General features: G+C 35.2%; 2 protein-coding genes across 6 annotated transcripts; both read left to right on the top strand.

Moving 5' to 3' along the window:
- The first annotated feature begins 8,608 nt into the window (after window positions 1–8,608).
- LOC148945983 (uncharacterized) lies at window positions 8,609–87,930 on the top strand. 3 transcript variants are annotated; one of them, XM_089097887.1, is made up of 5 exons: window positions 8,609–8,687; window positions 23,018–25,832; window positions 31,164–31,385; window positions 83,013–83,112; window positions 87,893–87,930. In XM_089097887.1, exons 2-3 carry the CDS (start codon window positions 23,018–23,020, stop codon window positions 31,352–31,354), a joined length of 3,006 nt encoding a protein of 1,001 aa, XP_088954013.1. In that variant the 5' UTR covers window positions 8,609–8,687; the 3' UTR covers window positions 31,355–31,385; window positions 83,013–83,112; window positions 87,893–87,930. The 3 variants fall into 3 exon arrangements, with proteins under 3 accessions (XP_088954013.1, XP_088954015.1, XP_088954014.1); XM_089097889.1 differs by having other exon boundaries at window positions 8,628–8,658; XM_089097888.1 differs by having other exon boundaries at window positions 8,642–8,707.
- A 22,554-nt stretch (window positions 87,931–110,484) lies between these two features.
- gny (ALG6 alpha-1,3-glucosyltransferase garnysstan) lies at window positions 110,485–123,206 on the top strand. Of its 3 annotated transcripts, none has more exons than XM_089097891.1 (2): window positions 110,485–110,628; window positions 121,904–123,206. In XM_089097891.1, the coding sequence occupies exon 2, from the start codon at window positions 121,932–121,934 to the stop codon at window positions 123,171–123,173; it is 1,242 nt and encodes a 413-aa protein (XP_088954017.1). In that variant the 5' UTR covers window positions 110,485–110,628; window positions 121,904–121,931; the 3' UTR covers window positions 123,174–123,206. The 3 variants fall into 3 exon arrangements, with proteins under 3 accessions (XP_088954017.1, XP_088954016.1, XP_088954018.1); XM_089097890.1 differs by lacking the exon at window positions 110,485–110,628 and adding an exon at window positions 111,518–112,007; XM_089097892.1 differs by lacking the exon at window positions 110,485–110,628 and adding an exon at window positions 117,898–118,060.
- The last annotated feature ends 10,465 nt before the right edge of the window (window positions 123,207–133,671 follow it).

Genomic DNA, 133,671 nt, shown 5'->3' on the forward strand with positions numbered 1-133,671 from the left:
TAAACCAAACACTACTAAAAAATTCCAACTTTTGCATTTCAATGAAAGAAATTCAAAATGAACTTTGAAAAATCAAGAAAATGTAACTGTGACAAGGTAAACCACAACCAAACACACTACTGAAATATTCCAACTCTTGCCTTTCAACAAAAGAAATTCAAAATGAACTTTGAAAAATCAAGAAAATGTAACTGTGACAAGGTAAACCACAACCAAACACTACTGAAACATTCCAACTCTTGCATTTCAACGAAGGAAATTCAAAATGAACTTTGAAAAATCAGACCTTTGGAGGGGGAGGGGCCGGGGGGAGGGGGTCGTTCTGTGTCTCAATGCAAAAAAAAAGTATAAAAAATGGGGGAGGGGAGGGAGGGAGGAGGAGGAGGAGGAGGAGGAGGAGGAGGAGGAGGGGAGGGGAGGGGGAGGAGGGGATGGGAAGGGGAGGAGGAGGGAGGAGATGGAGGGAGAGGGGCCCCTTTGGGGGGCCAAAGGGGGAGGGGCCCTTTTGGGCCCCGGGGGGGGGGGTCTGGGGGAACCTTGAGGGCCGGGGGGCCCTTTGGGAGCCCAGTGGACCTTTGAGGACCGGTGGCTTCCTTCGGGGTTGGGGTAGAGGGATTGGAACCCTTTGGGGTTGGGTAGAGGACCTCACAACACTGTTCAATGAAACTTGTGTATTATAACGACCACACTCAAAACCTCAACCGCAAATTCTTCATAAATCATCTTTTAAAATGTCTCTAAATGTTTCGCCGAAATAATTCAATAACCCGTCTAAAACAGCTTCGCCCAAACAATCCCTAAAAATATTTCAGCGTGTTCTTTTTGTTTTTGGCATCTCTGCGCTAATGCATTTCAAATTAATAAGAAACCTGATTCCCGCGCTAAAACAATTCATCGCTAAGATGTTTCTTGGAGAACTGATTCCATGGCGTTTGGTTATTAATATCTTTTGGAGTTCGACCAAAAGAGTTGTTTCCGAGGCAAAGACATTAATGACTTGGATCTATTCGTGGAGCAGTACCTGTCAGACATTATTAAACTTTGCCTGGAAACAATTTGATTAATGACTGACAGCACAGGTGTTCCAAATTCCCAATCGATTACGCAATCAATTTCTCAGAAATCCATTTCCCCTAGGGAGGCTATGCCCATATATGGACTCCCCGTGGGAGTATAAGATAGCTTTCTACTGATACAGCCAATTTCGTACAGATACGCAAGATTTCGGGCTCGTACATAATGATGTTTCGGATATCACTCCTCACTTTCAGTGTAAGATCAGCAATTTCTTGAATGAGCTGTGATTTAACAGCAGATGTAGCAAATGTTTTTTTGTCCTTCGAGAAGAAAAAACTGACTGTATCACATCCACTAATGCAATGTAGCAGCCCTATTGACTCTACAACAGCCCACGATGTTCTGTTCACAATTGTAAGGATCGGAAAGACTTTGTCACGGAACTGAACGTAGAGCTCGGGTTCATAGCCCGAGTCACACCTGCAGAGGAATATTTCGCGATAGTTCTGTAATAGAATGACCACAATGTCTGTATCATTCGCTTCAACAATTACTTCGGAACATCCATTTCTGTAGCATTCGGCAACATGGAGAGCCACACACGTGTCGGCTTCTTCATGTGTGCTGCACAAGGTAGCTTCGTAGTCCGGGTTCGGATCTAATGTCGTTTTGGATGGGACCAGTTTTAGGACCTTCATTCTGTCACTGAATCCGCCAGAGAGGTAAGTGGTAAATCTTCATTCAGAAAGAAAGACATGGCTCCACAATTCAAAAATACATTCGATAAGTCTTGCCTTACTCTCTGATTGCATAAGCAAGATATCCCAGTTTTCTAGCACCATGCTCTTCGTAACGATAAAACTCTTCGTCACTGTATTTCCTCTCCGCTCATGACATCCACTACTGTCTTTTAGAACAATAGGATGCCCGGACATGTTTGCAAGGCCAAACACTCCGTCATACCAATCAGCTACAATATGCAGCTCGGTTGTAGATTTTGGGAGTTGGTTTAAGAGCCTTGCAAGGATTCGTATCAAAAATGCCTCAACGGTTTTGGTTTTGTATGGCACTTGCGACCAGATTAACGGCATGGAATCTACCACCACACCAGTTCTCGTGACCGTATTAATTGGTACTTCACTAGGCCAACTTTCTAAACTTGCAGAGGTACGAATGAACTCGAGAAAACTTGACTTCGTACCCGATCGGAGTTTAATACGTTCACCAGCTCCTGCTTCAAATATTGCTGGGGCGTAGGGCAAAAGTTCATGCGGCATGATCTTACTTAGCATCTCAAGCGTAGATTCTTGACTAGTGCCAACAGTAACCAAAATCCTTTTAACAGCTTCCAATTCAGCATGAACGCTGCTATCGGTCTTGGTTGTCGAGCGTTTGGCCTGTTTTGTTTCGCAATCCATAGTCTTTACTTTAACCTTGGAAAAGGGGTTGGGTTTTCCATCGAAGTACGCTTCCAATGCTTTTAAACCACTAGCACGTGCACCCAGGAGGCTCTTTGCCACTGCCTCATCAGCGACTTGATTTGAAATGATATTCACCAATGATTCCTCATCACATGTAAACGGATCAATATGGTCTTCGACAACAGAGACCACACTACTGACAAGGTTTTCTTGGCGCTTCTCAAAGGCTCCATTTTTGCTTCCTTCACCGTCAAATTCACTCATGCTCTCAATTCCGGCACGTCGACAAAGGGCAGAGGAAACCTCAGCAGAGAATGGTATGGTGGTAGTCCACTTGGCAACTGCCATTGAGCTCAGTGTGATTCCATTTATTCCTCCCTTTTGTTATGATTCAAGGTTGAGTGTGGATTCCAGTGCATGATCTGGGGAAACACAATTCATCTTGCATTTTTTCCACTTCACGTTGAATAGTCCTTTGACAAAGATATCATGCAAGCTAGGTGGCAAGGTTTTTATGTCACTCAAATACTGGAGTAGACATGCAGTATACTTATAATGCCCTGCGGCTGTCACATACGGCAACATGAGGGTTGCACCCATAATATGACCTTCCCAGTCTCCCCCACGCTCTGCCATCAGGAACTGGAGAAGAATCAGCACAAGATTCATATACTCCATCTACAACTTCGTTGTAAGGTTTTGGTCACGCGACTTGTTGAACTGGTTCATCAAAGGCTTCATAGATTCCAAGTGTTTGTCTAGGTCGTCAAATGAGCCTCCGCAATTCATAAACGTAGATATCAAATCTGACAGCTCCTCAAAAGTACCTGCTTCTTCGTCTGATTCAATGTTATACTATTCAAGAGCATTCCAATATACTCTGTACAAGGCCTCTACTACGACGATGTGAGCCTGCATACACCTGTAATAGGGTTTTCCAGTCATAGCTTTTTTCGCAGTTCCAGGGACTAAAATGCCAGCCTTACTAAAGATTTCCTCAAGCCCCGAGCCTTTCATGAGGTACCCAATCACACCAAGGAAGTTCATACACAGATGCAATCCACCCATTCCTGGAATAACGTCACTGAATGCTTCAGGCTGTTTCTTTTTTAATGCGACAATGATCTCGTAGATAGCTAGGTCACACGTTATTACAGTATGAGGTAACTTCAGTGCGTGAGCTGTACGATGCATAACGTTTATTGCCTCTTCAACAACTGCTGGATTAGATGGAGCACTTGGTATGACTGGTAGATATCCGATACGAGTGATAGGTATCACTTCACTCTCTATCTGGCTTGCATAAAATAATTTGAAACTGGGCAAGTCTGCGCTGGAGTCAATAACAGTGGCATCAAGACGTTTGGTTGGAATAAACCGACAGAGTGCCCAGGCCACAAATATGGGCTGAATTGGAACGTCACTGAAGTCACTAATATCTCTGAGAGTGAGCTTTGAGTCACCAAGGACTGTTTTTCTTTTCAGAGATGTTTTGCCAAATTTACCAAACAACAGAGATGACGTCTTAAGCGATCTGTCTCTGGTACGATCACATCTCACTACTGGGGTCTTTGATTCGTTTTCGAATTTGATACACATTCAGTTTCTTATTTTTAGTACTTCCCTTCATACTACAGAATAAGCAGCAGGTTTTATAGTCAAATTCAACATCCCCAGCTTGGGATTGAGTCCTGCCTGGCAATGCTGGTGGAATTTGAATGCTTTCTTCAGTAGCTGATGCTTGATCAGCAGTTTTATTGTGGTGCTTACAACGGAGGAACTTTTTGAAACAGGCTTTGTGCCACTTGTGCTCCTTCTCATGAAAATCTGGTTCATAAGATTGTTTTTTTAATGTAAGCTAAATTGCACTTGCACCTGACTTGAAGGACACTCACAACTCGACGCATGTCTGTAATCTTATACAAGTTCTCATTCTTTGTCTTGTTCTGGCAAATAATGCATAAAGAGAAATTAATCTTTGTTTTATTTTGGGGGCTAAGCATGAAGCGCAGATGTTTTCCCTTCAGCTTTTCCAGTGTTGACCTAGAAAGAAAAATATCAGAAATTGTCTTTAAAGTCCACTTTTTACAAACTTTACACAAAAATCATTTCATATTGCTTTTTTTTCATTGCTGACCATGCCAGTAGTCTTCATATTTACCAAATCGAGCAGAATATCATTGCAGTTTAACTAAGCTAAGTACAGGAGGCTTACTTTAGTGTCCCAGTTCACTTTCAAGCCATGCTCACTCAACTGGCAAACAATTTATTGTAAATATTTTAAGTTGTTGATAGGCATCGACTAGATTAGGCATAGGCTAGCAGTCAGGGATATTAATTATTTTATGTATAACCATCAATATAATGTACTACTTCAACATTGTAGTAGTACACCACAGGATCTGTACCTCAAAATTTGAGACCTATGTCTAACCAACAGTGTACTACTCCAGGTATAGCATAATAGGACCTACACCATGTTTAATGTAGTACTGATGGTGGGGTGTAGTACTCAAATTCTGAGGTACAGATCCCATGGTGTACTACTGCAGGGGTGAAGTAGTACATTATGTTGATGGTAGTACATAAGACAAGTAATATAAGACTAGTACTAACTGTAGGCTAGGGTAGGCTGCGTCAACTGTTAGATATACCCAGCATTTGGCGTAGGGTATCTAAAATATTGGATTTGTGGTAGATTGGTTTAAGGTGGTCTCAGCAACATCAAGACTAACATACCCTAAAAAATGTCTGATCTAACTTAGCCTAATTACAGTATAGGCCAAGTCTACACAGAAATGTCACAAAATGTCTATCAAACAGTTTGAGGTAAAAACTCATTCTTAATTCCAACCTGGTCTTGAGTTTTCATCTTGAAGCCTAATACTCAGTTTCTGTTCACTCATTTCCAGCAATCTGAAAGTTATTTAGCCTACCTATCCATGACATTACACAGTTACATAAGGCAGGCATTAGGCGTCGTTCAGTTCCTATTCTTAGCTCTAACCACTAGCAGTACAGCTTCTCAATCATACTACTAACCTCAAGTTTAATCAGCAACAGAGTTCACAAGATTGTTTCTTTCACGAAAGCTCTTTTTATCATTTTCGTCTTCTTCTTCCTACAAAATGCGTACCTGGGAAATTTGATCTCAAGGTGGAGTAGTAAAACAATTAGCCTATAACAACTGAAGTTGATATTTGGTTGAAAAGTAAAGTTCATATTCAGATTTGGCGTTAAATTCTAGCATAAAAGATGTGTCATATAATCATTTTGGAAAAATGTATTTTTGCATATACATTTTGACGTATACTTTTTCAAAAAATTCTAGACGGCTTCACCGAACAGTTGAAGCTTTGAACTTTACGGCAATGTGAAGCTAAATACTCAAGGTAAATTTTGGAAAAGGATGAAATATCCAAAAATTATACAAAGGTCCAAGATACGTGGTTTAGCGGAAAATGAACCTTTGAATTTTTAGATTTTCGGGGAAAATAAATAAATATTAGCCTATAGCTCCTGGGCTATACGAGATATCGGAAAAAATTAAACATATTCTATGAGAAGACTATGTCAGGAACAAAATGAGATGTCACGCCCCTACATCGGAGTGGTACAACATTAGAAAAAAAATAAACAGTCTGTACACATTTTATAGGGCTAAAAAGAGTGTTTTTTTGCTTTTACAAGATCAAGCCGTAATCTCCAGCTTTGCCACCACCCATATTCAGATTTAGCGTGGTCGATATAGTCGGAAACTATTTTCAAACTGACTGTGTTTTTCTGATCACCTCAACTCAGAAATAAGCGAGATACGCTTTAGTGGCGCCCGGACTAAAAGTAAAGCCAAAACAACATAATCCAAAGAAAAGAGCAATTGAGAGACAAAAAAAAGAAATACCCCTACCCCCAAACCCGACTAAAAATGATAATCGATTAAATAATCAGTGATATCCACACACACAATGTACAAAAAAAACATTATAATATATATGACAATTAAAATATAATCATACAAAAAAACAAAAAAAAAAAAAAAAAAAAAAAAAAAAAAAAAGGAAAGAAGGACCCTGATGAAATAACACAATGAAATAAACGACTGAAAATCATTCCTCATTCACACGTGAAGGGATGACCGCGTTATACGCACTAACAGAAATCATAAACGGATCAAAACAAGTATCCTCTACACGCGTCCAGTTCTTAACTTTCGAATTTTTCTTAGCTTCAAGCCAAATGTTTATCCCTTTTGACATAACTCTGGTTTTGGCCACCTTCACTGACGGAATAGCAGAAGTGCGTAGACTATATCCGTACGCTAAAAGTTCTTTATGGCGACGTGCTAGGTCTTGAGGTAAATCGCAACTGATACTTTTACGAGATCCTTTGAGCTTTCCACAGTTCCGTATAATATCATCCTTGTCAGTAATGCTTGTCAGCGTGACTATAATAGGCTCAATCTTATTCCTAGCAGAAGACCTAGTTGAAGCCCCTTTTTTTCTATTACTGTTCAAACGCTAGCACTTCACAAATGGAATAGCGTCAGCATTTGCTAACCCGATATCAGTCAAAAGCTCGCGAACAGCAGTTTCTGCACTTTGCCCAGACACAACGGGAATACCGTGTAGAAGAAGATTCTGTCTTTCAGATGCAAGCTCTGATTGCAGGCACAAAATTTTTATATTGATTAACTCTGATTTCAAAGCGCAATTTTCCTGCCCTAATTGGGAATTTTCCAGGTGGAGAGTATCAATTCCTTGTTCAAGATGAGCCACCAACTGCATAAGCTCTTGATGCTTCTGATCGAAATTATCCTTTGTAAGAGACGTCATATTTAAATTCATTATTAATAACAATAAATTACAGAATATGTGTTAATTCTCCTATAAACATCAATATAACGAAAACTTACTCGCAAGGTCCAAGGTATCCATATCATTAAAAAACAGAGGGGCCCGCTTTAACAAAATGCCGCAATAAACAAAAGCCAACTAGCGCCGTGAAATGATTCAGCAATCACCTCTTACACACACAAAGCTCCGCACCGAATGAATGCTGGCGAGCGACTACTTTAGACCACGCTAGGGGGGTGCACAACCCCTCGCCCCCCCCCCCTCTGGATCCGCCGCTGCTTGCTGAAGCTAATTAAATCACCTTTCAGAAACAGATTGGAAGAAGAAACACTTTCTTCACTAATGCATGGAAACTGATATGTCTAAGATTCTTCAAAATAGGAAATTCCTCGTGCTCTTGTGGATTCTACAAAAAGGTGGAAACAGGATGTACAAGACCAAAATGTGACAACAATTTAAACTTTGTGAGAACCTGCCTTTATTGTATCTGATTGTAGTTTGTAGCCTGTGATATTTTTAAATAAATGAATATTTAATTGAAAACTATGTTGTTTGACAGTGACGCAGATCCAGGTGAGGAGCCAAGGCTCTCTTACAGCTTTAGTAATAGAACAAACAATCGTTACCAATAAACAAAAACATATTGGGCGAAAAAGGTTTTCTCTGAATCTTTTTCATTAAAGAAGTAATATCAAAATTTAAGGGTGGGACAAACTTTTTACATAAAAATATAAAAAGGTCATTGTCAAAATTGTCACTGGTGTCCCAGTAATTACACTAGCTCAACTAGAGTAAAAATAAAATAGTTTCTATGTTTCTGGAGAAAAAAAAACTAGGGTTTTGAATCGACAAGAAAAAAAATAATAAAAGAAAATGTAAATATTTCTATTACATTACCGATAACAAATTTTCAGTGTTTGGGTTATAAGCCAAGGGTACCAATTTGGGAAAATACATGGAGGAAGCGAGAATCTTGTTCTATTTTCTGCATAAAGATGCGAAAGGATATTTTTCAAAGTTCCAAGGGTATATTTCGCTTGAGAAACAACAAAACATCAATCTAAAGTTATTTTTCCATATCTAGAAGGGTAATTCTACCCCCTTACTGCATGTTCGCCTGTATAGTATAGAATGGAACATGGTAAAGAAACAAAACAATTGTTATTTACACTTATAAAGAGTATTATAATTCTAGTGATTTCTAGTCAATAATCTAATGATTTATGTGCTGATCAAGTGTTTTTTGAGAATATAGTGAATTTAATAAACTGGCGGCGACACTGATCTACAATCTTACATATTGTTTTTAAATATGATGGAACGTGACCCGTCTCACAAGATAGGCTAATTAATAGTTTAGATGAAAGGTTAAAATAAACACTTAACCTGCACAAAGGCAATTTTTTAGTTTAATATGTCGGTATAATTCTATTTTATCTACTTTTCGCTATCTTTAAAACGGGTTAGGTTTAGAAAATGAAACTTTCAGGGGTAAACACCAGTAGGTCCATGCAATTAAGCAAAATTATGTAAAACTCAAACCCCCACATCCTGTTACAAAATAGGAATTTAGAAAAGCTGTATATTTGAGGTAAAATTCTTCTTTAGCTACTTTTGGCTATCTTGGAAAGGGGTTAGGCTAGGTTAGGAAAATGAAACTTTCAATGATGGGTCTACATGCTAAAGTATGTCCTGGGAAGGTATTTTGAAGTAATTACCTCCACTCCTTCTCCTCCAGAGGGTTCTGAAATGTCCCTACATGACAGGTCATACCCATTGAAGTTTTGTCAAAACAAACTTTTACCTTAATTTTCAGTTACCAGTTTCTATTTCTCTGGCTTTAGTTCTGAAAATGCAATTTGCGTTATTTGAGTAGAATTTTAAGCCATACTAAGGGTTTTTTTTCCAAATTTATGAAATGTATTTGCATATCTTTAAAACCTTATAAATTGGGATTGAGCAAAGCTGTGAAGCTGAAAACAATTTTGTTGTACTTCAGATAAGCAGAAGATTAATTTTGCAAGGTTTCACTTTTATAACAAGCAGATTTTAAAGATCATCAAAGGTCAGGACCCTCTAGAGGGAGAAGGAGTGGAGGTAAGTACTTCAAAATACCTTCCTGGGACATACTTTAACCTGTAGACCCAACACTGAAAGTTTCATTTTCCCAACCTAACCCCTTTCCAAGATAGACAAAAGTAGCTAAAGTAGAATTTTACCAACACTTGAAATTATTGGTAAAGTTTATTGCCATGGCTCTTGCATGTCACATTGACCCTGGAATTATTGGTACCTAATTTGGTAAAGATTTAGAATTGTGACTTCTGATAAGGAGCCATGTTAAGAAAACAATTCTTACTTTATAATATGTATAATGATCCTAGTTAACATATTATCCAAGGAGAGAACCTTTATCATCAAGTCTTTCCTCTTTTTTCCTTCTTTCTCCAACTTAAAAAAAAATTCAATTTTCTCCATGCAAAAACTCAATGCATACATCTTTTGAAATTGTTGCTATAAATTGCCAAATAAGTTGTTGTTATAGATAGTGTTCATCCTGGTCATCGTTGATTAATTTTTTTTAATGATAGATAAAGCAGTGGCAAAAATACAAAATATTGCTATAAATATACATATAGGCCTACATACAGAGTATATACCCCCACCCCCCCTAATGTGCAAATATACAACCAAAATTGCATTCTGATTCTAAATATAACCTTCTTTTACATCACAAATAAATTTTGCCAACACCCCCCCCCCCCTCCCCCTGATGTGCAAATATATACCCTGATTTGGATATATTTAGGGGTTGGGGTAGAGTTCATTTAGTTATATTTAGGTTCAGAATGCAATTTTTGTTATATTTTTGCACCTGAGGGGGGTGGGGGTATATACTCTGTATGTATATGTATATTTATAGCAATATTTTGTATTTTTGCCACTGCTTTATCTATCATTAAAAAAAAAACAGAATTAACAATGACTAGGATGAATGTTATCTATAAGAACAATTTATTTGTCAATTTATAGCAGCAATTTCATAAGATTTATGCATTGCATTTTAGCACAGAGAAAATTGAATTTTTTTTCTTTTAAGTTAGAAAACAAAGAAAAAAAGAGGAAAGATCTGATGATAAAGGTTCTCCCCTTGGATAATATGTTAACTAGGATCATTTTGCATATTCTAAAGTAAGAATTGTTTTCTTAACATGTCTCCTTATCAGAAGTCACAATTCTAAATTTTTACCAAATATTTTGTTGTTCATATTATTGACTTCCAAATACAGTAAACATACCACTTGATGCCTTTTTTGTAAATTTTTACCAAATCATATTATTGACTTACAAATAAAGTGCATATACCACTCAATGCCTTTTTTTATGCTCTTTCAAAATATAATAATCATTTTTGTCAGAAATTAATTTTACTCCCACCCTTATATATACCAATTCAGGGTATATATGTGCACTTTAGGGAGGGTGGGGGGGTCAAATTTTATTTCTGATGTAAATGGGAGGTAAGTTTAAACTTTAATCCCACCCCCTAATGTGCAAATATATACCCTGAATTGGTATATAGGGGTGGGGATAAAATTCATTTCCAACAAAAATAATTATTACATCTGGAAAGAGCATAAAAAAAGGCATTGACTGGTATATTCACTTTATTCACAAGTCAATAATATGATTTGGTGAAAATTTGCCACCTTTTTTATGCTCTCTCCAAATATAATAATCATTTTGGTTGGAAATGAATTTTACCCCCACCCCTATATATGCCAACTCAGGGTATATATTTGCACATTAGGGGGAGGGTAAATTTATTTCTGATATAAATGAGAGGTAACTTTCAGCTTTCCCCACCACCATCCCGCTCCCCTAATGTGCAAATATATACCCTGAATTGGTATATAGGCTAGGGGTAGGGGTGAAATTCATTTTTGACAAAAATGATTTTTACATTTGGAAAGAGCATAAAAAAAGACATTGAGTGGTATGTTTACTTTATGTGTAAGTCAATGATATAAACAACCAAAAATTTACCTCTATTTTTTTTACCCCATTTTAAAAATTGGCTATCTCAAAAATTTGATCAGAGGGTAGGGGGAGGGGCTAGTTGCTTTCCAGTCTCTTTTGAATCTTAAAAAGGAAACTAGATATTTTGATTTCCAACTGAAGGAGCCCTTCCAAAGTTCATACAACCACGCCTTCAATGGAAATCTTATTTATAAGAACACTTTTACAACATAATTTACAACACTTTCCCCTGGGTTCTGTTTTTTTTTATACCTGGAGAGTAAAATTTGGGATACCACCAGATGGCTAATTTGACAGTGTATATATATATATACAAATCTTTGAATTAACCAACCAACCAACCAGTATTTTAAGCCTAGGAGTCCAGCTGGACATAAGGAAACATGTTAAGAAAATGATATTTACTCCATAATATGCAGAATAATCCTAGTTAACATATTTTGCAGGGGGAGAGCCTTTATCTTCACTTCTTTCCTTGTTTTTCCAGTTTCTGTAAGAAATTCATGAATTTCTTAGAACCTATAGGGCCTATTCACAGAATAGGCCTATATACCCCACCCCCTCAAATTTGCAAATATATACCTAGAATTGCATCCTCAATCTGAATATAACATCTATTTTCATCACAAATGAACTTTACTCCTATATTAGCCATGTGATGGATGTCCATAAAATTCTAGTTTTGCTACTTTTTGATATCTTGTAAAGGGATTAGATTGGTAAAATGAAACTTTCAGGGATGGGCCTACAGACTAAAGTTTGTCCCTTGAAGGTAGGTATTTTGAAGTATCTACCTCCATACCTTCTCCCTCTAGAGGGTCCTGACCTTTCATGACCTTTAAAAATCTTTTTGTTATAAAAGTAAAACCATGCAAAATAGATCTTTTGCTTAATTGAAGTACAACAAAATTGTTTCAGCTTCATAACTTTGCTTTTTGCAATTTTTGAGGTTTCAAAGATCTGCAAATACATTTCCTAAATTTAGAAAATAAAACATTACCTTAAAAAATTACCTTAAATTGCAGCTTGGAGCAAATTTAAGGGTTTTCTTAAATTGATTGATATGACTTAAAATTCTACTCTAATAACAAGAATGCCATTTTCAAAAACTAAAACCAGAGAAAAGGGAACTGATAAGTGAAAATTAAGGTAAAATATTGTTTTGTCAAAATTTCAATAGGTATGACCTGTTAAGTAGGCAAATTTCTAAGACTTAGAAATCAGAAGAGGGTTAACATAAAAGCTTAGTAATTCCTTCCCAGAGTATGTTTTTTTTTTTGCCTGGATTCATTACTGAAAGTTTCATTTTCCTAACCTCTTTCTAAAAAGTAGCCAAAGTAGAATTTACCCCCTGGAGTTTTTGTTATATGATCTTTGGCCTATTTTGAACATTATGATTATCTCAAAATTTATATCGGATGCATTTGAGGAAAAAGGGTGTGAGGAGAGGGGGGCTAATTGCCATCCAGTCACTTTTGACTCTTATGTAGCTAATGACAACCCTTCTCTGCAGGCTCTGAGGGGTTATGTTGACCTGGAAGTTTTGTTATCTGATTGTTGAACTATTTTGAACAAAATGGCTGTCTCAAAATTTCAATCAGATGTATTTGGAAAAAAAAGAGTAAGTGGGGGGGGGGGGGGTAGATGCCCTCTGATCACTTTTGACTCTCAAGAAAGGACCTAGAACTCTCAATTTCCAATCAAATGAGTCCCCTCTGAAGTTTATACAGCCACCCCTTCTATAAAAACCTTATAGGCCCCTGGGGCATAACTTGCAACATCTGTCCCCAGGCTCTGGGTGTTGTTTCAGCCCTGCAGTGTTTTTTGTCTGATATTTGAACTGTTTTTAACAAAATTGCTATCTCAAAATTTTGATCAGATGTGTTAGGAAGAAATTGCCATGGGAGGGGTGCTAGTTGCCCTCCAATGTCTTTTGACTCTTAAAAAGTGAACTAGAACTTTAAATTTCCAATCAGATGAGCACACTCTGAAGTTTATACAAGTACCCCTTCCATAAGAACCATATATGCCTCGGGGCATAACTTACAATACCTGCCCCAGGGCTCTGGGGGGGGTTGACTTTGGAGTTCTCAGTATCTCATCTTTGAACTATTTTTATTGAAAAGGATATCTCAAAAGTTTTAGCAGACGCATTTGGGGAAAAAGAGCATGGGGGGGGGGAGGTCTAGCTACCCTCTGATCACTTTTGACTTTTATTAATTAAAAAAAAGTTTTTCCACAAAATAGGTTTTGCAAAGAAAAGTAAAGAACTCCATTAAACCAAAAATGAGCAAAAATAAAATCAAATAATTTATCAAGCATGAAACTACCACAAATGAGCATCAATAAATAAATGAAACCCAAAACAAACAGAAATTACAATAAATAACCAATCCAAACTCAAAACAAACAGAAATTAACATGAGTAGGGCTAAAAACCCCCTGTGCCTTCCCAAAGCAAGAACATAATTTGTACTTTACTAAATTTTCTGTGACAACACTTTCTATAAAAACCTTATATGCCCCCAGGGCATAACTTACAACCCTTGCCTGTGGGGGAGTGTCCTCCTCAAAAACATAATTTCAATCTGAAAATCAAAAATTCTGAACAAAATGTCTATCTCAAAATTTTGATTGGATGTGTTTGGGGAAATGGTGAGCTTGGAAGGGGTGTTAGTTGCCTTCTAATCACTTTCGACTAATTTTTTTTTTTTTTTCAAAAATAGACTATAGTATTGAAAAGATACAAAATTATTTTCTAATGCCTATTTTAAATTCTTCTTCTTTTCTTTCTTTAACCAGTGGTATTTGGTCCTCCTTTCTGCGCTTCCTCTTCTTTTTGTGTTCTCAATAATAAGTGGTGATACATCATGTAATGGATAGAATCAAACCGGTTTTTGTTTAATTTTTGTACTCCTGAAAAAAAAAAAAAATCAATCCTGATTCTTTCTTCTTTTTTTTTTATCTAAGACTCTTTGCTTATTTGCAATCTAATTTGTCCCTAGTTATCTATTGTCAATTCATATTAATATCTATCTATCTTACCTGTTAATTGATGTTCCATAGCTCTCTACTTCTAAAATTCCTCAGTTGTATATTTTTTTCTCTCCTTGTAAACTATGTCTACCTTTCTCCTAAAAAAATTTTTTTCATTCATATGATTCTCCGTCCATTAATTTACCATACAACAATTTCAAAATTCTCATTCAAGATACCTACAGCAGCAAAGAGTTTCTCTCGTACATTAGGTCTAGAACATATAGTAGTAAAATACAAACTTACAATTTGTATATATTTCTGTACTTTAAAATATATTCACCTTTCTTATAACACTTTAAAACACTTTTCACTATATTTACATAAATAAAATAAAAAATTAAATATATAACACCATTTTTTTTTAATACAATCATTTTCGACTATTAAAAAGGGCACAAGCCACTCCAATTTCCAATCAAATGAGCCCTTTTCAAAGTTTCTACAATAACTCCTTCGATACGAAGTGCCCTGGCCTAAACAAAGAAAAATAATACATTGTGCCAACATCATTCTTGACTTAGGCAGCGCAATTGTGCTGCCTATGAAAAAGGGTACTAGAACTTACAATTTCCAATTAAATGAGCCCCTCCAAAGTTTTTACAACCACCCTTTCCATAAGAAGTGCCTCTGGGAAAAAATAATAATAAAACATTAGAGTCTTATGGCCTTTACTATTGGCAATGCTATAGCATTGCCTCTGACTGAGTTTTCTTTGTTTTATTGTAATAAAAATAGAAAATTATTCAAAATATACATTGTTTTCAGAAAATTGCAAATAGCCCTCCCTCCTTTTATGGGTTTAAGAAGATGTTTCAAATCTAACTTTATTTATCATCATAATTTATGCTTATTTCTGGTTTTATTTCTTTATTTTGTAGAAATTTATGTTCTTTTCTGGTTTGAAGTCTCATCTAACCTAAGATATGCTTCTTTTATGTTTTTAGCTTTATTTTTGACAGAGATTTTTTTATTTGATTTTGATGAACTAGTATTAAACTAACTAACTAACAACAACTCACCGCAGCACCTAGCCGCCTGAGGCCAACACAGCTACGCTCACTCCTCCTCCATCCCAATCTATTTAAAGCCTCCCTTTTTACGCCCACCCACGAAGTTCTCATTTGCTTCAAATCTTTCTTTATGACGTCCTCCCAACCCAAACGAGCACAACCTGCTTCCTATTTAGCCCTAGACGGTTGGCCGAAAAGAACAATCTGTTATCCTGCATCTACAGAACGTGCTCTAGCTATCTAAACTTTTCTCTCATCATAGCCATAGAAACCGGTACTGAACCGCATTTTTTCTATAGCCTATTGTTTGAAATACGGTCAGTCAGCCAGGAACCCAGAATAATCCGTAAGCAATTTCTCTGAAAAACATCTAGCAAATCTTCATCTGCTTTTTGGAGTGCCCATGCTTCAGAGCCATATTTGACCACTGTCATCACTGTAGCTTCTAATATTCTAATCTAGGTTTACAGACTTATCTTCCTATTCTTCCAAACTTTTTTTTACCTGTGAAAAAACACCTTGAGCCTTGGCTATTCTACTTTTGACATATTCACTGCTCCAACCATCTCTACTAATAATACTACCAAGCTAAGTGAACCTGTCCACCTGATCAATCTTTTAATTACCCAACTTCACCTTTTCATCGTCACTTATTCCTAGCCTTAGTGACTTAGTCTTTTTAATATTAATTTTCAAACCTATTCTAGCATCCTGAACTCACAAAACCTCGAAGACTTCATTCATTTTGCTCACACTTTCATCTAGGATGCTTAAATAATCAGCATAATCCAAGTCCAGGGGAGTTTTTCCTCCCTATTTGATTCCGTGGTCTCCCATTACCTTTCCAGTGCTCCTTAAGACGAAGCCCATCAAAACGATGCATATATAGGGAGACAGAATATAACCCTGCTTAACTCCTGATTTAATAAAAACCAGTTGCTAACCTCATTTCCTACCTTAACTGCAGCAGTGTTATTCTTGTACATAGCACTAATCACTTTAATGTATTTGTCCGGTATACCATATAAGGATAAAACCTTTGCTAAAGCCTTTTTACCAACATAATTAGATGCTGGCTTATAATCTATAAAACTGCGGAACAAAGGTGTTTGAAAACTCTGACACTTCTCAATTATTAACCTAAGAGGGAAAATTAGGTCGATACATCCTCTGCCTTTTCTAAAACTGCAGTGTTCTTCTCTTAAAACTTTGTCTACAGCATCTCTCAGTCTAAAAGATATCATATTACTAAGTAATTTGCTACCTATAGAGACCAGACTAATCCCTCGATAATTACCGCACTCACTTTTATCACCTTTCTTATAAAGTGGCTTAATTAAAGTTTTCCTAAAATCGTTAGGTACTTCCCCTTTTTCAGAAATCATATTCTTAATTTTCAATAACTTATTTCTAACCTCAGAGCCACCATATTTAAGAAACTCATTTACCACCCTATCAGCACCTGGAGCCTTATTGTTTTTTAGTACTGTTGCTAATTCCTCCTCACAAAACAAATCTTCCTTCACATCCAAGGTATTTTAAACTTTTTCATTTTCCTTTATATCTCTTCCTTCAACTCTATCTCGGTTAAGCAAATTCTCAAAATGTTCAGCCCATCTCTCTTTAGTTTTTTCCTTATTGCTAATCTGCGGACCCATTCTTATCTTTAACTGGGCCAAGTCCGGATTGACTACTCACTCTTAATTTGTTAATATGCCAGAACAATATTTTAATATTATACCTTCTAGCTGCATCTTCTAGATCTTTGACATATTTATCTATGGCGTCTATTTCATATCTCCTTAATTGATTGTTAATGCTTTCTTCGATTTCTTTACATTCCTTTTGTATTTATATTATCTATCACTAAGGTAATTCTTGTACAAGTCCTTTCTCCTTTCTATCAAACATATAGCTATTTCACTAATATTCTTAGCTGCAGTTCTAGCTTTCTTCCCTAAGACAGCTTCAGCAACTTCACAAATTATTTTTCTAAAATTATTCCAACCATCTTCCACATTATCAAATTTTAAACTCTCAAGTTTGGCATTCAACTGTTGCTGGAAAGTTTCTGTCAAATTCTTATCCTGGAGTCTACCAACATCATAACTTCCTGGGAGGTAGTTACCCTTCCGATATTTCAGCTTTAAATTAACCCTTGACACTACTAGATGGTGATCTTTACTCTTAACATCAATAACGGCACTTTTATATAACCAAGCATCTTTTATTGGTCCTGCCGGTCTTCGATTACCAAGAACACAATCAATGAGGTTTGCTCTTTTACTATCACGTGAATACCATGTTAACTTATGAGCCATTTTATGACCAAACACCATATTGGTTATAACTAGAATGTTATACCTACAAAATTGCAAAAGTTTGTATCCATTACTGTTTTCTTTTCCTACACCAAATTTAACTAGGCTAGGGTACCATCTATTCCTATTTCTACCGACCTGGGCGTTAAAATCTCCTAGTAAAAATATCATATTTCTACCTGGGATCCTGTCTATTGGCTCATGTAATTGTAAGTAAAACTAATATGAGTCACTAGCATCTCCGTCAGTCATTTCGACAGGGCCATATAGGCCTACTACTATAACTGATACTCTGAACTTTTTAGTCATAAAATGAGCAATTAGTATTCTATTATTAATACCTTCCCAGCCAAAACAATACTTAGCAGCTTCCTCATCCATCATGAGTCCTACTCCCTGTCTATGTACTCAATCATTCATATCTGAGTAAACAAATTCTGTATCATCTAATTTCATGCTTCCTAACCCCGGGATATGAGTTTCTGAAACTCCAAATAAATCCAGTTCGAATCGTCTGAATTCGTCAGTCAAAATGTCGATACGACAGTCATTTTTTAACGTCAAAACATTCCAAGTTTCAATTTTCATGTTCTTTAAATGATTGAAATTATTTTTGCCTCAGGAAAAGCAACGATCCTGGATACCAGTGCAGGACGGGGATCACATACCTTTTCAAGTCTACACCGAAGTGCTTAAGCCGGCTTAGAACCGGACAGCAAAAAGTCTCTGGGACCTCCATGAATGGAGGCTTTGTGCAATCCTGGGCCCATCTTGGTCACAACATGGTTTTCAGCACTTGGTGATGCTCTTCTATCAACAAGAGTCAAAATCCTGCACAGCCAATCTCAAGCCTATTACCTCCGACTCATTATATATTCATGCCAACAAATATTTTACGACCACGGGGAGGAAAACCATAGTAAATAAATTTCCTAGGAAGAAGTTTTCGACCCCAAAAAAGCCAACCGAAACATACAAAACCAAGAAGAAACATCGATTAATCAGAATCCTGTGTGAATGCTATTTTGTTTACTAGGCTACAATGTTCTCAAGGGGTACCACTCCTCAAGTGGGGATAGAGTTTACCGTAAGGTCCCCAGTCTTGCAGGTACTCCAAAAGGGTCGAGACAGCTCTTTGCAGAGGCTTTTGTCCCTAGATCTGGATCTTATACCCTGCCGCAGTTGTCCTTCTAAAGAAGATTACCTCGTCATGGTAATCTAGATCACCATGCACTTTAACCCATTGCTGGGAGAAGGTTTGTAGCTCCAGGGACTTGTGGACGAACCAGTGGGCCCTTTTGAGTGTACATTTGAAGGGCCTTCTTCGTCCTCTGCCTGTATTTATGACCACAGGCAAGGGTTCCCCAGTTTCTATTATAGACCCCCAGGGACAAGGTCCCCCCCTTGGTCCATGCCTCCTATGGTGGTACCCTACATATCTGTAAAGCGCTCCCATATTGCCACCTTGGGACACGCTGAAATGCCTGGGGAAGGCCAAATAATATCTAGCCTAATCTATTTATTCACTTCAACATTAGCTTGTACAACTAATGTAAGATTAATGTCTGGCTTAAATTATTGATTAACTTCAACATTAGCTTGCAAAATTAATGTAAAACTAATATCTAGCCTAATTTATTGATTCACTTCAACATTAGCTTGTAAAACTAATGTAAAATCAATATCTACCCTAACTTAATGATTCACTTCAACATTAGCTAGCAAAACTAATGTAAAAACAAAACTTAGCATAATTTATTAATTCATTTCAAAATAAGCTTGCAAAACTAATGTAAAATCTATATTTGGCCTAATTTACTTATTCAATGCAACATTAGCTAGCAAAACTAATGTAAACCAGTATCTAGCTTAATTTAATTATTTAGTTCAACATTAGCTTGCAAAACTAATGTAAAACTAATATCTAACCTAATTTATTGATTTACTTCAACATTAGCTCGCAAAATTGATATAAAACAAATATCTAGCCTAATTTCATGATTCACTTCAACATTAGCTTGCAAAACTAATGTAAAACCAATATCTAGGCTAATTTAAGGATTCACTTCAACATTAGCTTAATAGTCCAATCACTTTCGACTATTAAAAAGGGCACTAGCCCTTTGAATTTCCAATTGAGTGAGCCATAAAAATCTTGCGTTGGTTGGGAGCCTCTCGAATAATGCGAAATCCGTTTGATGGCCTACTGTAAGTGCAAAAAAACAAATTAACCAAAGGAATACAATGCTGAAGCTTAAGGACCAATAAAGTGAAAATAATGAATTCTTGTAGTTAATATTGATCAATAATTGTTGCAGTAGTCTTGATAAAAGTGGTTTGACCAGGAGTAGTAATGGTCAAAGTAGTGGTTTGACCAGAAATTACAATAAATAACCAAGTCAAACTAAAAAAGAACAGAAGTTAACATGAGTAGGGTTGATACTCCCTTGCCTTCTGAAAACCAGAACATAATTTGTACCTCACTTAAAACAAAATACATTTAAATTTTTTAACTTTAATGAAAACAAACTATTAAGATGTTAAGGAATAAATATCAGTATATGTATATTAATCTGTCAATCCAAATTCTTTTTTTCTTTTGGTAAAGTGCAAATTATGTTCTGGTCTACAGAAGGCATGAGGGGTGTCAGCCCTACTCAAGTTAATTTCTGTTTTTTTTTTGTGTGTTTCATTTATTTATTAATGGTGATTTGTGGTAATTTTATGCTTGAAAGATAATTTGACTTTATTTCTGCTAATTTTTGGTTTAATGGAGCTCTTTACTTTTCTTAGAAAAGCTTATTTTGTGGAAACAAAAATTAAGTTAATTTAGCCTTTTTCATTGAAAAAAGTTAATATTTTAAATCTTTTCGTTTTTTTATATAAAGAATCCAGAGTTTGGCTTGCTATGTGTATTTTGGGAAAAAATTAAAAAAAAAATTTTTTTAACAACATAGGCCTACACCCTTTTGAAAATCTGTCCACAAATACTATTGTATAATTTAGTTTTATATCTCCTGAAGTTAACCTGAAAAATAAAACTTCGTAAAATTCCCAAAAAATTGCTTCTATGCTGTTTAACGACCTGGATACAATTATACTCTTTTGATTTAGTTAAATTGTAAGAGTAGAAGTAGTAATAGTAGTAGCCCTGAAAGTTTCAACTTAATACCCTCGGTTGTCCTTGGTATATTGGTGAGATACCTTATTGGCAACTACCATGCACATAGTGCCCTTTGATTTTGTTTTAAAGCAACGTTTAGTTTTACAGTGTAATAGTCAAGTAGCATAACTGTTGGGGGGAGGATGACATACCCAATATCCCTAGAGACATGGCTACTGGACCATTTAACTATGCTTAACAAAATGGCCATCTCAAAATATTGATTGAATGTGTTTGGAAAATTATTGGGTTTGGGAAGAAGGTTGCTTGCCCTCCAATCACTTTTCACTCTTTGAAAGGGTACCAGGACTTTTTATTTCCAATCAAATTACTTTCTATAATATTGCTATCTATCATAGCACTGCACTACATATGATATTGCTCATTTGCACTTTTGAAAACCTACATGCATATAGTTTTTTCATTTAATTGAAACTCCCCCTTAATGTTCTCTAAAAGTTTCACCTTAATACCCTTAGTGTCACTAGCTACAGTAATTGTATTAGTAGTAGTAGGCCTAATAGTTTGCATACAGTGCCTTCTGGCTAGCTCAAAATTTGCCACAACTGCCCTGAGCTTTAGTAGCAGTAGTAGTTGTACCAGTAGTAATATTAGTAGTAGCAGTAGAATTAATAGTAGTAGTCTTAGCTTTAGTAGTAGTAGTAGTATGAGTAGAAGCAGTAGCATTAGAATGCAAATATTGTTTTTTGGTTAGTTCAACATCCCCCACAACTAGCCATGAAAATTTCAACTTCAAATGCCAAACTGTTGTGTGAAGTGATTCAGTTCACCTTCTCCCCTCTATATTCCCTGAAAATTTTGCCTCCATACCCTTATTAGTTACAATAGTAGTCACAGTAGTAATATTAGTACTAGTAGTGCCAGTGGTACTATTAACAGTAATAGCACTAGTCTTAGTAGTAATAGTAGCACTAACATATTTCATTTTGGTTAGTTGAAAATCCAATCATCAAGTCCTGGAAGTTTTCAATTTAAGACAATTAGCCATTGCTATGACATTGTTGATATGCCCTTTTGATAACCTGTATATTCATATGCTTCCTGAAATATTCATCTTTATATTCTTAGTCTTACAAGTTGTTGCAATAAAAGTAGTAGTTGGAGTAGTAGTGGTGAAAGTAGCAATAGTAGTATATTAGTAGTAGCATGCAGATATTGCCTTTTGGTCAACTGGCCTTTCTCTTTAACTATATTACTAGAGTTTCCAACTTAATACCCCAATCCATTCTTTGGATACACCCTTTTGACAATGCATGTGCATAGTGTGTTTTAATTTAGTTCAAATTTCTCCTAAATATTCTCTCAAATTTTCAGCTTCATACACTTAGCCTTAATAGTACTAGTATCATTGTAGCAGTGGTAGTAGTAGGAAAAGTAGTAATAGCAGTAGTAGTAAGTAGTTGTTGTAGTAGTAACAACAGTAGCATCATCATTAATAACAGTGCTGGCATGTACACGTTGCTTTTTGGTCAATGAAACATCCCCCTCATGATACCCCAGAAATTTCATCTTGATACAGTAGCTGTTCCAAGAATTTTGCTGATTGTTCTCTTTTGATGCCCTTTTAGTCTTAATTCTCTTAGCCTTGTAAGTAGTTGCAATTGATGTATTAGTTGGAGTAGCTTAGTAGCATTTGTAGTACTAGTAGGCTAGTAGTAGTGGGAGCAAAAGTAGCACTGGTAGTAGTATTAGTAGTGGCAGGCACATATTAACTTTTGGTCAATTGATTGTCCCCTTCAATCATTCTCTGAAAGTTTCAACTTGATACCAAAATCCATTCCTTAGTTATGCCCTTTTGATAATCTGTATACACTTAGTATGTTTTGATTCAGTTCGAATTTCCCCTCAATATTCTGTCAAATTCTCACCTTCATACACATAGCCTTAATAATACTAGGATCATGGTAGTAGTAGTGTAGTAGGAGCAATAGTAACAGTAAGAGTGTTGTGTTAGTGTTATTAGTAACAGTAGTAGCAACAATATTGATAGCAGTAGTAGCATGCACATGTTGCCTTTTGGTAGGCTCAACATCCCACTCTAATGAAGCCCCAGAATTTCATCTTGATATGGTAAGTCATTTCAAAAATGTTGCTCATGTGCCATTTTGACAATCTATATTTTTCTTTCCAGATGATGGAGTCCATGCATTATGAAGCACAATCAAGGCAGGTGTACAAAGGTGTTCCAAAACTTAGTTCTTCATCTGATTCTTTTGATGATCCTTTGAGCTCCCTGCCGAACTGCATTGACCTCACTAAAGAAGACCCTTTAGATTATAGTTACGTTAGTGATGAAGAATCTCAGATATTGAACCTTTCATTGCTCTGGGCAAGCTCAAAACAATCCAATTCTCCTTTAAACTTAACTGGAAAAAATAGCACAAGGAATCTAAATTTTTTTCCATGTGAAGTATCAAAGTCAAAAGATGAGTTTGAACTTATGGACGGATCTTCCTCTTTTAACCCTGTTAAGCCATTAGCCCAGGTATTTGAAGCTCCTGATTGTCTAGGTATGCATGAACTACAAGATTTAAGGCTAAATGCCAACAACACTCCCTATTACATATATGATATGATTAAGCCTGGGCAGCCTGATATTTGGCAATGCGAAGAACCCAAAAATTACAGCTTTGAGATATTGCGAAAAATTGAGACACAACAAGGATCTAAAGAGTTTGATGAAGCGTATAGAAATGTTGTGAAAAAAGAACAGGAAAAAGAAAACAGAGCCAAGCTTGCTAAAACGGAAAAGAAGCAGCTAGAACAGCCAGATTTTTTTAGTTTAGATTATTCTTTCCCATTTGAGCCTCTGGAACTCAAAGTGAAACACTCAAAGGAAGATAAGCCTGATGTCAAAAAGCAATCTTCAAAGACAAGTGAAGTAACTGAAGCTTTTGATCTATCTGCGAATAAATCTGTACATAACAAATCTTTTGATGATCTTTCACTTGTTTTTCCACATGAATTCTTTTCTTGTGACTTTCTTACCTGTGAACAACCAACAGATATGTCACCTTCAAAAAAGACTACCTTGGAAAGAGGTGATGGAAGTAAATTTGTCAGTATTGATGCTGATGCTAGTCAAATAAGAGGCGCGTCACACCAAACAGATTTCAATCAGCCGAGTGCATCTACATGCATCTCTGAAATGAGTATGTTCTATTCTGATATCAGGACTAAACTTGAAAGATCTTCTCAACCATTGACTCATGACTCTGCTTTTAAAAGTCAAAATAATTTGTTTGAACAAAAGAACTATTTTCCTGATAGTATGAATCTTACTTGCAGTGAAGGAAAATCAGTAAAAGGATATAAAACAAATCATAATAACAGTTTGACGGACAGTTCTGAAATCACAAGCACAAGTGCGACCGCTTTACCTCACATGTCTTTTAAAGCCTACCATGAGAAAGACAAATGTAATAGTAGCCTTAGCAATCTATCTCCAGTTTCTGACTGCAGTATTCTGTGCAGAGCAAGAAAAACTGAATGTGATTTTCAGTCTGCTAGAGATAAAAGAAAATCTGAACAACCGCTAGGGAAAACGTCAGTAAATCATAAATATATAGGAACATCAACTAAGTTGAATCAGCCAAAACACAAAAAGGAGGTACAAAGGCAACCGATCCATAAACCTGAGTTAAGCATCAAAGAAAATGTAGTTTGTCAACCAGAGTGCTCTTTTCAAGATAAAGTTGCCCCATATATGTTCAAAGATGGTGAATGTAGTACATCTGTCGTATCCAAACAAGATCGAGGAACTCTGAATTCATTGAAGAAAATAGAAAACTTTCGTAATACTCCCGAATTAATGTCCGAAAATAGGTATATTTGGAATCTTGCAGAGATGGGGCAATCATGTAACACAGTAATAGAACAACAGAAAGATTTGGCTTTGGTTAAAAGCAAAATAGGATCAAAAAGGCCATATGATTTTGGCTTTGTGGGCATAGGAAAATCTGGAAAATCTACCAGAATTGATACTCATATACATACAATACATTGTACTGACGAAAATGGCTCTCCCAATTGTCAAAAGACTGACAGAAAAATTATTCACCAACCTGTCCAAATACCAGATATGTTAAGAAAACAAGATAATACTGAAGATATGAGCTTGATGAAATCAAATCGTCTTCCAAGTATGCAAAAAACCTTGAAATCTAAAGGATTTGGTAAGTTATACATAGCAAAAGTAGTGTTGAATGATGAATTTGGTGACTTAGAAAAGAGAACAGAAAGTGCGAATTTTGTTAAAGATGATTTATTTCAAGGAGATAATACGTTTTTAAGATTTGACAAACAAAACGGCAATGTAAATAATTCAGGAAATCTCAAAGAAGAAATAAAACCAGTTACAAGCAGGCCAAATATAGACCCCCAATTGATATTTATAGAGAAAGAAATTGCAAGTTTGTTCCCTTCCACTGAACATAAATCTGGAAATAATCCTAATCGCAGTAATTTCAGCATTTTGAGTACTTCAAAGCCTGATAATCCAAGGAGTGACTCCTTAATGATTAGACAAATTTCTACAAAGACCAACATCTGTATTGCTCCAAGTAACTCACATACGGACAAATATGCACTTAATCTTGTTAGTAATGCTGAAAACCAAGAGAGTGTTGCTATGATGACTGAATATAATACTGTTAATGGAAAGAAGTCAGACCCTAATTCATCAATTATTCAAAGGAAGGAACAAGGTCAGGAGGAAGAGAATACAGAATTGCGTGAAGAAAGAGAAGTAAAAAGGACCTCTAAATGCCGAAATAGTTTAAAAATTAATGCAGCTAAGAATACTTGTTCTTCTGTGGTGAAGAGTAGTGAATCACACGTTGGCAGGAAGGAAGATATGGCTAAGGTCTTAGAAAGGTGGCAGTATCTTTGTCCATCTTGCATGAGGGGCTTCAATGACTCTGATGACCTTGAAAATCATATGAAAGGTTAGTTTTCACTTTTTTTGGTATAAAATGTCATTTTTGTTTAGTATTGGCAAGATACCTTGCCCATTTGTATTTATTAAGAGAATACTCCCTAGCAATGATCTGGGACTTCAACGTGACATTAATTGTGCTCTCAAGATTGCCTGGAAAATTTTTCTAAGAGGGAATGGGCAAGCCTGTACAAAGTTTTTGAGGTGAAAGGCCAAGGTTTGAAAAAAAAACTGCCACAAAAACCTTTCATTGCTTCCAAAAATTAAAACATTCGTACAATTTGTATCTTCTGTTTTTCAGAGGGGGGGGGGGGCATTGTTGAAACCTCTATGCTCCCCTATTGACACCATTTTGTTTTTCTGATAAGTTTCCCATAGTGTTCTCAAGTATTTGGAAAAATTAATTTTTGGGCTGAGATTAGAACGTATGAAGGAAAAGATGGTGAAAACATTAATGTTTTTCACAACATTCACTTTGTTTTCTAGCTTTGAAGATGGCTTACGAGCCTATTTAGGGGATGTAAAATTATATTTCTCTTTACTGTGAAACTACCATACAAGGGACACTTTTTTTTGTGTTTTTTGTTAATTTCTCATCAACTGTTCATCGTAAAACAATGAAACTTATGCCATTGAATACATCTCAATGAGAGGAAAACTAGAGCAGCATCCACCATTTTTTTTTATCATATCATATTTTTTTTTTTAAGAGGTGTCCCTTGATTGGGCCAAGTTTCCAATCTAGGGACATTAACTTGAATCACATTGTTAGACCTTGTTTTTGCTGTTCAAATTATCAAGGGACACTCAATATGTTTTAGAAAAAAGGTTTATTTTCATTTACAGGAGCAATATGGCACTATTGTTCATAGACCACAAGGTTCACTTTTAGACTACGAGGTTCTTCCAAAACAACTTCAAGTTTCTTCCAAAACAACTTAAAAAAAAAATCAGTTAAATGCGGTGAATCATATAAATTACGATATCTTATGCACTTTGAATCACATAAATTATCTTAGGCACTGATGTAGTTAATTGGAAAACTTCCAATATCTTGAAACTTCAGAGCCCCTCTATGAGTCAACTCCGGAGGCTGGAGAAATTTTATGATGTCAGACTTTCTGAACGTGGCCTTGTCCTCCTCTGCCGGGAATGCAAAGTAACACGAGGTGGTCTTCCTTACAAATTCAGCTGTGACTTTCTCATGCTCCACTGCACTTACTCTCCCAATGTAAAGCTTCTGGCTTTTGTTCTTCCAAGAGTGTCACTAGGGTCCTGGATGCTCACTATAACCCAGGATCCAATTTGGTGTCTCTTTCTAGTTCTTCTATATAAATTTCTGGTTCTGTGCCCGAGTCAGTAGAACCTAAGCTTTGCAAATTGTAATCCTCAAGTTCAACACTGGTGCTGCTGTCTTTGTTAAAATAGGTCACTAGGTCGTCATCACTTTCTTTGCTTGAAGTGCTTGTCTTTATAACTTTGTTTCTGATTTGCACCAAGCTTGTTTGGCTGATTTTCTGACTACACACACCAGTTTTCTTTTTTCTAGGATTAGCCATTTTCTTCTCTTTGGCAGAACGTGACTGTGTGTTAGGTTGGAGATCGACTGGTTTGTCTACCAGCATTGAGCACTCGGAATCTGATTCTTCAGATGACTGTTCCCCAGTTGTGCCAGTATCCCTTGACATCCTTTGACACTCTGGCTGGCAGACACTGTTAGCCTTTTTTTTCTGCCTTGGCCTGCTGCGTTATTGTTTCCATATGCCAAAGCCAAGGGCTCCTCAGGACCAAACCTGATTTCTCTGAGATAAGAAACAAAACTGTCTTGAAGTTCACCGCAGTTTTCGTCAAGCACTATTTCTGGCTTAAACGGATGGATCCCGCACTTTTCAAAACCAGCTCTGAGGTTTGCAGGAGCATTTGCTTCAATTGACCTGAGAAGAGTGTTCAACAGTTTTGGAAACTGAGTTTTTTCAACGGCACTTAAATTTCTTCCTGGTCCCATCTTCCACTTGTCTAGAATTTCTCTCCAATTCCGTTTGAAGGGAGCAAAAAATGCAATATCAAGTGGCTGTAGAAGATGAGTTGTGTTTGGTACAAGGAATTTGAAAAGAATGTTGTTTTCCTCACATAATCTGAATATTTCTGGGAACAGGTGGGATGAAAGATTGTCACCAATCAGTACTTTTTTCCCAGATAGCCAACAACAGTAGGGCAAAATAATCTTTTGGAAGTTATCTTCAAAAGTGACACTGTCAAACCAACCAGACTTTGTTCTGTTGTACCTTGCACCAGTTGGGCCGCCGATGGTCCAGGCATCATACAAATGGATTGTCCTGTAGTACACACAGGGAGGCATCACTATACCACTTGCTGTACCTGTCATCATTAGCGAAACACTCGCTAATGAGGAGTTCATAATCTTTTCTGGATACTTCGTGTCGCGTTTCACAATCACTTTTTTCTTCCCTGGCTCATCAGTCAGATTTGTCTCATCATAGTTTATGATATTTTGAGGAGCAATTCCTTCTGTGTCTTTAGCATATTCCTCAAAAAATCCCTGACCATAGCATGATTCACTTTTGCTCTACCTCTTTATATGTTTGAGGCCATTCTCTCTGACAGTTCGCCACTGTTTCTTTCTAGAAATCTTTTCGCCCACTGCATGCCAGGAATATTGTCCTTGAATCTGCCGGATGATCTCTCTTGGCAATCTAGGTGATACTTCGCAAAACACCTCAACCCAAAAGCTGTCATGGGGTAGCCCATCTGTCCACATGTCATCAAGCTTTTCACAAGTTCTTCCTCTTGAAACTCGTCAATCTCGGGAGGTCTTCCTATCTTTTAGATTTTATGACCCTTTTTTCTTGCACTATGATGTCTATAGAGGACACTTTTTGGGATGCTAAATTTATCACCAGCTTCTCTATAAGAAATTCCGTCGTCAACAGCAGCTAGAGCACGTTCTAGGGCATTCTTGTCCACCTGCTTTCTTCTTACGATAATGTCTTTTGATTGAGCACTTTACAGCCTGAAAATACAGATTTTAGTAAAAAAAAAAAAAAAAAAAAAAAAAAATAGAAACTAAACCTTTTCTTTAGAAAATTGGTTACAGTCATCCTCGACAATATAGCTATCCGTCTAGCTAGCTCTCAGCTCTGCTTCAGTCGTCCAGTTGTAGCACCAGACAACACTTCCAGACCTAAAAAATAAATCAAAATTACCCACTCTTGCTTTTTATTTTTTTATTTTTTACACAAAAAATCACTAAATTAAACAAAATATGACACAATCCTATGTAAAAATTGAAAGACTTACTGACAGCAATTTTAGTTTGGCAGTATTCTTAAAACTTCTCCAGATATCTCGGCCTAAGCAACTTTCCTGGAAAAATGTCCCTAGATTGGGCTACATCCCTTGTTAGGTGGTTTTACGGTACTAAAAATCGCCTTTGAGATGTGCGCTCTTTGTTGTCTGTCTATTGTTCTGCTTAGAATCACAGCTGAGAGTTTGAAAAATTTATTTCCTCTCCACAAACTGCCAGAAAACAACGGTTTTCCCATCTGTATATCTGAGGTTGCAAATAAAATAAAATCCTATCATTTGGGCCTAGCTTTTTTGGTGTTGTGCTAATTCTGAGCACCTCTAAATTCTGAAGCCCCTCCCCCCCGCAATTGCATTAGTCTTATTAATAAAGAATGTACTCTTAAACGAAGTTTTATCTAAACACTTGTCGAATTGCCCTACTGAAACAAAATAAACCAATGATTTTTCACCGTAAGTCAGTTCTGCCAGTCATTTCAAATGCACTTTGTCTCCTCATTAGCCTACTATTTTCTGCTAGTAAAGTTCCTTCTGCACTTAAGAAAAGTCGTGCGACATCATTATTTGAAGGAGAAGAGAAATCAACTCTGAATAACTAGACCAATTTCTATTCTGTCAATATTCTGGAAAATCTATGAAAACAATTTTAGAATTTATAGTCAAAAAAAGATAATTGCCTTGTGATCAGTTTAGCTGTGTAAGGTCACTCAATCGAGTATGTCATTTCCTATCTGGCTTTTGAAATTAAAGAATTTTTAGATTAGGTCTTTCGACATCTGATGTTTTGTGGACCTTTCTAAAGTTTCCAATGCTGTTAAACACAAAATTCTATTAAATGAATTGAATTTCCTTTCGTTTACAACATCATGGATTCTACCATTTTTGACTCGAGATCCTAGGCTGTTTGCCTTAGATCGGCAATTTCTCATGAATGTAAAATAACATGTAAAGTCCGCTCATGGGTCAATACTAGGGCCATTTCTTTTCTTATTTACGTCTCTGATTTTGGCATTTAATTACTAATTGCAATTTAATTAGCTGTGCTGATGATGCAGTCCTTCTTTTTCGTTGCGTTGTCGATAGACGCACTTTACAGTCTGATGGAGAGTCTTAGATAGTCGACCACTATCTGAAACGTAGCCATCTTTATTGCACTATTTCTAAAATAAACTATATGAGTTTCTCAGATTTTAATTTTTCCTAGGAAATAATTTAAAGCTTAATGATATCGAAATTGAAAGAAATTATCGGTTTCAATTCGGCATGATTTAGATGAGTCCGTATCTTGAAAACAGCATTCAAAGGCTTTATCAGTCAAAATTCCGAGAGGTATAGGTTTTCTAGGTCTTCCTTTTAGTATTAATAATCATGTACAACATGAATGTATAAAAATTGTTTTATGTTGTTTTTTTAATTCGTTGACAGTTACATTAATTACAGATGTCATATTTGGGCAATCTCATTCAGCTGTAATTTACATTCAGTAAGTATATACGCACAATTCAAAATAGAGCAGTTAAAAGGAATCTTATGAAAGAAGAACGTTTCTTGATGTAAAAAAACAAGTCTTTTGTTGACCCTTTTGTTTGACCCTCCTCTTTTGTTGAGATTAGAGTTTCTTCATCTATTCTTTGGGTCTTCGGATCATCATCATTACCTAACGTTTTTGCACTAAGCATTTCGCTTGTGCTCGAACAAGGTCATACATCAAGGCAAGGCCGTACTCAGAGGGGGGAGTTAGGGGGTTTGAACCCCTCCCCCCTCCCCAAAAATTTTTTTGTCTGACTCGTAAAAACGTAACAAAAATCCGTATAAACAAATTTTGTATGCGTTTTTTGACGTTTTTTGTGTAACCCCCCTCCTGAAATTTTTCTTTCAGTAAAACCCCCTCCGAAAAAAAATCCTGGGTACGGCCTTAGACAAACCACTAGAGCAATTAAGATCTGTTTCTACAGAACTCTTATTGAAATGTTTCTACAACTTAAACCTCTTTTCTTGTACTCGATTTCTCTTTTAGATCACAATGAGATGCTGCCATACAAATGCGGTGACTGTGGACTTCGTTTTACCTGGAAGCATACACTCAAAAGACATCTTCTCCGACATTCAAATCCGCCTAAAGTTAATGATCTCCAGTGTAATCATTGCAACAAGAGATTTTTTAAGAAGAAAAAATTTGAAGACCATCTAAAACTCCATAAAGACTAGGGACAATTGTTGGTTAGCCATTATCTATATGGTATGTACAGATATAACACCTTTTTTTTGCTTTTAATTTGGGCTGTAATCATGGGCGTACGTAGCTTCTTGTCTGGGGGGGGGGCAGCCGATTCTTTGATGAAGGGCGGGAGACTGAAGTTATATTAGCAGTTCACAAAACCTTACATTGCCAGCAAGTTCTATTATACCTATGAAATCTTTATAAGTAATCACCAAAAATCATAAATCATCAATACTATTCAGCATTCTTCTTGGATTAGAACTAAATCTTTCCAAAATCAATCTTCTTGGATTAGAACTAAATCTTTTCTAGACATTATGGATAATTGCTTCTTGTTTGACTTTTATTCTGTCATTCCAGCAGTTTATTTCCAACCATCTTCAACCATCTACCTTTTATCAACTGCTTTTTAGCCATCTACCTTTTTTCAACTTCTTTTTCAACCATCTGCTTTTTTGGCCATATCTAGTGTAAATTTGAAGTTCTAGGGGGGCAGCTGCCCCCCTCTGCGCCCCTTCCGTGCGCCCATGGCTGTAATATCGAAATTAGAGCCTTATTAGGTCACCAAAAACGTAGACCCTGTGACAGTGCAGAGGAAGAAGCCATCCTCACATATCATAGCAGGGGTGGATCCAGGATTTTTTTTTTTGGGGGGGGGGCAAAATAGGTTGATTCGATAAACTTGCGTTAGGAGCAAGTTTAATTAACGCTATCTTGCGTTAATTAAGTGAATTACACTACTTTAGACTACGTTAGGGGGCGCCCCCCCCCTGGATCTGCCACTGTATCATAGCAACTTTGGTTGGATCAACCTTGCCTGTTTATGGGAAAATGTCATATTTTAAATTGCTTAAGTCATTGACTTTGATATGTAATTTTGGATTTAACGTCTTTTTTTAAATATATGTTTTGCTATTTAGGTTTTGCGTGTAAGAAATTTCGTATATAACTAAAAAGTTTTGAAATAGAATATTTTTTCATCATTTTCAGCTTAAAACTTAAGTTTTAAAAGTTCTTTTTACGATTAAACCTTGCATTTTGGAATCTTTTCTTTAGTTTTGTTAGGGTTTTTTCCTTATTTTAGTTCATAAACTTGATCTTTACATTCACCGGGAATAAAAAACATTTGATAAAGTTACTAATTTGAAATAATGGTAATTGGCTGCTATTTCGTGCAAACATTTACTTATTTTATTTTAACACTTCTTCATCCTGAATTGATTGGGAAAGCTTCTTTTTGTACATTTTTTCAACTGAAAAAAAATTCGAGCTGCAGTGTAGCCACGCTTGTCGATGAAAATAAACAGTGTACAACTACAACACCAATGATGTATCCTGTTTGTAATTTGATAAAGTTGGCAATGTTCAACTTCCAAGCGTAATTTTTATGATTGATCAGTCAGAGTCAAGATTTAAGGCCAAATTTTTTTAAATTAGAAAAGATGGAAGCTTGGTACAGCTATTTCTTTATTTATATACAATATCTGTCAGAATATATAAAACAAAAGCATCAGTAGAAAATTCTGGGGGGGGGTAGAATTGCGTTCGTATCGGGGTTTTCAATTAGCTCGCCATTTCAGTTTTTCGATTCTGTTTCGCAGTTGTTGCATTACAGTTAAGAAAAACAACGGGTTAATCATAACTCTTAGGTATCATTAAGGCATAGGTGGGACTATAGTGGGGTTCCGGCCTGTGTTAAACATGGGATAAGCTCAGCATATTTTTCCATTGTAGATATCCACATGAGTACTGTCCAGGGACATTTTTTACTGGGAGAGGGACATCGGTCCCTTTCTCCTGAACTCTCGGGACGTTCACGATTTTTACTTTTGATTTATTATATCTTCCATACAAGGCCGTATCCGGGGGGGGGGGGGGGCGGGGCTTGGAGTTTTGAATGATGTCACGAATCTTATCATAAAAAAATGACAATGATAATGACCTCGAATTAAAAACAAATCTTTTTTTTGCTTTTTGTCCCCTTTAATGCAAGTGTGAGCAATCCTTCCTTTGGACATGAATGGTTTTCTCGAGTTTTTCTTTTTAATTTATTTCTAGTATTTTCTAATTCATTACAAAGGTGGTTCCCTATCCTTTGTATTTATACCCATTGATATGCAACGAGAGAGTGAAGATTGCGCAAAAAAGTAATTGTAATGCATGACAATTGACCCATTTTTACAATGAAAAAAAAAAATTAACTGAAAGTAAGGAGTGACATTAAAACTTGAAACGAACTAAAATTATTATGTATGTGAGGTGGGTTTGCTCCCTTCTTAATGCCTCGCTATTCACGATAAAGTTTTTTAGTACTTTTAAAAAAGCTTCTTATTTTTATAAATAAACGACCATTATGTTTCAGGAATCGTTCTTAAAGACTTGGGACAAGTCAAACTTTATCGTAAAGAGCGAGGTATTAAGTAGGGGGTAATCCCCCTCATATACGTAATAACATCTGCTCGTTTTAAATTTTAACGTGGCTCCTTACTTTCAGTTGAAAAAAAACGTGTTTTTTATTTAATTTCTGATAATTTTCTTAATAATGCCGGGAAATTTAGATCCCCTTCCGCGGAAAGATCCTCTAGACAATTAAATCCCGGTGAAAATATATCCCAGACAATTGCCATTAACATTTCCATGTTATTTCATTAACATACAAAATTGAGTCGACAAAGAGAAAGTAAGACAAATTAGAAGAATTCTGTATAGGACTTCTGGCATATTCCCTCATTGTAAAATATCCCCTGAAAATCTCACCCCCCCCCCCGGAAAATCTTCCTCGTGGCAGGGGCGAACCGGGGGGATAACGGAGATATATCCTCCTCCCCCCCCCCACCCGAAACTTGAGAAATTTGTCCTGTAGAGTAGACATTCTTATAGATCTTGACTAATACGAAAGGATAATTTGCGCCATAAATCTTGTCGTGACGAGGATAAAAAATGAATGACTTGTTTATTTTATAAAATCAAATTAAAACGAAACTTTCGTAAAGCTAACCAAATTCATTATGGGTTTTAATCCAAAAGATATAGAGTAATGTATGTGCAACAAGTAGGTAATGTGTGAATATATCTACATGATAATTTTTGTTTTATGAAAATGCATTGGGAACAGTGCCAGGTTGCCGCCAAGTAATCCATTTGCTGTTAAAACTTCGGGCTCCTAAGATCGTTGAACTTCATTTAAGTCAGTGTGTGTTTTTTCAGTGTTTATATAGAAGTCTGCGCCTCCGTTTTTTAATCAATCGTCCATCATTTCAAAACGAAAGTCAACAATTCTAGACTTATTAAAAAAGAAACAGTTGGTTGACAGCAGACCTTGGTTGATTGATATAAACCTTAGTTGAAATGGGAAGCAATTAAAAACACTTAAGGGGACAAGGTTATGATAAAACTTCATCTATGAGCGGCCAGTTTCAAGGTTGTATTGCTATAATCTGTGAAATATTTCCCCATGCAGTTATATGTTCACTGTGCAAGTCACTCCTTAAACTTAGCCCTGTGTCATTTGTACAGCATACCTATTATGAGAAATTGTCTAGGAACTTTGAAAGAAGTAATTAATTTCTATAGAATTTCACCTAAATGCTCTGCGTTTTTCAAACAGATTGTTCAAGAAAGTAATCCTATCACAGGGACAAAAAGAATAAGATTGAACATATCTTGTGAGACTTGATGGATGGAGCACTTAAAAGCAATCATTTTGTTTAAAGAGATGTTCATTATTATCTCTAAGGCTATGAGGGAAATTCAACAAAATCCTGATTCAGCTTCTGAATCTTCAAGCAAAGCTTATTCTTCGCTATCTGTTGCTGAGAGATACAGTTTTGCCGCAGCTATGGTTACTGTCAGTAAAGTTTTTAGTCTGTCACACAATTTATCGAGATCTTTGCAATCAGAAATTATAGATATCATATATTATCTCAAACACGCTGACGATCTTACGAGCAAAGTTACGGACATGAGAGAGAAAGAGGAGTGAAGCTACGTTTCATCCTCTTTCATAGGCAGCGCGCGAGCGCTACCTAAGTAAAGAACGATGTGGGCACAATGTTTTTTTTTTTTTTCCTCCATACCCGGGCACTTCGTATCGAAAAAGTTGTCGTAGAAACTTCGAAAAGGGCTCATTCTTTTGTAAATTGGAGTGGCTTGTGCCATTTTTATTATTCTAAATTTTTTGTTGGGTAACTAGCCCCCCCCCCCCCCCCATCCCAATCAGTCCCCAAAACACATCCCATCAAAATTTTGAGATAGTCAGTTTGTTCAGCGTAGTTGATTTTCACATAGAAAATATGTTTTTGAGGAGGACACTCCCCCACAACCTTTGGGGCAAGGGTTTTAAGTTATTCCCTGAGGGTATATGAGAACGATGTTGGCACAATGTATCATTTATTATTTTTTTCCTTTAGAGCAGGGAACTTCGTATCGAAGAAGTTGTCGCAGAAACTTCGAAAAGGGCTCATTCGATTGGAAATTGGAGCGGCATGAGCCCTTTTTAATAGTCGAAAGTGATTGGTCGGCAACTAGCCCCCCCCCCCCTCCATCATTCCCTCAAACACATCCAATAACAACTCTGAGATAGCCATTTTGTTCATCGTAGTTGATTTCCAGATAGAAAATATATTTTGAGGAGGACACTCCCCCACAACCCTCGGGTCAAGGGTTTTAAGTTATGCCCTGAGGGCATATAAGAACGATGTTGGCACAATGTACTATGTATCATTTTTTCCTTTAGAGCAGGGCACTTCGTATCGAATAAGTTGTCTCAGAAACTTCGAAAAGGGCTCATTCAATTGGAAATTGGAGTGGCTTGTGCCCTATTTAATAGTCGAAAGTGATTGGAAGGCAACTAACACCCCTTTCAAGCCCACCATTTCCCGAAACACATCCAATCAAATTTTGAGATAGCTATTTTGTTCAGCGTAAATGATTTCCAGATAGAAATTATGTTTTTGAGGAGGACACTCCCCCACAGCCCTCAGGGCAAGGGTTTTAAGTTATGCCCTGGGGGCATATAAGGTTTTTATGGAATGTGTTGTCGTAGAAACTTCAAAACAGGCTCATTCGATTTGAAATTCAAAGGGCTAGTGGCCTTTTTAATAGTCAAAAGTGATTGGAGGGCAACTAGCCCCCCCCCCCCCACGCCCATCATTCCCCCAAACTCATCCAATCAAAATTTTGAGATAGCCATTTTGTTCAGCGTAGTTGATTTCCAGATAGAAAATATGTTTTTGAGGAGGATACTCCCCCACAACCCTCGGGGCAAGGGTTTTAAGTTATGTCCTGGGGGCATATAAGGTTTTTATAGAAGGCGCTGTCGTAGAAACTTCAAAAAAGTCTCATTTGATTGGAAATTCAAAGGCTAGTGCACTTTTTTATAGTCGAAAGTGATTGGTTGGCAACCATGCCCCCCCCCCCCACGCCCATCATTCCCCCAAACATATCCAATCAAAATTTTGAGATAGCCATTTTGTTCAGCGTAATTGATTTCCGGATAGAAAATATGTTTTTGAGGAGGACACTCCCCCACAACCCTCAGGGCAAGGGTTTTAAGTTATGCCCTGAGGGCATATCCCTAGCCGAGTGGATTGGTGCGCTGGATTTAAGATTCTTTATCCGAGAGGGCGAGGGTTCGAATCCTAGTGTATCCAGTTATTTAGTTTGGGACGGGGATCAGTGGTGTGACTCTGTAAGCTCAGCCAGAGTTGACCCAGCTCTGGAAATCTGGGAATTCTGAAGAAGGTAAACAGGAAGGATGTGCGAAAGTACAGGATGTTTGGCCCCCAACCCTTCATTGCACTTCCTGGCTGAAGGGCCGAGAAATGGGAATCAGCACTGCCGGTAGGGACTGTAAAGTCCAATGCCGTATTATTTACCTTTATTTACCTTTTTTTATCTTGAGGGCATACAAGAACGATATTGGCACTCTGAATCATTTATTATTTTTTTCCTTCAGAGCAAGGCACTTCGTATCGAAAAAGTTGTCCTAAAGGAGTCATTTAACTGAAAATTGGAGTGGCTTGTGCCCTTTTTAACGGTCAAAAATGAGTGGAAGGGAACTAACAACCCTTCCACGCCCACCATTTCCCGAAACTCGTCCAATCAAAATTGTGAGATAGCCATTTTGTTCAGCGTAGTTGATTTACAGATATAAATCATGTTTTTGAGGAGGAAACTCCCCCACAGCCTTCAGGGTAAGAGTTGTAAGTTATGCCTGGGGGCATATAGTTCTTATAGAAGTAGTTGTAGAAATTTCAAAAAAGGCTCATTCGATTAGAAATTCAAAGGGCTAGTGCCCTTTTTAATAGTCGAAAGTGATTGGAGGGCAACTAACCCCCCCCGCCCCCCACGCCCATCATTCCCCCAAATTCATCCAATCGAAATTTTGATGTAGCCATTTTGTTCAGCGTAGTTGATTTCCAGATAGAAAATATATTTTGAGGAGGATACTCCCCCACAACCCTCAGGGCAAGGGTTTTAAGTTATGCCCTGGGGGCATATAAGGTTTTTATAGAAGGCGTTGTCGTAGAAACTTCAAAAAAGACTCATTCGATTGGAAATTCAAAGGGCTAGTGCACTTTTTTATAGTCGAAAGTGATTGGAGGGCAACTAGCCCCCCCCCATGCCCATCATTCCCCCAAACACCTACAATCAAAATTTTGAGATAGCCATTTTGTTCAGCGTAGTTGATTTCCTGATAGAAAACATAATTTTGATGAGGACACTCGCCCACAACCCTCGGGGCAAGGGTTTGAAATTATGCCTTGAGGGCATATCCCTAGCCGAGTGGATTGATGCGCTGGATTTAGGATTCTTTATCCGAGAGGGCGGGGGTTCGAATCCTAGTGTACTTAGTTATTTGGTTTGGGATGGGGGTCAGTGGTGTGACTCTGTAAGCTCAGCCAGAGTTGACCCAGCTCTAGAAATCTGGAAATTCTGGGGAAGGTAAACAGGAAGGGTGTGCAAAAGCACAGGATGGTTGGCCCCCAGCCCCCCATTGCACTTTATGGCTGAAGGGCCGAGAAACAGAGATCAGCACCGCCGATAGGGACAGTAAAGTCCAATGCCGTATTATTTACCTTTATTTACCTTTTTTATCTTGAGGGCATATAAGAACGATGTTGGAACAATGTATCATTTATTATTTTTTCCTTTAGAGCAAGGCACTTCGTATCGAAGAAGTTGTCGTAGAAACTTCGAAAAGGGCTCATTCAATTGGAAATTGATTGGCTTGTGCCCTCTTTAATAGTCGAAAGTGATTGAAAGGCAACTAACACCCCTTCCACGCCCACCATTTCCCGAAACACATCCAATAAAAATTTTGAGATAGCCATTTTGTTCAGCGTAGTTAATTTCCTGAAAGAAATTATGTTTTTAAAGAGGACACACCCCCACAACCCTCAGGGCAAGAGTTTTGGGTAATGCCCTGGGGACATATAAGATTCTAATAGAAATTGTTGTCGTAGAAAATTCAAAAAATGCTCATTCAATAGGAGATTTAAAGGGCTAGTGCCCTCTTTAATGCTCAAAATTGATTGGTGGGCAACTAGCCCCCCACCACCCCCAACCTTTCCCCAAACCCATCCAATCAAAATTTTGAGATAGCCATTTTGTTCAGCGTAGCTAATTTCCAGATAAAAATTATTTTTTGAGGAGGACACTCCCCCACAGCCTTCAGGACAAGGGTTGTAAGTTATGCCCTGGGAGCATGTAAGGTTTTTATAGAAAGCGATGTTGTAAAAACCTAAAAAAGTGTTCATTTAATTGAAAATTGAAAGGGCTAGTGCCCTTTTTAATAGTCGAAATTGATTGAAGGACAACTAATCCCACTCTCACGCCCACCTTTTCCCCAAACACATCTAATCAAAATTTTGAGATATCCATTTTGTTCAACGTAGTCGAAATTTCAGGAAATTAGGTCGTTTAGGATGTTAACCCCCTCAGAGCCCTAAGTGCAAAGGTGTTAAGCTAAACCCTAGGGTAATATAAAGTATATATAAAAAGTTGCTGTAAAAATTTAGAAGGGGAATTAATTGTTTGGATATTGGGAATGCTCTTTTTAATAGTCGAAAGCAATCTGAAAGTCGTTAGCCCCCCTCTCTCATCGACCATTCTCCCGAAATCATTCAAACAAAGTTTAGAGATAGCCAGTTTGTTCAACATAGTTGAATGTTCTGGAAATTATGTAATTAAGGATGACAAGCCCCCCAGAGTCCCCAGGGCAAAGGTTGTAAGTTATGCCCTGGGGGCATATAAAGTTTTTAATGATAGAGTTGTCGTAAAAACTTCAAAAGGGGCTCATTCAATTGAAAGTTGAGAGGGCTAGTGCCCTTTTTAATAATTGAAAGTGATTGGAGGGTAACTAACCCCCCTCTCACGCCCACCAGTCCCCCCCACACATCCAATCAAAATTTTCAGATGGCCATTTTGTTCAAAGTAGTAGAAATTTCTGGCAATTAGGTCTTTGAGGTTGACACCCCCCCCCCCCGCAGCATTCAGGGCGAGGGTTGTAAGTTATCCCCTGGGGGCAAATACGGTTTTTATTGAAAGCGTTGTCGTAGAAACTTCAAAAGGGCTAATTTGATTGGAAATTGAAAGGGCTAGTGCCTTTTTTTAAAGTTGAAAGTGATTGGAGAAAGACTAAAGCCCCTCTCACGCCCACCATTCTACCAGACACATCCAATCAAAATTTTGAGATAGCCATTTTGTTTAACCTACTTGAAAGTTCTGGAAATTGGGTCTTAGAGGATGACAACCACCCTCACAGCCCTTAGGGTAAGGGTTGTAATGTATGCCCTGTGGGCATATAAGGTGTTTATAGGAAGCGTTGTCGTAGAAACTCAAAAAGGGCTTATTCGATTGGAAATCGAAAGGCCTACTGCCCTTTTTAATAGTCGAAAGTGATTGGAAGGCTTAACATTTTTATAGTAAAGATCGATGTGGGTATAATATATTATCTTTTTGTTGTTGTTGTTGTTTAGACCAGGGCACTTTGCATCGAAGGACTTGTCTTAGGAACTTCGAAAAGGGCTCATTCGATTGAAAATAGAAAGGGCTGATGCCCCTTTTTAATAGTCGAAAGTGATTGGAGTGAAACTAAACCCCCTCTCTCGCCCACACTCCCATTTGACTTTATGTTTGAAAACTAAATGTTGCCATAAGATTAAATCAAAATGCCCTGTGTTAATGCTAATTCCCAATAAGGCTTCTCAGCAGTATCCTAAGAACGACTGAGGGTATTATGTTCAAACTTTCGGGGCTGCTTATGCTCTTAAAATTTAACCAAATCAAAATAGCGTAAGTGTATCCAAGCTATCAGAGAGAATTAACAGATTTTTTTGCAAATAGTATCAAGTTTTCCATTTCAGGCTAGCTAGAAGATGTATGAAACTAAATTAAACACTAATATTTGTCTCCGAATTTCTAAAAGGGTGTATGTTGTTAAGAATGGCTGAAATTTTTTCTCCAGCATTCAAATAGCAGGCTAAACTTTAAAAAAACGAAAAGATTTAAAGTATTATTTTCTTTTTCTCTGAAAAGACTATGTCAATACAAAACGAACAGAAATTAATTAAAAAAACTTTTTCCACAAAATAAGTCTTTCAAAGAAAAGTAAAGAACTCCATTAAACAAAAAATGACCAAAGATAAAATCAAATAATCTACCAAGCGTGAAACTATCACAAATCAGCATCAATAAATAAATGAAACCCAAAACAAATAAGATTATCACTAATTAGTCGAGTCAGACTTTAAACGAGAAGAAATTAGCATGATTAGGCGTCTAGATTCCTGTGCCGTCCCAATGCGCGAAAAAAATTGGCGCTTTGTTGAAAAAATATAAATGGTTTTGCTTTAATAACTTTAATAAATCAAATAATATTAACATTTTGATTACTAAATATCAGCATATGTATATTAAACTGACAATGCACATTCATTTGTATTTTTTTCAGTAAAATGCAAATTATGTTCTCGCCTTGGGAAGGCATAGGGGTTTTGAGCCCAACTGGAAACCTGACTGGAGAAGAAACTATATGAAAAATGATTGAACAATTGAGTGGATGATATAATAATACTCACTAAGAATTTTAGAATTTTCATCCATATACAAAATACGTAGCCATAAAACAAATATTATGCATAAATACAAAATAAATAAGCACAATCTTCCCAGATAAGTTTAAAATCCTTTTCATATACTAATTTTACTTTTATAAATATGGAATTATCAAAATTAATGATTTATCTAGAAGCTTTGGAGTCCAACTCCATAAAACCTCGGACATTGCTAATTGTGACATTCGGATGATGTTTGTTATATAGTTGAGTGATGACATACAAGTTCGGGTTTCTACAAAGATATTAATTAAATTTTAGCCATGTTTAATTCAAATTCCTTTAAGTTGTATGAGCGCTGGATCTTGGAGAAGGGACAAACTAGTGATAAGGACAAACTTGTTTTGTGGAACATTTTTTTTATATTAATCATTTGTTAAGGCAGGTTTGTGTCCAATCCCTGATAATGTATTATTTTAATGGACTTATAAGGCCATGGATAAGGCTAAGGGAGAATATGGCGTAAAATAAGAAGCCAAAACTCAACTTTGCTTAGGTTGTTCTAGATATTCTCGTAGATTTGAGTTTCCAAGATAAAAAAAATGTTAGCGAAATGAATAATTTATGGAGCTTTGGAGAGTTTAGAGTGCAAGAACAAGTTTGGAAATTAATGTTAAGAAGACTAGGTCGCTTTAACTAAAAATAAAAGAGGGTGAAGGGATGGTGTTAGATAACGAGGAAATCGATAAAGTATGTAGCCTCTCGTGCCTGGATATTATTATTAGCAAAGAGGGTGGATGAAGGAAGATTAAAAAGTAGCCAAGGTTTTTTTTTATCCAGTTGAAATAAGTTTGGAAGGATAGTAAGATATGTCTACGAGCTAATTTTAGGATATTGGAAACCATCGGAATGGTAGTCGGTCAATAATGGCTGTGCACTGTGAGGGCTTCGAAAGGAGAGGGAGATTTCTAAATATTTTCCAGAGGAATGGTATTAGGACAGTGTTAGGTACTCTTTTGACTTATCATATATCAAATAATTAGCTATAAGAAAAATTGAGTTCCATCGCTTTTGCTTCGGCTGTAATGAAATGAAGGTTAAGATGGCTAGGGCACATTTTACCGATGAAGGATGACATGTTGGCACAGACTCTCCTGCTTGGCCACCCGTCTGGTTCTAAAGAAGAGGCAGTTTGTCTTCGAATAGGGAGGGCTGAGATAATAACAAAGCATTAAAAAGAAACTGGAAATTCATGGGTGGGACAAACAGTGAGTCTTTGGATAGATTGGGGTGAAGGAGGACTGTTAGTACCTGTATTGGTACCTGAATGTTGGTTTGCTCCAACATTCACCTCAAAATTTAGAGTAGTGTGTGAAGCCATGTCTTTTTTGAAGAAATAACGGCTGTTTAAATATATTTTCCTTAGTTGTTACCAAATTAGGTTCTGAATATGGCTAGCACATACACGAAAATGTATTTTGGAACAATGGGGGTGGGGTAGATTGAAAAAACGTAAGAAACAGGTGAATTATGCGGTTGGAATTGAAGGGAAATCATAAAAATAAGAAGATTTGGGCTCTATGAGTATGTGCCTAGACTATGTCTTGGTTTTCATTTCAGCCACAGTTACTGGAGCTAGTCTTGCCTGCGAGTGAGCCAACAAAATTTCTATAAACATCGACTTTTTCCCAAGAGAGTGGAAAACTTTCTACTCAACTATTCCGAAAGTCTTCGTTTCTTCGAATTCTGCTTTTTCACTAATGATAGTTAAAAATTAATTCGTGCCTAGTACTGGCGTCAGTCTGGGTCGCTAAATGACAAATTTAAATGAAAAAAAAATCGAAATTGTGTTGATGAAGAATTTACTAATGCAACATCAAGATTTAACTTAATCGAACATGTATTAATAAGAAACATAAATCAACGGACTCAACTTTTGAAGATGATTTTGGCTGGTCTATAATACTGTTTCTCGGTCTGCTTATTAAAAACGTATTTACGGTATTGCATAATTTTTTAGGTCTTAAAGAATTGCAGTTCTTAATGACGTGGGCTCTAATTAAGAACGTTTCTTGCTTTATCTTATCTCAATTAAACTGTAGGCCTAGGAAAAGTACCTCTAGAGAAATATATCCTTACGAAATATTTAATTAAAACAGAAAGCGAGATATGTTTCGAATTCTTAAGTAGTATAGCTTGCACTAAGGATCGTTGGTACATAAAGGAATCTAAAGTGGATGAGTGCAGCCAGAATTATATTCAGTAGGAATCCAGCTATTTATTTCGGGTGGGGGGGGGGGCCAAACGACGAAAGGCTCTACTTTGTCAATTAAATAGTAACCAAAGTTCATATTGATCTGTAATTTTTTCACATTTCAGAGGATGGGAATTAAAGATTATATGTGATACTAGCAAAATAAAATATTCACTAGTATAAAGCTGGCTTCACTGATATTGTTACCTCTCTGTCTTTGGTTTATTCGCTACAGTCAGCAGCTCAGGCCTTCACCCCTTTCGCGATTTTTATAATGACATAATTTCAACTTTGTTTTCTTTCTTCTTTTTTTTTCTTTTTCTATGGCCCATGTCATTTTTAATGGTTCCAAAATTATTCTGCTTTAACTTGCATGTTTCCAGCTTATTTTTCAGTGTACACACCAATACTTGATTGCATATAGGAGATTGTAAAGGATGATTCAACTAATAAAAACAAATGTTTATCATCTAGCTTCGCTTTTGAATACGAATTCGATAGAATAGTAAACTAATTGTAAAAGCGAAGAAGAAATAAATGAAAATACCGATTAGCAGTGGTGTTTCGCTGAAAAAAAATCCTTAAAAAAATAATCGCAACTTTATTTGGAATCTAGAAAAATGCCCGATGCTACTGTTGGCAGACGCCAGTTGGCCAAAGATTGAGAATCACCAAAATATAGCAAAAAATTAGCCTTCGATTTTTACAACAATACTCTAAGTCATAAATTCCGAGCAATATCTAGTATGCAGTCATTGGAAGTAAGAAGAGATATGCTAGCAACTAAATATTATACAAAAATTAAAGCTATTAGCCCATTGCACGGGGTTTTTCACAAACTTTTGAGGGTAATTACTTAACGAAGAATGGCCGACACATCCACTCTTGGTTTCTTTTCACAGAAGTAGTTTCTAGTTGGAAAAACGGCACCGTGAGCTGAATTTTGCATAAAATGGAGGTTTAACCCCATTCATACACCTTCTGAGCTTATATTGGATATGAAGGCAAGTTATTTTCCCAAACAAATACAAATATTTTTCAGACAGAAAAAACGTGCTCTTGAAAAAATTGTTTAGCGAGGAAAAATTGTCATTTGAAGCTGATTCAAGAATTGTAACTATTATTTTGGTTGGTCTTAATAATAAAAATATAGTATGAAAACAAATATATGTTAATCTCGAAAAAGAACTTGGAACCTCTTGAAAATGGCTTTGGATCGAAATGAAGAATTAACCATTGGTATCAGAAGAATTAACCATTGGGATCACCATGGTCGAAAAGCTTTAACAGAAAAATTACAGTCCCTCGCCTTGAACAACAGGGAAGATCACTTTTTTTCCATTGATGTGCCCTGATGGGAGCCGGCCTTTCCCTTCCAGAAATCCCCCTCACGGAAAATTTCATTTTTTGGGGGGGATTTCGTGTTTAGTTGTCATTGGAATTTCATTTTGAAATTTTCTGTTCTTGTGTGTTTCAAAAGAAAATCACGTTTTTCTTGTGTGTGTTATATTTTATCTCCAGGCAAAACCATGCAGTTAAGATATACCTCTTTGCTGTATTTTTGTAACCAGTATATTTATGACAAACTGTATAGTTTTACTAGTCCAATATCACAATTGGTGTTATATATTCACGAGAGTTGGATTTAAGGAATTTTGAAATCACAAGTACGTGTCTCAAATTAAAATTTGAGTATCTTAAGGTAAACACAGTTTGCAGCATGTATGAATCTAATTTCAACTATAATTAATATTGAAGGATGTTATAAGTTTTTGATTATAAAAATATTGCATCTTAACAAAAAACAACTTACGTAAACCCGGAGGCAGGGTATGTGACCTTTGGACAATTTTTAACGAAATTACTATCGTTTGGGGAAACAAGGGTGTGCGGGTGGCTTGCTACCTCCAAACACTTTTGACTCTTAAAAGGGCACTAGAAACTTTAATTTGAAATCGAATGAGCCCCCTCCGAAGTTTAGGCGACCACCCCTTCCATATGAAGTGCCTCTTGACAAAAAAACATTAACACGTTGAACCCTTATGGCTCTTATATGGGAACGCTAAAGCATTGCCTCTGACTTAAACAGGTGAGTAGAACTTTTAATTTCCCTTGTTATTAGCATCCAGAGTTATTCAAGGGAATCTGGGGAAATGTTCTCCAGAGGGGGAAACGCCTAGACCTGCCCTGATATCCTTTTTACCAGACTAACAGACTATACCGCAATCTCCTAAAGAGATGTTGAATAACTTATTTAAAAGAAACTAATCATATCTTCATGCTTTTTATAAATTTGTATCAATAACGCCATCTTCAAGTGCCAAATTGAGTGCCAAAAATGACATTTTTGGTGCCATTTCTCGAGTGGAATGGCTAGGAATCATAAAAAGGATATATTATAATCTCTATGATTGGAAACTTTTAATGTGTGGTCTAAAGTGTCCTCTTTTGTTTACTCCCCCTCCCAGCCCACTCATTAATCTTCATGAATCGTCTGCTGACTAGTAAAACTAGCAGGTTAGTCCAACATCGTAGTGGGATATTTAATGGATCATTTGAATGTTATTGATCATACGTATCTATCTGCTTCTTGTCAATTTTTCCTATAATTGAAAACCCCTGCCTTTAGATTATGAGTCTTATTTATGCCGATTCATTTTAGGGAAGATTAAAAATACAAGTTTGGCCTCTTGAAGATAACCTGTCAGCAGGTAGACACGCAGGGGCAGTGGGGTTTGGGCCTGAACATCCGGGTTGCAGCGGTAGCTAGCAACCTAGTAAGAGACGATCACGTCCAATGTTGAGAAATATAAAAACCCATAACTCCTAAATAAAAAGAGTCAGATCAAAACAAAAAGTACACCATTAGAACCGCCTTATCCGAAACCCCTCTATAGGAAACTTTCTGTCCCTTGGCTTGAACAGCAAGGGAAATATATTGGCTTGACAATCAAGAAAAGTGGCAGCTACTATAGCATTCTGTAGTAGCTGCATGGCATATTTTTTTTTTCTTCATCTTCTTTCTTTTCAACAGATAGCTTGGCACTGGAACATCGTAGAGAGTTGTTCAATAGCTCATTTTAAAGTAAATTTATTGGGTTAAAAACCTTTTGTAACTAAAACACATTATTTTTTAAACAGAATAATTTTTTTTCCTTTTAAACTGCATTTTTTATGTCTTTTCACATTGCAGTCTTTTCTAAGATATTTGATTTTTGAAGCAATCAAACAGTTCGTGGTAAAGCTATATTAAAACTTTATATTCCACAGATAACTTGGCACTGGAACATCGTAGAGAGTTGTTCAATGGCTCATTTTAAAGGAATCCGGGTTGCAGCGGTAGCAAGCAGCCTAGTAAGAGACAATCACGTCCAATGTTAAGCAATATAATTACATGAAGGACCGCTATAGCTCATCATAAACGGTGTTAGTCAATTAGGTTTATATAGATTGGCACTAGAACATCGTTGAGAGTTGTTCAATGGCTCATTTTGAAGGAAATTAATTGGGTTAAAAACCTTTTGTAACTAAAACAAATTATTTTTAAAACAGAATAAATTTTTCCACTAAAAACTGCTTCAAAGCTATATTAAACTTTATATTCCATACCCGGGTTGCAGCGGTAGCTAGCAACCTAGTAAGAGACGATCACGTCCAATCTTAAGAAATATAAAAACCCATATTTCCTAACAAAGGAGTCAGATCAAAACAAAAAGTACACCATTAGAACCGCCTTGTCTGAAACCCCTGTATAGGAAACTTTCTGTCCCTTGGCTTGAACAGCAAGGGAAATATATTGGCTTGAAAATAAAGAAAATTGACTTTAACCACGTTATTCTCCACAAACGGGATATTTTTTTCTTTTGTATCCAGAGATAGCTTGGCACTGGAACATCGTAGAGAGTTGTTCAATGGCTCATTGTAAAGGAAATTAATTGGGTTAAAAATCTATAGTAACTAAAATAAATTATTTCTAAAAGAGAATAAATTTTTCCACCAAAAACTGCATTTTTGATGTCTTTTCACACTGCAGTCTTTCAAACATAATCGTATACCAGCGATAAGATTTTAACCCGCGCCTCCGAAGAGACTGGTGGCTAACACCAGTGCCTTGGACCACTCGGCCAGGCTGCCTCTCATAAATGAATATATATGTGAATTTGGGTTGCAGCAGTAGCTAGCAACCTAGTAAGAGACGATCAGTCCAATGCTAAGAAATATAAAAACCCAAAACTCCTAAAAATAGAGTCAGATCAAAACAAAAGTACATCATTAGAATTACCTTGTCTGAAACCCTACTAGATAAATAATGAATGTCATCATAGTTTTATATTAGAGCTATGACGTGAATAGAAAGACACGAAATTATATTGTTGTTTCTGAAGACATCATGAAATAATACCATTGCGCCATGACGTCATGAAATAAAATCATTACGCCGTGACGTCATAATTAGTATATAAGAAAAGTCAAAACTGTAAATTTTCTCATTCTTGATTAGATAATGGTTAGATCAAAGCAAGCTATACGCAAGTTGAAAAAACAGTACTACACAAACAACAGAGATAGTAACTTGAAAAGAAAAAAGCAAAGGTATTCAACCGACCAGGCGTATCGAGAAGTAATAATTGAGAGAGCAAAACAAAACAGCAAGATGTGTTATCACAATAATGTAGTTTATAGACATGCAAAAATTGAGACAGCCAATCAAAAGATCAAGGAACGGTATGGTAATGATGAAGATTACAGAGAAGCAACAATTGAGCAGGCTAGACAAAAGAGCAAGGAACGGTATGATAATAATAAAGATTACCGAAACAAACATAAGAAAAAAGTTGCTACCAGAATAATGGGTAGATACTGGGGTGACAAAAGCTATAATGAAAAAATTAAATTCTCTGCGAGGTTGTACCGAAGAACGCATAAGGACAAAGGGAAAAATTACATTCAGAAATACAAGAAGATGGCAAAAATACAGGCTGATCTTTGTAAATAGAGAAACATTTTACGCATGTTTTATCGGGATCACGAAAAGTATTCAAAATTACAGATTAAAATTCTCTTTGAAAGAGCGGATGCTGTTGAAAAGTCGGCTAGAAATGCTTTGGCAAAGCTTCATAGTAATATCCAAAAGAAATGTCGTCAATTTAATGAAAAGCTTCCAAGGTATGGACTGGCAACTGCGGAACAGTTTATAGATACAATGGAAAATGTTCGACAACACAGTGAATATACAGAGGCGTACTTCTTAGAAAATTCGTATAATAATTTTGGAAGGAGTAATTGCAGTTTATGTAGCAGTAATAAAAATATATATACAAGCATACCTATCAGCAGCGAAGGAAAAGCAATGTTTTTTAATGATGGCGAAAACGAGCCTGTTAGGGTTATTAGTATATGTGTTTGTAAGACTAATGATTTAGAACAAACTCCTGGAACACCGACTCAAGAAAAAAGTATTTCTAACTGTGTTTTAAACAGTTCTTTTAGTTCTACTGAATATTTGGCAAATAATTCTCTGTGTAGTAGAACAAACTGTCCTGAAAAGTACGAGACAACTATTGAAAAATGCTCTGAAACTAGATCTGACAAGGAAATTATGATGGCTGAAGTCACCTATAACAATCTGAGTAAATATTCAAAACCAAAAATTGGGCAGCAGGTTACTTGGAAATGTCACCCTGATATTTGCAAGCTCTATCCGACGGATATTGGATTATGTCAAATTCTGTTTGATATCCTTGAAAATAATATAGCATTAAAATTTTCAACTGACAAAGTGGTTAATTTCTACCTTGGCGAATTGGATTATTGTGAAATCAATTACAGGGACACAAGAAAACATGCGCATTCGTTATACTGTAGCCCAAATGAGGGATGTCAGAACTATTTGCGTTGTCTAAGGGCACTAGCTCCAAATTTTCCTGTCTTGAGCTGTTTCATTAATAGTGTATATAAGGCAGTATCAAAATCTAAGATTATACAACAAGTTAGTCGACTAAAAGTCGAAGGTTCATCCAAGGACTTAAGTCATTATTTAAAAGGAGTTTTAAGTAGAATCTGTCGTAATAGTCAAGACGTCATCTACGGTGATAGCAATAATACAGTTTCTGTAGATGAAAATACAATAATAAAATTATTTGGTGAGAGCTTTGATAAGGTAGCTAACATCAGGGATGTATACCCCACAATGTATTGTGACACTTGCGAGCAGATAAAGACAAAATACCAATTGAAGAGTCTAAGATCCCTTTCAAATAATAAAGGTTTTGATGTAATGGTGGCCACGATTTTAGAGCACTTCCAGCAGGACAGACACAAAAATGACAGAGAACAGCTAAGTCTTTGTACTGGTTGGAAATAGAATGTCTTCGGTTCATTCTCTGTCTGTGATTACTGTTCTGGGAAAATTTTTAAAAGTTTGGAGTATGTCCGATCCTTATTAAATAACCTTCATGTCGACTCTACACCGGAATGCATAAAGTGTTTCAATAATTTTGAAATGGCAATGATTCGAATTGTAATTATAATAAAGAACGACTTCTTGCCTATACCAAGTTTCATACGCCACTTAATTAAAGTTTAGGTTAGTAATTTTACAAAAAGCTTGGCACTGGAACATCGTAGAGAGTTGTTTAATGACTCATTTTAAATTACATTAAAAGACGATTATTGGAATAACAGACTTATATGGGACTTAGTTAGCTACTTGCTTGTTCGAGGTTCGTCTCTTACTATTTCAAAGAAGAAAAAGTCATAGGCTTTTTCCAGTTTGTTTATAATGAAGAACAAACTCTAGCCAATAGTTACTTAGATATTTTATATAAAGATTTTATAGTAAAGAATGAACTCAAGTCCAAAGGAAATGCACCCTGTGGTTCATTCATATAATTTTCATTATTTTAGTTAGGGGGTAACTAAACGAGTTTCTTTTTTAAATTTAAAATTTAAAAGACATTGCTTTAAATTTAATATATTAAAACTTCTCCCCGACGGGGAGAATTGTACCATCAGAGGCTTGTAAAATACAAGTTAAATATAATCCGGGTTGCAGCGGTAGCTAGCAACCTAGTAAGAGACGATCACGTCCAATGTTAAGAAATATAAAAACCCACAACTCCTAAAACAAAAGTCAGATCAAAACAAAAAGTATACCATTAGAACTGCCTTGTCCAAATCCCCTATATAGGAAACTTTCTGTCATTTGACTTTAGCAGCAAGGGAAATATATTAACTAAAACAAATTATTTTTATTATATTAAAGAACGATCTATAGCCCGTAGTAATTGAACCACAAAGCACACCCTTAGACTAATATTTCAACAAGTTGTAAACAGTAACCTTATCAATGTGATTATAATAACTTAATATTCGTTCTTTATTATAACACGTATCAAAAACCTAACAAAAAATAAAACTAATTTTAAAATTTTCAGGTATTTTTCCAGTTACAATTACAAGATAAAAATTATTGCTCAGATACCATAAATATTTTTCCTGTTTATATACAGTAAAGAGCGAACTATTGCCTATACCAACTTGTATAGGTGACTTAACTATAGTATACCCCTCTACAGTCCTGGTTCCAGCGGTAGCAAGCAACCTAGTAAGAGACGATCACGTCCGATAGTAAAAACTAAACAAAACTCATAATTCCTAAAAATAGAGTCAGATCAAAAACGAAGTACACTATTAGAACCGCCATGTCCAAAAACTCTATATAGGAAAATTACCGTTCCTTGGATCGACCAACAAGGGAAATATGTTGCTTTGGAAATCAAGAAAAGTGACTGAAACAAAGATATTCTGCATAAGTGGCCTTTTGTAATTAAAAAAATATATATCTTTACTAAAAATTGTATTTTTCTATACCACTTGTAGCTAATGTTATTATAGCATCAGGATATACATAAAAGTGCGATGCAGTTCCTTAGAAATGGGCATCCGGGTTGCAGCGGTAGCTAGCAGCCTAGTCCAGGTTGCCTTGTCCGAAACTCCTATATAGGTAACTTTCTGTCCCTTGGCTTGAACAGTAAGGGAAATATATTGGCTTGAAAATCAAGAAAAGAGGCAGCTACTACAGCATCCTGCCTAAACGGCTTCTTTTTTTCTTCCACAGATAGCTTGGCACTGGAATACCGTAGAGAGTTGTTTATTGGCTCATTTAAAAGGAAATTATGGGGTTACAAACCTTTTGTAACTAAAACAAATTATTTTGAAAACAGAATAAATGTTTTCACTAATAATTGCATTTTTGATGTCTTTCCATACTGCAGTCTTTTCAAAGATATTTGATTTTTGAAGCAATCAAACAGCTCGTGGTAAAGTTATATTAAAAGACGATCATTACAAGAACAAACCATTGCATACGTTAGACTTGGTTAGCTGCCTGATTCTTTGAGAGTCGTCTCTTGCTACTCCAAAGAAGAAAAAGCCGTAGGCTTTTTCCTGTTTGTAATCAGTATAGTAAAGAACGAATCATGAAGCATATATAAGGACCAAAGGTGTAGTATTTTATGTACATAAATATAGTATTGAACAAACCCCCAGTTGCAACTGATTTTACATAAAGGATCGACATAGTTCATCATAAATTGTGTCAGTCAAGAGGATCTCATGTAGCATTTATTAATGGAAGTTTTGTTTAGTTATATTAAAGAGCGAACTTTAGTCCATAGTAACTGAAGTTATATTAAAAGACGATCATTAGGAGATCATAAATTATCCAGGCTGCAGCGGTAGCTAGCAACCTAGTAAGAGACGATCACGTCCAATGTTAAGAAATATAAAAACCCATAACTCCTAAAAAAAGTCAGGTCAAAACAAAAAGTACACCATTAGAACCGCCTTGTTTGAAACTCCTGTGTAGGAAACTTTCTGTCCCTTGGCTCGAACAGCAAGGGAAATATATTGGCTTGAAAATAAAAATAAAATGGCAGCTAATACAGCATTCTGCCCAAATGGCATCTTTTTTTCTTTTCCACAGATAGCTTGGCACTGGAACATCGTAGAGAGTTGTTCAGTGGCTCATTTTAAAGGAAAATTAATGGAGTTAAAAACCTTTTGTAATTAAAACAAATTATTTTTAAAACAGAATCAATTTTGTCAAAAAAACTGCATGTTTGGTGTGTTTTCATAGTGCAGTCTTTTCAAAGATATTTGATTTTTGAAGCAATCATTATCCAGGTTGCAGCGGTAGCTAGCAACCTAGTAAGGGACGATCACGTCCAATAGTAAAAACTAAAGTAAGCCATAACTCCTGAAAATAGATTTAGATCAAAACAAAAAGTACATTATTAGAACTGTCTTGTCCAAAACCTCTATATAGCAAACTTTCTGTTCCGTGGCTTGAATAACAAGGAAAATATATTGGCTTGAAAATAAGAAAATTGGCTGTAACAACGATATTCTCCACATAAGGCATCTTTTTTTCTTTTTGTAATAAAGAACAAATATAAAGTTATTATAATCACATTGATAAGGTTACTGTTTATAACTTGTTGAAAAGATATAAGGGGATTAATTTTTCTCGTATATCAATATATAGCGTAACAAGTGAATGAAATATTTATACACGTCTATCTTTCGACAAGAATAACCGTATATGACTTAATGAGTGACTTGACTTAAAAAATGAAAATTTTTTATTTATTTTAGTTTTCATCCGGGTTGCAGCGGTAGCTAGCAACCTAGTAAGAGACGATCACGTCCAATGTTAAGAAATAAAAAAACTCATAGCTCCTAAAAAAGAAGTCAGATCAAAACAAAAAGTACACCAATAGAACCGCCTTGTCCCAAACCCCTGTATAGTAAACTTTCTGTCATTTGGCTTGAACAGCAAGGGAGATATATTGGCTTGAAATTCAAGAAAATTTACTTTAACCACGTTATTCTCCACAAATGGGATATTTTTTTCTTTCTTTTTTTTCTCTTTTCCACAGATAACTTGGCACTGGAACATCCTAGAGAGTTGTTCAATGGCTTATTTCAAAGGAAATTAATTGGGTTAAAAATCTTTTGTAACTAAAATAAATTATTTCTAAGAGAGAATAAATTTTTCCACTAAAAACTGCTTTTTTGATGTCTTCATACTGCTGTCTTTTCTAAGATATTTGATTTTTGTATGTTATAATAAGGAACGACCCCCTGCCTGTATTAATTTATATTAAAGTAATTATTTTTAGCTAGGAGGTAGCTAAACTGAGTTTCTATTTTAAACTTTAAGTTTAAGAGATACTACTTTAAATTCAATATATTAGAATCTTTCTCTGACAGGGAATTGAATCCGGGTCTTCCGCATGACAGGCAGGGATAGTGACCAATGTACTATCAGAGACTTATAATATATAAATTACATATAAGTCATGATATTAAATTTGTTAATACATCTTTGCACAGGTTAATTTGTACATCCGGGTTGCAGCGGTAGCTAGCAACCTAGTAAGAGACGAGAACGCCCCATAGTAAAACTAAATTAACCCATAACTCCTAAAAATATAGTCAGATAAAAAAAAGACGTACACTATTTGAACCGCCTTGTCCAAAACCTTTATATAGAAAATATAGGAAAGAACGATCTCTCGCCCATAATAACTGATATACGGTGGTTCCAGGGGTAGTTCGGGTTGCAGCGGTAGCTAGAAACCTAGTAAGAGACGATCAGGTCCAATGTTAAGAAATATAAAAACCCATAACTCCTAACAAAAAAAAGGGTCAGATCAAAACAAAAAGTACATCATTAGAACTGAGTTGTCCAAAACCCCTATATAGGAAACTTTCTGGCATTTGACTTTAACAGCAAGGGACATATAGTGGCTTGAAAATTAAGAAAAGTGGCAGCTACTACAGCATTCTGCCCAAACGGCATCTTTTTTTCTTTCTTTTTTCTTTTCCACAAATAGCTTGGCACTGGAACATCGTAGAGAGTTGTTCAATGGCTCATTTTATAGGAAATTAATGGGGTTAAAAACCTTTTGTAACTAAAACAAATTATTTTTAAAATAGAATAAATTGTTCCACTAAAAACTGCATTTTTGATTTCTTTTCATACTGTAGTCTTTTCAAAGATATTTGATTTTGAAGCAATCAAACAGTTTGTGGTAAAGTTATATTAAAATGTTATATTCCATAGATAGCTTGGCACTGGAACATCGTAGAGAGTTGTTCAATGGCTCATTTTAAAGGAAATTAATGGGGTTAAAAATGTTTTGTAATTAAACATTGGGCTTAGTTAGCTGCCTGATTCTCTGAGAGTCTTCTCTTACTACTCCAAAGAAGAAAAAGCCGTAGGCTTTTTCCTGTTTGTAATCAGGGTTTATTCGGGTTGCAGCGGTATTACAGTAAAGAACAAACTTCCAGCCCATAGTAACAAACAAGGACCGTCGTCTTTCCTTGCTTGTGACTGAGTTGAGCATTAGTGATTCTATCCAAGACAGGAGTGAATGAAAGTAGACACTTCTTGGATTTGTCATCAAGAACTAGTCCGACTCTGTTTCTTCTGGTGGTTGTCTTGCCAGACCAGAGAAGGTGTTAACCCTCACCTATGGGATCATTTCCATTCCCGACTATGTGGGTTTCCAGCAATAGAGATGCGGAATTGCTTCAGTTCCATCGCCAGAAGCGTCTTAGCTCCGGGAAAATTTAATGTCAATACATTCCAGGTGGCAATTCGGAGGCCACCTTGGTCAAGAAGATTCAAATGCTGGCCATTTCTCAGTCCAGGGGCAAGCAAGGGTCGTGGCAGGATAAAAGAAGGTTGGTCATCCGAGGCAGTTGCTAAGCTATTCGTTGCAATGGGTCTCGGGTGGACGGTTGCAAGCCCAACCGACCCTGGGCCTGGATTCTGATTAGAGCCAGGGTTTACCTGGATACTGAGAATGCTGGGGTGGCCTCCACCCACCTCATGAGGTTGAGGCCACCCTGATCGGAGCGTTTAGTTAGGGGAAACCCCGTATCCAGAGGTACGTGGTCAGCAGACATGGTCTGCATCATTCCGGACGAGCTCCATTCACCTCCACTGTGACCCCGTGGTCCTAGAATATCGTTGGAGGGCTCAGTCAAATGGAAATTAAGAGTTCTAGTGCCCTTTTTAAGTGATCAAAAAAACGGAGGGCAACTAGGCCCCCTCCAACGCTCATTTTTTCCCAAAGTCACCCGATCAAAATTTTGAGATAGCCATTTTGTTTAGCATGGTCAAAAATATAATAACTATGTCTTTTCGGATAACTTAATTCCCCAAAGTCGCCGGGGGGAGGGCTGAAAGTTATGAGCTTTACCCAATGTTTACACGTAGTATTTGTTATTGGGAAGTATACAGACGTTTTCAGGAGGGATTTTTTCTGGTAAGCCTATTGGGGGGGGGGAGGGTGTGGGTCGGGGGTCTATATGGGGGGATTTTTCATGGAGGAAGTTTTTCATGGGGGAAGGGACATTGCTATGAAGAAGGCACCGGATTTCCCAGTATTATTTAAAAGATAATCAGAAATTAAATAAAAAAAAAGTTTTTCAATTGAAAGTAAGGAGCGACATCAAAACTAAAAACGAACAGAAATTATTACGTATATGATTGGGTTTGCCCCCTAGTCAATACCTTGCTCTTTAAGCCAAAGATTTTATTAGTACTTTCATAAGAGGTTTTTATTCTAATTAACTGCCTTTGTGATTAAGGAGTCTTTTTTAAAGAATTGTAACAAGATTCGAACTTTAGCGTAAAGAGCGAGGTATTGACTAGGGGGAGAACCCCCTAATATACGTATTAAAAATATATTAATATTGAAGCTCGTTACGTATGTTGATTTGTAAGTTACATATATTTATTACTAATAAAAACGTTTGTAAATAAAATTAAACAACTTTCGAGAAAGCCATTTAACCAAATCAAAGTAAAATTAATGTACAAATTTTGTTTTAATTATTTTAAATTAAATTTTTGGGAAAATTTAATCAAAAATTTAATCAAAACCTCCCAAAATCAAAACCTGTATTGATTCAAAAACTTTCAAAAATTAAATATTTTTTTTTAACCTAACGTAAGGAGCGACATCAGAACCTAAAATAAACAGAAGCTACTCCGCTTATGAAAGGAGTTGTCCTCTCGTCAAAGCCTCCCTCTTTAAGCTAAAGTTTGACTCCTTTTCAAAGTTTCGTATTTTTTAGACAATAGAAAACTTTAGTGTATAGAGCAAGACGCTGAGGAGGAGAAAGCCCCTTTCATATACGGAATAATTTCTGTTCGTTTTAAGCTTTAGTGTCGCTTCAAACTTTCAGTTAAAAAAACTGTTTTTTTTTATTTAATAATATATAAGATTCACTAAGCTTAGTGTTACACATAAATGGCTACGAGCCTGATATTTGCCTGATTTTTGAAAAAGGGGGAAACACACCCTAAAAGTCAAAGAATATTAACGAAAATCACACAATCAGATTCAACGCATTAGAGAACCCTTCTATAGAGGTTTCAAGCTCACAGATGTGTGTTCTTTTTTCCCATTTTCCCCCAAAATCGTTATAAAATTTGCCCATTGTTTACGTATAGAATTTGTTACTGCGAAGTGTACATATATTTTCCAGGGGGGGTGCTTGGGTTGAGTTTATTTGATGATTATAAAACACAACTACAGTATCAAATTCCCAGCGACCACTCGCTTAACACTCCACACTCAAGTCTTTCCTTAACACACCTCAATAAAAATAGAACATAATATTTAATAATTTAAAATTATTTTAATCTATCAACTATCCATCCTATTACATTAATCATTTAAATCATATTCAGAAAGTAATTCATTCTTCAACAGCTTCTTAAATTGACTTAAATTACTATTTCTAATATTCTTTCTAAAGTTTTTTTTTTCCTCAAATGGCAAATATTCATGTAAAAATTTTCACTTCTAACTAATAAAGTAATTTGTATTAATTTATAAATATTATTTAACTATTAAATTACTTTCCGAATATTGTTTTTTGATGCTGCGTAGCCTAACACTCATCCGTCACATGTGCGTCTCATTTACCTAAATGCTATACCTTCAAGACTTTTGAAGTGTTGACAGAATTGTCCACCTTGATCATCAATGCAGCATCATAATATATTGAGAAGTCAGCATGATGACCATATAAATATGCAAATTAATAAAAAGAAGGAGAAAAAAATTTCAAGATATGTTTTATACAGGCGAAATATCCGCGTCGTTTTTGGTTGTCTTTTACTTGTAATGGCCGTAGTCCCGTTTGTATTCCTTATCTTGAGCTTTTTTTTGTCGGTTTTTTTTTTTAATTGCTGGCCAATTCAGCTTCAGTTCTTTCATGTGCAAATTTATTTTCTTGTTGCAACCGAGCATTTTGTTGCGCTTCAAGAGCTGCTGGACAATTGTTTGATAGCGTATTTCCAAGGAAGTATTTGAAATTGTTTTGAACTAAACATTTTTTGAAGTTCTGTGACTGTTTTAATAAAACTTTCAATTTTAATATGCTGCTGAACTCGTAGGTCAAGAAAACAGCTGCTTTCACCATAGGGTTTGTATAGTTAAAAGCGATGTGTCTCTTATGTATTATTATTAATTGTTTTCCCCGGAGACCATCAAATAGAATAATTGGTAATAGAAAATTACGGAAGGGCTCACCTGATATAAAATTCTTAGTTCTATTGCCCTTTATAAGGGCTAAAACCGGTCAAAATTTGTGCTAAGGAACATGGCAAAGGCAGTGGTAGAACACAGTATCAATGCAAAGATAAAACTTTAACGGATTAATAGACTTATAAACTCTAGTAGAGTACGAAAATGATGAGTGTCCTAAATAAAACTTAGCGAAATGAATGGGTTTTTGGGAGTTTTAAAGATCAATGTACAAAAATTAGTTTGAGAATTAGTGATAATAAGACTACCTGGCTTAACCTAGGAATAAGTCAGGGTGGTGAGGATTATATTAAAAGACGATCATTGGAATAACAAACCATTGCATACATTGGACTTGGTACACAGAGGATCGATACATTTTTTGACATAAAGATCTGGGTTGCAGTGGTAGCTAGCAACTTAGTAAGAGACGATCATGTCCAATGTTAAGAAATATAATAACCCATAACTCCTACAAACAGAGTCAGATCAAAACAAAAGTACCCCATTAGAACTGCCTTGTCCGAAACCCTTATATAGTAAACTTTCTATCCCTTGGCTTGAACAGCAAGGGAAATATATTGGCTTGAAAATCAAGAAAAGTGGCAGCTACTACAGCATTCTGCCTAAACGACATATCTTTTTTTCTCTTTTTTTCTTTTCACAGATAGCTTGGCACTGGGACATAGTAGAAATTTGTTCAATGGCTCATTTTAAAGGCAATGGCTAGATCAAGTGCCTTTTTTTTAATCAATTAAAAAGAATTGAATTCTCTTTAAAGATCCAATGATTGCATCATTATTTTAAATAATGGTTCCGGGTTGCACCGGTAGCTAGACACCTAGTGAGAGAAGATCACGCCCCATAGTAAAAAATGAAATAGCTCGTCAAACAGTTCGTGTTAACGAACTGTATAGTAAGAGCGACTCGTCTCAATAGTAACCAAAACTCTAAAAAAAATTAAAAACGGCAACCAAAAGTAAGTCTTTACTCCACTGTGCTAGTGGCGACATGGAGTATCAATATGTCATTCAGTTTATGAGGTCTAAGACGCGATAAAAATGTGTGAAAAATTATCCCATAAGATTGAGGAACAATTAACTTTTTTGTCTCCTCTATCAAACAGTTTGTGGTAACAAACTGCTAAGAGCGACTCGTCTCAATAGTAACTGAAACTCTAAAAAATGGAATTTTAATTTTATTACATTACGGACCAAAGTCTGTCCCATAGTAAGTGAAGCAACAGGGAAAAGTAAAAGGGATCTTTGGTATATATCTGGGTTGCAGTGGTAGGTAACAACTTAGTAAGAGACGATTACGTCCGATGTTAAGAAATATGTATAATAGAGCGAACTATTTTTCGTGGCTGCAGCGGTAGCTAGCTGCCTAGTAAGAGACGATCACGCCCCATAGTAAAAACTAAAGTAACCCATAACTTCTGAAAAAAGATTCAGATCAAAACAAAAAGTACACTATTAGAACCGCCTTGTTCAAAACTTCTATATAGCCAACTTACCGTCCCTTGGCTTGAATAACAAGAAAAATATGTTGGCTTGAAAATCAAGAAAATTGACTTTAACCACGGTATTCTCTACAAACGGCATCTTTTTTTCTTTCCGCTTTTTTTCTCCTCAGCTAGCTGGGCACTGGAAAATCATAGAGAGCTATATAATGGCTCATTTTAAAGGAAATAGCTACATCTAGTGCCTTTTGTAATTAAAAATAAAATATATTTTAAAGTAGAATCAATTTTTTCAAAAAAAAACTGCATTTTTGATGTATTTTCATACTGCAGTCTTTTCAAAGGTATTTGATTTTTGTTTACATAATTATAACTATTACAGTTATATTGATTTAGTTAGCTAATTGATTGTTTGAGGCTAGTCTTTTACTATTTCAAAAGAGAAAATTATTACTAAGAACGAATTATGCTGAAGAACGACCTCTTGCCTATATTAACTTATATTAGAGTTATTATATTTAGCTAGGAGGTAGTTAAATTGAGTTTTTTTTAATTTTGAATGTAAGAGATACTACTTTAAATTCAATATATTAAAAATTTTGTCCGACAGGGAATCGAACCCGGGTCTTCCACATAACACACAGGGATAGTTACCACTGTACTATCAGAGACTTACAATGTATGAGTAACATATAAGTCATGATATTACATTAAGTAACGAACTGTAGCCCATAGTAAATGAAGTAATAAAATCACATTAAAAGATAACCATTGGAATAACAAATGTTATTAAGGAACGAACTGTAGCCCCTAGTAACTGAAGTAATAAAAGGATTCCTTATATAAATCGTTGTTTTAATTATATTCCTTGATAAATCATAAGGTAAAGAACGAACTCTAGGAAATAGTAACGCTACAAGTTATAAGTAAGCTATATAAGTAAGCTTCAAGTTATAAAAAAGCTCTACTGAGATTTGAACTCAGATCGAAGGATTTAAAGTCCTAAGTGCTAACCATTACACCAAGAAACGTTCATATAAAAAATAGTTTTAACAGTATGTGATAAAGCAGAGAAAGGACTCTAAACATCAGTATTGCAATGACGTCATTTGCAAACATAATTTTGAATTGATCCTAACAATATTTAAAAATTTTTCTTTTTAATATCCGGGTTTCAGTGTTAGTTATATTAAAAGACGATCATTAGGATGCCAAACCATTGCATATATTGGACATAGTTAGCTGCCTGATTCTTTGAGGTTCGTCTCATACTATTCCAAATAAGAAAAAGCCGTAGGATTTTCCTGTTTGTAATCAGGGTTATTATCAAACAGTTATTATGCTTATTTTGAATATGTAAATTTCATCAAGTTTAATGTTACCCATCGAAATACATAAAGGATCGATATGTTTAAAGTAAATTAAATTTTAAATTTAAAAGATATTGCTCTTAATTCAACATGATAAAAATTCTCCCCGACGGGGAATCGAACCCCGTTCTTCTACGTGACAAATAGATATGCTTACCATTAGACTGTCGCAGAGTTATTCAAAACAATACATATAAGCCATGATAATAATTTCGTTAATACATAAAAAATTATATAAGGAATTGTTCTGGTTAATTATAATCAAACAGTTCGTGGTAATAATTGTAAGAGACAAACCAAAAAGATTCAGGCAGCTAACTAGTTTCAATATATGCAATATTTTCTTATTCTGTTGACACCTTTTTGTTGTAATGCCCAGACACAATATTTATTTTTGCTGTTTGAATTAACACTAGTGACTCTGTACTGATGTAATTATAGCTAAAATTATAATATCGAATTTATTTTTACGCAATATATGATTACAACCTAAGATAATAATGTCATTCATTAATCTTGTGCATGAAAATACAGTTTTTTTTAAGAATATGTTAACAAAAGACAACTTGTGTAATTTGAAGCCCTTGCCCTGGGGGCTGGTCAGCTCTTGCCAGGACAACTTGAAATGATTAAAGATAGGAACTTATGATTCTCCAAATTAAAATAAACTTTAAAAAAAATACCATTAGTAACCCTTGTGGTGGTGTAGTGGAGCAAACCATTCCTACCAATGGTGGAATTTCAGTTTAAATCCTATACGCCGCAAGGAAGACCAGGGATTGTTTCCCTCCTTATATTATATTCATAAATAACTGCATCATGTATATTTTTTACATTAAAGAACGAACTTTAGTCCATAGTAGCTGAAGCTATATTAAAAGACGATTATTAGGAGATTATACATAAGGGATTGATAGTGTAAATTGGAATTTTGTAAGTATCGTCGGTATCATGGTTTTATTGATAGCTGAATCTAAAACTAAAAGAAATTGACCCCGGTTGGCTTGGAGCCACCAATCTTTCGGTTAATGGCCGATCGTGCTAGCTGCTTGCACTATGACATCATTAATTAAAGTTGTAAAATTAACAATATGATACATCGTCATAATCGTAGGTAGTAACCATATATGAAGCCAAACCAAGAATTTATGATGAATTATGCTTGGCTTGAATTTATGATGAATTATGATGGAACCCTATATGGTAGTTATCCGGGTTGCAGTGGTAGCTAACAACCTAGTAAGAGACGATCACGCCCCATAGTAAAAACTAAAGTAACCCATAACTCCTGAAAAAAGATTCAGATCAAAACAAGAAATATACTATTAGAACCGTCTTGTCCAAAACCTCTGTATAGCAAAATTACCGTCCCTTGGCTTGAATAACAAGGAAAATATTCTGGCTTAAAAATCAAGAAAATTGACATTAACCACGGTATTCTCCACAAACGGCATCTTTTTTTCTTCCCGCTTTTTATGACTCCTCAGCTAGCTGGGCATAATAGGCTAGAGCGATCTCTAGCCTATACTAACTGAAATTTTTAATCTGGGTTGCAGCGGTAGCTAGTTTCGAATAGAATCAATTTTTCCACTAATAACTCCATTTTTATGGTCAATCTGGATCAATGACGTCATAATCGTAGGTAGTAACCATATATTAAGAAATAAGTAAATGCAATATTTATACGCGCTTATTTTTCAACAATCATACAGTTCGTGATAACGAACTGTGTAGTAAGAGTGACTCGTCTCAATAGTGACCGAAACTCTAAAGAACGGAATCATGCATATTGGACTTAGTTAGCTGCCTGATTCTTTGAACATTGTCTCTTACTATTCCAAAGAAGAAAAGGCCGTAGGTTTTTTCCTGTTTGTAATTATATAGTAAAGAATGATAAGATACCTATGGTTTCGTAAAGGATTTTATATAAAGGGGGTGCTAGAATATTATATTAAAGAACGACATTATATGCATGCTGACGTAACACACATCATGGTTGAAGCAGTAGCTGCAACCTAGGGAAATACGAACCACAGCCCACTAACCAAAAGTTTTCAAACAGTTCGTGGTAGCGAACTATCGAGCCAGTGATCCTAGAATATCACGAGAGTGCTCATTCGAACGTACATTAAAAGTTCTAGTGCCCTTTTTAATTAAAAAACAAAAATCACTTTTTACAAAAAAAAACTGCATTTTTGGTGTCTTTCATAATGCAGTCTTCTCAAATATATTTGATTTTTGAAGCAATCAAACAGTTCGTAGTAACAAACTGTATAGCAGAGTTTATAGAAGTATCCAGTAAGTTTATCGCAGATCATTTTTGGTCTTCAGTCCCGGTACGGGTAAAAAGCTCCTCCCGCTTCTTTCTGCATTAACGGGTTAGTTTGTTTCCGATTGTTACAAACTAAACGCATTATTCGTAATAGTGGGTCTCCACTTTTTTTTGATTATTTCGCGTCTAACTTTTCTACCCGTGAAAAGATATGATGCCGATTATGTTTCTATCTGCAAAAACCTTCTCTGGAGCACTCGCACCTTGGTTCGGGTTTTTATAATGGGTGAGATAGGGAATGATCATACTGGATAATTATATAAACTGTGCTGTATAGTAAGAGCGAATCGCCTCAATAGTAACTGCAACTTTAAAAAACGGAATTTTGATACCAGTAGATACATCAAAAGAATCGGATTTTTACGCTGATTTTAAACATTTAAGTTTCGTTAAGTTTTATATTAAAAGACGATCATTAAGAGGTCAAACCATTACACATGTTGGACTCAGTTAGCTGCCTGGTTCTTTGAGGTTCGTCTCTTACTATTCCAAAGAAGAAAAAGCCATTGGCTTTTTCTTATTTGTAATCAAATCATAACATATAACGAATATAAAGTTATTATGGTCATATTGAAAAGGTTACTGTTACAATATGTTTTTAGACATTCAGTTTCGTTAAAGTTATTACGTAAACTGAAAAATGTTTATGGTATCTCAGCAATAATTTGAATCTTTTCATTCAAACTAAAAAAATACCTTACAATTTTAAAATTAGTTCTAATTCTTGTTAGGTAAGTAGTATCCTATATGCTGTTCCAGCCAGTGATTGCGTAATATGCCTTACCACGGGTCAGTCACCTATTACTACGAACGGTACTTGCCTTACCAGACGGGTTTTCTAATGTGACACTAATTTTTTTGGGGTCAATCGGTTAGAGAGAGCGGCGGTTAGTCCATATATGGTAACTTGATTAGTTGGTTTTTTAAAAAACTTGGCAAGGTATAATGTGCTCAAGCAAAAACAAAATCTTAAGAATATAATGAGTATATTCGATAGAAACGGTTATCTTTATTTGGCGGGTATTCAAAAGCGTGGATTTCTGTTAAATAAATGATTCTTGTATGCGCGATTCAAGAGTTTCCTTTAATGGTCAAATTAAACGAGACGTATTTGATGAAAGTAAAAAGGGTTTAACAGATGATTAAGTGGCTTTTACAAAAATTTAAGACAGGGGAGGGGTCAATGTATCAATTCTAGCATGTTCATTGTAAGGTGAAAAAACAAAGTATTTCTTCATTAAGGAATTTGTGTATTAAGTTAGAACTTTCAGAGTTATATAAATTATTCTTGTATGCGCGTTTCAAGAGTTTCTTTTTATGACCAAATTAAACGAGACGTATTTGCACGTTCATTGTAAGGTGAAAAAACAAACTATTTCTTCATTAAGGAATTTCATTTATGGTGACAATCCACGTCTGAACGACTTTCTAGTGCTAAATGATGAATGAGGCGCTGATTCCCCTATCCCTCCCCCTAATGATTTTAATAATAATTCTTTTGGGATTTCCTTGAAAAATATCATTTTTTTTTTCAGTGAAAAAATAGTACCTTCATGATTCTGAGTAACTCATTCCACCCCCTATTTTTTGAGGGGTGGTAACGCACGGATGACATTGTGACACTTTGGTGGTGGTTAATCGAAGCTCTCGTTGACGGTGTTCGCTTGATGTGCCCTCATTTTCGTTAATGTCACTTATTTACTAAGGAAATTAAATCTTGTACAGGCTTTTACTGAGGACATTAAATCTCGTATATGCGTTTACTAAGGACAAATTTTTTTTTATCAATATTAAGGTTCTCTTTAGCCCTGTTTAAAGTTTTATGTTGTTTTTAAAGGGAATTTCCCCTGTTTTAATCATATTTGCATATTTTTGTTGGGGAAACACACTGAAAAGCCATATTAAGAGATATTTTTGTGAGGTTTTCACTGACAATTCCATTTTTTAGCCAAGCCTTGACCTTCCGAAGTGTATTTATACTGCGAAATGTCCCTAAGCTAACACAATAAATGATAGAACCCCTACTATATTTGTGTTCCGATTTCGGGGCTATACTTACAAGCAGTTTCTCAACATTTATGATGACAATCCACGTCTGAACGACTTTCTAGTGCTAAATGATGAATGAGGCGCTGATTCCCCTATCCCTCCCCCTAATGATTTTAACAATAATCCTTTTGGGATTTCCTTGAAAAATATCAATTTTTTTTTATTCTCAGTGAAAAAATAGTGCCTTCATGATTCTGAGTAACTCATTCCACCCCCCTATTTTTGAGGGGGTGTAACGCACGGATGACATTGTGACACTTTGGTGGTGGTTAATCGAAGCTCTCGTTGACGGTGTTCGGTTGATGTGCCCTCATTTTCGTTAATGTCACTTATTTACTAAGGAAATTGAATCTCGTACAGGCTTTTACTGAGGACATTAAATCTCGTATATGCGTTTACTAAGGACAAATTTTTTTTATCAATATTAAGGTTCTCTTTAGCCCTGTTTAAAGTTTTATGTTGTTTTAAAAAAGGGAATTTCGCCTGTTTTTATCATATTTGCATATTTTTGTTGGGAAACACACTGAAAAGCCATATTAAGAGATATTTTTGTGAGGTTTTCACTGACAATTCCATTTTTTAGCCAAGCCCTGACCTTCCTAAGTGCATTTATACTGCGAAATGTCCCTAAGCTAACACAGCAAATGATAGAACCCCTACTATATTTGTGTTCCGATGTCGCGGCTATACTTACAAGCAATTTCTCAACACTTATGGTAACAATCCACGTCTGAACGACTTTCTAGTGCTAAATGATGAATGAGGCGTTGATTTCCCTATCCCTCCCCTTAATCACATTAATAATAATTCTTTTGGGATTTCCTTGAAAAATATCAATTTTTTTTTTATTTTCAGTGAAAAAATAGTGCCTTCATGATTCTGAGTAACTCATTCCATCCCCCTATTTTTCGAGGGGGTGGTAACGCACGGATGACATTATGACACTGTGGTGGTAGTTAATCGAAGCTCTCGTTGACGGTGTTTGGTTGATGTGCCCTCATTTTCATTAATGTCAATTATTTACTAAGGAAATTAAATCTCGTACAGGCTTTTACTGAGGACATTAAATCTCGTATATGCGTTTACTAAGGACAAAAATGTTTTATCAATATTAAGGTTCTCTTTAGCCCTGTTTAAAGTTTTATGTTGTTTTTAAAGGGAATTTCGCCTGTTTTTATCATATTTCCATATTTTTGTTGGGAAACACACTGAAAAGCCATATTAAGAGCTATATTTGTGAGTTTTTCACTGACAATTCCATTTTTTAGCCAAGCCTTGACCTTCCTAACTGCATTTATACTGCGAAATGTCCCTAAGCTAACACGGCAAATGATAGAACCCCTATTATATTTGTGTTCCGATGTCGCGGCTTTACTTACAAGCAGTTTCTCAAAAACATTTGAATTGAAATGCTTCAGGAGAAATAGACTATTGCTTTTTTCTGAACTGTCTGGGGGGGTGGGTGGGGGCAAGTATTTAGTGAAAATAATGCTAAAACAGGGGAAAAATAGAAGCTGTTTCCAAAAGATTTAGGATTCATTAACATTTTTCAACTTTATTTATTTTTTTCTTTTTGTACATATCTTAAAATGTCAAAATATGCTTATGGTTCTAACAATTGTGCACTATGATTGGTCAGAAACACGATGTGGCTTTCCCACTGGAGGTTTTATGACTCCTCCCCACAATGAATTCAGATGGTTTTAGGACTCATCTCACTACCCATAACTCCATTCAACCTTGGCCGAAGGTATAAAAGTTTGATGAAGTATTTCTCTACTTAAGAACTAAATTAATAGCCTCCAAGATGATTGGACTGTATGACACAGAATTTATCGGATTAAAAAAATCATCTTGTGGTGTTATATTTGAATGTGCTTTTTTATTATTGTTTATGGATCTCGAAAAAATTGACTGTTATCATTGGATAGTGAACTATAATCTGTTTGAGTATGATAAAAGCTTGTGGAGTACTACATTACGTTATATAAACAGACTGGGATTCTAGGATAGAGTGAATACACTACTTGATAATACTTGTCAGGAACTGAGAAATGTTCAGGAGGAAGTCAGTGAAATTTGCAGCTTTTTTGGGTTTGAAGCACTCTACGTAAAGGGTAATGTACCTACAGATAAAGTTTTAATTTAAAAGTGTGACCCTAGGATTCCACTTTTCAATCTAGAAGAATTTAAGTGTCCTAAATTTGAAGGGGCTTATCACCGTCCTGAAGACGAGGTTAGGTTCTTCGCGCAGTGGATACCTAAGGACATACTTGATCGGGATAAATCCATAAGACATGGTAAAAAAAAACTATTCTATATCACTAGATCATCGTTTCTGGATGTTTAAGTGTTAGCTATAAGTACTATTTTTATGTAAATATGTGGTGTTGTTATTGTTGTTTTTTTTTCTCAAAAAAAAAAATATGTTAATACGTTTAAGCAATAAATATTTTTAAGCTTAACCTGTCTTTATTCTTTAGAATAGTTTTATTCATTTCATTAAATTATGAAGAAATTGTAAGTAAGTAACAATAGCTTTCTTGAATCCACTTTCTGGACACAATACAGATATTTCATTCAAGAGATCATAATAAAATCGCAAGTAAGTAATAAACTCTTTATTGTTTTCACCTATTGGATACACAATACTGAAATTTCATTCAAGAAATTATGAAGGAATTGTAAATAGGTAACACACTCATTCTTGAAGTCACCTCTTGTATACGCAATGCAGAAATTTCATTAAAGAAATTATCAAAAATTGTAAGTAAGTAGCAAATTCTTTCTTGAATTCGCCTCCTGGATAAATAAAAAAAGACATTTCATTCAAGAAATTATGACAAAATTCTAAGTAAGCAACAAAATCTTTCTTGAAGTTACATCTTGGATACACAATGAAGAAATTTCATTTAAGAAATTATCAAAAATTGTAAGTAAGTAGCAAATTCTTTCAAAAATATGTTAATACGTTTAAGCAATAAATATCTTTAAGCTTAACCTGTCTTTATTCTTTAGAATAGTTTTATTCATTTCTTTAAATTATGAAGAAATTGTAAGTAAGTAACAATAGCTTTCTTGAATTCGCTTCCTGGACACAATACAGATATTTAATTCAAAGAATCATAATAAAATCGCAAGTAAGTAATAAAGTCTTTATTGTTTTCACCTATTGGACACACAGTACTGAAATTTCATTCAAAAAATTATGAAGGAATTGTAAATAGGTAATACACTCATTCTTGAGGTCACCTCTTGTATACACAATGCAGAAATTTCATTTAAGAAATTATCAAAAATTGTAAGAAAGTAGCAAATTCTTTCTTGAATTCGCCTCCTGGATAAATAAAAAAGACATTTCATTCAAGAAATTATGACAAAATTCTAAGTAAGCAACAAACTCTTTCTCGAAGTTACCTCATGGATACACAATGCAGAAATTTCATTTAAGAAATTATCAAAAATTGTAAGTAAGTAGCAAATTCTTTCTTGAATTTGCCACCTGGCTAAATAAAAAAGACATTTCATTCAAGAAATTATGACAAAATTCTAAGTAAGTAACAAGCTCTTTCTTGAAGTTACCTCATGGATACATAATACAGAAATTTTATTTAAGAAATTATGAAAAAATTTTAAGCAAGTAACAAACTCTTTCATGAAGTCACCTCGTGGATATACAATGCAGAAATTTCATTTAAGAAATTATGAAGAAAGCGTAAGTAAGTAGCAAATTCTTTCTTGAATTCACCTGCTGGATAAACAAAAAGACATTTCTTTCAAGAAATTATGACAAAATTCCAATTAAGTAACAAACTCATTATTGTTTTCACGACTTAGATACACTATGTAGAAATTTAATTCAAGAAATTATGAAAAAATTCTCAGTAAGTAACAATTTCTTTCTTGAAGTCAACTCTTGGATACACAATACGGAAATTTCATTCAATAAATTATGAAAAAATTGTAAGCAAGTAACAAACTCTTTCCTGAAGTCACCTCTTGGATACACAATGCATAAACTTCATTTAAGAAATTATCAAAAATTTTAAGTAAGTAGCAAATTCATTCTTGAATTTGCCTCATGGATAAACAAAAAAAAAGTCAGTTCGTTCAAGAAATTATGACAAAATTCCAAGTAAGTAACAAACTTATTATGGTTTTCACGACTTAGATACACGATGTAGAAATTTAATTCAAGAAATTATGAAAAAATTCTCAGTAAGTAACATTTTCGTTCTTGAAGTCAACTCTTGGATACACAATACGGAAATTTCATTCAATAAATTATGAAAAAACTGTAAGCAAGTAACAAACTCTTTCCTGAAGTCACCTCTTGGATACACAATGCAGAAACTTCATTTAAGAAATTATCAAAAGTTGTGAGTAAGTAGCAAATTCTTTCTTGAATTCGCCTCTTGGATAAACAAAAAAATTCATTTCATTGAAGAAATTATGACAAAATTCTAAATAAGTAACAAATCCTTTCTTGAAGTTACCTCATGGATACACAACGCAGAAATTTCATTTACGAAATTATCAAAAATTGTAAGTAAGTAGCAAATTCTTTCTTGAATTCGCCTCCTGGATAAATAAAAAAGACATTTCATTCAAGAAATTATGACAAAATTCTAAGTAAGTAACAAACTGTTTCTTGAATCCTCCTCCTGAATGCACGATACAGATATTTCATTTAAGAAATTACGAAAAAATTGTAAGCAAGTAACAAACTCTTTCTTGAATACAGCTCGTGAATACACAATGCATAAATTTCATTAAAGAAATTATGAGAAAATTGTAAGTAAGTAGCAAATTCTTTCTTGAATTGACCTGCTAAATAAACAAAATGACATTTCATTCAAGAAATTATGACAAAACTCCAAGTAAATAACAAACTCTTTATTGTTTTAACGACTTAAATACATGATGTAGAAATTTAATTCAAGAAATTATAAAAAAAGTAAAGTAAGTAACAAACTTTTTATTTATTTCACCTCTTGGATACAAAAAAAAAAGAATTTCATTAAAGAAATTATGAAAAAATTCTAAGTAAAAAACTCATTATTTAATTCGCCGTTTACATGCATAAAACAGAAATTTAATTCTATGGGACCTCTACACGTGATTAAACACGTTTTGAAACTACATGCTATTTGCTTGCCTTGCCTTGGCACCTTTCCAAACGAGCGGGGATTCCCCACTGGTTCCTACACATTGCAAAAAAGTGACCAGTACGAAAACTCCACGTTTTCAACCCGACTGATATATATATATATATATATATATATATATATATATATATATATATATATATATATATATATATATATATATATATATATATATATATATATATATATATATATATATATATATATATATATATATATATATATATATATATATATATATATATATATATATATATATAGGAACTTGCTCTGAAATGTCTTTTGAAAAGTATTTCATCCAAAAGTTGGGTTGATCTAGGTTCACTTAGAGTGGCGCGCCACTCTAAGTGAACCTAGATCAACCCAACTTTTTGGATGAAATACTTTTCAAAAGACATTTCAGAGCAAGTTCCTTATATATATATATATATATATATATATATATATATATATATATCAGTCGGGTTGAAAACGTGGAGTTTTCGTACTGGTCACTTTTTTGCAATGTGTAGGAACCAGTGGGGAATCCCCGCTCGTTTGGAAAGGTGCCAAGGAAAGGCAAGCAAATAGCATGTAGTTTCAAAACGTGTTTAATCACGTGTAGAGGTCCCATAGAATGAAATTTCTGTTTTGTATATGTAAACGGCGAATTCAAGAATGAGTTTTTTACTTACTTAGAATTTTGTCATAATTTCTTGAATGAAATGTTTTCTTATTTTTTGTATTCAAGAGGTGAAATAGATAAAGAGTTTGTTACTTACTTTCCTTTTTTTTAATTTCTTGAATTAAATTTCTACAACTTGTATCTAAGTCGTGAAAACAATAAAGAGTTTGTTACTTACTTGGAATTTTCTCATTATTTTTTTGAACGAAATGTCTTTTTGTTTATCCAGCAGGTGAATTCAAGAAAGAATTTGCTACTTACTTACAATTTTCTCATAATTTCTTTAATGAAATTTCTGCATTGTGTATTCACGAGGTGTATTCAAGAAAGAGTTTGTTACTTGCTTACAATTTTTTCGTAATTTCTTAAATGAAATTTCTGTATTGTGCATTCAGGAGGAGGATTCAAGAAACAGTTTGTTACTTACTTAGAATTTTGTCATAATTTCTTGAATGAAATGTCTTTTTTATTTATCCAGGAGGTGAATTCAAGAAAGAATTTGCTACTTACTTACAATTTTTGATAATTTCTTAAATGAAATTTCTGCGTTGTGTATCCATAAAGTAACTTCAAGAAAGGATTCATTACTTATTTAGAATTTTGTCATAATTCCTTGAATGAAATGACTTTTTTTTTTGTTTATCCAAGAGGCGAATTCAAGAAAGAATTTGCTACTTACTTACAATTTTTGATAATTTCTTAAATGAAGTTTCTGCATTGTGTATCCAAGAGGTGACTTCAGGAAAGAGTTTGTTACTTGCTTACAGTTTTTTCATAATTTACTGAATGAAATTTCCGTATTGTGTATCCAAGAGTTGACTTCAAGAAAGAAATTGTTACTTACTGAGAATTTTTTCATAATTTCTTGAATGAAATTTCTACATCGTGTATCTAAGTCGTGAAAACAATAAAGAGTTTGTTACTTATTTGGAATTTTGTCATAATTTCTTGAACAAAATGTCTTTTTTTTTGTTTATCCAAGAGGCAAATACAAGAAAGAATTTGCTACTTACTTACAATTTTTGATAATTTCTTAAATGAAGTTTCTGCATCGTGTATCCAAGAGTTGACTTCAGGAAAGAGTTTGTTACTTGCTTACAAATTTTCATAATTTATTAACCAAAATTTCCGTATTGTGCATCCAAGAGTTGACTTTAAGAAAGAAATTGTTACTTAATGAGAATTTTTTCATAATTTCTTGAATTAAATTTCTACATCGTGTATCTAAGTCGTGAATATCAATAATGAGTTTGTTACTTACTTGGAATTTTGTCATAATTTCTTAAACGAAATGTCTTTTTGTTTATCCAGCAGGTGAATTCAAGAAAGAATATACTACTTACTTACAATTTTTTCATAATTTCTTTAATGAAATTTCTGCATTGTGTATCCACGAGGTGACTTCATGAAAGAGTTTGTTACTTGCTTAAAATTTTTTCATAATTTCTTAAATTAAATTTCTGCATTGTGTATCCATGAGGTAACTTCAAGAAAGAGTTTGTTACTTACTTAGAATTTTGTCGTAATTTCTTGAATGAAATGTCTTTTTTATTTACCCAGGAGGCGAATTCAAGAGAGAATTTGCTACTTAGTTACAATTTTTGATAATTTCTTAAATGAAATTTCTGCATTGTGTATCCATGAGGTGACTTCAAGAAAGAGTTTGTTGCTTACTTAGAATTTTGTCATAATTTCTTGAATGAAATGTCTTTTTTATTTACCCAGGAGGCGAATTCAAGAAAGAATTTGCTACTTACTTACAATTTTTGATAATTTCTTAAATGAAATTTCTGCATTGTGTATACAAGAGGTGACCTCAAGAATGAGTGTGTTACCTATTTACAATTCCTTCATAATTTCTTGAGTGAAATTTTAGTATTGTGTATCCAATAGGTGAAAACAATAAAGACTTTATTACTTACTTGCGATTTTATTATGATGTCTTGAATTAAATATCTGTATTGTGTCCAGGAAGCGAATTCAAGAAAGCTATTGTTACTTACTTACAATTTCTTCATAATTTAATTAAATGAATAAAACTATTCTAAAGAAAAAAGACGGGTTAAGCTTAAAGATATTTATTGATTAAACGTATTAAAATAAATTTTTTTTATAAAAAAAAAAACAACACCACATATTTACATAAAAATAGTACTTAGAGTTCACACTTAAACATCCAGAAACGATGATCCCATGATATAGAATAGTTTTTTTTTCACCATGTCTTATGGATTTATCACGATCAGGTATGTCCTTAGGTATCCAATGCGCGAAGAACCTAACCTCGTCTTCAGGACGGTGATAAGCCCCTTCAAATTTAGGACATTTAAACTCTTCTAGATTGAAAATTGGAATCCTAGGGTCACAATTTTGAATTAAAACTTTATATGTAGGTACATTATTTACGTAGAGTGCTTCAACCCCGAAAAAGCTGCAAATTTCATTGACTTCCTCCTGAACATTTCTCAGTTCCTGACCAGTATTTTTAAGTGGTATAATCATTCTATCGTAGACTTCCAGTCTGTTTAAATAACGTAATGTAGTACTCCACAAGCTTTTATCATACTCAAACAGATTATAGTTCACTATCCAATGATAACAGTCAATTTCTTCGAGATTCATAGACAATAATAAAAAAGCACATTCAAATATAACACCACAAGATGATTTTTTTAATCCGATAAATTATGTGTCATACAGTCCTATCATCTTGGAGGCTATTAATGTAGTTGTTCAGTAGAGAAATTCTTCATCAAAATTTTATACCTTCGCTCAAGGTTGAATGGAGTTATGGGTAGTGAGATGAGTTCTAAAACCATCTGAATTCATTGTGGGGAGGAGTCATAAAACCTCCAGTGGGAAAGCCACATCGTGTCTCTGACCAATCATAGTGCACAATTGTTAGAACCATAAGCATATTTTGACATTTTAAGATATGTACAAAAAGAAAAAAATAAATAAAGTTGAAAAATGTTAATGAATCCTAAATCTTTTGGAAACAGCTTCTGTTTTTCCCCCTTTTTAGCATTATTTTTACTAAATACTTGCCCCCACCCACCCCCCCAGACAGTTCAGAAAGAAGCAATAGTCTATTTCTCCTTAAGCATTTCAATTCAAATGTTTTTGAGAAACTGCTTGCAAGTAAAGCCGCGACATCGGAACACAAATATAATAGGGGTTCTATCATTTGCTGTGTTAGATTAGGGACATTTCGCAGTATAAATGCAGTTAGGAAGGTCAAGGCTTGGCTAAAAAATGGAATTGTCAGTGAAAAACTCACAAATATAGCTCTTAATATGGCTTTTCAGTGTGTTTCCCAACAAAAATATGCAAATATGATAAAAATAGGCGAAATTCCCTTTAAAAACAACATAAAACTTTAAACAGGGCTAAAGAGAACCTTAATATTGATAAAAAAAAAAAATTTGTCCTTAGTAAACGCATATACGAGATTTAATGTCCTTAGTAAAAGCCTGTACGAGATTTAATTTCCTTAGTAAATAATTGACATTAACGAAAATGAGGGCACATCAACCAAACACCGTCAACGAGAGCTTCGATTAACCACCACCAAAGTGTCACAATGTCGTCCGTGCGCTACCACCCCCTCAAAAAATAGGGGGGTGGAATGAGTTACTCAGAATCATGAAGGCACTATTTTTTCACTGAAAATAAAAAAAAAATGATATTTTTCAAGGAAATCCCAAAAGAATTATTATTAATATCATTAGGGGGAGGGATAGGGAAATCAGCGCCTCATTCATCATTTAGGACTAGAAAGTCGTTCAGACGTGGATTGTCACCATAAATGTTGAGAAACTGCTTGTAAGTATAGCCGCGACATCGGAACACAAATATAGTAGGGGTTCTTTCATTTGCTGTGTTAGCTTAGGGACATTTCGCAGTATAAATGCACTTAGGAAGGTCAGGGCTTGGCTAAAAAATTGAATTGTCAGTGAAAACTCACAAACATAGCTCTTAATATGGCTTTTCAGTGTGTTTCCCAACAAAAATATACAAATATGATAAAAACAGGCGAAATTCCCTTTAAAAACAACATAAAACTTTAAACAGGGCTAAAGAGAACCTTAATATTGATAAAAAAAATTTGTCCTTAGTAAACGCATATACGAGATTTAATGTCCTCAGTAAAAGCCTGTACGAGATTTAATTTCCTTAGTAAATAAGTGACATTAACGAAAATGAGGGCACATCAAGCGAACACCGTCAACCAGAGCTTCGATTAACCACCACCAAAGTGTCACAATGTCATCCGTGCGTTACCATCCCCTCAAAAAATAGGGGGGTGGAATGAGTTACTCAGAATCATGAAGGCACTATTTTTTCACTGAAAAAAAAAATTGATATTTTTCAAGGAAATCACAAAAGAATTATTATTAAAATCATTAGGGGGAGGGATAGGGGAACCAGCGCCTCATTCATCATTTAGCACTAGAAAGTCGTTCAGTCGTGGATTGTCACCATAAATGTTGAGAAACTGCTTGTAAGTATAGCCGTGACATCGGAACACAAATATAGTAGGGGTTCTATCATTTGCTGTGTTAGTTTAGGGACATTTCGCAGTATAAATGCACTTAGGAAGGTCAAGGCTTGGCTAAAAAATGGAATTGTGAGTGAAAAACTCACAAATATAGCTCTTAATATGGCTTTTCAGTGTGTTTCCCCAACAAAAATATGCAAATATGATAAAAACAGGCGAAATTCCCTTTAAAAACAACATAAAACTTTAAACAGGGCTAAAGAGAACCTTAATATTGATAAAAAAAAAAAATTTGTCCTTAGTAAACGCATATACGAGATTTAATGTCCTCAGTAAAAGCCTGTCCGAGATTTGATTTCCTTAGTAAATAAGTGACATTAAAAAAAATGAGGGAACATCAACCGAACACCGTCAACGAGAGCTTCGAATAACCACCATCGAAGTGTCAAAGTGTCATTCGTGCATTACCACCCCCTCAAAAAATAGGGGGGTTGAATGAGTTACTCAGAATCATGAAGGCACTATTTTTTCACTGAAAATAAAAAAAAAAATGATATTTTTCAAGGAAATCCTAAAAGAATTATTATTAATATCATTAGGGGGAGGGATAGGGGAATCAGCGCCTCATTCATCATTTAGGACTAGAAAGTCGTTCCGACGTGGATTGTCACCATAAATGAAATTCCTTAATGAAGAAATAGTTTGTTTTTTCAACTTACAATGAACGTGCAAATACGTCTCGTTTAATTTGGTCATAAAAGGAAACTCTTGAAACGCGCATACAAGAATAATTTATATAACTCTGAAAGTTCTAACTTAATACACAAATTCCTTAATGAAGAAATACTTTGTTTTTTCACCTTACAATGAACATGCTAGAATTGATACATTGACCCCTTCCCTGTCTTAAATTTTTATAAAAGCCACTTAATCATCTGTTAAACCCTTTTTACTTTCATCAAATACGTCTCGTTTAATTTGGCCATAAAAGGAAACTCTTGAATCGCGCATACAAAAATCATTTATTTAACAGAAATCCACGCTTTTGAATACCCGCCAAATAAAGATAACCGTTTCTATCGAATATACTCATTATATTCTTAAGATTTTGTTTTTGCTTGAGCACATTATACCTTGCCAAGTTTTTATAAAAACCAACTAATCAAGTTACCATATGGACTAACCGCCGCTCTCTCTAGCTGACTGACCCCAAAAAAATGAGTGTCACATTAGAAAACCCGTCTGGTAAGGCAAGTACCGTTCGTAGTAATAGGTGACTGACCCGTGGTAAGGCATATTACGCAATCACTGGCTGGAACAGCATATAGGATACTACTTAGGTCCTAAACGCGAAATTTAATTTGTATTTCCATACAAAAAAATTCAATTTTTTTTTATTTTAGTTTTCAGTTCAGTATATATATGAGAATTGAAGTTGTATTGTGTTAAGATTTCCATTAAAATCAAACAGTTCGTGGTAACGAACTGTATAGGAAAAGCGATTCGTCTCAATAGTAACTGAAACTCTAAAGAATGGAATTTTGATACCAATAGATACATCAAAAGAATTGGATTTTTATGCTGATTTGAAATTTATAAGTTTTGTCAAGTTTAGTCTTACCCTTCAAAAGTTACAAGCCTGAGAAAATTGACCTTATTTTTGAAAAAAAAGGGGGAGACATCTCCTAGAAGTCATAGAATCTTAATGAATATTGCATCAGCAGATTCAGCGTATCAGAGGACCTTACTGTAGAGGTTTCAAGCTCCTATCGGCAAAAATGTGGAATTTGTTATTTTTTACCAGAAGAAAGATCACGGATGCGTTTTTTTTTTTTAATCAGGGGTGATCGTATCGACCCAGTGGTCCTAGAATGTCGCGAGGGGGCTCATTCGAACGGATATTAGAAGATCTAGTGTCTGTTTAATCAAAAACAAAAAAATTAAATAGATAACACTAAAAAGTAATCGGAATGCAACTAGCCCCTCCCACGCCCTCTTTCCCCCAAAAGTATCCAATTTAAATTTTGAGATAACTATTTTGTTCAAAATTGTCCAAAGATTATATAACAATGCCTCCAGAATTAACAAAACCCTCCTGGGTCTTGGGGCAAGGGTTGTAAGCTATGCCCCCAGGTTATATAAGATTTTTACGGAAGTGGTGGTCGTATAAACTTTGGAAGAGGCTCATTTGATACGAAACAGAAAGTTCTAGTTCCTTTTTAAGAATTAAAAATGATCGCAGTGCAACTAGCCCCTAACTTTCGATCTGATCAGGAAAATAGGTTTCGGTGCTTTTTTGGATTATTAAGAAACGAACTTTAACCCATAGTATTATAATAAAGAACAAACTCTAGCTAATACTGACTGGATTACGCAATCGGGGTTGCAGCTGTAGCTAGAAACCTAGTAAGAGACGATCACGTCCAATATTAAGAAACACAATAGCCTGTAACTCCTAAAAATGGTGTCAGATCAAAACAAGAAGTACACTCTTAAAACCGCCTTGTCCGAAAAACCTACTAAAGAAACTTACCGTCCCTTTGCTTGAACAACGAGAAATTAGGAAGAAAAAACTCTAGCCCATAGTAACTGAAGTATTAAAATGAAATGCAATTTTTGACAGCGACTAAATCATAATATGTATGACGATGCAACATTTTTATCTTTTGACAAGGTAATATGGATCTTTTGGCAAGATAATATTGCACAATTGTCATTTTAAAAGTTGCTTTTCTGGGGTATGTGGCCTTTATAGTGAACGATGAATGCTAGCCCATGGTAACTGAATGGCTTTTGTAACACACTGAAGGGTAGACGCAAGGATCTTAGTGTTAAAGAAGTGTAGTTAATCCGATAAAATGCAATGGTAGCTGAAATGCTAAAATAAATCATGATAATGTATGATGATACACCTTTCTTTTGAAAAAAAAATATCTTGACAAACATCCTCATAATATCTTGTATAAATCCTCAATTATCAATCTAAGAATGAAAATTTGATCATTTTACCTCTCTTCTACACACAAACATGCTTCCCTTTCCTTAAGACTTTATCTACAACATGTTGTAGTTCAATACATTTTAGCATGTGCTGTCTGGCAGTATCTTCCGGATCATGGTCAGTTTCTTTAATAGCCTTAGTTTCACACCTTCCTAATTCATGCTTTAATGCCTTCTTAATCTCCCTTACTGTCTTCTAATCTTTGTAAAATTCCACTTAAGTATTTCAGCATTATTTCGTTGATTATTCTCCTATCTTTTAATTTTGCAACTTCCATATAATTCAACGAAAAATTGATTACCTTGGCTCCTGTGCCAGAATATCTTGGAAGAAATCCAATATAAGGTACTAAATTCCAAGAAAGAGTTAGAGCAATGTTCTGGCGCCCACTCAAGCCATTTTCTTCATCCCCAAACCACAACGTCAAACCCTTTAAGTCAAGTTTAGTTTTGTCACCATTTTTTATTATTTTATCGCATAAAATTACCTGGTTTAATCCATTGTGTTTTGTATAGTACTCGGCAGTTAGATAGACATATAGCTGTTTTACATTCCAGTTAAAAAGATGTTTCAGATCTGTTCTCAAATCAAGCTTAAGAATTCCCAAATCTAGTTCAGAATCTGCAATCTGCATGTTTGTGACAACAGCTCCAACACGATTAATATGAACATTCACAGCATTTGGCTTGGCAAGTGTTTGAAGAAAACATAGTGCTATCAATACTAATGCAACTTTGACATACGGTTCATTATTGTTAAAAAGGTCAATATTTTGTTTTCACTAAAGAAAATTATTTCCTATACTCCTACTCCTAAGAAATGACAGACGTAACTTTCCTTTTGCGGTATAAAATTTGGATGCTGTCAACAAAGGCTAAGAGAAGTAAAGGATAATCGACGAATGTTGCAAATTTTTTTCTATTTTTCCTATTTTTTGTCTCTTTTTTCCTTTAGTTCTTAAATGTGTTCTTAAACAAGTTCTTAAATGTGTTTGGTGTTTTACAAATGATGGTGAGCTACGTCATAAAACCAAGCTGGTTCAGAAGCCTATAGCATTCTGGACACAAACAAGAATGTGTGCATGTGTGTTGGCTAAAGAGTTTGTGTTCAACTTTTAACTTTAACAAACTTAAACACGGTTGCAGCGGTAGCAGCAACCTAATTAGAGACGATCACGTTCAATATTAAGAAATCAAACAGCCCAAAACTTCTGAAAATAGTGTCAGATCTAACTACAAAGTACACCATTAGAACCGCCTTGTTTGAAATCCCTATAAAAGAAATTTACAACCCCTTGGCTTGAACAACAAGGAAAATCCATTGACTTTAGACACAAGAAAATTGTTCATTATCATAATATTTTGCATCAACATCCGGTTTGCAGTGGTAGCTATAGCTGTCTTGTAATAAACAATCACGTCCAATACTAAGAAATGTAATAGCCAAAACTCCTAAAACAGTGTCAGATCAAAACAAGAAGTACACTATTTGGACCGCCTTGTCCGAAACCCCTATATGTGAAAGCTTACCGTCCCTTGGCTTGAATAACGAGGAATATCTATTGGCTTAAAAAACAAGATAAGTCGCTTAAACTACCATATTCTGCATCGACGGCATCTTTTTTTTTTTCTTGTTTTCCCAAGATAGCTTAGCACTGGAACATCATAAGAGAGCTGTTTAATGGCTCATTTGAAAGGGAATTCGCCACCTCTAGTGCCTTTTTAAATATAAATATATTTAAAATAAAATATTTAAAAAAAAAACCTGTATTTTCATGTACAAGGCTTATGAATGACGGCTTAATCATAGGTTGTAACCGTATAGGACGTGATAAGTGAATGCAACTTTTATACACGCTTATCTTTCAAATTCTAAATCCACGCCCACCATGTCCCCAAATACATCCAATCAAAATTTTGAGATAGCCATTTTGTTCAGCGTAGTTGATTTCCAGATAGAAATTATATTTTTGAGGAGGACACTTCCCTACAGCCCTCAGGGCAAGGGTTGTAATTTATGCCCTGGCGGCATAAAGGTTTTTATAGAAAGTGTTGTCGTAGAAACTTCAAAAAGGTTCATTCGATTAGAAATTCAAAGGGCTAGTGCCCTTTTTAATAGTCGAAAGTGATTGGAGGGCAACTAACCCCCCCCCCCCCTCACGCACACCTTCTCCCCAAACACATACAATCAAAATTTTGAGAGAGCCATTTTGTTAAACGTAGTGGATAGTTTTGGAAATTCGGTCTTTGAGGATGACAACCCCCCCCCCCCCCACAGCCCTTAGGGCAAGGGTTGTAAGTTATGGTCTGAGGGCGTATAAGGTTTTTATAGAAAGTGTTGTAGAGACTTCAAAAAGAGCTCATTTGATTGGAAATTGAAATGGCTTGTGCTCTTTCAAATAGTCTAAAGTTATTGGAAGGCAACTAACACCCCTTCCACGCCCACCATTTATCCAAACACATCCAATCAAAATTTTTAGATAGCCATTAGTTCAAAGTAGTTGAAAGCTCCTTAATTATATCTTTTAGAATGACAAGCCCCCCTCCCCACAGCCGTCAGGTCAAGGGTTGTAAGTTATTCCCTGGGGGCGTATAAGGTTTTTATAGAAAGCGTTGTCGTAGAGACTTCAAAAAGGGCTCATTTGATTGGAAGTTCATATGGCTAGTGCCATTTTTATAGTCGAAAGTGATTGGAAGGCAACTAACACCCCTTCCACGCCCACCCTTTATCCAAACACATCCAATGAAAATTTTGAGGTAGCTATTTTGGTCAAAGTAGTTGAAAGGTCCGGAAATTTTGTCTTTGAGGATGACAATCCCACCACAGCCCTCAGGGCATATAAGGTTTTTATAGAAAGCATTGTCGTAGAAACTTGAAAAAGGGCTCATTCGATTGGAAATTGAAAGGGCTTGTGCCGTTTCTAATAGTCGAACGGGATTTGAGGGCAACTAACCCCACTCTCACGCCCACCTTTTCCCCAAACACATCCAATATAAATTTTTAGATTGCCATTTTGTTCAACGTAGTTTAAAGTTTTAGAAATTAGGTCTTTGAGGGTGATAGCCCCTCAGAGCCCTCGGGTCAAGGGTTGTAAGTTATGCCCGGGGGGCATATAAGTTTTAGTGTTGTCGTAGAGACTTCAGTGAGCACTCTTGTAACTGGTAGCTAGAAGTACTTGTTCCCATCTTTATATAAAAAAATGATTGGAGGGTACCTTGCACTCTTCTTGAGACCACCATTTCCCCAAACACAACAAATGAAAATTTCGGGTCGGCTATTTTTTTCCACGTAGTTAAAAAGTCCATGAATTATGTTTTTGAGGATAACACTCCCCCCGCAGCCCTCAGGGCGAGGGTTGTAAGTTATGCCCTCGGGGCATATAAGTTTTTTTTTATAGAAAGCGTTGTCGTAGAAAATTCAAAAAGGAATAATTCGATTGAAAGGGCCAAATTAGTCTGAATATGGCCAGATTCAGAGGAGCCAAATTCACAGAAATTAAGGGAGGGAATGTATTTTTCAAAATACAAGGGGTCAAATTCTGTTTTTTTGTTGTTTTTTTTTTTTTAATGAAAGTATATGTAAAAAAAAACATTTTTCAATGTTTATACCGAAAAATGTATATCTTCAGAATATGGGGGGGGGGGCAATGCCTCACTTGAATTAATGCCACTTGTCAGACTAAGAAAAAATTACAAAAAAAGACAGAGATGTATTAAAAATGAATCTTTATATATTAGTTCCTCCATGTCCTCCATGAAATTATGGCTTTGCCCAAGTATATAGTTTTTGAATAACATGTGCGTTAAATAACCTGTGTTTGAACTTCGATGGAAAGTACAGATTTTTTGCTCATCACATTCCTGATTGATTTGCAGTAACCGGTTTTCTTTTTTAATATAAGCTAATTTTCAGGGGCTTTTGCTTCCTGGCTTCCGCTTACAGATCGTAAGATATGATGTCAAGGCAAGCCCGCTTTTTGATTGGCTGAAATGAAGGCGCGGTTTTCATTATTGGAAAATCTAAATTGGTTCCTAAAAAATCGAATTAGTTCGCTCAAAGAAACCATTGAGTTAAGACAAAATGTTGAGTAATGCTTTAGTATGCTCCTTAAGCTTTATCTTACTGTTTCTCCAGGGAGTTTTTGCAGCAAATAAAGAATCTGGGTTTTTAGTTACAGATTATTTGAAGGATGGCGAACTTGAAAGAAGGGTTAAATTACGGAAGTGGAAGGCAAAAGAGACGTCGTCTGTTCAATTGGAAAATGGCGAAAGGTAAGAGCATACAGCTAATGAATTTATAAAGGTGGGTCTGTTGCTTTCCGTGTCGACATAAGAATTGCAGGGCCTAAGTACCTTTCAACTAGCTGGTAACCACGCGATATATTGTATAGGGAAGATGCTAAAGGAAAGTAGTCAAACGGGTATCTGTCAATAGAGAATTGGATCGCAAACCGTGGTTTGTCATTGTGTTTACAACACGTGGTTTGTCATTGTGTGTACAATATTTAAACTATTGTTTTTTGGGGGGAAATGGTACGGTACTGGTGCATTATATGGCCTATCTAAAAAGTCAAGTTTTGTTAATGCTAATGAAATAAAATAGCATGAATATATAATAGTTTATAAACAAATTTGGGCTATATATTTGCACATTAGGGGTGGGGGGGGGGGTAAAGCATAGCATAGGCCCTATATTAAATATGTAACCTAACCTTGGTACCCCCCTCCCCTAAACCCCAAAAAACAACAGTTTAGATATCGTAAACGCAATGAAAACCACGCTTTGCATTGCATTGCATCTATTGTATTAACCCGTATGGCAGGTTTTTCGTGACTGGTTTCCTTGGAAAGGCCCATATAAGACGCCAGTACCAATGGTACTTAGGTTAGGTTGGGTTATGTTTGGTTACGTATGGTTACGTATTAAATATATGCTATGCTTTCCCCTCCCCTCCCCCCCCTAATGTGCAAATATATAGCCCAAGTTTGTTTCTAAACTATTAAATTTTCATCATATTTTTTTTTATTTCATTAGCATTAATCAAACTTGACGTCTCGCGTGGGTATCAACTAATTGAAAAGTACCGAATTGCAGATTCAAGCGGACCAATTTTAAATCCAGCCGTATGTGAATGAATGTCTTTTTTTAAGTAATAAAATCGAAAAAGTCCAGACGAGATCACTAAAAATGACGGAGGATCGCCGTTGCCTTACTCTTTTCGGTACTTGTGTATTATACGCAACCCACTCAAGTGCTTCATTTAATTAGAACTTGTTTCTTTGACGCTCAATCGTAATGAAATATCACAAAATATGATGAAAATGTAATACTTTTAAAAAATTTGGGCAATATATTTGCAAATTAGGGGGATGTGGGGTTAAAGTATAGCGGGTCTGCATGCAAAATGTGTTAGGTATAATTATTCTGCATGTTATGAAGCAAGAATTGTGTTCTAACTTCACACTGTCTAAATACTTTACCCTCACCCCCTCTAATGTGGCAATATATAGCCCAAATTATATGTTTTCAATTTATTATGGCTATTCTCTTTGTCTTGTCTCACGCTAAGCTGAAAGAAACTAACGAAGAAACCGGTTTGTTCTCGAGTTTTACACAGCGTAAACCTGAGTGAGTGGCGTACAATACACAAATACCCTCGGTACTTATGGGTTATATAACACACACTCGAGAAGTGAAGTTTGGTGAATGAAAATGAAATAAAACAAAATATGATGAAAATACAATACTTTAGTAACAAAATTATGAAAACTACAACCAAGAACTATGGAAGAGGGGTCTCCCAGAGCGCATTATATTAAACACGCAACCTAAACTAACCTAACCAAAATACCAACTAAATATTTAATTAAAATATAGCTATAATGTAGTTTCCCACCGAGCCGAAGCTAATTGTCTGGAATAAACACCGTGGAAACCGGGTATTGTCTCATGTTCGCGATACAAGTTCTCGAGTGTGTATTATATAATACATAAGTACCGTACCCTCTTTTCATCTAAAAGCATTTGAACTCAATTACCTCCCCCCCCCGTATGTCCATCGCGAGTAACTGTGCCTGAAAATTTGGCTGAAACCTCCTCTTTCATCCCTTCTGGAAGATTTTCTTCCCGCATCCCTCTATGTCTCTTAGATCCTGATTCTCCAAAGAAGCGGCTGTGAAAGTTCCAAAACCGACACTGGTTTACTCCAGGTCACAGCGTTACAAATTTGCTCGTTGACAAATTTTTCTTGTGGTGACCGTGTTTTAATTATTAGCATATAATAGTTTTTATTTTATAATTGATTGATTGACTGAAAGAAATCATGTTTGGAAATGCCTATGAGAGTGTATACTGTTTACGATATTTGATTTGAATGTGTTTTTATTTTATTTATAATTCTCCTGAATTTCGGCCGGGGACTCGGCCCGCGTTTGAGACTTCGACCCGGGCCATTCAATCTGCATTTAACTAAGTTATAGTACGAAAGCATACTCGTATATGTTGTTTTTGTTTATTTAGCTTAATTACGACCAAGGTGGCAGATTTCCAGATAAGCTCGTGAGAAGTGGTTTTTGATCGTTTCCAGAACTATTAAAGCTAATTAGTATGCTTTAAGTCGACGATAGTCCCTTGAAAATCATTCATTAGTTTCCTGACGTAAAGAAAATTTAACTAGAACAGACTTAACGTAATTGCTCAGTTTATAATCAATACTAACAGTTATGGAATTCGATACTTGTTAAGTATCCCGACCACACTCAAGAAGTGAATTTAGGTTAAACATAATAAAATATACTAAAATATGATGAAAATATAATACTTTAGTGGCAAAATTATGGAAACTACAACAGAGAATTATGGAAAGAAGGCCGCCTAGAACCCATTATATTAAATATATAACCTAACCAAAATACTAACTCTATATATTAAATATTTAGTTTATATCTGCATTGTAGTTTATTTCTGGCTAAGCTGATTAGCTCCGAGTGCATACTGCGATACAGAGAAAAACCGGTTTTATTACGAGAGAAAACAAAGTATGGTCGGGATATTTACCAAATACCAATACCCTCTTTTTCTCCTTTTTATTTTTCTGGACATAATGGTATATGTACGATTAGCTCGCCGAAACGTTGCTTGCATTAATAGTCTTCCGCAGTAAAATCTTTGGCATGAAGATCGATCAGAAAGCTTCATCTGGTGATCAGTTACCCTGTGGGACGAGCTCCCAGCAGTAATTACAAGAAAGACAACTCCACAACTCCTTTAAGAGGGGTTTTTGGTCTGTCCAAATGGTATGTTGAACTAAAGATAATCAAACAGTTCGTGGTAACGAACTGTAAGTAAGGAGCGAACCGGCTCAATGGTAGTTACGCGCCTGAGAAAATTTGGATGATTTTCGAAAAAAAGGGGGAAAGACCCCCTAAAAGCTATAGAACCTTAATGAAAATGACACCATCATATTCAGCGTATCAGAGAACCCTACTGTAGAGGTTCCAAACTTCTATCTACAAAAATGTGGAATTCCTCATTTTTTGCCAGAAGAAAGATCACGGATGCGTGTTTTTTTTTTGTTTTTTTTTTTACCCAGGGGTGATCGTATCGAACCAGTGGTCCTAGAATATCGTGGGAGGGCTCATTGGAATGGAAATTAAAAGTTCTAGTGCTATTTTTAAGTGACCAAAAAAAGGAGGGCAACTAGGCCCCCTCCTACGCTCATTTTTTCCCAAAGTCACCCGATCAAAATTTTGAGATAGCCATTTTGTTCAGCATGTTCGAAAATATTATAAATAGGTCTTGTAGGATGACTTTATCCCCCAAAGGCCCCGGAGGGAGGGCTGAAATTTATTAACTTTACTAAATGCTAACACATAGTATTCTTTTATGGGAAGTATACAGACGTTTTCAGGGGGGATTTTTTCTGGCAGTGGGGGGGGGGGGTTGGGGGTTATGTGGAAGGGTCTTTCCATGAAGGAAGTTTTCCTGAGGGAAGGGACATTGCTATGAAGGGGACGCCGGATTTCCCAGCATTATTTAAAAAAAGATCAGAAATTAAATATAAAAAAACAAGTTTTTCAACTGAAAGTAAGCAGCAACATCAAAACTTAAAACGAAAGGAAAATATTACGTATACGTTTGGGTTCACCCCCTAGTCAATACCTCGCTCTTTCAGCCAAAGATTTTTTAGTACTTTCATAAGAGCTATTTATTCTAATTAACGGTCTTTGTGATTAAGCGGTCTTTTTTAATGAATTGGAACAAAATTCGAACTTTAGCTTAAAGAGCAAGGTATTGACTAGGGGGCGAACCCCCTAATATACGTATTTAAAATATATGAATATAGAAGTTCGTTACGTAAGTTAGCTCGTAAGTGACGTATATTTATTACTAATAAAAACGTTCGTAAATAAAATTAAACAAGTTTCGAGAAAGTCATTTAACCAAATAAAAGTAGAATTAATATGCAAATTTGTTTTAATTATTCATGTACGGTGAGCCAAAATCAAAAACTGCATTAATTCAAAAACGTTCAAAAATTAAATTAAAAAAAACAAGTTTTTTAACTGAAAGTAAGGAACGACGTTAAAACTTATTACAAAAAGAAACAAACTAGTTCAACAATCTCTTGTTGAAGAGAAAAAAAAAACGATTACAAACCTTTTCATTCTTTTTTAACTTTCGATGGAGACTTGCCTGGCGCGTACGCGTTATTCTATTGGGGATGGGGGAGAAGGCAACTTAAAAACAAAACAATAGGCAATTTATGCGACAATTTTAATTGAATGGCAAAATGGGTGATTTTATAATTTAGAAAACTCTTGAAAATCCGTAGAAACTTTCAAATATTGGCGGGGGGGGCATAATCGTGAAGCTCACCCTCCCTACCTTTAAGTTCCCTTCTAAGACGAGCCTTGACTTTAGCCAAACTATTTGAAGGGGGTTAAAGTCTCCTTTCTTTGTTTTTTATGGCATTTCAGAATTTGAAGACTTAGTAAATTATGCACCTTTCCTGTTTTCATATATTATTAATTGCTTATTATAATCATTCAGGGTTGGTGCGGTTCTTTGGCAAGTAACGGATGGTGAGAAATTTATTCAACTTATTTACAACGGAGACAGATTGCTACAAGATTGCGAATACTTGAAGGACCGCCAAACCGTATCTCGGTTCAGCAAAGATTTCGAGGTGAGATTGTCATTATCTATATAAATATATATATATATATATATATATATATATATATATATATATATATATATATATATATATATATATATATATATATATATATATATATATGGTTGTTTTAATCCTAATAAAATATACCTAAGTATAATAAAAACATAATTTTCTAGAAACAAATTTGAGCTATATATTTGCACATTACGGGGTGGGGGTAAAGTACAGCGGGTCTACATGCAGAATGTGTTAGCTACAATTATTCTGCATATTATTAAGTAAGAATCGTTTTCTAACTTCACACTGTCCAAGTACTTTATCCCCCCTCCCCCTAATTTGCAAATATATAGCCCAAATTATATATTTCCCATCTGTTCTGTCACTTCTCTTTGTCTATTCTCTTTGTCTATTTGTATATATATATATATATATATATATATATATATATATATATATATATATATATATATATATATATATATATATATATATATATACCAAAGTATAAACACATACTGACCAAGTACTGACAAAAATCTCCAAAAGTGACCCCGCGTACCTCAGCGCCTCTAGAGGGTAAATGTTGTACTACTTAATCGCTCCGAGCCAATAAAATAAATTTAATACAGCTTTTATGGAACAAGTATAATCACCTACGGAACTTGTGATTTACTCGCCAGGTTCGCATAGGTACGGAATCGTCTCCGGAGACGCGGACAAAGGGTCACTTTTTTTTGTGTGGAGAGGATAGGTTTTGTCAGTACTTGTTGGATGTGTTTATACTTTGTATACTATACTTCTGCAGTTTTACATTCTCTTGCGCTAGGTATTGATAAAAGGCGGTAATTTTTGGCATGCGACTTCTCAGTAGAAAGGCCTTATTGACTCCCACCCCTCACCCCTGCTGCCACCTACAACTTTTTTACATAATTTATTCAAGGATTATCGATCGAGTCTAATGGGGGTCAAGGTCAATCGATCTGTTGTTGTTTGGCCACGTGTAATGACATGAGGGTGATTTACATAATCGGCGGGGGAATTATTGATTCACGAAAGGGTAATTAAGAAACATTATGGTTTCTTTGATCTTTAGACGAACCTAACCTGATAAATTGATTTACATAATCTGCGGTGAAATTACTGATTCACGAAGGGGAATTAGGAAAAAAACATTATGGCTTCTTTAATCTTAGGTCTGAGGGATAAACGTTCTTTAGGTCAGAGAAAGAAATTAATATTCTATTTTTAAATAAGGTTTCATTTATCTTTAGTGTCAGAACTTAGAAATGACATCACTTGTTATCTTGGAATTATGCGGGAGTCTAAAGAGATAGAAATTCTATTTTTAAATACGGCTTCACTGAGCTTTAAGTCGGAGAGATAAATTGATATTCTAACAAAACCTTAATAGTCTAGCTAGAAAAATTTATGAGATGAAGAGATTAACGTAGGAAAGGGTTTCCTAGAAATTTGAAATGTGACAGCGCAGGGATCCCAAAAACAAAAGGAACACACAGAAATTACTTTTAGGGGATTATTTGGGTGAAACGGTTTTAAACATTTTAGGGAATTATTTCGGCGAAAGAGTTAGAGACATTTTAAAAGATGATTTTAGAAAAGGTTTTAGAAGAGGTTTTGAGTGTGGTCGCTATAGTAAACAAGTTCTATTTGAACAGTGTCGTGAGGTCCTCTACCCCAACCCCAAAGGGCCCCGATCGCCCTACCCCGACCCAAAGGGCTCCGATCCCCATACCCCAATCCAGAAGGAACCCCCGGGCTCCCACCCGGCCCCCCAGACCCCCAAAGGCCCTCCCCGGGCCCCCAAAGAGTCCCCTCCATATTTTTAATACTTTTTTTAAGGCTTTATTATATCTTTTCAGAACAAGTTATTTTCTTAATGTTCATCCTAAACCCATTTTACAAGTTGAAATGGGCGAAACCGTTTTAAACATTTTAGGGAATTATTTCGGCAAAACAGTTAGAGACATTTTAAAAGATGATTTTAGAAGATGTTTTAGAAGAGGTTTTGAGTTTGGTCGTTATAATACACAAGTTCTATTTGAACATTGTCGTGAATCATAGTATAACTTTTCCTATCTTCTATGGAAAAATTTAGAAGTGAACTTTAAATTTTTTTATGTCTTGGTGAACTTAAAACTGAAGTGGAAGCTTTTTATTTTCTCTGGTGAAATTAGAAATGAATTGTGTTCTTTGGTAAAATTCAGAAGAGATCTTGAACTTTTCTATCTTCTATGAAAAATTGAGCCTGCTAGTGGAATCTTTATTCCTCAAATTCTTTTTCTTACATCTATGACCATTTTAATAGATATTCTGAACGTTTGAAGTTCTAGCATACCCTAAAAATAATGAACACTTAACAAAATAATGCATAAGATATTTTTAATGAAATAACGACATGTAGAATAGTAATATAAAAATACGTTAAATACATTATTATACATTATTAGTACACTTGCGCTTCACTTTCCGTCAATTCATCTTTATATTCATTGATGATATTGTCTGCTAATGTCCTTTTTATTCTGCCTGCAATTTCACTGTCTATTGTCACATTATTTTTACAAAGATAGCAGTTTTGACGTATTGACAAGATATGATTAATGACATTAGTGCAGGAGTATGCTTGTCTTCTTGACATCTTTAAAATTCTAAGACGAGAAAGATGATTATAGGATGTATAAACAGGTAATGTGTTACCAGCATCAGTAGCAAAAAGTTGCCCTGAATCATATACAATCATTTTAAAGTTTGAATTATCATTGAGTACTAATGCTTCTAGTACTGTTACCCTCGCATATCCACTATTTACACGATTGAAATTCTTGGGTACTCTAAAAAAATATAACTTCACGCTGCCATGACAATGCACGCCTACATTTCCAATAGTGTTACCACTTGTACTTGTTTCATAGTTCAGGTATTTCTCCTTGTCAACATTCAACACGACGATGATTTTTTTATGTGCACATACTTTCGTCGAATAATTCATCTTCACTTTTTTACAGATATGAATTGTGTGTTTATCCTTCCACTGTGTGAAAAATACTGATTTAATGCACGCAATAAAGTAGGTAGTGTCGATAACCTACCATAGAGTACCAGTGGGAACGCTGCTACATGTCTATGAACAAAGACAGGGTACGATTGGTAGAGCCGTCAACTTATTTCATATCATTTAAGATACTTAAAAAAAGTTAAAAAAATACCATGTTAAAAAATTCAAAAATTATTTTTAAAAAATGGAGGGATGGGGTTCCGGTGGTCTTTGGGGGCTCGACGGGCATTCGGGGGACCGGGGGCCGTTGGGATTGGGGTAGGGGACCTCACGACACTGTTCAAATGGAACTTGTGTATTATATCTACCACACTCAAAACCTCTTCTAAAACATCTTCTAAAATCATCTTTTAAAATGTCTCTAACTGTTTCGCCGAAATAATTCCCTAAAATGTGTAAAACGGTTTCGCCCATTTCAACTTGTAAAATGGGTTTAGGATGAACATTACGAAAATTACTTGTTCTGAAAAGATATAATAAAGCCTTAAAAAAGTATTAAAAAATATGGAGGGGACTCTTTGGGGGCCCGGGGAGGGCCTTGGGGGGTCTGGGGGGCCGGGTGGGAGCCCGGGGAACCTTTGGGGACCGGGGGGCTCCTTCGGTCAATAAGGTCAATAAGGCCTTTCTACTCTTCTCTGTGTGGATTCCAGCTGGTAAGTTTGATTAAGTGTGAAACTCTCCCAGGTCTTCCTAGAAAAATCCTCGGAAAAAAAACTCCTTTGACTACCCATCCAAAGGAGAATATTAATAGAACACTTTTAAGAGTACATAAATAGAAACTTTTTTTTAATAATTATTACTTGAACATGGTTTTATCAACAGGGGAGACAAATTATGTAGCAATGAAACGAAACTGAAGCGAGCAAAATATTCAACCACAACAACACTTTTTTTCATCGAGAAATGTGTTTTGTTCAGTTACAAAAAAAAAAAATTATCTTAGCTTTGTTCGAAACTTGAAAAGCTTGAAGATGTGGAGTCTACTTTGTGGAGTATGAAAAGTCAAAAATCAGAACAGCAATATATGGATAATTGTAAATTTGTTTTTGATTATAAAAAAAAACTATATTTTAATTTAGGAAAATTCTAATTGCATCCCTTTATACGGAAGGTGATAAGAGTGATTATGGTAATTATAGAGGCTTTAATTTCAGTTTTGTATGAAGCAAACTGCTCTACATTATGATGCTTATTAGACAAAGAAAGGATATAGATTAAGTTTTAACAGAAAAACAGCGTCGTTTTAGGAAAAGAATAGGACGTGTCGATCAAATTTTGATGCTTTGATTAATCTTTGATAAGTGCCTGAATTTTAGAATCCTTTGTTCCTGGAGTTTTGTAGACTGTAAATCGGATTTTGGTTTGTGGATGGAAAAGTTTTGGCGAGGGTCCTATTCTGAAATGGCATACCAAATAAGTGCTTTGAAATGATTAATGCAATACACGAGGGTAATATTGCTGTGGTTAAGAAAGGAAGCTAGGTAGATTCGGCGTGAAATCAGTTGTGAAGTAGGGCTGCGTTTATTACCGTTTATATTGATTAGTTTGAACGGTTTTGTCGTAAGGAACATAGCAAAGGCAAAAGAGTAGTAATTGGCAAGGTGAAATTCCCTAAACTTAAACTATTGAGATTATTTAAGTGTCTCAATTTATTCTTTGAAAAAAAAAAAAAAAACTTTGGGATGTTTTGAGGGTTTGGGTTGCAAAAATTAATGCTTGAAAATTAGTGCTAAGAAAACTTAAGTTATGTCGCTTAAATTAGGAATAAATGAAAATGAAGTAATCTAAATTTGAGAAACACGTCGCACAATGCATTTTGACTTATCGCATCCGAACTAGCCCCGAACTAGTGCTAGCTAAATTTCGGCATTTGTGATATCTCATTGTGAATGAACCTTGAGCAATCAAAGAAATAGTCTATTCTTGACGTCTGTTGAGTATTACGGTAACTTAACATACCACATAAGGAAATATTAAGGAAATCATATATGCAAAATAGCTTATGTTTCATGGCTCGTTTTTCGGAACAGTCAAGCACCAATTCACATAGGTAAGGTCCTTTAACCTTTGTTTTAAACCGACTAAGGTGAAGTCATTGTTAGCCTGAAAGTATGCTGAATGCAAAAAGCCCCTTAATTTAACTATAAAAGTTAAACAGATGCAAGAATATTTATTCCAAAAAATGACATATGCAATATGATTAAGTTGAACATGTGCAAGACCATGTACCAAGCACCATATTGCAGAATGTCAACACTGATATGCTTTATCTATAAATTTGCTTTCAACTCTGAACCAATAGGTCAGTTAACCTTAAGTTGCATTGATCCTTTACTCGATTGCACCAACAGTTGCAAATGGAGCTGTTGAAACTAGTTTCTTATTCTTTGTATTTAAAAAAACAAACATAAAAGACATTTCTTATTCAAACGATTTGTAGTCAATAACTATAAACAACAAATCATTTTTTTTTTTCAATTTTTTACTATAAAATTTGTCTTGTAGTTGAGCGTATTTTGAATTACAATAGAGAACCTTCAAATACAAGTGGAAGCGTTTCAGAAAATTTAACAATTTAGAGCTATTGTGAATTTTCTTTTCGTGTTTTAACCCCCCTTTTCGCCTAAAAATACCGTTACATTATTATATAGCACCCTTCTTTAACTTGCATTCCTATCTTAGAATGTTCAATATATATATATATATATATATATACATATATATATATATATATATATATATATATATATATATATATATATATATATATATATATATATATATATATATATATATATGTATCAAGAGAGATATTGAATGGGCTGCAGGCATGGGTTCCAATTTACAGAACAAAGTCTTATAAGAAGGTCGGAATCTCAGTAACTTCTAAATATCTCTCTGCCATTCTTCGCTATTCTCACATTTTACCAACAGCTGTTCAATTTAGCAAGATGAGTGCGTCTAGACTGTTTTTGGGCAGATGCTTTGCAATCTTTTAGATCGCCATTAAACTTGAGCTGTTAAATTTAGATCACTATAGTCGGGTAAACTGAGAATAAAATTTCTAATTTACTGACTAGAATTAGACGTAAGGGAAATTATTTTGCCTGAGAATGGTATAGTTCCTCAGAACTGACCTTTCAAAGGTCAGGTTATTTTGTAGGTTATTTTGATTCCAGATAATAATAAAAAAAATCTAAATGAAAGCGGTTTCTCCTATATGTGGAATAATGGCCAGGTCCCCAATGAAAGTGAGTGTTCTTCTTATAGATTTAATGACTAGGCTAGAAGACCAAAAGATTCAACATTTAGGTGTTGGCACAAGTGCTTCGGCTAGTTTATTTTTCTATAGAAGTTTTAAAGAGAGTCTTGATGAAGAATATTATTGCAAGTTACATTTACCAATTAAATATATTAGAATTTGGATTCAGGTGCGACCTGAATCCAATTTTCCAAATTGGACTGATTTTAATTTTCCAAATAGACTTAGAATTTGTCCATTATTTGGTATTCTGGGGGATGGATTGGGACATTTTCTTTGTGGGTACAATTATTGGCAAATCTAAAGATATTTTTTTTAATGGTGGAAATGGTTAGCTGCTACTGGGGATCCTTTAATCAACGTCTCTTGGATGTACAATGGTAATAGGCAATTTTATTTAAAGGGTTTAAAGGCTCGAAAATAGAAAGTTTTTATTTATTTGTATCCACCTATTTATTATGCTTATTTGTATCAGTTTTGTAAATGGTTTTACCAGCTTTGAAATACACATATTTGTTCCCATTAGTCGTGGTTCAATAATTGAACTGGAGGCTTACAAAAAAGAAAGAAAACTCTAATCTGAAGGAGATTCATTTGGCATGTATATATGTGTATATTTTGCTGTCTAAAACGCATGAAATAGTTAAGTGATTATTGAAGTACAACCCTTAAATGTGTTGCTTGTGAAGATTGGGAAATATAGCCCTCAACCCTGCCACAATGATAAGTCTTGTGCTTACCTCTTTCTCTATTCATTAAAAATCTAGTAATTTAGACTTCATACTTTCAGTACGACATTAATCTATTGATGAACTCGTCCACTTCTGACCATACAATTGCGTTGAATTTCCGAAATGTGACCGTTCAGACTTTCAATACAACCAACAATTTGCCTCTGGAAATTCAGCAGATCACAAATTACAAGAAGCTTAGACAAGATTGCAGGACATTGCACAGGGAAATGAAAGCTATATATAATAAGAACAAAAATAGAACATATATTGAAAAGGATGAAGCCGAAACTGAGCTCATAAGGTATGGTATTGTATGCATCAAGTTCAGTTTTAAGCAATGATCTTATATTTAGGGCCTGGCTTCGCCTGAGATTAAGCTAACCACAAGAGCGGATTCAGGATTTTTGTTCTGGGGGGGGGGGTTAACCGATTTTTTCCCGTCTTTACAGGTATGTTTTGGGCTAATTTTCGACTCGGTCAAAAATTGCGGGGGGGGGGGGTTCACCCACCCACCCCCTCCCCTGGATATGGCCTTGGCTAACCATATGAAATGTACTTCCTACTAATAATAGTTATAATTTGAAGATTCTCCTAAAAAGTGCTGAAATAGTCAGTTTTGTTCCTTGGCGCTAGGAAGGTTCTTCATATATCAGAGGCACTCAATATTAAATTTGCAAAACAAACCTATAATCTAAAATGTTTATCTAAGATCTATATTTGTTATCTCCGACAATTTTTGATTAGAAAACAAAAAAATGGCCACAGTTTGTCCGTGCGATAGCTATGGCACGAGGCTGACTATCATGGCCGTTTAGTAGACCACACAGTTGGCATTTTCCCGTTGCTATTGCTGTCAATTTTGCTGACCGGCAGTTTGTTTTTACCAACCAAGACCGACGGGTCGGTAAAAATCGGTAACACTACAATAAAATCGATAAGGCTCAGGTAGACTTGCCGTGCTTTATTCCATAATTTCAGCATTCCAGTTTTTTTTTTTTTTTTTTTTTTTTATTTTTGTTTGTTCACAAAAAATGGCTTTTAAAAAATTGAAATTTTCTATGTTTATAATATTGCTAATGGAGCAATTTAATGCTACTATTTTTCTTGTGCACATGGAACTTGAAAATTTAGAATGCTATATGTTTCGATAGTGTGAGTTCACACTATGTTTGAATGATATCATGTTTAGGTAATTGCATATCTTCTATTGAATCGTACGATAAATTCGATATTCCTTGCCTATTTCATGAAGTAAGTATGATGAAATTGGAAACTGCGTCAGTTTTATTGCGTCTTTCATAACATCGTCATCACGTAAAGGAGTTATAGGTTGTCTACACACTAGTTTGAAACGCTGCCAATACTTCTTAATTGGTGGTTAATGTAGCGCAAGTGTTGATAAGTAATACCTCAAACATAAAATAAGTAACACTATATAATATGCAACATATGCGCACAATCAGAGTTTATGCTGAATAAGAATTGTTTCCGGGATGAGGGAGCTCTTGCTTTTTTGTGTGTGTGTTTTTTTTTTGTTTTTTTTAACATGTTGTTCCTCTAACATCTGCTGGTTATCTACGGATAGTTCTTGGAGGGTATCGTTTCTATCTCCTGTAGTCTGTTCACACGGAACTAGGCAAATTTTGTTTTTAGGGAAGGTAGAGAAAGTTTTAGAGAGAGTAATAGATACTACTACAGATGCTTTGCGTGCGTAACTGTTTATGAAGGCTACCAGTTACGATGCATATTACCCTGAGTTCACGCATGTTTTTATGCAAAAGGACTTTCACACAATGCATACAGAAAGTGAATTCTTTATATACAGTTGACTAATGTCGTCCGGTAAAAGTCAAATGGTAAAACTATACATATACCTTAAAATGGAATAGAGAGGGTTGGTTATTAACTGATGCATTATTCAACGGCTTAGCTGAAATACTTCAACGCAGCCGTTGAATTGTCGTGACGCTTGAACTTGCTACAAATAACAGAGGGAATCTGACAAAAGGCCTGTTTTCGCACCAAAACTTAGCTCTGTCAAACCAGGTCTAATTCACCCCCCCTCTCCCTATTGTTGTGTAGATCAGTTAAATACATCTTTGTAATCAAGGCGATAATATGCTAATCTTTTAACCATTTTCATCAGAACTTTTCAAATAATGGCTTAATTTGGTTAATTAATTCTTTTTTATTACTTTTACACTGCAGCAGTCGGACTAAACGGGCAGTTTTAATGCCTGGAACGAAGTGGTGTGGGACAGGGCATCGTGCTTCTCGGTTTGCAGATCTTGGTCTAGCTTTTAAAGCTGATCGTTGCTGCCGAGATCATGACTACTGCTCCTTTGTCATACCACCCAACACTCGTCGGTATGGACACCGGAACAAGGGATCTTTTACTATGTCATATTGTGATTGTGATGAGAGGTATTTTAATGTTAAATGTTATATGTAGAGCGGCTCAAAGCAGCAAAGCATGTGTTGTCATCTTTGAAATTAGTAACTGGACGTACTTGTCTAAAAAGCATCCAATCCGAATGAAATAGGAAACAGAAGGGATTCTTGACAGTTTAACGCGTATTTTATAGTAATTAATACTACCAACACAACATATGGCATAGCATTTCAATTGAATTTTAAAAGCGTGAGTGCCTATAACCACAGCTGTACAGAGGGAAATACCTCTAAATTGATCAGAATAACTTACAGGGAAATTAAAAGGATTCTAACATATAAATAAATAAAAAATTATACACCCCCTCCCATGTTGAGCCTATAGGCAAGGGTACAAACATGTCAGGAAATTTCTTGAGGGCTGGAATTCCCCAAAACTCTCCCTGCCCCTTTGTGCATATGACTTCCTCAGCGACGTACTCAGGGGGGAATTCTGGATTTGACCCCCCCCCCCTCCTCCTGTATGATATTTATCCGACTCGTAAGTTGGCGCTAAAATACATGTAGAAAGACTGTTATAAAAACAGGAAAAGTCTAATAAAAACAGGAAAAAACTTCTCCGACTCGTAAATTGGTCTTAAAAATACAGGTAAAATATCCCCATCCCACCCCCCTCAGAATAAAAAATATTTAGATACCCTTCTCCCCCTCGAACAAAAATACTGGATAAGGTTCAATTCCAGTAACTCAAATGTTGTACATGGTTTTAGGGGGAAACATTAAATGGCGTTGATTTTTTTATTCGGGAAACCAGATCGAGTTACCCTGGTTTTTGATCCAACGTATTAAAAGCACCGATGTTTAATTTTTAGATGTACAATAAGTATTATTTCTTCTTTCTACATCTCGTACAGTAATTTAAAACGTTCGAACTAAGTGCGACAGTCTGTATTCTCGGGAGGCATAAAAGATGTATATCAATAAAGATCGGATTTTGCAAGTGAGCGCCATACTAAATGGTACGTTGACTTATTTCAAAAAAAAATATTTTTGGTAATTTTATTCTGATATCTTATTCATGTTTATGGATTAAATTAATGACAAGGGCTTTGGCTTTATGCTTTGTATATAAATTTCCATAGAATCTTTTTTTAAGGCAAAGTTAAGGAATATATGCTTATTTCGTTAAGCAAAATCATAGCTTGAGTAAATCTCAAAATTCCACCCGTATTTTTTGTATTATTCTTGTAACTTGCGCTTTTCTTAATTTGTATCTTCCAAATCTTCTAGGTAATTTTTAAGTGAGGTGTGACTTTTCTAGTAAAAAAAAAAAAGTACAGACAATGTGGGCTGGGCTAAACGAAAATACTTTATAATACGCAACGTAAATTGTAAAGGACATTGCAAATGCTAATGCGCATGTTTTGGGTTTTCAATTATTATTAACTAACAATTTTTCCCCTCCAAAGTACGACAAAAAATTTATATGAAAGGTCAGATTCCGACTATTTCTACATATAAGAAGAGAGGTCATCTTGGAAAGAACAAAACTGCTAAATATTGTGAGAACCAATTATGAGTCAACAAAACCAATCCTGTTTATCGAGCATATCAAGCATTATTCGTTTACTAGGACACGCTGTAAATATTAGTTTGATCAAAGGTGTTAAATAGTGTCTATTAATTACACTAGTCGAACCCTCCTCGACTTTCTCAATACTTTTTTCCTAAGCACGGCAGTGTAGAAAATGATCTTTGTCTCATTTAAACTTAAAATTGTTGATACTAAAAAAAAAATTTGAAATTTGCCCTAGATGAGTTCATAGCTCTTTGCAAATTAGTCGCCCCATTTTATTGCTTTCAACAAAAATTGCAAAATACTCATAACAAAGTAGTAAGAAAAATCTGATTTTTCAAGAAAGAACGCATTTTTATGCTGTAAAAGTGTAATTCAATTTTTTACCAAATTAAGTAATTGCAAAGCTATGTTATCATGATGAAGGTGAGGGAAAGGATATTGATACTGAGGAATGGGGAACTGATTAAAGATCTATTTGCATGGTGGTGCTAATCTGGTATATATTGAATCATCATTCTTGGGATGTGGATGCTTTCTATGTAATTATGTCCAGCCACATTAAAGATTATCGTTTGTGCTTTGCAGATTTGATACATCATATTTTGATATAGTCCCCATAGATTGCAAGTTTATGTTTGTACCTTTAAAATTCATTTTGACTAAAATAGAACTGTACAAGCTTGTTTATATTTTTTCCCTCGCTTTTTCTTATTTTTTCATTGTTATGTATTCCTTTTGGAGAGACAAAGGGGCATCTCCTCTTCATTTTGCCTTGATATTAAACAAATGTATTTCAGATGTGTTTTTTGTTTCTTTTAATTGTTATTGTTGTTACAGAAGAAGGGTTTAGTGTGATAACTGTTTGAAACTTTAATAGGTTGAAATTGATGAAATAGTTTAAAGCTATTATTATTTCTATAAGAAATGGTAATCATAAAAAAAACTTATAAGTTCAGTGTTACTATAATCACTGGTTTTCGAAGTACCATCGTCGTCTTTATGAGAAAAATATAATTTTTTGGTATTTGGTAAATCGCTCTTATGGGTCACAAAAGTTTTTCTCTCGAAATACTCTTATGGTTATAACTTACTTTGCAAGTGCACTTATTGTCAAGTTTGTAAAGCTGAAAGAGGATAGCATTTACTTAAGATTAATTGTTTTTTCTTCCTTTGAGATATGATGAAGCTATCTGTGCTATAAATGTGATAGTACCAGAAACCTATGATTTTTCTCAGGAGGAGGTGGGGCAATAACAGCACGAACTACATGGGACTATGTAAGACATTGAGCGAGATCGTAAAAAAACTCATTGGAATCAATTTTCGGTGAGCAAATAAGATACGCTGTTTTTTTAAACGACTTTGTTTTACCAGTTTGAAAGCTAATTGCAATGACTGAGATCAGTATACCATTGTGACTTCTGGGATTTAGAAAGGTCTAAATTTTTATCCAATTAGTTGTCTAGCTGATAGGAAAAAATGTCACCCCGTGATGGTCATTGTCTGAAATTCCCTTTGGTAGAGTAAGAATTGCTCGCCAAAAAGTAGGTGATAAATGCGCACAGAACTGGCTAGGTGGTGGCAGTTGGGGGGTGAGGGTGTATTTAAAGATGTGTTTTGGGGTTATTACTTTTCCTAGTGGAGGGGGGAACTTTCCCACCATGTATGTAGGTGTAAAATCAACTGAACATCTGAAGGAATAAATAATCATTCTTTTGCTCTTCTCTCTTTAGTACTCCTGTACGCTTCCATTATAAGGCGATATTGCTGAACACCTTCAGTTCTTTTTAAGGACATAAATTATATTTATTTTCTTTGAACATCCTAATCTTTTTATTAAGCATAACATGAATACACTTTGATTAGTAGTAAAAGATAAGATTTATTTAAAATAGTTTATAAATACTGCGAATGTATGGCACTAACCCCACAAAAGCCCCTTGGCCTTTTTATTCTTGGCATCTTTTTATCATACGTAGTAACCTACGCGACTACGTAAATTAATGTAATAAGACATCTGTTTCAGAAATTATTCAAGAATTTGCTTTGAGAGGTAGACGCCTATGTCCTTTCATACTGTGTGATTTTTCTGCTCTATTAATGTATGGGCTGATCTTTGGATTTTTTGTTGTCACATAGAAGGGATTGAACTTTGTCATTTCATTGATTTATTGGTCGAAAGGTTTATTATGTTCTATCTAAATGAGCAAATTAATGTATATGTAACTGTTCAACACAATGTTTGGCCCTCTAAAGGTCTTAATAGGTTTTTAATGATTTTTTACTTCGTTTAATTCCGTTTAAACTATAAAAACTCGGTTTTGACTCGGTTTTGACTGCTCTATGATATTTGGGCTCCTTTCATCAAGACATTAAATATCATAGTTACCCCAGTAGTTTTAAAGTGACCTGTTTCCCATTTATATTTTCTAGTCTCATCATGTAGAACGGTTGGTCCTAAGTATTTGGTAGAGAGCTCATTTGATCATAAAAAATACTGTGGTCTTTTTAGAGGGCAGAATTCATTGAAAGAGAACCTGCGAGTCGTTCTTTATTTGTAAATACATTTAGCACATACTTCACAGACAAATCTGAAGCTGGCGTCGGCCTTTCGCAACAAGTCGAAGAATGCGCGTCTGTTCACCTACACCTATGGATTTTGAGACACTAAATATTTGATTTAGTAGTATTTTGAGGCTCTCTTTAATTTAAATCCCATACTAAAATATGCACAAAAAATAACAACACTGAGTGTCCAAATTCTAACACACACCTGATGGCGACGTGGCAAAGGACCGACCAAGATATTTTTTAATTAAACAAACGATGCCTAAAAATATATTGCTGCAGATGAGCTGAGCCACATCCTTGAGCCAACAATCAGGCTGGCGTAAGAGATTACCTTTTGAAATCAAAGCTATTTAAGGCTTTTCTATGTGTAGGTCTCTTAAACCTTGGGTCTGTATCCGTCCAATATCCACACCTCTAAATTTTACATATTCACATTATCTTCCTCTTTCGAATCATGACCATTTGGGATTCATTTGGTACTGAACTTTCTATTCGGAATGGCCTTCCTGGGAATTTTTTTCGGGTAATGTGTCCATTAATTCCTTCCAAAGAAGTTACAACAGACACTTACAGCCTCGAAAAGAGAAAGTGGTCGAAAAGAGTATATATCAAGTATCCGATGTCTTGAATCTGGGTATTAAGAAAAATTCGTGAAGACCAGCGAGATCGCTTGGATCTGGTACTGAAATCCTAGATTTGTGTGTACTTTTAAATATTTTTTAGACATACTTCTCTTTTACTAGGGGGAGGGGCTATTTTGCGCATATTAAGTGGGATACCCCCCCCCCCTTCCTGGAAAAGACAGGATAAGAAGTAATTGTAGCAAGGTTAATAAAGCTACTACACATGATGTATTCAGGATTAACAAATTAGAATAAATTATGTAATGGTCAGCTGATCAGACCATTTAACATTTTCCGGGAGAGTACAGATTACTGTAAAATATTCAAGTCCAGGAGATGCCCTTGTCTATCTAATTGTATACTATACCCATAGGTTGCTTACGTTTTTTTTTCTCTCAACCTCTTTTTTATTTTACAGGCTTGCTACAAGCAAATGGCTAAATTCTTTCCCTTTTCCAAGAAATTTGATTTAAAAAGATGTGTCTAAGGAAAAAAAACTTGAAAATCCTAATGCATGCAGCAAAATTCCAGCTATGAGTGAATTTGTTTTTATCTTCCTATATTTTTGTTCTGCATTTGCTGTATTTTCCATGCTTCTTTTTATTTATTAGCTTTTTATGTTCTTCATCAGGAAAAGACGTGCAATTGGTGACCTTTTCAGAATACCTCATACAGTTTGGTGTGGTAAGGGCAACAAAGCCAAAAAGCGAAGCGACATTGGTGCTTTAAGCGGTGCTGACAGATGTTGTAGACATCATGATACCGGTTGCCCTTTTAGTGTTCAGAGCTTTTCCGAAAAATATGGATTGTTTAATCGTAGGATTTATACTATGATGCACTGTTCTTGTGATGACAGGTAAATTGGAAATTCTGGTGTTGGTATTTGTTTAAAAGTAGAATACCCCCCCCCCTTGCCCCGTGCAGGTAATATCATTAAAATCATGTCCCCTGGGCTCATACTTCATTGACAATTGGCTAAAAATTAGCTGCCCGAATATTTCTTATTCATCAGTAAATGCTTTAGGCCGCTGCGGTATTAAATAATTGAGTAATAGCGCTAAAAAAGAAACTTCTCCAATTTGTCAAAAGATTTCCAGCTTGTAAGGAAAAATTGCTAAGAAAATACCTCTAGAAGTCTAATCTTATTATGCCCCCTTCCCTTAAAACATGCATTACCCCTAGGCCTATAGAGATATCCTCAAAAGAGATAAGATGGCAGTAAATTTGATTATGTCCCTTTATCCTTCCTGACAACCATTTGCAGTTCACAGTGCTGTTTTTATCACAAAGTGGCTACACTTCTCTATTAATTTTCCAGTAATGGTTGGAAACTACTTTTTCATTGCTCTTATCACACACATAAAGTGAACGAGAGAAAAATCCTTTTTTCTGAAGAAAAGGCAAGGGAAAAAAATGAAGCAGTGAAGCCGTATCCAAAGCAGTTTATTCTAACCGACTTCTTGCCTCCTAATGATCTTATGTGGAACCGTGGTATTTTTCTGTTTCAAATAACTTTCAATTTTATTCATCGACCCAAAATGTTCAGTCGAAAGCAGCCACTTCCAGAGATAAAGTCCAATACAATTGATGCTCTTGTACTGATAGGTACGCAGAAGGAGTGGAGAGAAGATCTCCGCAACCCTGAAATTGCCATATTCAGACAATTTTCCCTTTAGTGATCTAACTTTTTAAATTAGTTTTCCTGTTTTTAAGTTAACTGAAAGCTTATACAAATCCATGGTGAGACATAGATTGCTGCATTAAGAAGTTAGATACTTAACATCGTCTCTAACCGGATTATGGTTAACCAACCATCCTTTGCGCTCAGTTAAAATAGAAAATTCTATAAACTTGCAACAGTTCAAGGCTAATAACGCAAAGAGCCCGAATATTTTGGGTCGTCAGTATCATAATAAAGCTGAAACTAACCAGAACATTGAACGAATATACGGCTGATCAGAATAGAAATAACCGATTCCGATATCTTGTTTTTCAGAAGCGCGTTTAAACTTATTGATTTTAAGGCAGTCAGTATATTTCGTCCTGCTTTAGGTTGATTCTGAAAGCACTTTTTAATTCTTTTCTGCTTCTCTTTTTCTGGATCCTATTTAACCGGTGGTCCTAGGAAGCTTTGATTCTTTTTACCTTTAATTTTAAATATTTTATTTTTAAGGAAAAGAAACGTATTGTTCTACATTTGAAGGGCCATTTAGACATCAGAACTTACTTTTAACATGAAAAGGTTTCAAAATTGTAAGAAAAACTGAGAGTTTGAAAAGAAAAGGGTCAAAGCCTTTTAAAGAGTATGATTAAATAATAATATTCCAGGAAAGTAAAACTCTTCTAGACTCGGGGGTGTCAATTATTTACCCCACCCATAGATTTTGAAAAAAAAAATTTTGGGGGGTATTTTCATTGGAAAATACCTTTTTGTATATTCATTGAAAAAATTGCCCCACCCTCATGTTTTCAAAATTACACCCCCCCCCTACATTTTTTTGAATTGACACCAGACCCTAGAAATAAATTATGCAGATTATTTGAGTGTCTTAGATAAAAACATTTATGAAATTAATGAATATTTGGAAGCTTGGAGAGTACAGGGTGGGAAAAATGGGGAAAATATCAGTTGCAAAGGAGGAATAAATAAGTTTGGGGCCTGACAACCGTTAGCAGTGCTTGTTAAAAGATTTTAGTATGAATGAAATATTGAAAAAAAAATGTATTATTGAACTAAGATTAGAATATTAGAAGGGCCAGTAATGACAGTTAGACAAGCACCTAAAAGTGTCTTTAGATAATTTTTTTGGAAAATATCTAGTTCATCTTCCTCGACCTCCAGCGTTCCTGATTTGTTCCAAGATTGGATCTTGTCCATTTTACTTATTATGTTACAAAAACATATTAGCTCGTAGATTTTGTATTTCTTTAGTAATTTGTAAATTTCTTTACAATTTTACCCTGGCTATCATTCTCGGGAAAAAAGGAATTCGATATTAAAAATTTCATATTTTCGGTGTATATGCTCAGGATTGATGTTACCAGGATTGTTTCAAACGTTGTTCTTCTCGTTAGTACAAAAAATAGTGTGTTTTTTTTATGTATTGGATGCAATGGAGGGAAAACTTGATGGCCAATAAGCTATCCATGACCAGATTTAGCGGTGAAAATGCGTTGTAGACGACACGTGGAAACTTTCTGATAAATTCTATTCAGTATAATTACTTACGTATGCCAACTTTTCTTCAAATTAATTTTACCATACCTTCCTTTTTTACACTCCCCCCCCCTCCTGATTGAGGCACTTTCTCCAATGTTTTAGGTTCAATTGCTATAGATATTTGATTAGTATAGACAAATCCTCTCTATTAGTAGCATCAATCCTTTTTATTGCTGTTGCAATTTAATTAAAAATTTTAGATTGTCATATAAGCTCTAACCTTAAGTCTTATTTCAATCAAATGAATGTATTTTCAAAATCGGGGGAGTCTTCGATGAACGCTCCTGTATGTTACTGCTCTTAGATTTCGTCAGTTGATTTTGTAGATTAAATTTAAATTCTATCGCAAAAAGCTTTATTACTTCTCTCTTTCCTTTTTTCTTTCGTTTTTTCCTCTGATTTTAAGGGGGGGGGGGTCGTGAGGGATAGCTCACTCTTCGCCCCTCGGTGCACTTCTTGGAGCACCGCCTGTTCCGCCAAACATTGTGCATAACAGGCCACGCTTAAATACACTTCTGCAATTCTGTGTCTCCTTGCGCCATTCGTGGTGCACTTCCACCACACAAGGCCTGGGTCACGCAGTGTTTGTGATTTTGAAAGTTGTCTGACCCTCAGCTGATTACTTAATTCTGTGTTTATTTATTAGTTTGTCTTTGTGTTCCACTTTTTGTGTTGTTTTTCAAGAAAATTTAAAACAAAATTATCTTTGTTTATAACAAATCTATTGTTCATTTCCTGGCTTTTACGTATTTATCGTTCTTTTTTTAGATTTCGGTCGTGTTTAAAGCAAGTGAATACAGGAGCCTCCAATCTTGTTGGAAATCTCTTTTTTAACATAATTCAAACGAAGTGCTTCCTACTCAAACCAGAAAAGGTTTGTATAAAACAGTCATGGTGGGGTAAATGTTTGAAGTATCAAGTGAAAAAGAGAGCAGTTGTAAGGGATTCAAGGGTGTATTGAAATAGGATTAATTTCTAGGCGAAGAATTTAAGATATTATTTTCATTTGATAGTTTTTACCTGTTATCAAATGCTAGGTCTTATATACACTATTTTGTTCTTACGTGACATATCAAAGGCACTCTCGGGGGCTCAGAAGAGTCTGCCTATGTACAGTTTAAGCAAACAAATCCATGTTTTTTTCAAAAGGGTTCTAAAAACTTAAAATGTTGTAGATAGCAGCTGCTGTGATATGATTTCTGCTTAGACAAATTTTTAAAGATATAAAATTAGGGACTAATCGACGGTTTTTGATCAAAAACTCTGTTGTTTTATTAAAATATGTAGTAAACATTTTTATTTGGTTCTTTTCTTTTTTCAAATAAACCCTTATGACCCTGAATAACCCCCCCCCCCCTCCCCCTTCCAACTGTGGAAATTTAAAAATCGTGTCGCTGAAAACGAGCTTCATTTCGTTTTTAGCACCCTGTAAAACTGATGACAAGTTTGCATCTATGATTAAAAAAAAAGTATATTTTTTCTGAATGTAATATTGTGGACAGCTGAAGTTTAGAAGAACCTTTAGGATAGAAAGTGAGCAACAGGCTTGCTTAGGTATTTCATTTCTGTGAAAACTAATTAGTTGGAAGTAAAACTCCTCGAAGGTGATTCTAGCCCAAAAAATGTAACCATTATTGGGCAGACTTCAGTCATTTTGGATCAATTGCCCATTTTAGGCCATCTTGATAGCTAGGCTAATGTGAAGATCCTGTTTCAAGTCATTAAAAATTGTTTATCCTCGTTTCGATAGCTATTGTATTATTATAATAAAAACTAGGAAATTTATTCATGTTTGGTGTGATTTGTAGTGTTGTTTTCCCGCTATCACTGGATAGTGTCCCTTATTCTTTGAATCAAGATGGTTTTAATATATTTTAGATACGTCTATTTTAATTAATGCGTTTCTCTTTTTTTTTGTCTGTGTTTCAACGACATTTAAAACTTTTTGTTCAGCCTGTTGTGATGACATTATCAAATGTTGCGATTTAGTGCTTTAAGATCTCTAAAGAATATGCTCATGTCTTGACAGTTCGCTTAGTTCTGTCGAAGCTTTTTTTTTCTGTTTACTCAGTTCTGTTATACAGGGCTTGTTTTGTGTTAAGGAGTTGTCATTTTGTTCGACTGTCTAGCTAAAATAAATTATTTGTAATAAAAGATATGTATTACTGACCTATTCTGCAAATTTATATCATGATTTTAGAGAGGAATGTTATTCGAATGCCAGTTTGACCAAGTCCAAAAACAAAGAGCAGGCTAGATTCAAACAAAAGTTCGTTGTTGATTGTTATTTTTATGCATCAATCATATGATGGAAAAAGTTTCCAAAAGTCGGTATTTTCTCATTTCTTCAGTTCAAGAGAGGATCACAAGGCTTATGTCCCTTCGAAATTTGCGATTTTGCGGCAAGTCTGCTGCTTTGACTTGCTCCTAAAAGAAAAGATACCTGTATCATTGATTCCATCGGTGTTCAGATCTTTCTATTCACCGAACCAGAAATATGATATCACTTAGACCTGAAATGATCTAAATTATCCCCAAAATGAGGTACATTAAAGTACTTGAAACTATTCATATATTTGAAGGTTATGTTTTTTATTGCAAAAAAGAGATTTCTCTGGTTGGTAGAGTATAAATCTGAATGTGTCGATATATTATTTTGGGCATTCGACCGTAGACTGTAAAACTAAATCAGGAGAACTTTCTAAACAGACACTTAGGGTAAGAATACGCACATTCATGGGTTGTATATGTAAAATCTGATACTTTCTAATGGCAGTTTTATGACTAGGAGCGATGGAGTGGCTTTTCCTCTACAGTCGCTAAACACTTCTCTTTTGATTCTGGTGGTCCCAACCAGGGCTGTTTCGAAGGATTTCCGAGAAAGATTTTAAGAATAATTATTTTGTTAGTTTTCTGATAAGCTGAAATATAAAATAGTGCTTCAACGTAAATTTTGTAACCAGTTATAAGAAGGGGGGGGGGAATTATATGGTGCTATTGGATTCAACGATTAATTTTCCAATGTCACAACTGCTTTTTGCTAAGATAGTTCAAAGAAGCTTATCAAAGCCGTTTTGGCTGATTGCTAACATTGTCTGTTATGCGAAAAGCCGGCGATATATTCAATTGCTTCGAGGAGTATCCAAGGAAGAAGCAAAGAGTGAAGTGTGCGTTTTTTTTACGATTTGGCTGTTCAAAAAAGAGAGCTTTGCAATAGCCTATTCTACAAGTTCTTATTTAAGCTGGTGTTTTTGACAAGAACGTTGTAAATCAAATAACCCAGTCAAAAAGAGAAAATACTCGTATCAACAAGCAAGTAAAAAAAAAGTTTTAACTTTTGAATACTTAATCCAGCTCTTCAGACCAAGATGACTTTAGTTCACCCTCTTTAGTCAATCTAATAGGGGTATTTTGAGAAAAAAAATTTGTGATTTTATTCCAAATTTGTGGGATACAAAAAAAATGCTTCGGTAGTTTCATTTATCAGGTTCATGATACATCTGTTTCAATTCATTTGTGTCAATCAATTAGAATCGGTATTTCATTCTATTTCTAACTTTTAATGCTAGTAGTTCGGTATCCCTTTTTTATATCTTCGTTTTGAATCTTGTACATGGGTGCAGCCGAATCATCGCCCAACTTTGAATACACGGTTTTTGCAATAACGTTGCAATGAGAAATTGCTAGGGAGCTGGGCCTTTGTGCTTGATCCCTTATATCAACAAATTTAGCATTTCTGGATGGAATAAAACGATGATGACTGGATACGCTAGGCCATGTTAATTATAAAAAAAAAATGTCACCTAAAGAATACAGTGGATACATATTGCACCTGACGAATAGCACAGGAGATAATTGTTTTTGCCATCCCAAAATGCTGATCCAATGGCTCTTGACTGTTCCGTCCAGCAATTCTGTGGCTAAGAGGTCTTTCAGTGGTTTAAAAAGCAACGAAACAGACTATTACAACTGTGTGGAACAGCCAACATCAGGTGTCAAATACCACAGGCATGGATATGCATATGTAATTCTAGTAAATAATAAACCTGCTTTTGCAGCAAAAATTCCAAATCTTCCTTGTCAATTCGAAAGCACTTTCTACTTAAATCACTTAAATTTTAAGAAAAGGAACAATCTTCTTTCATTTTTCAATGATTAATGAGCATCTCGTTGTGTAAGTATAACGCCGAACTAAAGACTGAAAAAGTTTTAACAAATCCGACTTTCAATAAAACAGAAGTAAAACACTGAGACCAGTGCTGGTGATTTATCACTAATTTTAGAGATTTGTTTTTCTTGCCTTGGGATTTTATTTTCCCTAGTTATTTTATACTTTTCTTGGTGGTCTGTTTTTAGGATCATAAGAAAACCGTAAAAATTCCAAGGAAATGGCACATAAATGCTTGGTCCAGAAAAAAATTAGTGTTAGTATGCTAGTTTTAAGAAGATAGTCTGTAGGCAAGAATGCATATGCTGCAGTAAAACGTACAATGTGCTTTTGGTTTCATTTGTATGACTTAAATGCCTACTACGTCTGCCTTCTTACAAGTGTACCTTAGTTTTTTGTTTTTTTTTTAGTTGATGCGAAAGACCAGATCATTTTACCTGATCAAAAGGATGAGACATAATAACATATAGTATTATTTATTTCTGGCTGAACCAGATATTTATTTCACTTAAAATATTGGACCCAAGCAGCCCCGATATGGACAATAGATCAGGAGGCGTCATTTACAGTAGGCAGGGAGTGTCCGCTGTATTTTGGGTAGAATGGTGAAATCATGAGTCAAAACACCGTAATTTTATCTCATCGTTATTTAAGTTCAATAAATGAAAACAATAAAATTGAAGAGGATCGTAAGAGTTATCAAAGAAGATGCAAATAATATATAGACAACCATTGAAATTTTGAGACTAACAGTATCTTGTTCTCAGTCTGTAAGTGCCCCAATTTTACCAAACCAATTTTCTAGATTAGTGAAACAGATGGATTTGATAAATAAATCTAGCCTAATATCAAGAGATATTAGGCTAGCTGGCGGATCGTTTACTGCTGCTGACAGATCCCGTTGGACTACGTCAGTCATCCCATCATCCATTGGTGCCGGGGAGGATGGATCATCGTCTGGTTCCCGCCGAAAGTGAAGTAAGTAAGTAATATCAAGAGACAGTTCGGTTACTAATTTTAAGCGCAAAGGGCAACTATAAAAATGGAAAAGAAAATGTTAAGTTTGCAGACCAGTCAATTATAAATAAATATTGCAAAATAATCTCACAACTTTGGGTTTATGTCGTATTTTTTTAATGCTTCACATACAATGTTTTTTTTTGTGTTTTTTTGAATACCCTCTACCCAGAAAAACCAGAATAAATTTATGCTTACATAGTCATCAGCTCTTTCTAGTACTAAATTGTTCATGTTTTTTTTTTCCTGGATCCAAATGCCAAAGACAAAAGGCACGTGGGTAAAAATTGAACTGTGTCGTGGGTTCAGATGATGAGTCGAATTGCTGAGGATTATGGCAAATTGATTGACCATTTCAAGGATTATTCCGTATTCTGAAGGGACATCATTGAAGGACTGGAAATTATTTCATGTTAGTGAATTCTGTGTAGCCCTAAGATTTATAGTAGTAAATTTGCTGAGTGATGCATTCCACAAAGTGATGTGTTTTGAGCATTAAAGTTGTTTCAAGGAAAATGCCTTAATTCCCTGTAAATTAAATTTGTTTATCTGAAATAGAAATCGAAGATTATCTTAAACCCAGATCCTCGGAAAATTACCAAACATCAAAATAAGCTAATCTTGGCTGTTTTTTGTTGTTGTTTTTTTTTTACAAAATCAATATTTTTACCAATACCATTAAAGTTAAAAATCTATCCAACCCTGTTGAAAGCAACCTTTCTAAATGACTAATTAGTTGTACAAATACTTTTAGTGGTGAAAAAGATTGCAAGTTGTTTCTTGCTTGTAAGATATTAAAGAAATGGGCCTTATGTCAATTATTGATTAAACACAACCTGCCGCCAAAAATGACCTGAAAGTTGGTAAAATTGACTTTCTCCATCCCCAAATATTTTGGCTAGTGATATCCTGCAAAAAGTTGGCATGTCCGCCACATAGTGCCTGCTGTGGCGATGATTTCTGTCTCCAAGTTTGAAGACAATGCTTTCTGTCAATATTGACATCATCAACATGAACAAATATGAGTTCTTTTTGTTTCTATGATGAACAGCTCCTAAATTCTAAGGATTACTACCCTAATTTTTTTCCAAAATACATTTTGTTTTACCGCTTTCATAAGGAAAGAATAAGATTTTAAATTAGTGAATTTCATTAAGATTTTCGGGCAACTCTGCATGTTAGATTCAAAATAATGGAAACGTGCGTTATAGTACTAGCAATTACCTTAAGATGGATTGTTGCATTCCATTCGTATTCTGGAGAAGATAAACCACCAATGTTTGGAGACTTTGAAGCACAAAGGCACTGGATGGAGATAACCTACAATACTCCTGTTCAAGAATGGTAAGCTGATTTTCTAACTTTCCTTAAAAAATAAACCTTTTAGGGCTAAAGTTTTAGACAATCTTTTAAACAGTAATATTTTACAAAAATTCCACTTTAGCTACTTTTGGTTATTTTGGAAAGGGGCTAAGTTAGGAAAATAACCCTTTCAGGGATGGATCTACAGGCTGAAGTATGAACCAGCAAGGTATTTTGAAGCACCTACCTTGGTAAAATTCTGCTTTAGCTACTTTTGGCTATCTTGGAAAGGGGTTAGGTTAGGAAAATGAAACTTTCAAGGATGGGTCTACAGGCAAAAATGTGTCCAGGGAAGGTATTTTGAAATACCTACCTCCACTCCTTCTCCTTCTAGAAGGTCCTGAAATTTGCCTCCATGACCTAGCCTATTGAAATTTTGATAAAACCAAATTTTACCTTAATTTTCAGTTATAAGTTTCTTTTTCTCTGGCTTTAGTTCTGAAAATGCAATTCCTGTTGTTTGAGTAAAATTTTAAACCATATCAATGTTTTTTTTCCAAAATCTAGGAAATGTATTTGCAGATCTTTAAAACATTGTAAATTAGGATTGAGCAAAGTTGTGAAGCTGAGAACAATTTTGTTGTCCTTCATTTAAGCAGAAAGTCTATTTTGCAAGGTTTCACTTTAATAACATGCCAATTTTAAAGGTCAAGACCCTCTAGAGGGAGGAGTGGAGGTAGGTACTTCAAAATACCTTCCAAGGCCATACTTTAGCCTGTAGACCCATCCCTGAAGATTTTATTTTCCTAGCCTAACCTCTTTCCAAGTTAGTCAAAAGTAGCTAAAGTAGAATTTTACCAAATTCTGGAGTAAATATATATAAGACCAGGGGCATCTCAAGACTTATATTATTGGGGGAGAGAGGGGGCAATCTTTGTAAATTTTACCAAATTGCTAACTGGTTTATGCCAAATTTTCTGCAGAAATCAAGAAGGTTGCTACATTTTGGGCAATTTTGCTAAATTTCTGCCAAAATTTTGGCCTTCAGCAAAAATCTTACTGAATGCCATAAACATTGGAGAGGCAGAATACCCTCCCCCCTTGGGACACTCCTGTATGAGACTCCTTGAATGAGGTGAACACACCACTCAATGCCCTTTTCTAAACATAACCTAGTAATTGTTTCAGTCTTGAATGAAACAATGCTCATAGTACCATCATGGGCCTCCATAAGCTGAATTCCAGGGGGGGGGGAAACTTCGTCTAATTACTACTTTTAATGCTATATAATAGAAATCTCAGAACAAAAATATAAAAATAAGGCAGCATCATTCAGCCAGGGGGGGGGGCAGCCCCCCCCCCATATGGGCACCCATGAGTACCATACTTATTCCTCAAATACAATTGTAGAATAGTGGATCTCCAGATGGAGGCATACTAAAACAAAAAGGGAGGCACTTTTAGATTCCTCATTTCATAATAGCCTGTTTCTCATGGTTAAATTTGTATTTGTAAAAATCCATCCCCAGACCCTTGATGGTCCCACATATAACACTAGAAATGTGAACACTATTCACATTTTCAGCTCTTATAGAACAGGTTTTTCTATCAAATATTCAACACAATCCCTCAGGCTAAACTGAATATCTCAAGTGTACAGAATTAACTAGTTTTGCAACAGATCAGTAAATAATAAAAAAAAAAATAAAAAAAATACATATACAATTAGGGCTCTAGCCAATATATCTATCATGGGAGTAGTGATGGGTACATTCTAAGAGTATTAACTATTATATTGAAAAGGAGAATAGAATAAGGAATCCAATGGTACCATTTTTATTCTGTGTTAGTTTTGTGTATTGTCTAGTGCTATGTAGAGTAGAGGACTAGGGGTGAATTATTACAGTTACAATGGATCGTTACAATTGCAACTTCTATTGTCAAAAGAGCATATAATCAATTAGGCATTTCAAAATGTCTTTCTTTTTGTTGTTGCATGTCTCCTTGTAGATAGCTGCTATTATGTAAATTTTACCTATAGATTGGTACAAGACTTAAAAAAAAATAATAAAAGTTTAGAATAGTGGCTCTCTAGAAAACAACATGGTAGAACCAAAAGAGAATCATTTCTAGGTTGCTTGTTTCCATGTTTTTATTTAAATTTTTGACAATTCATTCCCACCCCACTCCCCTAATGGTTTCATAACCATAGGCTGTATTTCTTAGTCAAGTGGTTAGTGCTCCAGACTTGAAATCCCAAGGTCAGGGGTTTGAATCCTGGTGTTGCTGGTTATTTGGTTTGGACCAGCGGTCAATGGTGTGACTCTGTAAGCTCAGCCAGAGTCAACCCAGCTCTAAATAGGTACCTGAAGAAATCTGTGGGAAAACTAGGAAGCTTTGGATGATTTGCCCCCAACTATGCATTGTGCTCCCAGCCAAAAGCATTGAATAAGGAGATTGGTACCTACACTATGCAGACCATTGGTGTGCATGCAAAAAAGTTATTTTTATGTAAATAGCTATTAGCTGACATAATAATTGATGAGTTCTTACTTTTAATATGTAGCAAGTATCTGTTAATCTTTCCTTGATCTCCCCCATTTTCATGTTTAAGTCCTTTTTTATAACCTAATTTCATATGATTTATCTGAAACATAGCTGTCAGATTTTAATAATGACATTGTTCAGCTAGCAGAATATTTGAGAAATATTGTAAATCCATAGAATTTTAGGCCAACCAACAAAAGACACATTTCTAAATACATATTACAAATGCATTGGTCAAATAGCATTGTTTTTCAAATCTGATTGCTGTGTTTCAAATAAATCAACTGAAATTGTATTATCAAAAATTAATTTAGAAACAAAGATAAAAATTGAAGAAAAGGTTTTTATGTGATTATTTTAAACTTCCTGAATATTATAAAGTAGAAAATTCATTGTTTTTATTGTTTATATAATCTAGGGCTCCATATGAGATGGTTAATGGAGAGGAGGGTGATTGATTTTTACAATGTGAACAAAACCATGGAAATAAGTATAAAATTAACAGTCTAAATATTTATCTCTTTATGTTTTAGCATGTCTCCTTCTGGAGAGCTGGTATTCCACACCTCTGCCCAATAAAAACTTAAATAACATAGTTCTTGCTTTATTATATGCAGCTTGTTTTTATTAGGCAAATTATTAGCCTAATAAAATCAAGCTGCATGATTATCAATGATAAGTTATGAGCTGCTGATCATATTGACATGTTTTCTTTTCTTTTTTTTATCTGTGTTCCTAAATCATTTTTAAATGATACTTGATATCCAATTGATAAAAAAAAAATTACAATCAGATAAACGTCTATCAGTTTTGACTGATAAAAAAAAATAAGTTCATAAAGAAAACAAAGCATCATTAAATATCAGTCAAAATAGTAACAACTAAAAGATTTATCAAATTTTAAGTTTAGTGAATTTGATCATTCTTAATCAATGTTTGCTGAACATATGACAAGAGACTTGTTTGATTTACTTTACTAGTCAACTAATAGTGTTGTAAAATTCCCATAAAACAAAAACCTGATAAGTAAAAATGGTAAAATGAGGTACAATTGGCAAAATAAGGTACTCCCTTGGAGATTTAGGGTAAAATTGGTGTTTTAGAGTTGCCCTGTAGCCACAAGACCAGTTGAGCATTTCTTTTTAAGTATCACTTTCAGCTTTTAATTACAATTTTTAATAATTCTGGTTTTCCCAGGATTTAAAAGGGTAATATCCCTTCATCTAGAGTGTCATTGATTTAATTAAAAGTCTAGTTTATCCCTTTGGTAATCTTGTGTCTAGGGTAATACTTCAGCACATGGACAGTGCCTGATGTTGGACATACATTTTGTAAAAAAAAAAAATCCATTATTTGGAAGTAAAATCATATTAGCAATTTTTTTTTCTATATTTAAACCTAAGAAATGTTACCTAACAGCCTTGTATATTTAAATAACCACATTCAGCCATATTTCTCACATCATGTACATGTTATTTTTCATTTATTCAAAAAAGCACTGAATACAAGTAAAAAAGTGCTTTGTAACATATTGATGACTTTGATTAACTAAGCACTGGATCATAATAGCAGAACATAAAGTCAATTTCACAGGCATTAAGAATGTCTTCAACTGGATGTACTGGCAAATCAAGTTCCTCTCCTTCAGATTCAAGTGACTGTCCCTGTTCCAAAGCCCCCCCGCCCCCTTGCAACAAAAGTTCTGGACATGGCCCTGAGGATTATATATCAATTTCTACCTCCACCCTCCCCTTGTCTCTCATGTAGAACTAATTCTTTATTTATCTGAAGATCCTTTCAAAACAACTGCTGAAACACAAGGGTTGTTTCTTAAGGATACAATAGTTAGTAACAACTCATTTGGTGGCAATTGGTTGAAAACAAGGCTACATCTTCGAAAAAACACTAGAAATTTTTTGATTTCCAATTGATTAAGCCCTCTCCAAAGTCTATTCAAACTTTGTAAAGGGCACTGAAACTTTCAATTTCCAATTGACCAAGCCCTCTCCAAAGTTTATTTGACCACTCCTTCCACATGAAGTGCCTTTGGGAAAAATGAATGAACAAATATTAAAACTTTAAACCCTTATGGGTCTTTACAATAGGCAATGCTACACAATTGCCTCTGACTTAAACAGGAGAGTAGAAATTTTAATTTCCCTTCTAATGAAGATCTGGAATTATCCAGGGGAAATGGGGGGGGGGGGTTTCCATGGGAGAAGGAGAAGTCTCCACAGGGGGTATTTTCCAGGCGGATAAACACCAGCTCCCAGGGGAACAACAGCATGAACACAAGATTTCTGTAAGATATGAAATTTAAAATAAAAATGAGAATTTTGATTCTGCTTTAGCCCTCCATATTGTTGAAAATATTGATCATTTAGTTCTGTTTGATGAGGCAACTGAAGCAAATCTGAGGCTTCCCACATCTAAAGCAAATGACTCCAAATTCTTTTAGGAAGACAATTGAAATTAAAAAATCCATAGATAGAGACCATGCTTTCAATAGAGATACTGGAGATATTCCTATAAACATGATTTACAACAACTTAAAATTAAAGGATTAAAATTACATTTTTCTTCAGTTTAAAATAAGATCATCTGACCAAAGTTTTAATGAAAACTAGGTTAGTAGAGAAGCTAATTCAGTCGCTAAGTTGACAATTCTTGCCCAATCTAATTGGTAAATAGTATTTTATTTATTCTGAGTTGGTTTGTTTGATTCAGTCTTTCTTCTGCTCTGTTAAGAGTTACTTCAAAAGGTTAGTTTTCCCTTTTTTTTTAGCACTGAAGGTGACAGGGCAGAAGTTCCAGACAAAATATCTGCTTCTGTCATTTTTGCTTCTTTTTGGTCCACTGGCTGACATTACTCTCCTTTATAATTCTATTATTTTTTCTTGTTTGTTGTGTATCAGTTCTGCTTGTAGCCCTTTCTGTCTTTAACAGCTCACAGTACTAATATAATTTTATTTCAGCTAATATTTCACTATTTTAAAATTATAAATACCTGTACTATAATACACTGTTGTTGTGATAACAAGAGACTGAAGTCAGACAGACGACCTTTTAAACCAGGTAATACAGCTATACACAAAACATATCCAAACCTATCTGCCAGCCTCTTCACACTTTTGTGCTGTGAAAATTGCAAGGTGTTGCAAAATATGTCAGTAAAATATGTAAGATACTGGTAATTTACATAAAATAGGTAAAATGCCAATTTTACGAGTGTCCATAAAATTATGGTAAAATACGTAAAATACCCAATTTTACCAATTACAACACTATTAACTAATAAATAGATTTTGCTGTTTTGTTTGTAATTCTTAGTTAATTTTGAATATTTTTTTTTCAAATGGATTCTTAGTTCACTAAAAAGTTGACTACAAAACTACTATTAAGAATTTCTTTGCTCTTAGATTTCTACAAAGTATTTTTGGCAAGAAATTTGAACTTGGTAGCTTGAAAGATGGAGTAGCTTGAATTTGACTTCAAAGATGGAGATGCAAAATTTTGGTGAATTGCACCCCTGAGTGGAACACTCCTTGGTAAAAGGCTTGCCTCTTTCAAAATATGATTATTCATTTAGGGTTTCCCAGATTGAATGATGCAGCCGTTTATTAAAATTGATTACTCAGCAGCTGTATTTTTAATGCTGGATAATGTGTTTTAACTGGTGAAATTTTTTTACAAAATGGTTGATTTCTGGTGAGTCTAGATAATTTTGGCCAACTTAATTGTTTTGACTGTTTCAGACCTCACTTTTCTGAACCCGGTGTTTTGCTCCTAATTTCTTGTAAGGCTCGTGTTGTAGCAACTTCAGATTGGCGATTTTCAAAATAATTAAATCAGAATTCTTATTGAATATTAATAAGAATGGCGCAATCTTAATCTCTCTGAAGGATAAAGCAGCGTCCAAAAATTTTCTGATAACTACTAATCTTTTAAGTATGTCTATCAATCAATCAATTTATTTAAAAGAAACACCGACGAAATTACAGAACTTTAGACCCCCACAAAGGCTCTTTGGCCTGTGAGAGTGGGAGACTAAACATAACAATTAATAATAGCTCTATAATCAAACTGAAGGAAAAGAAAAAAAAAACAAAACTAAACAACACCAAAAACTACCATGCCAATCAGAATATATGAAATAAACAAATTGAAAAGGAAAGATAGAGGGGGAAAAAGGGAGGAGAGAACTAACTATGGGGGTGCAAGAGGTTGCTAGTATGATGCTTCTTAAATTGTTCATAGAATTAACATAGTCGAATTTTATCTTATAGGGGCTTCCATATAGATGTATGACTTAATACTGGATTGGAATACGATCTTACGTTTTTTGTTTTATGAAAGAAAATATCCATGTCATTTCTCAGAGAAAAAGAAACAGAAGAACCAATTCGTAACTCAGAATTTAAAAGATATAATTGTTTGTATAAAATGGAGAGGAGTTCATGAAAATCCTTGAAGATAAAAGAAGTGGAAAGAAACACGGATGGGGATTGACCATCCATTAAATTCATGCTGAGCTCGTCTGTCACCTCAGACACTAACTTAATTTCTTTGTTGTATATTTTGAAAACAGGAAAGGTAAAAGAAGATATTGTTGATAGCCATACTGTTGGACAGTAGTATATATAAGGTTGAATGAGAGAGTGAAAGAAGATCTTTATTATTGAACCAGGGAAGCAATGATGAAGCTTCCGAAGAACTCCTAGGTTTCTGGAGACCTTAAGTTTCACGAGAGCACAGTGATGTTTGAAAGAAAGATTTTCGTCCAATAAAATACCCAGGAATTGAACATGTCTATCAGGGGGACGAGTTATATCACCATAAGTGGTAGAAATGGTTTGAACCAAAGGAAAAGAAGTACCTGATCTGGAAAAAATAAGTAGACTAGATTTAGCTAGATTTAGGGCAAGGTAATTTGCATCAAACCAAGCAAAGGTTCTTTCTAGAACAGAATACACTTTCTTGATAAGGGAGGAATCTTTAATTTCTGAACACCCAAGAGTAGTATTATCTGGTAATGCAAATAGCACTGGATCTAGAGCTGCGTTACTAGGTGGAACAAAATTGTCTCATCGGACTGGAAGAGTTGCTTACTTATACCAGTCTAGAGAACACACCGAAGTCTTTGTCATGGGGGTTCTGAAGCAAGAACTATGCTGACTCTATCCCCTCCATTTTCCCAGCAACCTTGGCTTATTGGCTGGCCAACTACTTTGAAAATCTATACAATTAGACAGCTGATGAGGAAAACTCATATATGAAAGAGAAGTATACATTGCCTTTCTTGATTCCCAATCAATCTTCAGCACTGTCAATAGGAAGTTACTGCAGCTAATCATCCATTCTGCTAATGTACCCATGAGAATTTTCAGTTTCTTCAGAATGATTTACAGTAACACCAGTGTTTCTTTTATTGTAAATCGCCAGCCCTCTTGTACTCCAAAGTTAGAAATGGTGGTTGGCAAGTCTGTCTAAGCTTTCCAACTGCGTCATAGACCAAGTTCCAGACAAAACACTGCTTTTTCAGTCATTTGATGTTGATTTTGTTCGAAAAGTTTCATTGGGAGTCAACTGAAGACAATGCTACTTGGTTTAAAAGTAAACTGGTCTAAGGCCAAAATAATGCCTATGGATATTGTTTGATCCAGCCCTCAGACAATATGAAAGTGTGTGACCAGAATGTTGGGTAGTCAAGCATTTCACTTACCGTGGTTCAACTTTCTGATGTAGAAGTGTGTCCAGACGAAATACTTTTACAAAATTAAATGTGTTGAACGGTTTGACAAGGTCTGGAACTTCAAGAGCTCCAGTCTTGCTTACTATATTGGTACAGTCATCTAATTTTTCTGTCCGCTCAAAAGTGTACCTGGCCCATCGTTTATTTCCGTCCAAACGGGACTGTAAACAGCTGGAAATGCTCTAGAAAAACAGCGCATGAAATATGAACAGGTATCATTTGTGGTCAGCTGGTTGCCCAATTTTTTCTATCCTAATCAAGCTCCAATCCTTCTCAGAACAGATAACTCTAAAGATGACTAATTAGCACTGACGTCTGGTTCACTTTATGCTGGTACTGCTGCCAATAAAGAACTGTTAGTCAGTCAAATAATTCCGTTGTTATTGATGCAGGGCACATGCGGCACCATACAGACAACACATCATGAAACAAACTAGCATACAAAACCAAGCAAATGCAAAACAGTTCAATCAGACATAAAGCTTCGATTATTTTTATAGGAGGACAGGGAAATCAAGTCTTAATCTAACAGACACTGCAAATTTGCAAATTTGCAAGTAATAGAGAACAAGGCAAACAATATTTAGTTTTGCACTCTGAAAATAAATTTGATAGTTTTTTTTTTTTTATATATTGAATTGCAGTCATATACTTCCCAGAGTTTGTTGTTTATGTTAAAATAAATACTGTTTTATTGGATTTCCTAAATAAATTGGTTTTCTAATTGAACTTCAAGTAATATCGATTAACCACTTCTCAATGCTTTATCAGGCTTGTGCATATTCGCAAAGATCAAATTCTTAATTAAGGTGTGTAAGAACCATTTTTTTTTGCTACTGAACCTGCTAAAATCTTACTTCTCTTGACAAGACACAAATTTTATGTTAATCAGAGAACTACACTTACTTTTGGGACTGTTTTTCAGGAAATCTGACTTATTTCCCCCTCCTGTTAGGGAAATACCTTTTCCCCCTATTTAGAAAATACCTTTTTTGTATCTTTATTTAAAAATTGAGATTGCACCTCCCTAGATTTTAAAGAAAAAACATTTATTTCGTGTCTTCATTAAAACAAACTCTTGTTCCCTCTACTTGTTTTTTAATTGGTGCCACTGTTGAGTGCAAGTAGAGGAAATCAAAGAAGAAAGGGCCCATATTTGCAAAGCAATGTCTTGTGTTAAAAAAAAAAACACTTAAAAATATTCTTTGTACACACTGTTCAAACCTTTAAATGGAGTGGGACCAAAGCTTTTTCTAGACGGTTTAATGAGCTCTAGTTTCAAAATTATAAAGATCGTAATATTGTTGCCTATATCATTGTCAGGGCTGTTGAATTGACACTACAAATTGGGACAGGTATCCACAAAAAGGAAAAAAGGTTGGGGTGAGGCTGTTGCTCTCCTTCCTCCAGCCCTTCAATTGACACCCTCTGTTTGTAGTTTTGTTAGTTGCCCTTCGCCTTTGGTTTTTATTCTCACCCGTTAAGGAAATGGCATTGAATATTGTAATAAAAGCTGTTCAAAGTATCTCTTTTACACTATACATGTAACACTTCTGGTCAACATTTAACACTATCGGGTTCTTTGAAGCGTAGGCTACTTTTGAAGAATTGATAGGCAGCCATTGTGTTCTTTTTTCAGGTATCAAAACACAACTAATAATGATCTGATGTACTGGGGTCTGGACTACCCGCCACTCACTGCGTACCATAGTTATGTTTGTGGCTATATAGCAAGCATGATCAATCCGAAGTATGTTGAGTTGTTGACATCAAGAGGCCTTGAAACTTTAGATCATAAACTATTTATGAGGTTAACTGTGCTTGTTGTTGATGTTTTAGTGTTTATATCTGGAGTTTATGCTTTTTACTGTTCTCTTGGGAAAAAGTACAGAAAAATAGAATTTTTAGCTGTGATTTTATTGTACCCAGGATTAATTTTAATTGACTATGGACACTTTCAGTATAATTGTGTTTCGCTTGGTTTTTTTGTTTGGTCAGTTTACTATCTTCGTTTACAAAAACTGGTATCAGCATCTATTTTCTTTGTTTTAGCACTGAATTATAAGCAAATGGAGTTATATCATGCATATCCTATCTTTTGGTTTATTTTAAAACGAGTTCAATTAGCAAATCACAATTTTGGAAAATGTGTTAGTTTAGCAAAAGTTTCAATCACTGTAATTTTTATATTTATAGTTATCTGGAGTCCATTTATTGGAGATTGGAATTTATTGATACAAGTTGTTCATAGAATATTCCCTATTCATAGGGGACTGTTTGAAGATAAAGTAGCCAATTTTTGGTGTGCTTTAAGCCCCTTTATTAAGTTTCATTTAATTTTTGAAAAAAATCAGCTTGCAAGAGTATGCATTTTAATCACAGCCTTATCAGCTCTTGGGACTTGCCTATATTTGTATTTAAAACCAACTGTAAAAAACTTACATATTTCATTAATCAATTGCTCTTTTATATTTTTTCTATTCTCATACCATGTTCATGAAAAGTCGATTTTATTAGTTGCAATTCCTGTTGCGTTGTATTTGCCATCAGATCCATTCACTTGCTTTTGGTTTCTTTTAATATCTGTATTTAGTATGCTATCTTTATATATAAAAGATGATCTTTTCATCCCTTATTGTTCTCTTTTTCTTTCATATTTCATGCTAGGAGAAATCTTTAATTTGCAGTCAAGTAGTCAAAAGAATGTGAGAAAGAAAATTCAATGTCTGTATTATTTATCCATTTTCGGGTGTTTAGCTTTGAGTATTATACATAAGTTTGTTGAGGCACCATCACTTTACCCTGACCTCTGGTCTTTAGGTGTGGCATTTTATTCTTTTATACATTTTGTTGGTTTTCTTGCTTATTTCCACTTAAGGCAATTTTCTATTTTGGATTATTTGATATAATTTTTGTATGCAAGTAAATGCGCCAGGAAAAGATGGATTCGTTATTTTTTAGTTTTTGTGCTTTCAGTTTTCTGTATAAGTTTAGTTTCCGATTTAGAGAAGAATACTCTGTAAGCAAAAATATAAATTGAAAAAAAATGCTATAACCATGTCAGCACATTAGAGGAAGGGAGCTGTAATATCGATATGCAAGGGAAAAAACATATCGATAGTCAGAGAGAAACTAAACTTTTTCAAATATCATCCCTTCTCTAAAAAGATCCTATGATGAAAATTGACATTTTCTTGTGTTTTTTCTTTACTTATTTTGCTGTTGAAAATATACTTCACTTGGTATCAATACCATTTTGATCATACTTATGGCAAACATTCAGTAAGAGTTACATATCTGTACCAGAAACAATATGTTAGCTCAATAATGGGATTCTACATTAATGACACTCTTTCTTTGTATGCACACCAAATGATATAGTAGTCCAGATCAGATGATATAATAGAAAGGAAACTCTTCTAAATATATGTATTTTTTTACTTTATGCAAGTTTAGTGTCAGGCAGAGCCGTTCCTAGATTTGGTGACGCGCGGGGTAAATTAATTACAGCATCCCCTCTCCCGATTTAAATATAAGCAAAAAAATCGAATCAAAGTAAGCAATCCTCCAGCCGGATCACCCCCAGCTATGGTGTCCGGGGCAATTAACCCGGTTGCCCCCATCCCTTCCTACTAAGAACAGCTTTGGTGTCAGGGACGTTACCTACAACTTCAAGAGAACAATAGAGAGAGATATATTTATTAAAGCAAAAAACATCCTTTAATTGCACTCTTAAACACAGAAATATCAAAATTGTGGATCTTGGATCTCAATTTAACTGAACTGTCAAAACATGAAAGATTTTTACCATGTTGTAGCCTTAAAATAAACAAAAGTGTATATAGCTCTCGTAGTCCAGAAGTTGGCAGTATCCTTATTTGTTCGTAGACGCTCCATACTGAAACCCGGGGTTGCAGGCCAACCAACAAACGAACAGCGTTATTTTGAAGAACTCGTACAGGCCAGACAACAGAAGCAAATGTACCAAGCCAAACGCTACTACAATACAGAATATATGGATGGACAAGGGAAAAATAATAGAGGCGCAGGACATATGTAGGGAAAAATGCCTAAGTTTTCTTATTACACCTAGGTTACGAGACAAAATTTTACTCACAGATTGTGCATGGCACTTGAACGGTAAAATATCTTCAGTATAAACCCCTAGGTACTTAATCGATAAAGCAGGCTTTAAAATTCCACAGTGCGTTACAATTTCATGAATCCAAGGATAAATAACAGGAGATCGGGAAAAAAATGACAAAATTGGACTTACCAAGATTAATCTTAAGCCTATTTATCCTCAACCAGGAATGTAACCTCTCCATATTATCTTTCATCGATGTCAGGAGTAATTCCTCCGTCTTTGCAGTGCTGATAGCCACTGTGTCATCCGCAAATAATGACAGATTCATTCTAGAGACTTAGTCATATCACTAAAACTACAACTATGGATACAGTTAGGCATAACATTAATAAACAAAAGGAAGAGAATCGGGCCAATAACAGATCCCTGTGGGACGCAATTCAGATTTTAAGCAATTCATCTCTACAAACTGGTACCGATTACTAAGTAAATTCCGTATATGATCGAGACCTTAAACTCGGATCCTATGCACCTCACGTTTTTCCAAGAGTATATCAAGGTCAACTGTGTCAAAAGTCTTCATTAGGTCTAGAAATACTGCACCAACCTTAAATCCCTTGTCTAACGCCACATTAAGAATACTTGTCAAAAATATTAGTGCATCCTTCGTCTTCCTATTCTTCCAGAATCCAAGCTGATTAATATTCAAAAGATTAAACTTCTCAAGATATGTGGCTAACCGAGAACTAAAGCATTTTTCAATAACACGAGATAACTGGCAGAACTGATATTGGGCGATAATTATCAAGATCATTTCTATCACCACCTTTATAAACTAGTGTCAATTTTGCATATTTTAAACAATCTGGAAACTTACCCTGTCGGAAACAATCATTAATTAATGATGTTAGAATGCTAGATATAGATGGAAAAATACATTTCAGAATTTTTAAACTCATCAAACCACTACCAGACGAACTATTTTCCATGGTATACATGGTATCCCTTAGCTCGTCCACGATAATCCTTTTTATATGCAATGATGCATCGATAGGGGACGGTAAAGTGGATCCAAAAGGTGGATCTTCCGGAAATGGGGAAATCATATCGGCTATTTTTGAACCTACTGAAATAAAATGATTCTGAAACTCATTACAAATCGTATAACCGTCTGCAGCTATAGCCTCATTTACTATCACTTCAGATGGTAGTATATTAGGACTCTGACCTATAACAATATGGATTATTTGCCAGGTCTTCAATGGGCTACCTTCAGCTTACTTTGATTTCGGGCTGAAATACCTTTTTTTTAGCCTCTCGGAGAAGATTAGTCAAACCATTACGAACAACACGGCATTGTTCTTTATTGTCATCTGTAGGTTGCAAAGCTTGTAACTTAAACAATCTATCTCTTAAATTTATTTTCCGAAGAAGATCTAGTGTTATCCATGGCTTCTTCCCATTATGTTTTCGCCCCTTCATATTCTTAACAACTCCCACTTCCTTACCCTTTTCCAATAACCTGCCATAAAAAAGCGCAAATTTACTGTTTGCATTTTTTTCCTCTCCAAGCAGGGACATCCAATCAAATTGAATCAAATTGTTATTTAGTTTTAAGGGGGCATTTTGATCAAGAACTACAGTCCTTTTACTCAAGCCAGAAATTTCTTACTTATGAGTAAATGCCTCAAATTCAGCAAAAACACCAAAGTGGTCAGATTCAACATTTACAACAACCCCTGGAGATCTAAAAGGTACATTTGAAAAGTACATTTACAGTTTAAGAAATTCCATATGTTTAAGGAATAGGTTCTTGTTGTAACCATAGCTTAGTTTTGAAACCCTTCCCCGTCCTATAAATAATTTTACGTGCATTATTTTTTCACTGAATCTAAATTTATTTTTTAGTTGTTTTATTGATGGCAAGAACCAAAATTTCTTCTTTACTACTCTTTTACTGGGACCTACCCTCTCTAGATAGGCTCTAGGTCTAGAAAAATTATTCCTTCTTTTTCATTGGGCATTACCTCCAGATGTTGAGCCGAGTCCTAGTAGAGTAATTAGCGTGCTAGACTTGCAACACTTTGTTTGTGAGGACAGGGGTTCAAGTCCTGGCGTCATTGGTTATTTTGTTTGGAACGGTGGTCAGTGGCGTGACTCTATAAGCTAAGTCAGAACGACCCAGCTCTAAATGGGTACCTGGAGAAACCCGAGGAAGGTAAACAGGAAGGGTATGCAAAATCAAAGGCTGGCTGGCCCCCAACTCCCCATTGTACTTCCTGACTAAAGGGCCATGAAACGGAGATTGGCACTGCTGGTATGGATTGCAAAATCCAATGCCCTATTCTTTACCTTTTCATTCTCCCCGCTAAGCTGTTCTTTTGCGCGATAAGAAATTTGATAAGCACAAATATTACTTTCCATAATTATTTAGAAACATTTTTTTTCTTCTAAGTGTTTTTGTGCTAGTTTATTGACACATCTGTAGGGAAGAAATATCGCCATCTTGTTTTAATTGTAATACTGTTCAGAATGACTGGGTTCTTTGTCCTTCAGGTGTCTAATGAAACAGCCTATATCTTTGAGTTTTCCAGGCAATTAGCCTGTAGTCTTTATTTCGACAGCTTAAAAAAAATGTATATTGTTTTCCTGCAAGAAATGAAGTCGGTCTGGTGCTGAAAGTGGCTGGAAAACGAGACGTTATTCAAATATTCATAATTCTGAAAAAGGTGTTTCGTAATCCCACCGAAACTTATGTTCGTATATAGTACTATATTACAAACTGCCCTATCTGCTACCTCAGTTGGGTATTCATCTTGGTCATAAACATTATTAATTGAAATCTGTCCTATTTTGTTTTACTTTATTCAGTTGGTAATTATGTTTCATGAATTTGATGGGGCGAAGGGGTGCATTTAATACAGTGTTTTCTGAAAATGAGCTAGTAATGAAAAATAATCATCCCTTGGATTTGTATCCACTGATCCTAGGCGCGGAGGCATTTGTCATATTTAGGGAAGCTGGGGGAGAACTGGAGATTAAAACCCATATTCATAATGCCAATTCGAAGTATACTCTTGAAACAGCATTCAACACATGGGATTTGTATTAAAAATATATTGTGGTACATACGAACGTTCTTGAGAATTTGTAGTGGAAGGGCATATTTTTCTATGAATCTAAAAATAGGGTGGGTTGTATGAAAATGTGACTGGAACTCTGGAAGTCAGAGTTATTTAGGGAAGATTAATCCCTCTTGTGTATGTATTTGACTGACAAGACAAGACAAGATCTTTTATTGACAAAAACACATGACAAATAAATTTCTAAAGTGGTCGACGGAGAGCAGGGCTCGATGTGTCGGCCATAAACAAATACAAGAAAATGCCGAAATAACAAATACAGGATATAAAAAACACAACAAAAAAACATACAAGGTAGGAGATAACAGAAGAGGCCACCCCAGCGCGAGACCACCACAGCACAATTCATACTAAAATCAAATATTCATGAATCCCAACATCCAGACAAAGAACCATTTTTGAAATACGTTTTTTCAAAGAAGATCTGCTTTTGAAACTTGGGAACATTCCTACTAAATTAAATTTATTTACAATATGAGGAATCTGGTATCTGATTGAGAATCTAGCTCTTTCTGATTTAATTGGAGGAAGGTGATACTTAGACTGCAGAAGGATTATTTTATTCCCACCTAAAGTAATAAATCGGTTCATTCTTTGTTTTATTGACAAAAAGAGAAAAAGTATCATCCCTCAATATATTTTAGATTCCCTAGTAAAAGCACTAAAACTATTTCTTCGTGTTTCTAATTGAGAGCTCAGGGAGACCCATGTTGGAATGCTTTTTCCTGAAAACTACATAATACTCTTGTATCGTAATAACTTGAAATATCTACTTTGAAATTATAGGAATTAAAACATTAGATTCTAGAAGAACAAAAAAAAAAAAACAATTTGCTGATTAAAAATGATTAATTGAGCGATTATATAGTACTTTAAAGTCTTTTTTGCTTGAAAGATTCGTGTAGACTTTATAGGAAGAGGTAATTTCTTTATAAGGAGTATCTCTTGGACAATAGTATAAAGAACTGTATAGCAAATTGACTCTGTCTAGGCTTGTTACAGTTCATATTCAAAATGAAAATCATCGGAATAACTCCAATCGAGGAGAATGTAAGCAAAAGTCGCTTTTTTCTCATCGGCCGTCGACGACGTAATATGGTTTAAAGTGGTAAATTGGCTTCAATCAATAAATACACTATCGTGGTAAAAATTTGTGCCCCTCTTTTATATAAAAATGACAAAAGTACCCTCCCCCTCTCTTAGCTATTGAAAAAAAAAGAATTACTCTCCCCTCTCCTAAATTTTCGTGAATTTACGCCGCTGCTTGGATGTAAAGATCGTTGTTTTAAAACTATCTCCTTTGAAAGTTTGAAAATGCCTTTGAAGGACATGATTCTCAAGCTCCATATACCTGATAAATTTCTTTCCAACTGGTTAAAAATCAATCATATTGAACATTCGTCTGAAAATTTGGTGGTAAGGGGAGGGTTGGTGTAATTGGAGAGTTAATTGGACTCCTCTCTGCCCCCCAATCATACGCATTAGAAATTTTTTACGCTTTCACTTCAAACAAAATGCGAGCAACTCCACATTTTCTGCTAAGACAGTATGTGTAGATGAGCAGAAAATGTAGGAGAGGCTATGGACTCGGTACTTTCCGTTTTCTTTTCTCTGTTGATAGATGGATAGTAAAGTACATTCATTCATTCTAATCAATGATAGAGAAAATCACAGCACTATTAACTTAGAAATATAGAACATGCCAACTCTTTGTGCTGAACAGTTGTGAAAATTAAAGGTGGAGATGTTGGAGGGGTTTTGGTCCCATTTTAGTCTCCAGCATGTCTAACTCTGTGCTGAAGCATTGGTGAGCAAAACAGAAGGTCATCTAGACAACTTTCAATTTCAAACCATGTCAATTTAAACCCTAGCGTGACTCCGCTTCAAACAAGGTTACCGTACTTGTCTTCATGCTAAAAAGTTTGTGGTGGAGAAGGGATTAATTTGGTTGTTTTTGGACGGAGCGCTTACATGATTTTATCACCTTTAATGCGGATTGAAAATCCTTGCATGATTGCATTAATTGGGAAATTTCGAGTGCATGAAATTTTGGTGCTCATTCATACTAGTGGAAAATCCTTGCATGATTCTGTTTCCAAATGGTCTAGCATTTCTGTTTTTTCACGGAGGAATGGTTGATAAGAGAGGCAGAGGGATGATAGACATACTTAATATCTCTAAATATATGTAATTCAATCTTTGTCTGATTTTGCTTTAAAAAGAAACATAACATGCCTGTCTTTTGTTTAATAAAAGAAAAAAAAAAACGGTGAGGGAATTGTGACCTGAGGGACCACGAATCCTTTTTATGGGTGTGCGTGTAACTGAACCACCGTGTAACTGAACTACCGTGCAACTCAACCCCCGTATAACCGAACCCCCGTGCAGCTGAACCACCGGGCAACTGAACCCCATTTAACTAAACCTTCGTGTAACTAGACCCCCGTGCAACTCAACCCCATTTAACTGAACCACCATGTAACTAAACCCCGTGTAACTGAACCCCCGTGCAACTGAACCACCGTACAACTGAACCACCGTGCAACTGAACTACAGTGTAACTAAACCACCGTGCAACTGAATCACTGCGAAACTGAACCCTCCTGTAACTAAACCATAGTGTAACTGAACCACTTTACCGAAGTAAGTAAAGAACCTTTTTCAACGAAATGATAAATAAATACGAGCGTAGAAAATACCACAAAATGAAAACAACAGAATAAGCAAAGTAGTAAAAAAAATTACAGTATGTAGACGGTGAGAGCCGTCGTTTATCACCCCCCCCCCCCCTCGCGAGAAACATCCCTTAAGGAAAATACCCCGCGGAAAATAACACCTCACGGAAAATACCCCCCTCCCAGAAAATACCTACCCGTGGAAAATATCCCCCCCCCCAAAAAAAAAAATACGTCTTGTAGTTGGGTAGTCTCCAATTACTTTCGGCTTATAAAAAGACTAAAAATGCCTGGGGATTATCAAACAATTTCTACCTCCATCCTCCTGTCGTCTCCCCCTTAGAGCTAATTCTGTATTTATTTGAAGGCTCAATGAGAGCTGAGATGTTTTGGCATCAAAATGCACCCTTTGAGGTATCTCTTCCTAGCTACAAAACAATCAGATAACCCCATTGCAGAAGCTTCAGTTCCTTTTTAAGTTTTTTTTTTTTTGTCTATTGCTTACAGATAGTATTTGTCATTGGGAAACATACGGAAATTTTTTGTGTGTGGGTTTTCTGGAGGATCTTTCATAAGAAGAAAGTATTCCCACAGAGGGGGGGGGGCAAGATTTACACATAAATTCCTCTTTTCCACTTCCCTTGGAACTTCTCAATTAAACTAAAAAATCACACGACTCAAAGAAGATTTTAAAATTTTGAAAGCCATAATTTCGGTGAGGGGGGTGTTTTCCAGGTGATGGGGTTTCCGTGGGTGGAGGGAAAATTTTTCTGCGGGGGAGGGGGTAAACGGTTAGACCAGTAGAAAGTGAAAGGGTGAAGGGAACCCCCAATAACAGACATAAAAAAGAGAAACAAACCTGGCTTTAAGAGTTTATAACGTCCGATTTTCTTTGTGTTTGTGACAACTAAACACGAGCATTTTTATTAATCATCTTGACCGTAATTTACGTAATGAATTAAAAAAATAAACAACTCCAGTAATGTTGAACATATAAAGATTCTAATTTGTGTTTTACACAATTTAAGTATGGTGTTTGAGTTGCACGAGAGTTCAGTTACATGGTGGTTCAGTTACACGGAGGTTTAGTTAAATGGGGTTGAGTTGCACGAGGGTTCAGTTGCACGGGGGTTCAATTGCACGGGGGTTCAGTTGCACAGTGGTTCAGTTACAGGGTTCAGTTGCTCGGGGTTCAATTACACGGTGGTTCAGTTACAATGGAACCCTTTTTATGAGTTTAATAATACCAATTGGGAACCATTTTATGCCTTAGGAATTGGAGGGGTCAGTAACAAATCAAAGCTGATATACGCCTTTCAAGCCAAGTTCTTTTTGTTTAAATTTCCTGATCCTGTATTTCAACTTTCTCATTAAGATCAACAACAAAAGTTGATTAGTCACAAACCTCGGCATTTTTTTTTTTTTTCAAATGTGACTTCAGCATGACTTACGGATTGTTTTTATTTCTAGGCGGTCTTTTCATGCAGTCAATAGCTGAATATAGTTAATAGCTGAATTCAGCTATTGACTACATGAAAAGACCGCCTAGAAATAAAAACGATCCGTAAGTCATGCTGAAGTCACATTTTGAAAAAAAAAAAAAAAATGCCGAGGTTTGTGACTAATCAATTTTTGTTGTTGATTTTAATGAGAAAGTTGAATTACAGGATCAGGAAATTTAAACAAAAAGAACTTGGCTTGAAAGGCATATATCAGCTTTGATTTTTTACTGACCCCTCCAACTCCTAAGGCATAAAATGGTTCCCAATTGCATCATTAAACCCATAAAAGGGATTCGTGATCCCTTAGGTCACAATCCCCTTACCGTTTTTTTTTGTAACTCCGTTTTGATTGGAAATCGAAAGTTTTAGTGCTCTTTTTGAGAGCCAAAAGTCATCGGAGGGCAACTAGCCCCCTCTCCCGCCTTTTTCCCCCAAATGCATCCGATAAAAGTTTTGAGATAGCCATTTTGTTAAAAATAGGTCAAAGAACAGATAATAAAACTTTGGGGTCGACACAACCCGCCAGGGGCATGTGTTGTAAGTTATGCCCTGGGGGCATATATGATTTTTATTGAAGGAATGATTGTATAAACTTTAGAGGGGGCTTATGCGATTGTAAATTCGAAGTTCTAGTGACCTCTTTAAGAGTCAAAAGTAATTGGAGGGCAACAAGTCCTTCCCTCTAAGGCCCTTTTCCCCCAAATGCATCCTATCAAAATTTTGAGATGGCTATTTTGTTCAAAATGGTTCAAAGGTTAAATAACAAAAACTCTGGGGTCGACACAACCCCCCAGAGCCCAGGGGCAACTGTTGTAAATTATGCCCCGGCGGCTCATTTTATTGGAAATTGAAAGTTAAAGCTCCCTTTTCAAGAGTCAAAAGTGATCGGAGGGTATCTACCCTCCCCCCCCCCACCCACAACCTTTTCCCCCCAAATGCATCCGATCAAGATTTTGAGTTAGCCATTTTGATCGAAATACAACAGTCACTTCCATATGAAGTACCTCAGGGAAAAAATAATAAATAGTAATAAAACATTGGAGCCTTATGGTCTTTACTAGAGTGGGAGATCCAAACAGAAAGTATAACATTAGTACATCCTTTTCAGAAAACACTATATAGAAAACTTACAGTCCCTTGGCTTAAACAACAAAGAAAATCCATTGGCTTGAAAAACAACAAAAGTGGCTGCAACCACGATATTCTGCATCGAAGGCATCTTTTTTTCCATTTCTTTCTCCACAGCTAGCGAGGCACTGGAATATCATACAGAGCTATTTAAGTGCTCATTTTAAAGGAAATTGCTGTATCTAGTGCCTTTTGTGATTAACAAAAATGATTTTAAAAATAAAACCACTTTTTACGAAAAACTGCATTTTCGTACAACATTGGGGTAACGAATGTTAGTAATACTATCTTCCATACGAAGATCAAAGTACGATTTTATTTTTAACATTATTATAAAGGGCACTTAGATATAGTTACATAAAATGCAGTAATGTTTTTTGGATTTCAACAAAAATCCGATTTTTGAATTGTAACTACAATAACTTGAAAATTTTAAAATAAAGTAATTTTATTTCATCTCTCAGTTCAAAGTTGTTATACAAATGCAAAAATACCAAGTAAAAAAAATATGTAAAAGCCACGATTCTCATGCTCTGTATGCCCCGATAAGTTTCAAGACAACCAGTAAAAACTCAATCGTGTTGAACTTTCTACTTTTAATTTGTTGGTGAGAGAAGGGAAGGCATAGTTCGAGGATTAATTCTGTGCCTCCAATCATGCACGTTCGATAAAACAAAATAGAAATCGTTGAAAATTTTCTGGTAAAAGAATAGAAGAGAATCAGAGAATGTACGAGAGGCCATGGACTCAGTGTTTTCTGTCAGTCAGCTGTAGTAAGAATTTAAAAGAACAACAAAAGACAACACTTTAATGGGAATTTCCAGATGCGTTTTATGAGCTTAATATGCAACCGAAGTATATTATATCATTCT

Source organism: Artemia sp. Qi Xiang Cuo, chromosome 12 (genome assembly GCF_049724085.1).
Source record: "Artemia sp. Qi Xiang Cuo chromosome 12, ASM4972408v1, whole genome shotgun sequence".
Lineage (NCBI taxonomy): Eukaryota > Metazoa > Arthropoda > Branchiopoda > Anostraca > Artemiidae > Artemia > Artemia sp. Qi Xiang Cuo.

Bases quoted from the DNA above. Each gene is read 5' to 3' on its own strand.
- LOC148945983 (XM_089097887.1), top strand. From the start codon at position 23,018: ATGATGGAGTCCATGCATTATGAAGCACAATCAAGGCAGGTGTACAAA. The intron at 25,833-31,163 runs GTTAGTTTTCAC...TTTCTCTTTTAG, and splicing joins CCTTGAAAATCATATGAAAG to ATCACAATGAGATGCTGCCA.
- gny (XM_089097890.1), top strand. From the start codon at position 111,856: ATGGAAACGTGCGTTATAGTACTAGCAATTACCTTAAGATGGATTGTT. The intron at 112,008-121,903 runs GTAAGCTGATTT...TTCTTTTTTCAG, and splicing joins AATACTCCTGTTCAAGAATG to GTATCAAAACACAACTAATA.